General features: G+C 43.3%; 2 protein-coding genes and 1 non-coding gene across 4 annotated transcripts; 2 read left to right on the forward strand and 1 right to left on the reverse strand.

Moving 5' to 3' along the window:
• Window positions 1–43,175: 43,175 nt before the first annotated feature.
• On the reverse strand, window positions 43,176–43,246 carry trnag-gcc (transfer RNA glycine (anticodon GCC)). The gene has a single exon. It is a non-coding gene; the product is annotated as a tRNA-Gly (tRNA).
• Window positions 43,247–48,060: 4,814 nt separating this feature from the next.
• On the forward strand, window positions 48,061–49,271 carry ost4 (oligosaccharyltransferase complex subunit 4 (non-catalytic)). Its single transcript, XM_043674033.2, has 2 exons — window positions 48,061–48,191; window positions 49,099–49,271. Exon 1 carries the CDS (start codon window positions 48,061–48,063, stop codon window positions 48,172–48,174), a length of 114 nt encoding a protein of 37 aa, XP_043529968.1. The 3' UTR covers window positions 48,175–48,191; window positions 49,099–49,271.
• A 3,077-nt stretch (window positions 49,272–52,348) lies between these two features.
• Window positions 52,349–114,768, forward strand: bbs7 (Bardet-Biedl syndrome 7). 2 transcript variants are annotated; one of them, XM_043674029.2, is made up of 19 exons: window positions 52,349–52,582; window positions 54,373–54,438; window positions 55,770–55,832; window positions 60,928–61,103; window positions 72,320–72,506; window positions 73,545–73,617; window positions 74,332–74,448; window positions 75,767–75,897; window positions 78,689–78,773; window positions 81,852–81,954; window positions 84,354–84,546; window positions 84,927–85,001; window positions 87,559–87,621; window positions 93,799–93,938; window positions 97,890–98,054; window positions 99,124–99,233; window positions 99,321–99,424; window positions 100,764–100,887; window positions 113,269–114,768. In XM_043674029.2, the coding sequence occupies exons 1-19, from the start codon at window positions 52,547–52,549 to the stop codon at window positions 113,400–113,402; spliced, it is 2,145 nt and encodes a 714-aa protein (XP_043529964.1). In that variant the 5' UTR covers window positions 52,349–52,546; the 3' UTR covers window positions 113,403–114,768. The 2 variants fall into 2 exon arrangements, with proteins under 2 accessions (XP_043529964.1, XP_043529966.1); XM_043674031.2 differs by lacking the exons at window positions 52,349–52,582; window positions 54,373–54,438; window positions 55,770–55,832 and adding an exon at window positions 56,457–56,614.
• Window positions 114,769–144,179: the final 29,411 nt, after the last annotated feature.

Here is a 144,179-nt window from a genome sequence, read left to right on the forward strand (position 1 = left end):
AGATCCTGTTGTAATCTGAGGTAACCTTCGCTATCCACTACACCTTCAATTTTGGTGTCATCTGCAAACTTACTAACTGTACCTCTTATGCTCGCATCCAAATCATTTATGTAAATGACAAAAAGTAGAGGGCCCAGCACTGATCCTTGTGGCACTCCACTGGTCACAGGCCTCCAGTCTGAAAAACAACCCTCCACCAGCATTCTGTCTTCTACCTTTGAGCCAGTTCTGTATCCAAATGGCTAGTTCTCCCTGTATTCCATGAGATATAACCTTGCTAATCAGTCTCCCATGGGGAACCTTGTCGAATACCTTACTGAAGTCCATAAAGATCACATCTACTGCTCTGCCCTCATCAATCTTCTTTGTTACTTCTTCAAAAAACTCAATCAAGTTTGTGAGACGTGATTTCCCACGCACAAAGCCATGTTGACTATTCCTAATCAGTCCTTGCCTTTCCAAATACATGTACATCCTGTCCCTTAGGATTCCCTCCAACAACTTGCCCACCACCAAGGTCAGGCTCACCGGTCTATAGTTCCTTGGCTTGTCTTTACCATCCTTCTTAAACAGTGGCACCACGTTAGCCAACCTCCAGCCTTCCGGCACCTCACCTGTGACTATCGATGATACAAATATCTCAGCAAGAGGCCCAGCAATCACTTCTCGAGCTTCCCACAGAGTTCTCGGGTACACCTGATCAGGTCCTGTGGATTTATCCACCTTTAACTGTTTCAAGACATCCATCACTTCCTCCTCTGTAATCTGGACATTTTGCAAGATGTCACCATCTATTTCCCTACAGTCTATATCTTCCACCTCCTTTTCCACAGTAAATACTGATGCAAAACATTCATTTTGTATCTCCCCCATTTTCTGTGGCTCCACACAAAGGCCGCCTTGCTGATCTTTGAGGGGCCCTATTCTCTCCCTAGTTACCATTTTGTCCTTAATATATTTGTAAAACCCCTTTGGATTCTCCTTAATTCTATTTGCCAAAGCTATCTCATGTCCCCGTTTTGCCCTCCTGATTTCCCTCTTAAGTATACTCCTACTGCCTTTATGCTCTTCTAAGGATTCACTCGAACTATCCTGTCTATACCTGACATATGCTTCCTTCTTTTTCTTAACCAATCCCTCAATTTCTTTAGTCATCCAGCATTCCCTATATCTATCAGCCTTCCCTTTCACCCTGACAGGAATATACTTTCTCTGGATTCTTGTTATCTTATTTCTGAAGGCTTCCCATTTTCCAGCCGTCCCTTTACTTGCGAACATCTGCCTCCAATCAGCTTTCAAAAGCTCTTGCCTAATTCCGTCAAAATTGGCCTTCCTCCAGTTTAGAACTTCAACTTTTAGATCTGGTCTATCCTTTTTCATCACTATTTTAAAACAAATAGAATTATGGTCGCTGGCCCCGAAGTGCTCCCCCACCGACACCTCAGTCACCTGCCCTGCCTTATTTCCCAAGAGTAGGTTAAGTTTTGCATCTTCTCTAGTAGGTACATCCACATACTGAATCAGAAAATTTTCTTGTACACACTTATGAAATTCCTTTCCATCTAAACCTTTAACACTATGGCAGCCCCAGTCTATGTTTGGAAAGTTAAAATCCCCTACCATAACCACTCTATTATTCTTACAGAGAGCTGAGATCTCCTTATAAGTTTGTTTCTCAATTTCCCTCTGACTATTGGGGGGTCTATAATACAATCCCAATAATGTGATAATCCCTTTCTTATTTCTCAGTTCCACCCAAATAACTTCCTTGGATGCATTTCTGGGAATATCCTCTCTCAGCACAGCTGTAATGCTATCCCTTATCAAAAACGCCACTCCCCCTCCTCTCTTGCCTCCCTTTCTATCCTTCCCGCAGTATTTGTATCCTGACTGAGGTGTCGGTGGGGGAGCACTTTGGGGCCAGCGACCATAATTCTATTTGTTTTAAAATAGTGATGAAAAAGGATAGACCGGATCTAAAAGTTGAAGTTCTAAACTGGAGAAAGGCCAAATTTTGTATCCTGGAACATTAAGCCTCCAGTCCTGCCCATCCCTGAGCCATGTTTCTGTAATTGCCATGATATCCCATTCCCATGTTTCTAACCATGCCCTGAGTTCACCTGCCTTCCCTGTTAGGCCCCTTGCATTGAAATAAATGCAGTTTAATTTATTAGTCCTACCTGGTCCCTGCCTGCCCTGACTGTTTGACTCACTTCTGTTCTCGGCTGTACCCGTCTCAGACCGATCTCTTTCCTCACTATCCCCCTGGGTCCCACCCTCCCACCTTATGGTTTAAATCCTCCCAAGCAGTTCTAGCAAATTTCCCTGCCAGTATATTAGTCCCCTTCCAATTTAGGTGCAATCCGTCCTTCTTGTACAGGTCACTTCTACCCCAAAAGAGATTCCAATGATCCATAAGTGTAAATCCTTCTCCCACACACCAGCTCCTCAGCCATGCATTCATCTGCTCTATCCTCCTATTCCTGCCCTCACTAGCTCGTAGCACAGGGAGTAATCCAGATATTACTACCCTTGAGGACCTCCTTTTTAAATTTCTGCCTAACTCTCCGTAATCTCCCTTCAGACTCTCAGCCTTTTCCCTTCCAATGTCGTTGGTTCCAATGTGGACAATGACCTCCTGTTGGCCCCTCTCCCCCGTGAGAACATTCTGCACCCTCTCTGAGACATCCTTGATCCTGGCACCAGGGAAACAACACACCATTCTGCTTTTTCTCTGCTGGCCACAGAAACATCTGTCTGTACCTCGGACTACAGAATACCCTAACACAATTGATCTCTTGGAAGCCAACGTACACCTCGTTGCATTAGAGCCAGTCTCAATACCAGAAACTTGCCTGTTCATGCTACGTTCCCCTGAGAATCCATCACCCCCTATATTTTCCAAAACAGCATACCTGTTTGAAATGGGTATATCCACAAAAGACTCCTGCACTAGCTGCCTACCTCTCTTACCCTTCCTGGAGTTAACCCATCTTTGTGACTGTATCTGAGACTTTCCCCTCTTCCTATAACTGTCATCCATCACATACTGTTGCTGTTGCAAATTCCTCATCGCTTATATCTGTCTCTCCAATCTATCCACTCGATCTGATAAGATTCGCATCCAACAGCATTTATGGCAGATATAATCCGCAGTAACCCTTAAAATCTCTTTAAACTCCCACATCTGACAAGAAGAAATATCGCTGCAAAGGCCATTTTGCTCCTTCACAATCTACAGATCCAGAAAATAACACCGTTTTATTCCTCTACAAAGCACTGTCCCAGGTTAAATCAATAGTTATGGCTTATATTTTAAGTTTAATCAAGAGACTTATCTCCAAAAACATATAATCAAGAAAGAACCCACTCTACTCACTACTGCAGCCTTTCTGTTGGACAGACTTAAAGCAATGATTAACTTATCTGATTCTGTGCTGTGAACTTTGCCCAACAGTTCCTCCAAGATTAGTTGTGAATTTCACTGTTTGTTAATTTTCCCAGATGCAGTGATACATGAATTCAAACAGCAAAGGCAGTAACTGTGCAGGTTCTCTCTCTCTCTCATGCACTATCCTCACCATGTGCTTCCTTTGTCTGCCCTTCTCCCGTTTAAAAATGCTGTTATTTTGACTTTTTTTTCCCAAAGTTCCAAAACAATGCAACAGCATATAAAACAATAATTACTGCTCCTGGAATTCGAGGAAATCACCTCCAACACCTAAAATACCTCAAAAAAAGGAGCAGTTCCTACAGCCAGAAATTGTTCCCATCCTCCATTGTATACCATTGAAGTTTGATTGTGTGAAATTTCCACAATTGCTATTTATTTCTCTTCTACATTTTCTTTGAAGTTCATCTTGGACATCTGTTTACCTAATAGAAAGCTTTGATAAATTGCTGAGCTTCTGGCTGTGTTAAAAGGTTCTCTGACGTAGTGCTCAGCATGATTTGTTGATACAGTTGATAAATGGAATGTCATAGAGTCATAGAGATGTACAGCATAGAAACAGACTCTTTGGTCCAACTCGTCCATGCCGAGCAGATATCCTAATCTAATCTAGTCCCATTTGCCAACACTTGGCCCATATCCCTCAAAACCCTTGCTATTCATATGCCCAGCCAAATGTGATTATACCAGCCTCCATTACTTCCTCTAGCAGCTCATTCCATACATGCACTACCCTCTGCATGAAAAGGTTGCCCCTTAGGTCTCTTTTATATCTGTCCCCTCTCACCCTAAACCTATGCCCTCTAGTTCTGGACTGCCCCAACTCAGGGAAAATACCTTGTCTATTTATCCTATCCATGATCTTATAAACCTCTATAAGGTCACCCCTCAGCCTCCAAAGCTCCAGGGAAAACAACCCTAGCCTATTCAACCACACCCCATAGTTCAAATCCACAAACCCTGGCAACATTTTTAAAATCTTTTCTGAACCCTTTCAAGTTTCACAACATCTTCTGATAGGAGGGAGACCAGAATTGCATGCAATATTCCAACAGTGGCCTAACCAATGTCCTGCACAGCCGCAACATGACCTCCCAACTCCTGTACTCAATACTCTGACCAATAAAGGAAAGTGTACCAAACGCGTTCTTCACTATCCTATCTACCTGTGACTCCACTTTCAAGGAACAATGAACCTGCACTCCAAGGTCTCTTTGTTCAGCAACACTCCCTAGGACCCTACTATTAAATGTATAAGTCCTGCTAAGATTTGCTTTCCCAAAATGCAGCACCTCGCATTTATCTACATTAAATTATATCTGCCACTCCTTGGCCCATTAGCCCATTTTATCAAGATTCTGGATTAGTGGTGCTGGAAGAGCACAACAGTTAAGGCAGCATCCGAGGAGCAGTAAAATCGACGTTTCGGGCAAAAGCCCTTTAAATGTCGATTTTACTGCTCCTCAGATGCTGCCTGAACTGTTGTGCTCTTCCAGCACCACTAATCCAGAATCTGGTTTCCAGCATCTGCAGTCATTGTTTTTACCCATTTTATCAAGGTCCCATTGTACTCTGAGGTAACCTTCTCCGCTGTCCACTACACCTCCAATTTTGGTGTAACCTGCAAACTTACTAACTATACCTCCTATGCTCACATCCAAATCATTTACAGAGGAACCTCAATTATCTGAATACCAATTATCCGAAAATCAGATTATCTGAAGGAGATCTCGAGGTCCCAATAGAAACGTTACATCAAAGACTTGTTTCCAACAGTGATTGCGTCTTTTGCTTACAATGATTAAACAGGCATCGTCTCCAAATGACTGACCTCCTGCCCCCTGTCTCTCTCTCTCTCTTTCTCTGCCTCTCCCCCAACACTTCCCTGGAGTTCTACACAGGCATGTACCCTACCCCACCCCCCCCCCCCTTTCCCCCGATAATCTCTCCAACACGGCAAATGTGGAACATGTCAAAAAGTTGCAGTGAAAAGTTGTGCGTGTGGTTGTGGCTGTAGCTGTGTGTGCGCTATTTGGAGACACAAAGGCAGCAGCCTTGTAGTTGTTGCACAGTCCGCTGCCCAGGAGAGGGGGCAGGGGTGGATGGGTGGGGGCATGGGGAAGTATGGCGCATGGGTGGGGAGGGCACGGTGTTGGATAGGGATGAGTGGGGGGTGGTTTTGGGTTGGGCAGGACAGTGTTGGAAGGGGTAGAGGGTGGTGTTGGACAGGGTGCGGGCGGTGTTGGACAGGGCGGAGGGCGGTGTTGGACAGGGCGGAGGGTGGTGTTGGACGGGGTGGGAGCGCGGTGTTGGACGAGGTGGGGGCGCGGTGTTGGACAGGGTGGGGGGGGTGGTGTTAGACAGGCTGGAAGGTGGTGTTGGACAGGGCGGAGGTCAGTGTTGGACAGGGTGGAGGGTGGTGTTGGACAGGGCGGAGGGTGGTGTTGGACAGGGCGGAGGGTGGTGTTGGACGGGGTGGGGCGCGGTGATGGACGGGGTGGGGGCTCGGTGTTGGACGGGGTGGGGGCTCGGTGTTGGACGGGGTGGGGGGCGGTGTTAGACAGGGTGGAAGGTGGTGTTGGACAGGGCGGGGGGGTGTTGGACGGGGCGGAGGGTGGTGTTGGATGGGGTGGGGGTGATGTTGGACAGGGCGGAGGGCGGTGTTGGATGGGGTGGAGGGTGGTGTTGGATGGGGTGGGGGTGGTGTTGGACAGGGCGGAGGGCGGTGTTGGACAGGGCGGGGGTGTGTTGGACGGGGCGGAGGGTGGTGTTGGATGGGGTGGGGGTGATGTTGGACAGGGCGGAGGGCGGTGTTGGATGGGGTGGAGGGTGGTGTTGGATGGGGTGGGGGTGGTGTTGGACAGGGCGGAGGGCGGTGTTGGACAGGGTGGAAGGTGGTGTTGGACTGGGCGGAGGGCGGTGTTGGACAGGGTGGAGGGTGGTGTTGGATGGGGTGGAGGGTGGTGTTGGATGGGGTGGAGGGTGGTGTTGGATGGGGTGGGGGTGGTGTTGGACAGGGTGGAGGGCGGTGTTGGACAGGGTGGAAGGTGGTGTTGGACTGGGCGGAGGGCGGTGTTGGACAGGGCGGAGGGTGGTGTTGGATGGGGTGGAGGGTGGTGTTGGACTGGGCGGAGGGCGGTGTTGGATGGGGTGGGGGTGGTGTTGGACTGGGCGGAGGGTGGTGTTGGACTGGGCGGAGGGCGGTGTTGGACAGGGCGGAGGGCGGTGTTAGACAGGGTGGAAGGTGGTGTTGGATGGGGTGGGGGTGGTGTTGGACAGGGCGGAGGGTGGTGTTGGATGGGGTGGGGGTGGTGTTGGACAGGGCGGAGGGTGGTGTTGGATGGGGTGGGGGTGGTGTTGGACAGGGCGGAGGGTGGTGTTGGATGGGGTGGAAGGTGGTGTTGGACAGGGCGGAGGGTGGTGTTGGATGGGGTGGGGGTGGTGTTGGACAGGGTGGAGGGTGGTGTTGGATGGGGTGGGGGTGGTGTTGGACAGGGCGGAGGGTGGTGTTGGATGGGGTGGGGGTGGTGTTGGACAGGGCGGAGGGTGGTGATGGACAGTGCGGAGGTTGGTGTTGGACAGGGCGGAGGGCGGTGTTGGACAGGGCGGAGGGTGGTGTTGGATGAGGTGGGGGTGGTGTTGGACATGGCGGAGGGCGGTGTTGGACAGGGTGGAGGGTGGTGATGGACTGGGCGGAGGGTGGTGTTGGACAGGGTGGAGGGTGGTGTTGGACAGGGCGGAGGGCGGTGTTGGACAGGGCGGAGGGTGGTGTTGGATGAGGTGGGGGTGGTGTTGGACATGGCGGAGGGCGGTGTTGGACAGGGTGGAGGGTGGTGATGGACTGGGCGGAGGGTGGTGTTGGACAGGGTGGAGGGCGGTGTTGGACAGGGTGGAGGGTGGTGTTGGACAGGGCGGAGGGTGGTTTTGGACAGGGCGGAGGGTGGTGTTGGACAGGGCGGAGGGTGGTGTTGGACAGGGCGGAGGGCGGTGTTGGATGGGGTGGGGGTGGTGTTGGACAGGGCGGAGGGCGGTGTTGGATGGGGTGGGGGTGGTGTTGGACAGGGCGGGGGGCGGTGTTGGACGATGTGGGGGTGGTTTTGGATGGGGTGGGGGCGGTGTTGGAAGGGGTGGGGGTGGTGTTGGATGGGGTGGGGGCGGTGTTGGATGGGGTGGGGGCGGTGTTGGATGGGGTGGGGGCGGTGTTGGATGCGGTGGGGGGCGGTGTTGGACAGGGCGGGGGGCGATGTTGGAAGGGGTGGGGGTGGTGTTGGATGGGGTGGGGGCGGTGTTGGATGGGGTGGGGGCGGTGTTGGACAGGGCGGGGGGCGGTGTTGGAAGGGGTGGGGGTGGTGTTGGATGGGGTGGGGGCGGTGTTGGATGGGGTGGGGGCGGTGTTGGATGCGGTGGGGGGCGGTGTTGGACGATGTGGGGGCGGTTTTGGATGGGGTGGGGGATGGTGTTTGATGTGGTGGGGTGTGCGGTGTTGGACGGGGAGGGGGATGCTGTGTTGGATGGTGTGGGGTGGTGGTGTTGGACAGGGCGGGGTCACGGTGTCGGAAGGGACACGGGCACAGTGTTGGATGGAGTGGGGGATAGTGTTGGATGGGGCGGAGACACAGTGTTGGATGGGGTGGGGGGTGGTGTTGGACTGGGCGGGAGTGCAGTGTTGGACGGGGCGGTGGGCGGTGTTGGATGGGGCGGGGGCGCGGAGGGTGGTGCTGGACGGGGGTGCGGAGGGAAGTTTTGAACGGGGTGGGGCAGTGTTGGACGGGGCAGGTGTGGGGGGGGCAGTGTTGGATGGGGTGGGGCTGTGCTGGACGGGGCAGGGGCGGGGGGTGTTGGACGAGGTGGGGGTTGGTGTTGAATGGGGTGGGTAGCGGTGTTGGATGGGGTTGGGTGCGATGTTGGATAGAGTGAGGGGGTGGTGTTGGATGGGGTTGGGGTGTGGAGTTGGATGGGGTGGGGGGTCGGTGTTGGACGGGGCAGGTGGGCGCTGTGTTGGATGGGGTGGGGTGGCGGTGTTGGACAGGGCGGGGTGGCGGTGTTGGACGGGGTGGGGGCGGTGTTGGATGGGGTTTGGGGGGTGGTGTTGGATGGGGTGGGGGGCGGTGTTGGACGGGGCAGGGGGGCGGTGTTAGACAGGGTGGGGGGTGGTGTTGGACAGGGCGGGGGGCGGTGTTGGACAGGGCGGGGGGCGGTGTTGGACAGGGCGGGGGGCGGTGTTGGATGGGGCGGAGGGTGGTGTTGGACAGGGCGGGGGGCGGTGTTGGACAGGGCGGGGGGCGGTGTTGGACAGGGCGGGGGGCGGTGTTGGACAGGGCGGGGGGCGGTGTTGGATGGGGTGGGGCGGTGTTGGATGCCGTGGGGGCGGTGTTGGATGGGGTGGGGGCGGTGTTGGATGCGGTGGGGGCGGTGTTGGATGGGGTGGGGGTGGTGTTGGATGGGGTGGGGGTGGTGTTGGATGGGGTGGGGGTGGTGTTGGACGGGGCGGAGGGTGGTGTTGGATGGGGTGGGGCGGTGTTGGATGCCGTGGGGGCGGTGTTGGATGGGGTGGGGGCGGTGTTGGATGCGGTGGGGGCGGTGTTGGACGATGTGGTGGCGGTTTTGGATGGGATGGGGGGTGGTGTTTGATGTGGTGGGGGGCGGTGTTGGACGATGTGGGGGCGGTTTTGGATGGGGTGGGGGGTGGTGTTTGATGTGGTGGGGGGTGCGGTGTTGGACGGGGAGGGGGATGCTGTGCTGGATGGTGTGGGGTGGTGGTGTTGGACAGGGCGGGGTCACGGTGTCGGACAGGGCACGGGCACAGTGTTGGACGGGGTGGGGGCGGTGTTGGATAGAGTGAGGGGGTGGTGTTGGATGGGGTGGGGGGGCGGTGTTGGACGGGGTGGGGGCGGTGTTGGATGGGGCGGGGGCACGGTGTTGGACGCGGTGGGGCGGCGGTGTTGGATGGGGTTGGGGTGGTGTTGGATGGGGTGGGGGGGTGGTGTTGGACGGGGCGGTGGGCGGTGTTGGATGGGGCGGTGGGCGCGGAGGGTGGTGCTGGACGGGGGTGCGGAGGGAAGTTTTGAACGGGGTGGGGCAGTGTTGGACGGGGCAGGTGTGGGGGGGGCAGTGTTGGATGGGGTGGGGCTGTGCTGGACGGGGCAGGGGCGGGGGGTGTTGGACGAGGTGGGGGTTGGTGTTGAATGGGGTGGGTAGCGGTGTTGGATGGGGTTGGGTGCGATGTTGGATGGGGTTTGGGGGGTGGTGTTGGATGGGGTGGGGGGGCGGTGTTGGATGGGGTGGGGGGGCGGTGTTGGACAGGGCGGGGGGCGGTGTTGGATGGGGTTTGGGGGGTGGTGTTGGATGGGGTGGGGGGGCGGTGTTGGATGGGGTGGGGTGGCGGTGTTGGACGGGGTGGGGGCGGTGTTGGATGGGGTTTGGGGGGTGGTGTTGGATGGGGTGGGGGGCGGTGTTGGACGGGGCAGGGGGGCGGTGTTAGACAGGGTGGGGGGTGGTGTTGGACAGGGCAGGGGGCGGTGTTGGACAGGGCGGGGGGCGGTGTTGGACAGGGCGGGGGGCGGTGTTGGACAGGGCGGAGGGTGGTGTTGGACAGGGCGGGGGGCGGTGTTGGACGGGGCGGAGGGTGGTGTTGGACAGGGCGGGGGGTGGTGTTGGACAGGGCGGGGGGCGGTGTTGGATGGGGTGGGGGTGGTGTTGGACAGGGCGGGGGGCGGTGTTGGACGGGGCGGAGGGTGGTGTTGGACAGGGCGGAGGGTGGTGTTGGACAGGGCGGGGGGCGGTGTTGGACGGGGCGGAGGGTGGTGTTGGACAGGGCGGAGGGTGGTGTTGGACAGGGCGGGGGGCGGTGTTGGATGGGGTGGGGCGGTGTTGGATGCCGTGGGGGCGGTGTTGGATGGGGTGGGGGCGGTGTTGGATGGGGTGGGGGCGGTGTTGGATGCGGTGGGGGCGGTGTTGGACGATGTGGTGGCGGTGTTGGATGGGGTGGGGGCGGTGTTGGATGCGGTGGGGGCGGTGTTGGACTATGTAGGGGCGGTTTTGGATGGGGTGGGGGGTGGTGTTTGATGTGGTGGAGGGGTGCGGTGTTGGACGGGGAGGGGGATGCTGTGTTGGATGGTGTGGGGTGGTGGTGTTGGACAGGGCGGGGTCACGGTGTCGGACAGGGCACGGGCACAGTGTTGGACGGGGTGGGGGCGGTGTTGGATAGAGTGAGGGGGTGGTGTTGGATGGGGTGGGGGGGCGGTGTTGGACAGGGCGATGGGCGGTGTTGGATGGGGTTGGAGGCTGGTGTTGGATGGGGTGGGGGGCGGTGTTGGATGGGGTTGGGGGGTGGTGTTGGATGGGGTGGGGGGTCGGTGTTGGACGGGGCCGGTGGGCGCTGTGTTGGATGGGGTGGGGTGGCGGTGTTGGACGGGGTGGGGGCGGTGTTGGACGGGGTGGGGGCGGTGTTGGACAGGGCGGGGGGCGGTGTTGGATGGGGTTGGGGGGTGGTGTTGGATGGGGTGGGGGGCGGTGTTGGACAGGGCGGTGGCGGTGTTGGATGGGGTTGGGGGTTGGTGTTGGATTGGGTGGGGCGGCAGTGTTGGATGGGGTTGGGGGTGGAGTTGAATGGGGTGGGGCGGCGGTGTTGGACAGGGCGGGGGCACAGTGTTGGACGGGGCAGGGGGTAGTGTTGGATGGGGCGGGGGCACAGTGTTGGACGGGGCAGGGGGTAGTGTTGGATGGGGCGGGGGCAGGGTGTTGGATGGGGTGGGGGGGTGGTGTTGGACAGGGCGGGGCCACAGTGTTGGTGGGGGTGGGGGGCAATGTTGGAGGGGTTGGGGAGGCAGTGTTGAATGGGGTGGGGGGGCGGTGTTGGATGGGGTGAGGGGGCGGTGTTGGACAGGGCGTTGGGCGGTGTTGGATGGGTTGGGGGGGCGGTGTTGGATGGGGTGGTAGTGTTGGATGGAGTGGGAGGGTGGTGTTAGACGGGGCGGGGGCACGGTGTTGGACGGGGTCTGGGCACAGTGTTGGACGGGGTGGGAGTGCAGTTTTGGACAGGGTGGGGGGCAGTGTTGGATGGGGTGGGTGGGTGGTGTTGGCTGGGGTGAGGGGGCAGTGTTGGACGGGGCGGGAGCGCAGTTTTGGACAGGGTGGGGGGCAGTGTTGGATGGGGTGGGGGGGTGGTGTTGGCTGGGGTGAGGGGGCAGTGTTGGACAGGGCGGTGGGCGGTGTTGGATGGGGTGTGGGGCGGTGTTGGATGGGGGGGTGGTGTTGGATGGGGTGGGGGGCGGTGTTGGACGGGGCGGGCGGCGTTGTGTTGGATGGGGTGGGGTGGAGGTGTTGGACAGGGCGGGGGCACGGTGTTGGACGGAGTGGGAGGTAGAGTTGGATGGGGCGGGGGCACACTGTTGGATGGGGCAGGGGGTGGTGTTGGACAGGGCAGGAGCGCAGTGTTGGACAGGGTGGGGGGCGTTGTTGGATGGGGCAGGGGCACGGTGTTGGACAGGGTGGGGGGTGGTGTTGGACTGGGTGGGGGTGTGGTGTTGGATGGGGCAGGGGGTGGTGTTGGATGGGGCAGGGGGGTGGTGTTGGACGGGGTGGGGTGGTGGTGTTGGACGGGGTGGGGGGTGTTGTTGGACGGGCGGGGGGGTGGTGTTGGATGGGGCAGGGGGGTGGTGTTGGACGGGGTGGGGCGATGGTATTGGACAGGGTGGTGGGGTGGTGTTGGATGGGGTACGGGGGTGGTGTTGGATGGGGGGGAGGGGTAGTGTTGGACGGGGTGGGGTGGTGGTGTTGGATGGGGGGGAGGGGTAGTGTTGGATGGGGTGGGGCGGTGGTGTTGGACGGGGCGGGGATTAGTGTTGGATGGGGTGGGGCGGTGGTGTTGGACGGGGCGGGCATTAGTGTTGGATGGGGTTGGGGGGTGGTGTTGGACGGCGTGGGTGGGTGGTGTTGGAAGGGTCCGGGGCTCGCGTGCTGTGTGCTGCTGCAGACTCCTGAACGGGGAGCAGACTTTAAAACCTCTGAGCCCCAGAAGAAAGGCATTTAATCGATTAACCGAAATAGTGTCTGCCCTTCTCGTTCAGATAATTGAGGTTCCCCTGTACATAAATGATAAAAAGTAGAGGACCCAGCACTGATCCTTGTGGCACTCCACTGGTCACAGGCCTCCAGTCTGAAAAACAACCCCCCACCACCACCCTCTGTCGTCTATCTTTGAGCCAGTTCTGTATCCAAATGGCTATTTCTCCCGGTATTCCATGAGATCTAACCTTGCTAACCAATCTCCCATGGGGAACCCCATTAATGAAGCTTCACTTCTATGTAAGCCACGAGTGGATTTTGCTCACCTGTGTTTGCTAGAAATGCAAATCACGTCACACGTAGAGTCCAACGGGTTTATTTGAACACACTAGCTTTTGGAGTGCAGGTTCTGATTGATTAATATGCAAATCCCAGAATTTCTTTTAAGTCACTGCCCCAAGATAATTTAAGATATTATCAATATAATGCAGTTGACACCTCCAGTCTGACAAAATATTTTCTGCATGAGACCTTGTTTGGTGTCTTAACCTGGATTCAGACTGATTTTATTTCCAAGATAGGAGTTTATAAAATGCCACATTGACCGACTGTCTCCAAATTGTGTGCTTTTTGAACAAAATCGGCCCCATTGGTTTGACGGTAGACACAGAGGAATTCATCAGATGATTGAGTCTCTGGGTATACTTCCAAGACATCAGCAGTGAGTCCAATGGGCCAACTAATGAACTGGAACAGTTGACAGTGAGATCCATGGTGGAGCTGCCAAAGAAAGAGTCGCTTTGAATCCCTCCAGAGGGCTGTTGTTCTAGGCTTGATATGTACAGTCAAACTGTCAGGAAATGTGCAAACACCAGATTCATCAGCTGCACTCACAAGGCCATGCAAATTGTCACCCAAGCACAACGTAACGCCATCCATGTTCTCAAGATTAATCGCAACATTGTCATCAAGCCAGCTGAGAAAGGAGGACCCCTGTAGAATAGAATGGACTTCTGTAAAGAAGCACACCGACAAATGAACAACCAGGAACACTACAGGAAACTACCTGCTGATCCAACCAAAGAACACACCCATGACCTCAACAGACTGATCAAGACCTTTGATCCAATCTTTCAGAGTACCCTACACTCTCTCATCCCACATATTTCTCCTGTAGGGGATTTCTATTGCCTTCCAAAGATTCATGAAGCCAATATATCTGGTTGTCTTATTGTATCAGGCAAAGGAATCCTGTGTGAGAACCTCGTCGAGGGCAGCTTAAAGTCCATTGTATAGGGAATCCCCAGCTTCTGTCATGACATTACTGATTTCTTAAAGAAACTCAACACCCACACATTAATCAAACTAGGAACATTCCTTGTCACAATGGACATTTTGGCACTCTACACCAGCATCCCCCACAATGATGACATTTCTGCAACAGCCTCAGTACTCAATACCAACAGCTGCCAATCTCCAAACACCATCCTACAACTCATCCACTTCATTCTTGACCACAATGTCTTCACCTTTGACAACCAGTTCTTCATCCAGACACACGAAACAGCCATGGGGACCACATTTGTACCCAATATGCCACCATTTTCATGCACAAATTCAATCAAGACTTCTTTGCTGCACAGAACCTCTGACCAACGCTGTACACCAGGTACATTGGTGACATTTTCTTCCTTTGGACTCATGGTGAGGAACCACTGAAACAATTACATAGTGCTATCAACACGTTTCATCCCACCATCAGACTTACTATAGACTATTCTTTGGAATCAGTCTCATTCCTGGACACACACACCTCCATCAAGGGACGGACACCTCAATACCTCACTCTACCGCAAGGCCAGGGATAACCTTAAGATGCTGCACTTCTCAAGCTTCCACCATAAACATATTAAAAAAGCCATCCCCTACGGACAAGTGCAACGCATACACAGGATCTGTTCAGATGAGGAGGAACGCGATGGACACCTGAAGGTGTTGAAGGACATCCTCATAAGAACAGAATACGATGTTCAAGTCATTGATTGCCAGTTCCAACAAACCATAGTGAAAAACTGTAATGACATACTTAAAAGACAGACGTGGGATACAACCGATAGAGTACCCTTCATCATCCAGTACTTCCTGGGAGCAGAAAGACTAGACCATGTTCCTTGCAGCCTGTAACACATCATCGATGATGATGAGCAGCTTGCCAAGATCTTCCCTATGCTTCCATGTCTTGCCTTTAAACAACTGCCAAACCTTAAACAGACTTGTTTGCAGCAAAATACCCAGCCTTCACAATAATATCAAATACAACACCATACAACCCTGGACGAAAGTGGACACTGCAGATGCTGGAGATTAGAGTCAAGAATGTCAGGAAAAGCACAGCAGGTCAGGCAGCATCCGAGGAGCAGGAAAATCAACGTTTCGGGCAAAAGCCCTTCATCACAACCCTGTCAGGGAAGCCTCTGCAAGACATGTCAGAGCATTGACACAGATACTACCATTACATGTGGGGACACCACCCCATGTGCTCATGTGACTCGGCCAACGTTGTATATCTCATACGCTTCAAGCAAGGATACCTGAGGCATGGTATATTGGTAGACACTATGACAACGAATGAATGGACACCGTGCAACACTTGCCAGACAGGGATGTTCCCTCACAGTCAGGGAACGCTTTAGCGATAAGGACACTCCATCTTGGGTTTTCGAGTAAATGTCCTCTGAGGCAGACTTCAGGATACACAACAGTACAGAGTCACCAAGCAGAGGCTGACAGCCAAGTTCTGTACCCATGAGGATGGCATCAACCATAATCTTGAGTTCAAGTTGCATTATAGGTGATCCCACCACACTATACACTCGCACCTTGGACACATGCACACACATTCTCTCATATAAACACATTCACACAGACTCTCTCGCATACTTACACTGTCTTTCTGTCTCTCAAACACACACACTCCGATGTATATACTCACTCAAACTCACATGCACTCACACACACTCTCTCCCTCTCTCTTTCAACCACACAGACACACACACATATAAGTTATGGGGTGAACTTGCATTTGCAGATTTGTATTTGCAAAACATTTCATTTTATTCAAAAAGCACAATTTGTAGACAGTCAGTCAATGTGGCATTTTATAAATTCCTATTTTGAAAATAAAACCAGTCTGACTCAAGATACACACAGACTCCAAACAAGACCTCATGCCTAAAATACATTGTTAGACCAGAGATGTCACCTCCTTTATATTGATAACACCTTAAGTTATCGCGGGGCAGTGACTTGAAAGAAATTCTAGGATTTGCATATTAATCAATTGAAACCTGCACCTCCATTCTAACTGATTAAGGATTTAAAAGCCATCTTATGTGTGTTCAATTCGGTTGCATGAATTGTATGACTCATTGATCTTTTGCTTATCAATTCTGTGTGTAGGGTCTTCCTCTCTCAGTAACATCTGATGAAAGAGCAGTGCTCTGAAAGCTAGTGTTTTCAAATAAACCCATTGGACTATGACCTGGTGTCAGTGATTTTTGATCATGTCACACCCACACCCACACCCACACCCACACCCACACCCACACCCACACATCAAGGGGAATGTCGTTTTATTTTGACAGATGAATGAACCTTTCAAAAAGGATTATGGGCAGAATCTTCTCAGCCCCTGAATGATGAGAACATTGGAGAGTAAGTTAGAAAAATTGTGTGAGATGGTTATCGAGGAGCTTTTCAACATTAAGAGCAAAAGGTTCCATTTCCAACCAAGTTGAATGATGGGATGAGATTCTCACTGCGGATTAGTGTTGTATACATTAGCATGCATTAATATCTGATTATTACTTGATCTTACCTCTTTAATATGCAGTGCCCCATCTTCTTAACTGCCAAATAGAAACCAGATGGTGACAATTCTCAGTGTGGAAGTCTGACCTGTTATCTAGCATTTCCAGTTTGTTGCTTGCTCCTCCAGGCCTTCATCTTGGACAGCACACACCAATATCTCAGACCTGCTCCATGGCAGGGACTAGGCACACCCCCATCCATGGACTTTGGCCTCCAAAGCCACCACATTATCATGGAACATCTTCAATCCACTTATGTACAGTTCTACACTTCAATGTTGCACTTGGAGTATACGGGCATTATCTTCGGAATGCTGCTGTCAGAAGACTTTATGGTCTGAGACAGGAACCCATCCCCTGGATTGGATCAGGGTGCATCTCAGGAATCCTTACTGGCTCACTCAATGTGCACAATTGCATATGTTTCCACAAAATGGCCATGTCTCAAAATCTGGGAGGAGTAGTCCTCAGTCAAGTTAAGGCAAGGGGACCCAGCAGCCATCAACGTCAATCCAAGGGCATGGACACTGTCAGTCGGACACTTGGGCCAGTCAGGGTCAGAGGCGGTACAACTCTCGTCCAGAATTGGGCCACAGTCAGATCTCTGGGTCCAGTGCTACCAGTAGGGGGAGTTGCAGGAATACAGCCAGGGAGCTGCACAGAGAGCAGTTGGAGATCTGGTCAGTCAGCATTTGAAGTTGTCTAAGTCAGACAAGGAGATGGGCCACAGTCAGTCTTGGGGGTGTGTTAACTAAAAGGCAAGGGTGTGTTATTAGGATCCACTGCTGCAGGAGGAAAGCTGGGGAACTCAATTGTGGGGATTGGAAGCAGCATGTTGGGATACTGAGGGGATAATAATGTGAAAGGAACAACTCAATATATAAAGGGCAGAGACAATATAGCAATCATACAACAACACCTGCATTTATATAGCATCTTTAACATAGGAAGCCATGCCATGATGATTAGTGTAGCACTGTGCAGGTGAAACTCCTCAGAGCCTCTGACTGTGCAATGTCATTTCAGTTACAGCTCCTTTCCTCAGAAAGTGAAAAATGAACAAGGTTTCTTGACTGCACTGCAAGCGTCTCTTTTTCACAAGGAGATCGGGCAGTGCCATGAGGCAGCCACAAACAGTCCTTCCAGATATCTCCTCTCAGGATAGTCCAGGGGTGGCCAAGTCTTCTACTTCCAATCTGCCTGCCACTCTCCGCTCTGGGAGAGTTATATGATTGAATCCAAAAATTTAAGTATCAAAACCAAAACATTACAGATGTTGGAAAGCTGAAATAAAAACAGAAACAAAACATTGGAAAGATTCAGCAGGTCAGTGGCAGCTATGGAGAGAGAAAAACATAATGCAATATAATCAAGACACTAGGGTCCTCACATTCCATGTCTACCTCTGAATAGAACCTGCATCTTCTGGATCAAAATGACATTGGTGGGTACCATCGGGTTAGAGGCAGAATGCAATGTTGGGAAAAACTCCCGACTCCTTATTCCATCCCAAAGATGAAGTAAAAAATCATACAACACTTGGTTATAGTCCAATAGGTTTATTTGAGATCATAAGCTTTCAGAGCAATGCTCCCTATAAGCAGAGAGATCAAAGCATCATACAACTGGTGTAAGTGCAGTGAACAAACCTAAAATGGCTGTTGGAGAACTCTTTTAGAAAGGAAATGCGAGTTTTGATTGACTAAGATGCAAATTCAGAATCTGTTACAAGTCACTGCCCGAGATAATTAAAGGTTTTATCAGTGTTGCCTAACTTTCCAAACTTCAGTCAGGCAGAGATACAAAATGTGACATGTCAAGTCAGACACTGCATTGTAGGTGTGAGGCCTTCAGAGTCTGTGTCCAAGTTTTAAATCAGGCTTGTCTTGTTCTGAAAACGGGAATTTGTGAAATGCCACATTAACTGACTGTGAGTACGAATTGAGTTTTTTGAACAAAATAGAATGTACCTGCAAATAAACTCATATCTTGGATGAAATCATTCACCCCATAGGTGTGTGTGTGTGTGTCTACGTGCTTGAGAGAGTTAAAAATCACACAACACCAGGTTATAGTCCAACAGGTTTATTTAGAAACACTAGCTTTCAGAGCACTGCTCCTTCATCAGGTGGTTGTGAAGAATAAGATTGTAAGACACAGAATTTATAGCAAAAGTTGACAATGTGATGTAACTGAAATTATATATTGAAAAAGACCTGGATTGTTTGTTAAGTCTCTCATCTTTTAGAATGACCATGTTGGTTTCAGTTTTTTCATATGTAAATCGCAAAACGTTTTTCTCACTTGAGAATGTAACTTTTCACCAAAACTGTAGAAACTAATGAAGGTGAAAAGGTCATAACCATTTATGAAGGTGATGCCGTCAAAACAGGACAATAGAAGGTGGTTGCGGGATTTTTTGCTGTGGCACATTGGCACTGGCAATCGATGAGTTGAGCGTCATATTACATTCTTCTGAAGGCATCCTTCAACACCTTAAGGTGTCCGTCGCTTTCCTCCTCGTCAGAGCACACCGATAGGGTACCCTTTGTCATCCAGTACTTACCTGGAGCTTGCCCACCCCAATCCAACACCAGCACCTCCACGTCATCCCAAAGATAAAATTTAAGCCCAAAGATTGAACTATTCACAGGGAAGCCAGTCAAAGTAAGTTTAATACTGTAACAATGGTGTCCTACTGGGCTAGTGAAACATAATGAAACAAATGGGAGTGAAATAGTTGCATTAGTGCATCAACATTTGAAAAATAATTGTTTTTCTGTGAAGTTAAGTTACAGTTAGGTGGATTGGCCATGCTAAATTACTCATAGTGTCCTGGGATGTATGAGCTAAGTGAATTAGCTATTGGAAATGCAGGGTTACAGGAGGTCAGCGTGGACTCGATGGGCCGAAGGCCTGCTTCCACACTATAGGGTTTCAATGATTGTATGAGTTATCAAACTCAGATTGTACTAACCCAAGACACACCATTAGCAACACTGAATATATGAATTGACAATAGACAATAGACAATAGGTGCAGGAGTAGGCCATTCTGCCCTTCAAGCCTGCACTACCATTCAATATGATCATGGCTGATCATCCTTAATCAGTATCCTGTTCCTGCCTTATCTCCATAACCCTTGATTCCACAATCCTTGAGAGCTCTATCCAACACTTTCTTAAATGAATCCAGAGACTGGGCCTCCACTGCCTCTGGGGCAGAGCATTCCACACAGTCACCACTCTCTGGGTGAAGAAGTTTCTCCTCATCTCTGTCCTAAATGAACTACCCCATATTTTTAAGCTGTGTCCTTTGGTTCAGCACTCACCCATCAGCGGAGACATGTTTCCTGCCTCCAGAGTGTCCAATCCCTTAATAATCTTATATGTCTCGGGGATCCAAGATGGCGGCGACCCAGTAAGACTGAGTCTATAGTGCTCCTCCCAAGACTTGGGCACAGTGGGTCACCTACCCCCTACCAAGCTCACCAAATCATTTATAAATCATTTATAATAGTTTAGTAACTGAATTAGTGGTTTAATATTACATTTAAGCTACATTTAAGCAACTTTATCCTAAGTTAAAATGACTAAAGGGAAGGGAGCCCGCAGCTCTCAGCAAGCAGCAACCCCTCCCCCACACTCTCCAGCTGCAGCAGAGGCATCCACAGCCGCCCCGGGGGACTTACCTACAGTAGCAAGCCTTACAGAAATGCTTTCCAAGCTTGACTCGAAGATCGATGCCTTTATCGTCGAATCCAGGAATCGTTGGGAGTCGCTGTCGGCCGCGCTGAAGAAGCACGACACTGAAATTGAAGAAATTCAACGCCGAGTCGGAGGGGCGGAGCTAAAGGCCGCGACCTCGGAGACAACCGCTCAATCGGCCGTGGATCAGGTCCGGACTCTCGAGCAGCGAGTCCGGACCTTGGAAAATCATATTGACGACCTCGATAATCGAGGTCGTCGAAAAAATATTCGTTTGCTGGGCCTTCCCGAGCAGGAAGAGGAAGGCCAGCTTACAGCATTCCTGGAGCAGTGGCTGCCACAACTTTTAAATCTGCAAGCTGGATCAGGCCAGGTAAGGGTGGAATGGGCCTACCGGGTAGCAATACGGGGGCCCGGCTTGAACCAGCGCCCACGCCCGGTCCTGTTCCGGCTGCAGAGCTACAGGGAGAGGCAGATACTCCTAGAAGCCTCTAGAAATCTCGGAAAAGACCCCCAAGCTATGATCTACAAAGGATCTAAGATCATGCTATTTCAGGACTTTTCCCCGGCTCTGGTTCGAAAGAGGAAAGCATTCGACGAGGCGAAGAAGCGTTTAAGGGACTTAAATGTACAGTACTCCTTACGCTACCCAGCGATGTTACGCTTTAACCATGAAGGTTCTGTATATAACTTTGGATCACCAGAAAAGGCTAAGGAATTCTTGGACTCTCTTAGATAAACTGTAGGACATAATGGATGTTGGTCTGCCTTCCCCCCCCGTTTTGGTTTATATCCCCTCCCTTTTTTTTTCTTACCTTATTGCTTAATATTATTATGGGGGGAGGGGAGAGGGATTTGATTTTCTCCCCCCCGCCCCCCCCTTGGAGTTGTTTTCTGTTATTATTTTATGTATATATGAGGGGTGTATGTATATGTGTGTGTATGTATGTATGTATATATATATATATATGTATGTGTATGTATATATATGTATATATAAGTTGGGGGATTTGGTTAATGTTGGTGGGGGGAGGTGGTTACCTTATTCGATTTTACCTCTGTCTTTAGGAGCGGGGTTGTTTTTCCCTTCGTTATTTTGTATTATCATATTTAATTATTATTTGTTGAACTGGTAATTTTATAGTTATATGTTTATATATGGTATTAACATTACCAAATATACCCAGGTGTTGGTAGGGGTGGGGGTGGGGTGCTCACTGTTAACTCTAGCTTTGTATTATATTTGAATTTTCCTCACTTTATTGAGGAGTGCCTGGGTCAAGGGTGGGGCATTGGTTGGGAGAGGATATGAGGGATTTTTGGAGAGGAAGTGATGCCCCCTGGGAACAAGGGGGAAAGTCTCCACTTAGATACGTTTTATATTTTTTTTATTTAGAAATAGTTTTTTACTGTATTGTTGTGGGTGTATTAAAGAGGGTTTATTTTTGTAAATTTTACATGTTCCATGCTCAGGATGTTCTGGATAGGGTTCCCCCTCCCGAGGGGTCTCGGATTGGCCCAGAGGATTATGGTTGATCAATCGGTTAAGTGGTGCACCTGGAATGTCAAAGGGAGTAATTCGCCACTTAAAAGGAAGAAAATATTATCAAATCTTAAGAAGGAAAGAGTTGATATAGCTCTCCTACAGGAGACGCATCTGTCAGATAAAGAACACTTGAAATTACGACAGGGCGGATTTGATCAGGCCTTTTTTTCTTCTTTTAGCTCAAAAAGCAGGGGAGTTGTTATTCTTGTTCGGAAGAATTTCCCTTTCAAAATCCTAAAGCAGATAAAAGACGAATCTGGACGATATATCTTGATTAAAGCTCTCATAAATGGAGAGGAATATGGGATTTTAAATTTGTACTGCCCCCCGGCACACCCCTTTAAATTTATAACAGAAGCCTTCTCAAAATTGATGGCTTTTGATGCCCGTCATATAATTATAGGGCGGAGACTTTAATTGTATTATGGATCCGGAAATAGACAGGATTCCCAAGAGTACTGCAGGAGTATCTCCCAGATCTAGACAATTGATGGATCTGAACAAAGAATTAGGATTAGTAGATGTATGGAGATGTCTTCATCCACAGGGTAGAGATTTTTCTTTCTACTCTAATCCACATAAATGTCATACCAGAATTGATATGTTTTTTGCCCCCTCAATTTTTTTAAATTCCATATCATCCTGTAAAATAGGTAATATAGCAATTTCTGACCACGCTGCTGTATATATGGAAACTAAGGCGAGGAACAGTGGGACATCCCCTCGGCATTGGCGTATGGACCCCTTCTTAATGAAAGATAGTAAATTTGTAAAGTACTTCTCTCAAGAATTTAAAACTTTTTTAGAAATTAATTCAGGTACAGCTAGCAACCCGTCAATGATGTGGGAGACCATCAAAGCTTACACGCGAGGCTTGATCATCTCCTACTCAGCGACCCAGAAGAAATTAAAGGGAGAACAACAGCGTCTGCTTGAAGCCCGCTTAAAAGCGGCTGAAACAGCATACACTGATAGACCCTCTATTATTAAATTGCAAAGGATTACAGCTCTTAGGACAGCTCTAAATACTACACTTACTCAAACGGCTAAGAGGGAAATATTATTTGCAAAGCAAAGATTATATGAATATGGCGACAAACCGGGTAGATACTTAGCATTTCTTGCAAAGAAAAAAAAGGCCCCTCAGACGATTATGTCTATCAAGGAAAGTACGGGTATTTTGACTCATGATCATAAAAAGATTAATGCGACCTTTAGAAAATTCTATTCTGAGTTATATAAATCACAGGATTGTGAAGATAGGGCGAAGAGGATGCAGTTATTTTTTAAAAATTTGACTTTTCCAGACCTAACTCCGGAACAAGTATCGGTCCTAAATGCTCCTCTTACACCCCAAGAAATAGTTGATGCAATTAGGCACCTTCAAAATGGTAAGACGCCGGGCCCAGATGGCTTTCAAGCTGAATTCTATAAAGAATTTACAGAAATACTGGTTGATCCACTTATGGACATGTATAACTATGCATATAGTCAGGGCTGTCTCCCGCCTTCGCTGAAAGAGGCAAATATCTCTCTTATCCTCAAAAAAGGAAAGGACCCAGAAGATTGTACATCATACAGACCAATATCCTTGCTAAATGTAGATTTTAAAATCCTCTCTAAAACGTTAGCACTGAGATTAGAAAGGATACTGCCACATATTATAAAGGAGGATCAGACGGGGTTTATTAAGGGCCGTAGATCATCCAATAATGTTAGAAGGGCTCTGAATATGATTCAAGCTTGTCATCAGGGAAAGATACCAGGAGTAGTGGTTTCATTAGACGCGGAAAAGGCATTTGATAGGGTCGAATGGTCATATTTGTTTTACACATTGGAGAGGTTTGGTGTTGGACAGGTGTTTACCAAATGGATCTCAACATTGTATAGTGATCCCAAAGCAGTTGTGGTTACCAATGGATTAGGCTCGGATAGCTTCAGTGTGGGTAGGGGCTGCCGTCAGGGATGTCCCCTCTCGCCATTGTTATTCACGCTAATAATTGAACCACTAGCAGAAGCTATACGAGCTGATCCTAACATAGTGGCCCCAAGGATTGGTACAGGTAAACATAAAATTACCCTTTATGCAGATGATGTTCTTCTATTCCTCAGTAACCCTTTGATGTCCATACCTCGCTTAATCCAAGTTATTAATACATTTAGTGCATTCTCAGGCTATAAAATTAATATTTCAAAATCGGAAGCTATGCCAATGGGTGGCCTTGCTGTGATACCCCGCTTAGCGGACGGTTCCCTTTTTCCCTTTCGCTGGTCCCTGGAGGGTTTCTTATATTTAGGCATTTTTATTACTCCAGTATTTGGTCAGTTGTATAAGGCTAATTTTGTGTATTTATTGGAAAGGATAAGGCAGGACCTCCAGCGATGGGGAGACCTGCCAATTTCCTGGCTGGGTAGAATAGCATTAATCAAAATGAATATCCTGCCCCGTCTCCTATATCCTATGAGAATGCTTCCGGTGATGCTGCCGAGGACAGCTTTATGTAAATTATACGGCTGGCTGAGTTCCTTTATCTGGAACCATAGGCGACCCCTCATTAAGCTGAAGAAGCTACAGCTTCCACAGGCAAGGGGTGGATTGGACTTCCCAGATTTTAGGAAATATCAATTAAGTTCCCTATTAAGTTATATAGCTGATTGGGTCTTGTCTGATCCACAATCAATCTGGTTGGACATCGAGGCTTCTCAAGTAAAATACCCACTTATTAACCTTTTATTCTCAGACAAGAGGAAAATCATTACAGATCACTGTAAAAACCCTATAATACTGAATACAATCAAGGCTTGGAATATAATGCGGCAAAATGAGGGTAATTCACATAAAACATCCCCCTATGCACCGATAGTGGGAGCATGGGGATTCCAACCGGGGTTAACAGATGCCACTTTTAAACTCTGGAGAGCCAGGGGTATCTCATGTCTTGGGGATTTATTTAAAGATGGGGTCCTGATGTCTTTCGGACAGCTGCGTCAGAAATTCGGATTACCCAATGGAGACCTCTTTCGATACTTCCAAATTCGAGATTTTATACAGAAGAAGACTACGTTATTAGATAGTCTTTATAAATCCGATAGAGAATGTAGTGTCCTACGACCAGTGGGGGTATCTTCCGTCAGTAATATTTATCATTTGCTACATGATGAAGTATCGGGAGATATGGATAATCTGCTTAAAACATGGGATCAGGATCTGGGACTAGAAATCTCCACAGAAACGTGGAATGATATCTGGGAAAATGCTAGAAGAATTACTATTTGTAACAGAACCCAGGCTATCCAGCTGAAGATACTTCATAGGGCCCATATAGCACCGGTTCGATTGGCAAAATTTAAGGCAGGAGCATCTCCAATGTGTCCTAAATGCAAAATAGAGGTGGGCACTCTTGTACATTGCTTATGGACCTGTCATAAGATCCGTGGATATTGGACTAAAGTAGCAAGTACCCTGACAGAAATTTTAGGAACGGAAATAAAAGTGGACCCCGTATCTCTCCTCTTGGGCTTTTCGAACTTTCCCTCCCTGGACACGTACGGGAAGAGACTATTTTCTATTCTTTCTTTCTGTGCAAGGAAAAATATTTTGATGAACTGGGTGGCGGAGGGCCCCCCTGGACTTTCAAATTGGCACAGACTAATTATGGAATGTATTCCCCTTGACTTCCTTACAAATATGGTGCACCGAAAGACCGAATTATTTTATAAAATATGGCAGCCCTTTTTGAATTACATAAATACAGATATTTCGGCTATCCTAACAAGGGCTTTTATTTAATTGAGACTACGAACCTGGCTGGTCCGCGGCCCCTCGGGGGAGGAATCCCGCACGAATACGGGTTTTATCATATCTGATGTTAACACATCCCGAGCATGTAAGAGACTTAAATATACACCCTGGTTAGTTGTAGGTTAGATTAGTAGATAGTTGAGTTTTGTCTGTTTGTTTTTTTTTGTTGTTTTTTTTTGGGTTTTTTTGTTGTTGTTTTGTTTTGTTTTGTTTTTTTTTTGTTGTCAAATTTTGGCTATTGTATATTTGAGCTAATTGTATATCAATGTTTATATCTGAGAGTTTTGTTTATTTTTGTAAACTTGTAAAAATGTTAAATTTCTAATAAAAATATCTATAAAAAAAAAATAATCTTATATGTCTCAATCAGATCCCCTCTCAGTCTTCTAAACTCAAGGGTATACAAGCCCAGTTGCTCCAGTCTTTCAGTGTAAGGTAATCCCGCCATTCCAGGAATTGACCTCGTGAACCTACGCTGCACTCCTCAATAGCCAGAATGTCTTTCCTCAAATTTGGAGACCAGAACTGCACACAGTACTCCAGGTGTGGTCTCACCAGGGCCCTGTACAGCTGCAGAAGAACGTCTTTGCTTCTGTACTCAATCCCTCTTGTTATGAAGTCCAGCATGCTATTAGCCTTCTTCACTACCTGCTGTACCTACATGCTTACCTTCATTGACTGGTGTACAAGAACACCCAGATCTTTCTGTACTGCCCCTTTACCTAAATTGTCCAGGTCGCCCTGTAATCTCCTAATATCCTCCTCACATTTCACCCTGCCACCCAGCTTAGTATCATCAGCAAATTTGCTAATGTTATTACTAATACCATCTTCTATATCATTAACATATATTGTAAAAAGCTGCAGTCCCAGTACTGGGTACCTGCCTGCGGTACCCCACTGGTCACTGCCTGCCATTCAGAAATGGAGCCGTTTATCACTACTCTTTGTTTCCTATCAGCCAACCAACTTTCAATCCAAGTTAGTACTTTGCCCCCAATACCATGCACCCTAATTTTGCTCACTAACCTCCTATGTGGGACTTTATCAAAAGCTTTCTGAAAGTCCAGGTACACTACATCTACTGGATCTCCCTCGTCCATTTTCAGAGTTACATCCTCAAAAAATTCCAGAAGATTAGTCAAGCATGATTTCCCCTTCATAAATCCATGCTGACTCTGACCTATCCTGTTACTACTATCCAGATGTGTTGTAATTTCATCCTTTATAATAGACTCCAGCATCTTTCCCACCACTGAGGTCAGACTAACTGGTTTATAATTTCCTCCCACCTTTCTTAAAAAGTGGTACAACATTAGCCACCCTCCAATCCACAGGAACTGATCCTGAATCTATCAAACTCTGGAAAATAATCACCAACGCATCCACGATTTCTCGAGCCACCTCCTTCAGTACCCTGGGATGCAGACCATCAGGCCCCGGGGACTTATCAACCTTCAGACCTAACAGTCTCTCCAACACCAATTCCTGGCAAATATAAATTCCCTTAAGTTCAGGTCCTTCAGCCACTGTTACCTCAGGGAGATGGCTCGTGTCTTCCCCAGTGAACACAGATCTGAAGTACCAATTCAATTCTTCTGCCATTTCTTTGTTCCCCATATTATATTCCCCTGTTTCTGTCTTCAAGGGCCCAATTTTAGTCTTAACCATTTTTTTGCCTTTCACATACCTAAAAAAGCTTTTACTATTCTCCTTTATATTTTTGGCCAGTTTACCTTCGTACCTCATTTTTTCTCTGCATATTTCCTTCTTAGTAATCCTCTATTGTTCTTTAAAAGCTTCCCTGTCCTCCATTTTCCCACTTATATTTGCTATGTTATACTTTTTCTCTTTTAACTTTATATGTTTCTTAATTTCCCTCGTCAGCCACAGCCACCCATGCCTCCTCCTAGGATCTTTCTTCCTTTTTGGAATGAACTGATCTTGCAACTTCTGCATTATACACAGAAATATTCGCCATTGTTCCTCCACGGTCATCCCTGCTAAGGTATTGCGCCATTGAACTTTGGCCAGCTCCTCCCTCATAGCTCCATAGTTCCCTTTATTCAACTGAAATATTGTCACTTCCGATTATACCCTCTCCCTCTAAAATTGCAGATTGAAGCTTATTGTATTATGGTCACTACTTCCCACTGGCTCCTTCACTTCGAGGTCCCTGACCAATTCTGGTTCGTTGCACAATACCAGATCCAGAATTGCCTTCTCCCTGGTCGGCTCCAGCACCAGCTGTTCTAAGAATCCATTTCTGAGGCACTCCACAAAGTCTCTTTCTTGAGGCCCAATACCATCCTGAATCTCCCAGTCTACCTGCATGTTAAAATCCCCCATAACAACTGTAGTGACATCTTTGCGACAGGCCAATTTCAGCTCCTGATTTAACTTACATCCGACATCCAGACTACTGTTTGGGGGCCTGTAGATAACTCCCAAGAGGGTCTTTTTACCCTTAGTATTTCTCAGCTTTATCCACACTGACTCTACATCCCCTGATTCTAGGACCCCCGCGCAAGGGATTGAATATCATCCCTTACCAACATGGCCACCCCACCCCCCCCTGCCCGTCAGCCTGTCCTTATGATAGCACGTGTAGCCTTGAATATTCATTTCCCAGGCCCTGTCCACTTGAAGCCACGTCTCAGTTATCCCCACAATATCGTATCTGCCAATTTCCAAAAGAGCCTCAAGCTCATCCATCTTATTTCTAATGCTTCATGCATTCATGTATAGTATTTTTAATTTGTTACTGCCCTCACCCTTCCCATCAACTCCTATTTCACTCAACCTTACAGCATGATCCTTTTCTGAGTTTTCTGCCTCATTGATACAGTTGTCTTTCTTGACTTCCCTTGTTCTAACTTTCCCTCCAATTTCCTTCTTAAACATCCAGTTTGTCCCCTCCCCCCCCGCTACTTAGTTTAAACGTAGCTGTGTTGCAGTAGCAAACCTGCCTGCCAGAATGCTGGTCCCTAACCTATTAAGGTGCAAACCGTCTCTCTTGTAGAATTTATGCTTACCACAAAACATACCCCAGTGATCCAAGAATTTAAATCCTTGCTTCCTGCTCCAGTTCCCCAGCCACACGTTCAAGTCCATTATCTCCCTGTTTCTGGCCTCACCAGCCCGAGGAATTGGAAGCAAACCGGAGATAACCACCCTGGACGTCCTGCTTTTCAGCCTTCTTCCTAGTTCTCTGATGTCCTGCTGTAGTATGTTCCTCCTCTTCTTCCCGACATCATTTGTGCTGACATGTACCACCACCTCTGGCTCTTCACCTTCGTCCTTGAGGATTTCCTGCACTCTGTCTATGATGTCTTTAACCTCGGCACTGGGAAGGCAACACACCATCCTTAAGTCCTGCCTGCTACCACAAAAACCCTGGTCAGTTCCTCTCACTATGGAGCCCCCTATTACCACGGCTCTGTGTGATGTCTGACTCTTCCGCTCTGTCTCCACGCCAACTTTTGATTGACAGACCTGGCCGCCTCCCGGACTGGCAGTGTCATCTGTCTCTACTGTTTCCAAAAGATTCAACTTGTTCCTGACAGGTACTTCCCCTGGGGTCTCTTGCACCTGTCTCCTCTCTGCTTTCCTCATCGTCTGCTCTCTTCTGGTACGATTGGTGTAATAACCTCACTGAAGGTCTTGTCCAGAAAGATCTCGTTCTCTCGGATGAGCCTAAGGTCCTCGAGTTCTTTCATCAGTGCTGCAATATGCTCTGTCAGTAGCTGAACGTGCACACACTTTCCACACTTATACGAGCCAGACACACCAGAGTCGTTGACCTCCCACATCAAGCATGTAGCGCACTGAACCAGCTGGGCAGTCATGGCTTCACCCTCTTCAACTGTGGCGTAATCACTTCACTCAACCTCCTTGTCAAAGACTCCTGAGCTAAAGCCTCACTCTTCAATCCACAGGAACTTCCTTGGACCCTCTTTCTGGGGCAAGTCTGTGGACTTTTAATTTAGGTTAGAGGAGGAGGGAGGGAGGGAGGTCCTACTTAGACCTGGGGCCTAAAACACACCCACTCAAATAACAATCACTTACCTTCCCGACTGGCTTTGCGCTCTGCCTTCACTTCCGCCCAGCTCCCGCCACTCTCTGATGCGAAAAGCATCATGTTATCATTGGACGTCATGTTGACGTTGTACAGGAAGTTGGTGAGGTCACTTTTGAGGTATTGTGTATAGATCTGGTCACCCTGCTGTAGGAAGTAAATAACTAAATTGGAAAGGGTTCAGAAAAGATTTACAAGAATATGGTCAGGACTGGACTGTTTAACGAAGGGCTCAAAAGACTGGGACTTCTTTCACTGGAGTACAGGAGGTTGAGGGGTGACCTTAAAGACATTTATAAAATCATGAGGGGCATTGATAAGGTGAATATCAAAGGTCTTTTCCCTAGGGTAGGGTGGTCCAAAAGTAGAGACCATATTTTTAAGGTGAGAAGAGAAAGATTTAAAAGGGACCTAAGGGGTGACATTTTCACACAGAGGCAGCTTCAAACCTGTAATGAATTGCCAGAGAAAGTAGTAGATGTAGGAACAGTTACAATATTTAAAAGGTATTTGGACAGGAACATGAATAGGAAAGGTTTAGAGAGATAGGAGCCAAACGCAAGAAGTCAGACTGGTTTAGTTCTGGAAACTTGGTTGTCATGGACTGGTTGGACTGAAGGGTCTGTTGCCATGCTACATGACTGTATTGGAAGTATCATCATAAATTGTTACAGAGATGCAATGATTCAACACTTAAAATAAAACATTGCTCCAGACTGTTGCTCCTGTGCAACATTACACTCTTACTAAACACAAAACCTGTGTGGAGAAAAGATTTCTCCCTCAATCTGTCCTAAATATTTTACATTTATTTTTCTATCTATGGGGTGAATGTCATAGGGGCAATCTATTCCCCACATCCTCTGGTTTAAGAGTTAGTTATCACTTGCAAGCTTTAACTCTGGCTGACCTGCTGTGCCAATACACTGGCGATTGCACAATTACTTGTGGGTGTCACTTGTGTCCCTCAGAAACAGGAAGTTCCATCTCAAGTTATTTGACTAGCAGACCTTGTAATTCCAGCCACATCAGAAGCAAATAGTGGCCATTACTGGGACCAAGGGCTGTTCCATAAATAAGGAAGAAGTCTCCCAAATTTAAAGGTAAAACCAAGGATTTTGGTCAGGGCGGGTTTAAGGACCTAGTGAGGGGAATGAGGAGATTCAGGTTTTAGAGGATGAGGTTTGGGAGGTACACAAGGTGAGTTCTCCAGATGACAGAGATTTTCCCAAAGGAGATACCGTTCCTTCATTCCCGCCTTCACCTGTTCTTTCAAATTTGATGGATTGGCCATCTCCTTTCTACACATTATTCTGGCATAGACAGAATCAAGGGTCTCAATAGGTCCAAGGGCAGTCAGCTGCTTGATGCTTCACTAACCCCTTATATTTAAGAGTAGGAAGGAGGTCGGTTGGTCTTTATCTATAGTTTACATATCCCCTGCCTTCAAATGCGTTGTGGATGGTCATAGAGTTGTCCTAATGTGTGTTTGCTTTTGACCTTTCACTTGAAACAATCTGTTTCTATCTACTCTGTCCCATTACTTCAAATTTTAAGTACTATCAAGTCACCTCACCTACATTTGCAGGCTCCAGAATGGAAAGCTTTTCTTTGGAAAAAGAAATTTCTAATAATCTAATCCAAACAGGCTAACTTTTCAATACTTGTTTCTATATTTTCAACTCGGCAGGATTCCTATGAATCAGTTGTAACCTCTCTATAGCTCAACATTGTTGAGGAAATTCATTTTTGTGCAATGAGGAATTTCAAATGTCTGATAGGAAGATGAAAACAGATTCATTAGTAATTTTCAAAAGGGAATTGATTAAATATTTGAAGTAGAAACAAAATGCAGGAATATGGGGAAAGAATTAGGGCAAAAGGCCAATTGTATATCTTTTAAAAAGTTGATACAAGCTTGTTGTACTATTTTATGGATCTTGGTACCCACTCCAAATTATTCCAGCTGCCACTATGTTAGCATCTTACCAATATTCTCTTCTTGCTTCCTTTATCCCTCAGAATTATTACACGGCTTTCTATTTTAGTATAATCTGCAAATTTGGATATCACTAATTCCAATGCAAATCATTTAATTTTTATCATTTATTCCTGAGATCAACTACTACCCTCTGTCTTCTTCCAGCCAGCCAATTCCTAATCCAAACCTCCAACTCACACTTAGCAACATTGAACTCCATTTGCCACCTTTCTGCCCAGTTCTGCAGCTTATCTATATCTCGCTGTAACCTGCCACATCCTTCCTCACTGTCAACAACTCCTCCGACTTTCGTATCATCCGCAAACTTGCTCACCCAACCTTCTAGCCCCTCCTCCAGGTCATTTATAAAAATGACAAACAGCAATGGTCCCAAAACAGATCCTTGCGGAACACCGCTAGTAACGGCACTCCAAGATGAACCTTTACCATCAACTACTACCCTCTGTCTTCTTCCAGCCAGCCAATTCCTAATCCAAACCTCCAACTCACCCTCAATGCCATACCTTCGTATTTTTTGAAGTAGCCTACCCTGGGGAACCTTATCAAACGCCTTACTAAAATCCATATACACCACATCTACCGCTTTCCCCTCGTCCACCTCCTTAGTCATCTTCTCAAAGAATTCAATAAGGTTTGTGAGGCACGACCTGCCCTTCACAAAACCATGCTGACTATCCTTGATCACATTATTCCTATCCAGATGTTCATAAATCCTATCCCTTACAATTCTCTCTAAGACTTTGCCCACAACAGAAGTGAGACTCACCGGCCTATAGTTACTAGGGTTATCCCTACTCCCCTTCTTGAACAAGGGAACCACATTTGCTAGCCTCCAGTCTTCTGGCACTACTCCTGTAGACAACGAGGACATAAAAATCAAGGCCAATGGCTCTGCAATCTCCTCCCTTGCTTCCCAGAGAATCCTAGGATAAGCGCCATCAGGCCCAGGGGACTTATCTATTTTCACCCTTTCCAGAATTTCCAACACCTCTTCCCTACATACCTCAAAGCCATTCATTCTACTTAATTGTGACTCAGTATTCACATTGGTAACAATGTCCTGTTCCTGAGTGAATACTGATGAAAAGTATTCATTCAGTGTCTCCCCAATCTTCAGCCTCCACACGCAACTTCCCACTACTATCCTTGACTGGACCTATTCCTACCCTAGTCATTCTTTTATTCCTGACATACCTATAGAAAGCCTGAGAGTTTTCCCTAATCCTACCAACTAAGGACCTTTCATGTCCCCTCCTTGCTGCTCTTAGCTCTCTCTTCAGGTCCTTCCTGGCTACCTTATAACTCTCAATCGCCCCAATTGAACCTTCACGCCTCATCTTTACATAGGCCGCCCTCTTCCATTTAACAAGGGATTCCAATTCCTTATTAAACCACGGCTCCCTCACACGATCCTTCCCTCCCTGCTTGACAGGTACATACTTATCAAAGACACTCAATAGTTGCTCCTTGAATAAGCTCCACATATCAATTACGCCCTTGCCTTGAAGCTTACTTTTCCAAGCCACGCATCCTAAGTCATGCCTCACCGCATCATAATTTCCCTGCCCCCAGCTATAACTCTTGCCCTGCAGTGCACACTTATCCTTTTCCATCACTAGAGTAAAAGTCACCGAATTGTGGTCACTGTCCCCAAAGTGCTCACCTACCTCTAATTCTAACACCTGGCCTGGTTCGTTACCCAGAACCAAATCCAGTATGGCCTCACCTCTTGTTGGCCTATCTACATATTGTGTCAGGAAACCCTCCTGCACACATTGGACAAACACCGACCCATCTAACGAACTAGAGTTATAGCTTTCCCAATCGATATCAGGAAAGTAAAAGTCCCCCATAACAACCACCCTATTACTTTCACTCTTCTCCTGAATCATCCTCGCAATCCTTTCTTCTACGTTTCTAGGACTATTAGGAGGCCTGTAAAAAACTCCTAACAGGGTGACCTCACCTTTCCTATTCCTAACCTCAGCCCAAACTACCTCAAATGGCAAGTCTTCATCCATCGTCCTTTCCACCACTGTAATACGATCTTTGACAAGCAATGCCACACCTCCCCCTCTTTTACCCCCACCTCTGACCCTACTAAAACATTTAAACCCTGGAACCTGCAACAGCCAATCCTGTCCCTGTTCTACCCATGTCTCCGTAATAGCCATAACATCGAAGTCCCAGTTACTAACCCACGCTGCAAGTTCACCTACCTTATTTCGTATACTTCTTGCATTGAAGTATACACACTTCAAGCCACTTTCCTGTTTACAGGCACCTACCTTTGAGATTGATGCCATGTTCCTAATCTCCCTACACTCCAGGTCCTGCACCGTAAAGCTACAGTCTAGGTTCCCATGCCCCTGCAGAGTTAGTTTAACCCCCCCCCCCAAGAGCACTAGCAAACCTCACGCCAAGGATACTGGTGCCCCTCAGGTTCAGGTGTAGACCATCCTGTTTATAGAGGTCCCACCTTCCCCAGAAAGAACCCCAGTTATCCAAATACCGGAATCCCTCCCTCCTGCACCATCCCTGTAGCCACGCATTTAACTGTTCTCTCTCCCTATTCCTCGACTCTCTATCACGTGGCACGGGTAACAAACCAGAGACAACAACTCTGTTCGTTCTAACTCTGAGCTTCCAACCTAGCTCCCTGAAAGCCTGCCTAACATCCTCAGCCCTCCTCCTACCTATGTCATTGGTGCCAATGTGGACCACGACTTCGGGCTGCTCCCCCTCCCCCTTAAGGACCCGGAAAACATGATCAGAGACATCACGTACCCTTGCACCTGGGAGGCAACATACCAAACGTGAGTCTCTCGCCCCCACAAAACCGCCTATCTGTGCCCCGCACTATCGAGTCCCCAATTACTATTGCTCTGCTCTTCTCCACCCTTCCCTTCTGAGTAACGGGGACAGGCTCCGTGCCAGAGGCCTGAACCCCATTGCTTACCCCTGGTAAGTCCCCCCCCCCACAAGTATCCAAAACGGTATACTTGTTCTTGAGGGGAACGGCCGCAGGGGTCCCTGCACTGGCTGCTTCCTCCCACTCCCCCTCACTGTCACCCATCTGCCTGCCATCTTTGGAGTTACTACTTCCCTAAAGCTCCGATCTATGACTCCCTCTGCCTCCCGAATGATCCTAAGTTCATTCAACTCCAGCTCCAGTTCCCTAACAGGGTCTTGGAGGAGCTGGAGATGGGTGCACTTCCTGCAAGTGTAATCAGCAGGGACGACCATGGCATCCCTCACCTCAAACATGTTGCAAGAGGAACATTGCACTGCCTTCACTGCCATCCCTCTGAAGGTAACCTTTTTTAAAAAAAAACTAGGTCTAAAGAATAGAACAAGCAAAATGTAGCACTTACCTACTTACCACAACGGGTCTTATTATTAGGTTAGAGGAGGAGGGCGGGTGGGAGGCACTACCTCTGTAGTGCCTCGGGTTCTTCTCCTGCGCACTTTTATAGGGAAAAAACCTACCCAGGTAAGCTTACGCTATACCTGCTTCCGGGTCCCGGCTGCCCCTCTGGTCTTCATCACTTCCCCCTGCTGCTCCTGCTCTTTCTGTGAAGAAAAAAAAAACCGCTGCCCGCTACCGGTAAGTAATTTTAAAACAAACTGTCTCACCTTAGCTGTAGCCTTCCCGGTTCCTTTACACTCTGCTGCTGCTCGCACTCAAAATGCTATGTGACACACTGAGCAGCAGTGGTGACAGCAGTGAATATTTGTGGATATGGTGCCTAGATGGTGTCAAACTTCTTGAATATTGTTGGAATACACTCATCCAAGCAAGTGGAGATCATTTCATCACACTCCTTATAGTAAACATCAGTGATTCTGGGAGTTGGGCATCATTGCCCATGTGGATGCAAAAAAAGGACGAGTCAAGGGCACTGAACATAACAGTGCAGAAATAAAAGGAAGGCCAATTGCTGAGGGTGCAGTGACTATAATTGGATGGACTAGAGTGGAATCATTATACTGTACTATGCGACAGTTGTTGCAGACAGATACTGTGGCTGGCAGGGTCTAAAGTGGCAGAGATCAAGGTGGAGTCATGTACAACTGGATGATTGAGATATAAGTCTTATAGAATCGGAAAATCCTATTATCAGTTGCTTAAAAATAGCTATCATAAAGATATGAATTAATATCATGACATGGTTAATTGTAAATTACATCTCCAGAAACAAAAAAGATTTGCCATTTTTTCATGAATTTTGTATGTCTTTAATTGAACAGTTCCCTCCTTGAAAATTTTAGCACGTACTTTCATGATATGATTTATGATATGCTAAAACATTGCTTTAATTTTGGATTCTTGAACAGATGGCAATATAACAGTATCCTTTGATTTCTATATTTATGATGTGATCACATAGAGAAAATGTAAAGCATTGAGATTTAATACATCACTGTTTACTGGTGAACAGCTTGTCAGTAGCTCAGCAGATTTATCCAGTCTATCGCTGATATACACAGGCTAGGAAGTTTTGAGATTTTGTTTTATGCTTTCATGAGATATCAGTGTTGCTCATAAGACCAAAATCAGTTGTTTATCCTTAATTTCCTTTGTAAAGGTAATGGTGGGTAATTTTCTTAAAGTGCTGCAGTCCATTTGGAGGATATACAGCAATAATGAAGTTATGAAGATAATTCCAGGATTTTGACTCAGTAACAATTAAATGAATAGTGATATGATTAAAAGTCAGGGTGGAGGGGAACTTATGGATGGTGGTATTTTCATGTACCTGCTGCCCTTGTTCTTCCAGATGCTGGGTGTCATAGGTTTGGAAAGCTGTCAAAGGAACATTAATGGTTTGTTGCAGTCTATCTTGTATACAGTACCCACTGCAACCAATGTGTTGATGGCACTGGGTGAATGATTTAAGGTGGTGGGGTCTCCCTGCTACAGGAAAGATGTTGTTAAAATTCAAAGGGTTCAGGAACGAATACAAGTTGTTCTGGTAAAACGTGTATTGCGTTAATACAAATTGGTTATAATATAATCAATGAATTGATTACGCTGTTTGCATTATGTGAACTTTCCACTGAATGGGTATAGTGATTTTCTCCGCGATCTTCTACAGCGCAATTTTCTATGGAGGTCTTCCATTGTGCGATTTTCTATAGTACGAGGCTGCAGAGGAACACAACTGTCATGTTATACCAGAACACACTGTACAAGGATATTGCCAGGGTTGGAGAGTTTGAGCTATAGGTAGAGGCTGAATAGGCTGGGGATATTTTCCTTGGAATGTCGGAGGCTGAGGGGTGACCTTATAGAGGTTTATAAAATCATGAAGGGCATGGATAGGATAAACAGACAAGATCTTCTTCTCAGAGCAGGAGATTCCAAAGCTGGAGGACATAGGTTTTAAATGTGTTGGAAAGATTTAAAAGGGACTTGAGGGGCAATTTTTTCATGTAGAGGGATGTGTATGTATGGAACGAGTTGCCAGAGGAGGTGGGAGGCTGGTACAATTACAACATTTAAAAGGCATCTGGATGGGTACATGAATTGGAAGGGATTAGAGGGAAATGGGACAAATGCTGGCAAATGGGACTAGATCAGTTTAGGATATCTAGTTGGCATAGATGAACTGGACCAAAAGGTTTGCTTCCATGCTGTATAATTCTATGACTCTTCCAAACATCTTGAGTATTGTCGAAGCTAAATTGTATTGAGCTTTGTAGATGATGAACAGGTTTTGGGAGTCAGGAGGTGAGCTACTTGTTGCAGAGACCCCATCCTAGCCTCTGGCCTGACATTATAGCCACAGTATTATAGAATTCATAGAATCCCCACAGTGTGGAAACAGGCCCTTCAGCCCAACAAATCCACACTGACCCGCTGAAAGTATCCCACCCAAACCCATTCCCCATTAGTCTACATTTATCCATGACTAATGCACCTAACCTACACATCCCTGAACACTATGGGGAATTTAGCATGGCTAGTTCACCTAACCTGCACATTTTTTGGATTGTGGGAGGCAGACATGGGGAGAATGTGCAAACTCCATACAGACAGTTGCTGTGAGGCAGCAGTGCTAACCACTGAGCCACCATGCTGCCCTATTTCTTCACCCAAAGGGTGGTGAGCCTATGAAATTCATTGCCACAGGAAGTAGTTGATGCCAAAGCATTGAATGCATTCAAGAGGTGGCTAGATATAGCACTTGGAGTGAATGGCATCAAAGATAATGGGGGGAAGCAGGTTTAGGCCACCCCCACCCTTCTCTAGCTTACCTCTCCATGCTTCAGGCTCTCTGCCTTTATTCCTGATGAAGGGCTTTTGCCCGAAACGTCGAATTTGCTGCTCCTCAGATGCTGCCTGAACTGCTGTGCTCTTCCAGCACCACTAATCCAAAATCTGATTCCCAGCATCTGCAGTCATTGTTTTTACCTAGTTGATTTTAGCCCTACTGTGAATCCTCTTGCAAGGATGCCTGCCTTGAAGAAGTTTTCCTCCTCTCTCTACAAGAATCTCAGGGAGTCCCTCTCCCACTGCACTCCATGCTACTTTCTCCCCACCCCCACCCTCCTCTAGCTTATCTCTCCACGCTTCAGGCTCACTGCCTTTATTTCTGATGAAGGACTTTTGCCTGAAACGTCGATTTTGCTGCTCCTCGGATGCTACCTGAACTGCTGTGCTCTTCCAGCACCACTAATCCAAAAATATTGAGTTGGATGATCAGCCATGATTGTGATGAATGGTGGAGCAGGCTCAAAGGGCCTCCTCCTGCTCCTATCTTCTATGTTGCTACATAACAGCACTTCAAGTGACTTGAACCAAGTCCAGTGGCCAAACATTTACATAGCTGTGGCCAACAAATTGCAAGACTTTGAGCAAAAGGTTGTGCTGCCAAAAGGACTCCAGCAGAGAAAATCAATGGAAATGAGTGGACCCATCTCCTGAGCCATTCACAAAATATCCAGTCATAATCTGGGCATTCAGCAGTGTATAGATGAAGCCATCACACTCAATCCTGGGTGAAGAGGGAACTCCACTGGTTACAATCTAAGCATTTTAAAACAAGGGGCCAAGAATCAGGTTGCTGTGACCTTGTTTAGGTAACTGGCCAGTTTGAAATACAGAATTACACAATGAGCATACAAGTCCTTTTTGTGCTTTAAGATACTGCATCTTCCAAGCTGCTCAAAGAGTTTCCACACTTTGTCTGTCCAGCCATCCTGAAAAATTCCTACTCAAAATAGTCAAAATAGAGTTATAAGCAGCTTTTAAAAATATTTACCAAGCAGCTCTTCATTCCAAAAGAAAAAGAACTGAAATTGTTAATCCATATCCTTAAACTGTCTTAAGAAAAGTCCAGGATAAAACCATCTAAGTCTTCAATCTACAGGAACCATATACAGTTGCCTTTTTTGCTCTTAAACAACATTCCCACTTTGTAGCTAACTTTAATTTGTGGATTTGTGAGTGTGTATATTTCTGTGTGAACTCTTGGATGTATGTTTGAATGAGATCTGGAGCTTTTTTTAATTATTCTATTTGATCAGAAGTTAGGTGCAATAAATGTTATTTTCTGTTCTTTTAAAACTTTGAGGAAAACCTTTCTGTGTGGAACTTTCATATTATATTCTTGCACTGAAGCAGTTAAATATAGCTATAGAGTCATCGAACAAAGAACAAAAAAACAATGAAGCAAAGAAACAGATGCTTCAGCCCAACTCATCCATGCTGACCAGATATCCTAAATTAATCTAGTCCCATTTGAGCCATATCCCTCTAAACCCTCATATACCCATCAAAATGCCTTTCAAATGTTGTAATTGTACCACTTCCTCTGGCAGTTCATTTGACACAGGTAGCATCCTTTGCTTGAAAAAGTTGCTCCTCAGTACCTTCTAAATCTTTCCTCCCTCACCTTAAACCTTTGCACTCTCATTTTGGAGTCCTATACCCTGGGGAAAAGACCTTGGCTATTCACCCTATCCAATGCCTCTCATGATTTTATAAACTTGTATAAGGTCATCTTTCAGCCTCCACATTCAAGGGAAAATAGTCCCAACCTATTCTCACCTCCCTACAACTCAAACCCTCCAACATCCTCCAACCTGGTAACATGCTTGTAAATCTTTTCTGAACCCTTTCAAGTTTCACAACATCTTTCCTGTAGCTGGGAGACCAATTGAACAGAGTATTCCAAAAGTGGCCTAACCAAAGTTGCAACATGATCTCCCAACTCCTGTAGTGAAAACATCAATCAATAAAGGCTAGCTTACAAAACGCTTTCTTCATTATCCTGTCTACCACACTCCCCAAGACTCCACTCCGATTCTTTTTAACAAATTCTGTTGTGGGTAGTTGTACTAATTCTCACCTAACTGTAATAATGGTTAGTAAGAGTTATCCTTTCTATGGTTTAGAGTGTTAATTGTCAACTAAATAATATTTAGCTATGTTGATTTTAGTTTATTTGCTACAATAATCTTAAGTTTTGAAATCATGTGATTTTTTTTCAGTTGGTCACTGGGAATTTAATTTTTTTTAAACTTATTTATCTCTATACTTTTTCAGCATCACTCTAAGTTAAGGTTTTTTAAAGTTTTATTTCAGTGTAAATTGCAGATGTAGTTTTAACAATTGATCCACATTGTCTGAACAGGCATATGTTTCTACATGGAACCATTTATTTGTATGTTTGCTACTTTGTGCAAGATATTTTGTTTCTACTGTTTTTAAATTTCTGACTTCTGAATAAAATTGATGATGGTGAGGCAGGCAGTTAACCTGCTCCAGGGTGTTTGCTGAAGCAATTAGAGGAGGTCTAGCAGGTTGGTGTAGGCTGAACCTTCCAAATTACACTTACTCCTGTGGGAAAACATGACTTGCTGAACCACTCCTCTCCTGATGACACAACTGAGATTGATAATGCACTGTGGCAAGGTTCACATCATATCACTCTACTTCGCAGCTCTGCTACCAGCTTGTTATTTTTATGCAAGATAAGTATAATAATTAGAAGAAGCAGATGTTTCCAGATTGAGAGAAATTTGATACTGAATTTAATGAGTGCAACCCTATCTGTAAATTAGAAAAATATTCCAATTAAAGTGGTGTAAAATTTTATATTGAAAACTCAATGCTTTGTTTACCATATGCAGCAATATTGAATGAAAGTAGCTGTACATGTAAAATTGCAAAAATATGCTACCAATTTACTTTCTACCATGCATCAACTACCAAATCCACAACTTTCCTAAATCCCAAATTCTTCTTACGATAGATAAGTTGTTCACTTATAATAATTGTTCACTTGCATAGCTATTCCTAATCATATGTACCAGTCTTGCTCTCAAGAAGCAGAAGTCTTGTTAATGTATTGGTATTGTTACTTTTCTCTTCACAAGTGGTTCATTTAAAGTTTTGGTGGCAAAACATTGTAATGAATAGATAAAAGCTAAAGAAAAGCTCCATTAAAATGTTGCTTATCACATCATTCACTGTAGACATAACTGAAATGATGAGCGTAAAGATGATTATCTACTTAAGCACTGAGTTATGCATGGATACAAAGTCATGAATTACTGGCAGGAGTAGAGTTTCAGTCCTTCTAGCCATCTCTGCCATTTGATAGGACCATGGTTAATTTGATTGTGGCCTTAACACTACTTTTTGCCTCATCAATATACCCTTGTCAATCAAGAATCCATCTAACACAGTTTTATAGAGTCATAGAGATGTACAGCATGGAAACAGACCCTTCGGTCCTTCCATGATGACCAGATATCCTAAATTAATCTAGTCCCATTTGCCAGCACTTAGCCCATATCCCTCTAAACTCTTCCTATACATATATCTTAAAAATATTCAATGACCCTATCCCTTGCTTTATAAAGAAGAAAATTTCACGGGTTAATGAGTCACTGGAGAAAAAAACTTCTCCTCATCTCCATGTCAAATGGAAGAATTTTAATCTGTCTTTTATTTCTTCTTTCTCCTATAACATTTGTATTGTCAAATTCACACAGGATCTGATATTTCAATAAGACCCCAAATCAATCTTCTCGACTCCAATGGATACTGGGTCAATCTATCCAACCTTTTCTCATAACAAAACCCCAAGAAACAGTTGACTCATCTGTTTTTCTTTCAATTATGTTCTTCCCTAAAAAAGGAGACTAAGAGTGGACATCATACCCTAAATGTGGTCTCACCAAAGCTCTGTGCAACTGTAGCAGAAATTCCCCATTTTGATATTTCATTCCACTTGCAACAAATGACAATATTCCATTTGACTTCCTAACTACTTGCTGTACCTGTATAACAACATCGTGTGATTCATATAGCAGACCCCTTGGTACCATAAACTATGAGGTTTTTCTTCATTTAAACAATCTGTACCACTACCACTAATCTGTAGTGAATATAACAAGGTTGACCAGTTGGGACATCATAGAGTATGAATTCTCTGACTTAGAGCTGTTAAACCTTCCAGACAGGGAGCCCTGGCTGACATTAAAAAAGGCGAAAATGAGGACTGCAGATGCTGGAGATTAGAGTCAAGATTAGAGTGGTGCTGGAAAAGCACAGCAGGTCAGGCAACATCCAAGGAGCAGGAAAATCAACGTTTTGGGCAAAAGCCCTTCATCCCGAAACGTTGATTTTCCTGCTCCTCGAATGCTGCCTGACCTGCTGTGCTTTGCCAGCACCACTCTAATCTTGACATTAAAAATGTTTGAGTGTCAGAGACACTGACAGTGAATGAGGCAGTATGAAGAATTGCTCATGTTTAAATAAAGGGTGATTCTGTGGACTTATTTCAAATCCTGCTAAAACTGAATAAATAGACATTTTCTGACAGGATACTCTATTTTTGTTTTGCCTACGATCCATGTCTCTTTGCAGATTCCTTATGTCGTCTTCATAACTTACACTTCTATCATTGACATACATTTCGAATTATTCAGAAACCATCTCTAATTCCTGTGATCTCTATGACTCTATGACATTCCATGAGTTACAAGCTGCCAACATGGAAATGACCTCCTTTCCCTAATCTCAAACCCTGTAAACTAACCAATCTTCAACCCACAATTATTAATTCAAGAGAGTATAATTGATCAGGGTAAGTACAATTATCCTGTGTGGTTGAACAAGGAGTGAGGCCACATTAGATTTGGTACTGTGTAATGAACCCGGCCAGGTGTTAGATTTGGAGGTAGGTGTGCACTTTAATGATAGTGACCACAATTCAGTTATGTTTACTTTAGCGATTGAAAGGGATAGGTATACACCGCAGGGCAAGAGTTATAGCTGGGGGGAGAGGCAATTACGATGCATATCTGTTTAGAAGAAGGGTCACTGGATTTGAAACATTAACTTTGTTTTCTCTCCACAGATGCTGCTAAACCCACTGAGTTTCTCCAGTAATTTCTGTTATTGTTTGTTTGGGATCTTCAGCATCAACAGCTATTTGTTTTATTTTGAGCTTTACTATATAGTCTATGAACTTGGGCATGTTTCTTCCTCTCTAAGTACATATTTGTAGTAGAGTAAAACTGAATGTTTGAAGTGTTCAGGGTCTGGGAAAATGAAAAAGCAAAAATGCAGTTTTATTCCGTGACTTAATAATATTGACAGTAGATTATATTACTGGGTATATTTCAGTGTGCAGACTGTGTATTATTACATTTGAAATATATTATTAACTACACCTGATATTATAAAACAAGTCTGCATTGGCCGGGAATCGAACCCGGGCCTCCCGCGTGGCAGGCGAGAATTCTACCACTGAACCACCAATGCAACTGACAGAAATTACCGCTGTCAGAAGCCTTACATCATTGTATAATCAGAATGTTGACAATTACTTAAAATGAATTTGATCATTTTTAATTTCCAAGAACTTAAGCTGGATTTGGTTCAATTGGTTATAAGCAGATGACCTTAATTTATAAAACTAGCAGTGATTTTGCTCTCGTGATTGATTGTATCTTTACTCCCGCCCCGTTACCATTCTGTTTATGACCTGACCTCCCAATGGTGGGTGGAGTACTCTGACACGTGATCCGAGTCACGTGGCCGAACGTGCTTGTGTCATCACGTAGCGTCCGGCCGTGCTGCTGTGAGGGGGAGACGTGACTGAACGTGCTTGTGTCATTACGTAGCGTCCGGCCGTGCTGCTGGGTGGGGGAGACGTGACTGAACGTGCTTGTGTCACCAAGTAGCGTCCGGCCATGCTGCTGGGAGGGGGAGACGTGAGCGAACGTGCTTGTGTCATCACGTAGCGTCCAGCCGTGCTGCTGGGAGAGGGAGACCGTGGCCGAACGTGCTTGTGTCACCACGTAGCGTCCGGCCGTGCTGCTGGGAGAGGGAGACCGTGGCCGAACGTGCTTGTGTCACCACGTAGCGTCCGGCCGTGCTGCTGGGAGAGGGAGACCGTGGCCGAACGTGCTTGTGTCACCACGTAGCGTCCGGCCGTGCTGCTGGGAGAGGGAGACGTGGCCGAGGTGTGATCTGATTTATACAGTCGCCTGGGAGGTGAGTGTGGTCTCTTTTTATTGTTGTAGTTATTGAAGGGGATGTGTCAAGTTGAATTAAATATGTTTTTGTAATACAACTGTGAGAAGCGGCTGGTGTGTGGTCACAGTTTCCCTGTGCTCTGGGTGAATGCTGGGAGCTGCTGCTGCTGTTACCCTGGGCAGTGAGCAGGTTGTCACTCAGTTGGCATTGGTGTCAGGGTTTACCATTAAGTGCTGCCCCAACACTCCATGGACAGTATAAATATGTAGCTCACCCTATAATCAATAATAAAAACCGTTCGAATGAGGTTTGTGTTTAACTTGAGCTGTTAAGATTTGTAACAGTGGAGCTCAGAGACTGAATCTTGATCATTTTGCGAGTTCTTTGTTCTTTTTTTTTCCCCGGTGCGGATAATCATTAAAAGTGAAGAAATTAAAGAAACCCACCAACTCTCACGGTTTTCTGGGAAGCCTTAGAAAAGTCTGCTTTTTTTTTTCAAAAGCAAGGAATCCCTGCCACTGTGGTAGACGGGGCCTGAGTTGTGTCTGACCCATTTCTCCCCTTCCCTTCCACAGCAGTGATAAGATTCTCTGGTCCTCACCTTTCACCCATTAGCATTTGCTTGCAAAGGATCATCGACTGCCATTTCTGCCACCTTCCAGCACTTTGCCCGAAACGTCGATTTTACTGCTCCTCGGATGCTGCCTGAACTGCTGTGCTCTTCCAGCACCACTAATCCAGAATTCCTCTTCCCTCCCCTCCCTGTCAGCATTCTGCTGGAATTGTTCCCTCTGGGACACCCTGGTCCATTCCTCCACCACTCCCAACACCACCTCTCACAGCCACAGCACCTTCCTATGTAATTGCAGAAGGTGCAACACTTACTTGCCTGTTTTCACCTAGAGATAGTGAGAACTGCATTTGCTGGAGAGTCAGAGTAGATATGTCTAGATGAAAGCTTCTGACCTGAAATGTTGATTTTCCCCTTCTCCTCTGCTGCTTGATCGGCTGTGCTTTTTCTAGCTCCACTTTTTATCCACACTCTAGCTCTTTCTTCCTCACTAACTGAGGCCCCAGACACATCTTCCAGGTGAAGCAGTGACTTACTTGCAATTCACTCAATTTAGTCTACTGTCTTCACTACATTCACTACGTTAGGGAGCTGAGACACAGACTGGTTGATTGAATTATGGAATTAGTATACTCTGTCTCTAAAAATGACCTTGAGTTTTCACTTGTTTACTACTTCAATACACCACTGTGTTCCCTTCTCAATATTTGTGTCAGGCCTGCCACAGTGCTCCTGCGAGACTTGATGCAAATGGAAGAGAAACGCTTCATCTTCTACTGGTTGATATTACAGCCTTCACTGCTCAATATTGACTTTAATAGTTTTAGAGTATGAACACCTCCTTCCATGTCGATTATCCACCATCACACCCCAGGTTTTTGTCATAATGGTTACTTTAAATGTAGCCAAACAAGTTCACCCTCAAAGTCCCGTTATCTCCTGTCTAGATCCTTTTCTTCTCTGGCTTACTATCTTAAACTATCTTCCTAACTTTTTTGTTTCTCCTCTTCTATGCTCCCGCTCCACCTATCCACTCACCCCTACCTGTCATCAGCATAAATACCATCCTTTCCTAACTGCTACCAGTTCTGAATTGGGGGCAAAGTACTAACTTGGATTGAAAGTTGGTTGGCTGACAGGAAACAAAGAATACTGATAAACGGCTCCATTTCGGAATGGCAGGCAGTGACCAGTGGGGTACCGCAGGGATCAGTGCTGGGACCGCAGCTTTTTACAATATATATTAATGTTATAGAAGATGGTATTAGTCAGGAGCAAATTTGCTGATGATACTAAACTGGGTGGCAGGGTGAAATGTGAGGAGGATGTTAGGAGATTACAGGGTGACCTGGACAAGTTAGGTGGTCAGATGCATGGCAGATGCAGTTTAATGTGGATAAATGTATGGTTATCCACTTTGGTGGCAAGAACAGGAAGGCAGATTACTACCTAAATGGAATTAATTTAGGTAAAGGGGCAGTACAAAGAGATCTGGGTGTTCTTGTACACCAAAGAAGGTAAGCATGCAGGTACAGCAGGTAGTGAAGAAGGCTTGCTGGACTTCATAACAAGAGGGATTGAGTATAGAAGCAAAGACGTTCTTCTGCAGCTGTGCAGTGCCCTGGTGAGACCACACTTGGAGTATTGTGTGCAGTTCTGGTCTCCAAATTTGAGGAAAGACATTCTGGCTATTGAGGGAGTGCAGCGTAAGTTCACGAGGTCAATTCCTGGAATGGCGGGTCTACGTTATGCTGAAAGACTTGAGCGACTGGGCTTGTATACCCTTGAGTTTAGAAGACTGAGAGGGGATCTGATTGACACATATAAGATTATTAAAGGATTGGACACTCTGGAGGCAGGAAACATGTTTCCACTGATGGATGAGTGCCGAACCAGAGGACACAGCTTAAAAATATGGGGTAGACCATTTAGGACAGAGATGAGGAGAAACATCTTCACCCAGAGAGTGGTGGCTGTGTGGAATGCTCTGCCCCAGAGGGCAGTGGAGGCCCAGTCTCTGGATTCATTTAAGAAAGAGTTGGATACAGCTCTCAAGGATTGTGGCAGGAGCAGGATATGATTAAGGATGATCAGCCATGATCATATTGAATGGTGGTGCAGGCTCTAAAGGCAAAAGAAGAGTCATAGAGATGTACAGCACAAAAACAGATCCTTTGGTCCAACTTGTCCATGCTGACCAGATATCCTAAATTAATCTAGTCCCATTTTCCAGCATTTGGCCCATATCCCTCTAAAACCTTCCTATTCATATAACCATCTAGATGCTGGTTGTTGCACTAAAAACATGAACTCTGTTTTCTCTTCACAGATGCTGCCAAACCTGCTGAGTTTCTCCTGCAGTTTCTATTTTTTCTGTTTGAGATGTGCTTATGTTTGAGTTGTATAGAATCTTGAGCAGATGCCATCTGGAGTATTGCATTCAATTTGGGATATTGTATCTTAATGTGACTTTTGGAGGGGTGTCTATTATAGATTCACCAAAACTAAGAGTTTAGTCATAAACTATGAACACGGGATGTATTAACCTGGTTTGTGTTCTGTGGCATATTGATGAAAAGATTTGATTAACTGACATCACGTATTTCCTCTGGTGGGCAAAACAACATCAGGGAGGTGTAATTTTTAAAATGGGAAGAACACCAATTGGGAGTGAAATCAGAAAACACTAAAGGTAATGGAGGTTTGGAACACTTCACTCAAATGTCTGGGCCAATTAGAGTCATAGAGATGTACAGCACAGAAACAGACCCTTTGGTCCAATTCGTCCATGTCAACCAGATACCTTAGTTGAAACTTTATTGCTGGAACAGCACAGCAGGTCAGGCAGCATCCAGGGAACAGGAGATTCGACGTTTCGGGCACAGGCCCTTCTTCAGGAATCAGATACCTTAACCTAATCTAGTCCCATTTGCCAGCACTTGGCCCATATCCCACTAAACCCCTCCTATTCATATACCCATCCAGATGCCTTTTAAATGTTGCAATCGTACTAGCCTCCACCACTTCCTCTGGCAGCTCATTCCATCCACATACCACCCTCTGTGTGAAAAAGTTGCCCCTTAGGTCTCTTTTATATCTTTCCCTTCTCACCCTGAACCTATGCCCACTAGTTCTGGACTCCCCCATCCCAGGGAAAAGACCTTGTCTCTTTATCCTATCCAAGCCCCTCATGATTTTATTAACCTCTATCAGGTCACCCCTCAGCCTCCGATGCTCCAGTGAAAGCAGCCCCAGCCTATTCAGCATCTTCCAAAGGCTCAAATCCTCCAATCCTGGCAACATCCTTGTAAATTCTTAAACATTTTAATCCATGAAACACTTGTGTGGAGCAAAAGATGATGGATGAATGAAGTTGACATTTCGATGGCTTATGATCTAATTGGCAGAAAAGATTTGGTGGAAATAATTTTTTGACACCAATATATTAATCTCAGAAGAGGAGCTATCTTTAAGCTTTGTATTCTTAGACTTGATTTATAATGTAATTGTCTTTTTATTTTGCAGGATGATCACAGATGTGCAGTTGGCAATCTTTGCCAACATGTTGGGGGTATCCCTTTTCCTCCTTGTTGTCTTATATCATTATGTTGCTGTAAATAACCCCAAAAAGCTGGAATAGCCACATCACTGCAATAGGTAATGAACTACATAGTTAGAATTAAAAGGACTTCTTTTAATATAGTGGTGGAAAATGGTATTATATATGTAATGCATCGTTTAATTGATTTTAAAATTTTTGACTGTGATTCCTTAAAGTGAAATAGTCATTCAACAAGATCCTTTTCACTTCCAGTAGTTATGTTCATTGCAATTTCCTTAAGGTCTGTAGAGTCTGTAATTTTGTTTTTATGAATGTTTGGAAAAGAAGTATAACAGTTTGTGATAATTGCCCTTCATCAGCATTCCTGATGAAGGGCTTTTGCCTGAAACATCGACTCTCTTGCTTCTCAGTTGCTGCCTGACCTGTGCTTTGCCAGTACCACACTCTCAACTCTAATCTCCAGCATTTGCAGTCCTCGCTTTCGCCTAGTTTATGGAAATTGTAAAGGGATTACAAAAGAACCTCAATTATCTGAAGGCCATGGGCGGTGAATATTTCGTTCGGTTAATTGAATGCCGGATTGCATGGCTAAACTATGCTTCGGGACCTTGCGATCTTGTTTGGATAATCAAAAATGCAGATAATTGAATACCAGATAATCGAGGTTCCTCTGTATCTGTAATTTTCTTGAAAAATGAAATGTTGGTAATGTGACCTGGTGAGGTGGCCAACTGTGACCCAGGGTAGTAATAGTTTGTTGGTTGAAAAGGAATTCTGTAAAGCAACACAATCAGGACTGTTGTGACTTGACGGAGAGGTTTAATAGAAGTGTGTCTGGCTTTTGTTAACCATACCCATGAAATTCAGCAGTGAACACTGTCATCAGATAGACTCCTGACTTGCCCTTGCAAAGACAACTTGATTAATAAAGAACAGCAATATTGTGGAACTATGTAATTACAATTTGTAAATACAATTTATTTCATACATCTTATTTTACAGTGCAAAGGTTTGGACCAATAAGAAATGGATTAATTTGAAGGATGGAAGCTAACTTGGATGAAATAATGCAGGTTGAACTTTACCAGCACCACAGTGAACTACAACTGCATTAAATATGATTTGTATTGAAGAAAATATGCCTTGTGAATAAATATTTGCTGGAAAAAACTGCACTACTTTGTGTTTATTTAAAATTGTCTTCCATTTTGAAAAGTTGGGAAAAGAATGTTTAGCTATTTTGCTTCAAATCAAACAGTAGTGCAATAAATTTAATATTAATGTAATAATAATTGTGATATTCTGCAATATGAGATTTGCAACCTACAGTCCTTGTGCAGCTTTGAAATTTAAGTTATTGTAACACTGATTTATGGTAAGCTAACTTAGCAAAACCCTTTTGAAGCAATCATACTATATATTGGATATGTGCTGAATTCTGTGACCCTCTAACTGTAAAGTTTCTACTGCCACAAATATCAAATTAATGTTCATCAAACTGAGTCCCATTTTTTTTCAAAATAAAGCTTTTATTTCCATTTTGTGTAACATTGTTGAGGATTTTGCTTCAGTGTGAAGATTTAATTCCTTTAATTATTCAGTATTTTAAGTCTTTTTAGGTTGCTAAATAGTAACTCATGAAGTAGTTAAGATCCCAGAAGTGATCCATGGTACTTCACTAGTTTCTGTTTACCAACCTAAAAATAATCGATTTATCCAAACTTTCTTTTTGGTTAACCATTCCTCATTCCATGTCGATATATCACCCACAAAACCTTTACCTTGTGTAGTACTTGTCAAATGCCTTTTGGAAATTTAAATACATTACATCTAATGATACCCTTTTATCCACCCTGCATGTTACATCTTCAAATAATTTTAAAAATTACCAACAATGCTATCCCATGCACAAAATCTTGTTGGCTCTGCCCTATTATATTGTGATTGTCTACATGTCCTATTGCTGCCTCCTTGATACTGACAGCATACTATACTGTTTAAGTTATACTCACATCTGTATTGACCATGACTAGCACTATATCTCAAACACTAGATGACCCTGAAGAATCAAGTCCAAGATTTTAGGATTTTCATTTTGTCAAACAGTTTATTTCTGAACACTATATATGGGCAATTTAACACAGCCAATCCACCTAACCAGGATATCTTTTGACCTATTGGGGAAAAAAAAACAGGACAAATCTAGTCTGGCCAATTACTTTCCTGGTCCATCTTTGATCATCAGAAAGGTGACGAAAGCTGTCACTGAGTGAATCAATTTGGCTGAAGGCTGGTATCTGTGATGATGAAGATCTTGGAAGGAACTGAGATAGACCATCCAATTGACACTGTTGGACAAATATGGATGGAAATGATTCAGCCTTGTCTTTTGCACTGGCTCTTCCAACACTGAGGATGGGGGTACTTGTGAAGCTTTCTTCTCTTTTTAGTTCTTTAATTGTTTACTATTCAGAGGTGGAATAATAGCAGGAATGCAGACTTTAGATCTGTTTGTGGGAACAACTTTGGTCTACTGCAGCTGCTTCTGCTGTTTTGCATATGTTTTAACTTCCTCAGGCTGAAAGCTCAATTTTAGATATGCCAGATGCTACTCCTTGCATGTCGTCTTGCACTTTTCGCTTAATGGTTATGGTAGAATGTGGATAAGTCATAGTCCATGAGGTTATAGACTGTGATTGAATATAATTCTGATGATGATAGCTGTTGGCAACTCCAATAAATGCCAGTTCTGAATTGCTAGATCTGTTGGAAATCCAACCCATTTAATATGGTAGTAGTGTAACCACAGCTCTTCATTATTTTCCATCTCAGGTTTCTAAAATGTTTGTGTTATAAACGCCAAGGCAGAATGGAGCTTGAATTATATGCTAAAATTATCTTCCATTTTGAAAAGTTGGGAAAAGAATGTTTAGCTATTTTGCTTCAAATCAAACAGTAGTGCAATAAGTTTAATATTAATGTAATAATTGTGATATTCTGCAATATGAGATATGCAACCTACAGTCCTTGTGCAGCTTTGAAATTTAAGTTACTGTAATACTGATTTATGGTAAGCTAACTTAGCAAAACCCTTTTGAAGCAATCATACTATATATTGGATATGTGCTGAATTCTGTGACCCTCTAACTGTAAAGGCTGAAAGACCCCTACATTTTCTCAGACTTGGGAATTTTACGAAGCAGTGATAATGGCTCTAGTGTATCTCTCGATAAGAAGGTCTAGACTCAAAACCTACTCAACCCAAGAGGTGTGTCGGAACATGTCTGAATAAGTTGATATTTAAAATAACGAATTTTTCAGACTTTTCCGGTTAATGCATGTGGTCAAATAGACAGATCTGAAGCGTGATTGTTGCAAAATAAAATGCTGATCAAATTGTGGGCGTTTTATCTCCTTACAGTTCTTGTGAACCTCTTCTCCATAACCTACCTCCCTGCCCAAGGAACTGGAAATAACCCGCAGACAAGGGTCATACATAGAGGGTTTAAAATGGGGTCATCTTGAGACAACGCTTGGAGAGCCCTGTTCTAAAGGCTGCACCAAAAAAACAATCTAAATTCACAATCTGTTTAACTGCAAAGTTAAAAATCACACAACAGTGGGTTGTAGTCCAACAGGTTTAATTGGAAGCACTAGCTTTCGAAGCGCTGCTCCTTCATCAACCACCCAATGAAGGAGCAGCGCTCCAAAAGCTAGTGCTTCCAATTAAACCTGTTGGACTATAATCTGGTGTTGTGTGATTTTTAACTTTGTCCAACACCGGCATCTCCAAATCATGTTTAACTGCGGAAGGCCTACTTTCTCTGTGTATTCGGGTTGGATGAGGTAGAGCTATGTAGAGTGGTTTGGCACAGGTTTCGGTTCACAAGAGATAACCAAAATAAACTGCCTTCTACCCAAATGAACTTTTGCATCTTAAGATGAAAACTGGCTTCTATGTTTCCTATATTGCAACACTGACCGAACTTCAAAAAGTTCTTCATTGGTTGTAAAGTATTTTGAGATATGTGGTGGTCATGAAAACAAAAATACACAGTAAATGGAAATAGGGAATACTGAGTCTTGAGGCATCAACCTGGAACTCTCTGCATCCCCTTCAGTGAAGGGGCAGAGCTCCGCCAATCAGCGGCGAGTTTAAATGCATGTGCGATAACCGACCACCAATGGTGTGCGGTGTTTGAGATGCCTATGGTCACCACAGTAACGGGATGAGTGAGTGAGTGAGGTGGGCCCTGATGTGGATTTGGTTCAGACTGGGCAGTTATTTACCAGTGGAGCCTGATTTTCGCCCAGTTTGATGGCGGTTTCTGGCATGATCTCCATGTGCGACGTTCACTCTCCTTCCGGCCGCTTGGTCCCTGACAGTTTTTAAAGTCCGACTCTGCCCTCGCCTCAGAAATATTTCACAGAATAAGAGCTTCTTGCGGCCATGGAGTTAAATTTAAACCGCGTCGACTACCTGCAGGTGGGAGACGCGACTCAGTTATTACCTGGGCTGGAATATCACAGGCGCTAATGGCTTTTTAAATCTGGTAGATAGGGAATATCTTCAACACCCTCGCCGTTTTGGGCTGGGGGTGTTAGTAAATATATTGTAAAGATATTAGTTAATAAAGATATTTCCAAACAGGACCTGCATTTCATGAGAATTGAAGATTTTGTAAACAAATTAACTTCAAGTTTGGAACTTCAGTTCTCCAATGGTTAACAAGTCTGTATGAAGCTAACTCCAGTTATAACCTGGTGGGTGAATTTTAACTTTGTACAATCCAGTCCAACACCGGCTTCTCCAAAACATAACTCCAATTACTTTGGGCAATAGGTATCACATTTCACATTTCCGATGCCCCTCCCCCAAGTCCCTCCTCCCTACCTTTTATCTTAGCCTGCTGGACAAACTTTCCTCATTCCTGAAGAAGGGCTTATGCCCGAAACGTCGATTCTCCTGTTCCCTGGATGCTGCCTGACCTGCTGCGCTTTTCCAGCAACACATTTTCAGCTCTAATCTCCAGCATCTGCAGACCTCACTTTCTCCTCCTTTATTGTATACATGCCCTCTTATTGTCTAGAGTGTGCTGCTGGAAAAGCACAGCAGGTCAGGCAGCATCCGGAGTGGCAATGGAGGAGGCCCAGGACCTGCGTGTCCTCTGCATAGTGGGACAGGGAGTTGAAATGTTTGGCCACGGGACGGTGGGGTTGATTGGTGCAGGTGTCCCGGAGATGTTCTCTAAAGTGCTCTGCAAGAAGGTGTCCAATGTAGAGGAGACTGCATTGGGAGCAACCAGTTGGTCCTGGGCCTCCTCCATCGCCACACCCTCACTGCCCGACGCCTGGAGGAAGAACGCCTTATGTTCCGCCTCGGGACCCTTCAACCCCAGGGCATCAATGTGGACTTCTCCAGTTTCCTCATTTCCCCTTCCCCACCTTACCCCAGTTCCAACCTTCTAGCTCCGCACCGTCTTTGTGACCTGTCCCACTCCAACCTCCTCTCCGACCTATTACCTTCACCCACACCTCCTTCTACCAATTGCACTCTCAGCTATCTTCTCCCCAGCCTCACCCCCTCCCATTTATCACTCCACCCCGAGGCTCCCAGTCTCATTCCTGCTGAAGGGCTCTGGCCCGAAACATCGATTCTCCTGCTCCTCGGATGCTCGCTGACCTGCGGTGCTTTTCTAGCAACACACTCTTGACTCTGATCTTCAGCATCTGCAGACCTCACTTTCTCCTTGTTAATTTCTGTCATATTATTGTGTCTACTTGAGAACATTAGGTTGATATAAATTTAATACTGCTGTTATGTTTTCAACGTTGTGATTAAATCAGCCACCTACACATATTAACAAAGACATTTTTCCACTGGCAGTCAAAAATCCTATCTCAAAAATGGGCCATTGTAACTTCGTACCTCCAAAAGTTGTAAATACTGTGGTGATAACTCAGCAATGGGTATTTGTCAAAAAGTTCTTCCCATGGGGAATAATATATAACATAAAGGTTCAATGAAGATGCAAAGTTTGGAATTTGTTCAGAAATTAGTATGACCTAATAAAGGGTGAGTCTTTTTAGTTGAATGAACAAGACTAGGATATCAAGACTTCTGTATCTCTCATGGGCTTGTGAGACCTAAGTAGAGTGTTACAATCACACCAATTTTGGTACTGTTATAGTAAGGTGCATGTTCAGGGACTAGAATAATCAGTGCTGGTTTGTTGTGATGGTGTTGTAAATTGCCTTTCTCTCTTTTCATCCTAGGTAGGAGTGACTTCCCAAAAGACCATGAGGCTGCTACCGACATCAGGACGCAGAGCAATCCAAAAGGTAAGTTCACATTAAGTTAACATATGAAGATGATAACTTGTTTTTCCAGTTCCAGGCAAAAGTGTGGGAAAAAGAAAAGGAATGTCCTATCCTTGACCTCGCATCATGTAGCTTTCTCATTCTCAGCAGGGATTTATTTATTGCATGTTGTGACATTATTAGAAAGTACTTTACTGGAAGCTGGCATTTTAATTTTATATAGGCAAGCAATAGTCAGAGATCCTAAGCTGCAATATATTTTCCAATCAGCTTGTTCAGAGATGTTATTGCACACCTCTAGAGCAAGTGGCATTTGATTCCAGATCTCTTGGCAGAGAGGTAGAGACAGAGCCTCTGTAACACCAGAGCCCCTAGTTCCTCAGGTTAATGTTCTAGTTCCAATGATCTTCAGCTATATCAACAAACTTCCTGCCATCATAATGTCAAAAATTGGGATGTTGCTGATGACTGCACAACATTTAGCACTATTCACAACTCCTCAGATATTGAAACAGTCTATGTCCAAATGCAACAAGACCTGGACATGATCTGGGCTTAACCTGATAAGTGGTAACATGTTACACATGAAATGAAATGATCATCTCTAACAAGAAACCATCTCCCATTGATATTCAATAACTTCATGACTGTCAGCTACCATCAACATCTTGGGGTAACTATTGACCTGAAACTAAACTGGTCTAGCCATATAAATCCTGTGTTCACAAGAGCAGAACTTGTTTTCACAGTGTCTATTTGCAGTCTCCGAGGCACGAGTCTACTGGAATACTGTCCACTGATTGGTTGAATGTAGCTCCAACAGCACTTAAGTTTGAGGACAAATTTGCCTGCTTGATAGGTACTCCCATCCACCACCTTCAACCGCTGACACAGTGGCAGTAGCATGTATCGTATTCAAGATGCATTGCTGCAACTCACTCCGGCTTCTTTGAAGCCCCTTCCAGCAGAACAACTACTACCCTCTGGGAACAGGAACAGCAGATGCATAGGAACGCTGCCATTTGCAAGTTCCATTCCAAGTCAGGCACCAACCTGACTTAAGAATCATAATGCCATTCAGTCACTGTCGCTGCATCAAAATCCCAGAACTCCCTTCTTTATAGCACTGTGGGATTGCAGAGTTCCTTCACGAACCAAGGACTACAGCTGTTCAAGAAGGCAGCTCATCATCAGCACCACAGGACAACTTGTGATGGACAATAAATGCTCATCTCGCCAGTTGATTTCACATTTTCTGAGTAAATTTTTTAAAAATCTGCACTGTTTTTCTAAACTGAACATATATGATTTAATTTTGATGTTTTAAATATTTTTGTCTTATGAACTTTTAGGTTGTCATTGCAGATCATGATGGAGTAGTTACATGTTTTGGGATTAAAAAGGGAGAAGCAGTTGTAAGTATCAACTCATGACTGTGACTTAAAATGTTATGTAGAATGCACATTTGTGCCAGTGCCAAATATTACATTCTCCCAAAATATAGTCTGACTGAATAAAATGGAATATCTTTTTTTAAAAACTTGGTAATAAAAAACCAAAATATTGGAAATACAGTAAAGTTCTGTAAACTCAAAGTTGCCTTTACACAAAATTAAACTAGTACAGCAAAAAGTGATCCCATTTCTTTGAATCTGCATTGGCTGTCTTGAAGAACATTCCAATTTGTTTCATTGTTCTTTTGCTATTTCTCTGTCTTCCTCTGTCTGGTTTGTTCTGAAAACCAATTTTGAATCTGTATCCACCAACTATCAGTCAATATGTTTCAAATCTTAAACTGTCATTACAAATATGTTGCTTCTGGTTCTGTTTTGAATTCCCTTTATCTGTGCTGTCTAGATATCAAACCTGCAACCATAGTAAACTGGCTTTGTGATTCTATTTGCTTCAAACAAATCTCTTTTTAGTCATCTCTGCTACAAACCTGGAGTCAGTGGGAATCAAGGGGAAAACACTGCTGGTTGGAGTTATACCTAGAACAAAGGAAGGTGGTTGAGATTGTTAGAAGTCAAGAATCTTAGCCCCAGGACATCACTGCACGAGGTCCTTAGGGAAAATATTCTCAGTCAAACTGTTCAGATGTTATTATAATCTTCTGGAGCAGATGGAACTTGAACCAGATCCCTGCCACAGAGGAACAGACAATACTACTGCACCACAAGAGCCCCTAGTTTGTCAGGTTAGTGCCTTAGTCCCAATTATCTTCAGCTGCTTTATTAATGATCTTCACTCCATCGTAGGATCAGAATTGGGAATGTCAGTGCCATTTGCAGTTCCTCAGATACTGAAACAGCTCATATGCAAATGCAGCAAGACCTGGTTGGACATCATTCTAGCAATGAACTGGTAATTGGCAAGTAGCACTCAAGTGTCAGGGAATGACCATTTCCAACAAGAAAGAATCTAACCTTGCTTTGATGTTCAGTTGCATGTGACAAGTAACCCACTAACTTTACTTGGAGTTGGCAGAAGTGTTCAAGGATGATGCATTAGATGCGGAGACTGGTGGCGGAGTAGGTGAGGACAAGGGAGACTCTGTCTTTATTGCGTTGGGAGGGGAGGGATTTAGAGTAGTGGAACAGGGGATGGAGGTGGTGCGACGGAGGGCTGCCTGGATGATAGAGGGAGGAAAAGCATGTTGATCGCACCGCCAAGAACATCTTCCCCTCCCCATCCCTATCTGGCTTCCGCAAGGACTGTTCTCTTCAATGGTCCTTATTTGCGTCACTCTTCCTACCGACCCCTCCCCGAACCCGCAGGTACCTTCCCCTGCAACCGGAAAAGATGCAAAACCTGCTGGCACACCACCCCCCTCACCTCTATCCAGGTGAGAAGAGGTTCACCTACCTCTCTTCCAACCTAGTTTACTGCATCAGGTGCTCCTGATGTGATCTTCTCTACATTGGGGAGAGCGAATGTAAACTTAGGGAATGGTTCGCTGAGAATCACAGCCGGGCTCCAGTCTCCGCTCATTTCAATTCCCCTAACCACTCCCTTTCTGACATGACCATCCTTGGCTGCCTTCATTGCCACAATGAACCACACTGCAAACTGGAGGAACAACACCTCATCTTCTGCCTGAGCAGCCTACAACCTGAGTTCTCCATTTTCAAATAACCTCCCTTCCCATCCTCTCACTCTCTCACTCTCTTCTCAGCCCCTCCTCATCCCTTCCACTGCTCCCTGCCACCAACCGGATCCATTCCTCCCATTGACCAACCAGGTCGTACCCTCTACCTGTCTTCACCTATCCCCACTTCACCACCCTGCTCCCACCACCCCACTTATCTGCAGTTCCCCCCATACCCACCCCCACCCCCCCAGTCCTGAAGAAGGCTTACACCCGAAACCTCCTGATGCTGCCTGGCTTGCTGTGTTCTTCCAGCCTCCTGCCTGTCTATTTTGGATTCCAGCATCTGCAGTTTATTTTGTCTCTAACTGCCTACTTACTGTCATTCATGCTAATCAGTCCAGGTCACTTTAGTCAATTCTATCCTTATTTCATTGTAATTCCATTTATTTAAGTTATACACAGTTGTTTCCAACCTAAGTTTCTCACTCTCAAACTGAATATTGAAACTTTCATGCTGTGATTACCACATCCTTGGGGATCTTTTTACTCTAAGATAACTTATTAAACCTGCCTCATTCCGCATTCGCATCTCCAAGATAACCTGTTCCCTTGGTGGTTCCATGGTGTATTGCTTTAGGAAACTATTCTTAATGTGCTCTATGAATTTGTTGCTGTAGCTATCCTCTCAATTTGATTAATCCAATCAACATGAGGATTAAAGTCACCATAATTACTGCTGTATTATTTTTACATGCTCCTATTATTTGTTGATTTATAGCCTTTTCTATAGTGCCTACTGTTTGACGGTCTGTACACTATTGCTACCAATGTTTTATTTCTTTTGCTGTTTATTTTTGCTTCCACCTAAATGGTTTCTACATCACCTGAGCCTAGGTTGTCTCTCTCAAGATCCTCCTTTCATTTCGTATTAACAGTGCTAGCCACCATGTCCCATCCCTCCTGTCTCTCTGAAAGATCAAATATCCCTGAATGTCTCAGTTTTGATCTCCTTGTAACCATGAATCCGAAATGGCTATGAAATCATATTCTTTTACTTTGATTTGAGGTGTACGTTTGCCTATCTTCCTCCAAATGTTTTGTGCATTAATGCTTTTAATTTTGCTGTCTTATTGAATTTTCCTACTCGTGGCTCAGGTAGTAGTCTGGAGATTATTACCTTTCTCGTAGAGAAAGCCTCAGGTAGAGGCTTTTTAATGTAGCCTCTAGTGTTCTTATTTCCTAGCAGAGCCTCATTCCTCATTCTATCTGTATCGCTGGTACCTACAAGGACCAGGAAAACTGGATCTTTCTCCTTCCAGTCCAAGTTCTTTTACAGCTCAAGGCCTGAGGCTCCTGCAGCATGACCTTCTGGATTCCTCTCCCTGCCTCACACAAAGTAACATTGTTCTGTCCCTTACGACTGACTGAATTTGAGGCAGTTAATCTAAGGGGTGTGACTGCCTCCTGAGACAGTGCTAGCCCACTGTCCCCACTTACAATAGTCAGGCTCGACTTTAATTGGAGTGAGGAGCAGTCAGAGGAGATGCTGTGATCTTGTTTGCCTTTGCCACAATGTGTTGTTTATGCTTGGAGACTGGAGGTGTTTTGGGGAAAATGGTGGCCTGGTGTTAGGTTCTTTTCCTGAGGTTTCACGCATGAGATGCAATTTGATTACACCAACCTCTGCAAACAGTTAAAGTTTATGAAAGCTTGTACAAGCTAGGTGACCCCCTTTGACCCCCCAACCCCGTAGGTGTGTGAGGTTGAATCAAAGTGTGGCCCTGAACAAAGAAAATACAACTCTTTTATACAGGTCAGTTGGCCGTGCCTACAGATGCTCTGGCCACTACCCCCACAGTGAAATGCCTCTCAAGACAACCCCTCCCAGTCACTCACAGTCAAATATTACCCCAGGTGCAATGGCAGGATGAGATCATCCTCTGAGATAATGCAAGTGCTAATGTCCTGATCCTGGGGAATTGTTATGCAGACAATTTCCTGACTCGGTGATTCTCCAAGACAATACGGATGTGACATACCACTGGCCAGAAAGCATTTCTGGATGGAAGAGATTGAATTATAGCAGGTCATGCAGCATCCAAGGAGCAGGAAAATCTACATTTCGGGCAGGAACCCCTCATCGGGATGAAGGGCTCCTGCCCAAAGCATCGATTTTACTGCTCCTCGGATACTGCCTGACCTGCTGTGCTTTCCCAGCACGACTCTAATCTTGACTCTAATCTCCAGCATCTCAGTCCTCACTTTCGCCAAGATTGAATTATAGTTTAACTTGACAATAGCAGGGGAGTAATAGCAAATGACTGTCTAAATTAAATGTAAATTACAATGGTAGTCATCCGCATTCATTCATGATTGTCGTCCCCACCCAAAGACAGTGCAGTTTAACCCTTTAATATTACATGAATGTCCAGGGAGAGATTCCCATTTAATGTTTTAACATTACACTAAGGAGGTGAGACGTGGAAAGTTTTGGAGTAAGATTGAAAATCTAACTGGTCAGGAGTGATTGGGAGGTTATTATGAATCTTTAGACATGTGTGTGCTAAGTATTGAAGCCCTGGGGTGGGGTTGGTGGCTATAGTGGGAGAGTACAGAGTTTAGAGCCCTTGAGAGAGGAAGGCAGTTCACATCTCTGGTGGGAGAAGTGGGAAAGTACGAGCTTTGCTGGTGATTAGAGCTGAAGGTTGGAACAATGCCTGTGTTGGGGGAGGTGGGATATATTTGTGTGGGTGGTATTCCACTGCTTTTCAAGGTTAGTTAGGCAGACACCTAGTAAGTAACATTTAAACAAAATAAAATTTCCTGTGTCCTGAATTAGTAGTCTTATGACTTGGTTCAGCTGGTGGCTTTCCCAAGACCGAAGAAATAAAGCCAGGTAGGGTAAGTTTAAAATGCTGACTTGTATCCATGTTGACATTGCCAACCTGCCTCCCTTAAATTTAGAAGTTGGTGGTTTGGGTCAGGATTCAAACATACAATGCTTTAACACTGGTCTGTCTCAAAAAAACAACATCTTTTGGGGATTTTTATTCCCTCCATTGCAACTGATTATGACAATTTAGATGATGTTTGAATCATGACCATTATTCTTTCATTTTGGTTATTAGGGATCAGTGAAGTCAGCTTTGGATGAAATATGAAAGCCTCTGAAATTGAGTTCCTTCAATTATACACAATGATAAGGTTTCTTCAGTTCAACCTGATGAGTGATTGTGCTCAGCAGCATACCCTGTAATTTGATTGCTCTTGAAGGCCATATTTTCGAGGGGGTTTTCATTGTGGATAGTATCACTGAAATAACAATTTATAGTGTAAATTTTGTTTCAACTGTATTCTCAAATATATGCTAATATGGTTCAATGTAAGCTGCAAAAGTAATTTCTATTCTCGTTATGCAGCCAGTGTTCAAGACCTTGCCAGGACATAAAGTTTCCAGATTGGAGCTCGGAGGAGCCATTGGTACTCCACAGGAGAAAATCTTTATAAGTGTCGGTTCAGAAGTGCGAGGCTTCACTAAGAAGGGGAAGCAGTTCCTTTCGTTTGAAACTAACCTAACCGAGATTATTCGAGCTATGTAAGTGATCTGAGTTGTCATTTTATTTATTCAGGAATAAGCCTTTCCTTCAGATTTACTGCTTACTGTTTCACACAGCATTTCTCTGATCAGTGCCCAATTGTTAATGGAAAATGTGCTTTTTCCCTCCTCTGCAATACTTCAACCAAGAAAATCTCCACAATAGGTTGCTTCTCAGGAAAGCATTCATTACTTTCCAGGTTTAATTCAAATTTGTATTTTGGTAGAAGAGTAATAGAATATTTATCTTACAATCACAATTTGCTTGTGTACTTTCAAATGTAAATTTCTAATAAATGTATGTATTAAAAAATGCCACTTATCGGTATTTCAGAGAAGTGTAATAGGGTAATGACGAGTAGGGCATTTCAACTTCTCCAGCATTACCTGTTTAGTCATAGTGTGAAAGTTTTAGAGGGAGCAGAACTCTTAAAAATGCATGCAGAAGAGCCTTTTAAGCCAGTGCCTCCTGACTTTGTAATGTTATGATGGTGTTTGTTGATAACTTTGCATATTTAGGCTCTACAGTCATCACAGGTTGTCGTTTAACACTGAATCAACACTTGCACCACAAAATCTGCAACTGTTAAGTCTAAGCTGAGTAAGTGAATGGAACATCTGCGACCTGACAGATGACACTAACTTGCTTGTCTATCAATCCTCAGCACACTCTTCAGCAGTAATGAGACCTGAATGGTATACATTAGGTCACAAGGAAAGGCAGAACAGTTTCCACCTTCACTATCTTTGATGTAACCTCAGCATCGTTTGGCACAATAAGGTCACCAACTTGGTGGTTCAGGAGCATGTTAACTCTCATCAGTATAGGCTCATTGCTAAGCCAACTAAGTCGGTGATGGATCAGTCATATTCATAAAATGGATGTAGTTGTTTACCCAGACCTTCTGTGCAGCAAACTGACCAGCAGCTCCCAATCGATACCTCTGCTGCAAGGACACTTATAAGTGAGATATAGAATCTCTACAGTGCAGAAAGAGGCCATTTGGCCCACTGGATCTGCTCTGACCCTCCAAAAAGCACCGTATCCAAACCCATCCCCACACCCCATCTGTGTAATCCTGCATTTACCATGGCTAACCCACCTAAACTGCACATCCCTGGACACTACCAGGCAATTTAGCATAGCTAGAATTGAACCTGGGTCCCTGGTACTGTGGGGCAGCAGTGCTAAACACTGAGCCACCATGCTGCCTTCACATCATGAACAGATATAGAAAATTATTGGAATTCTGATCTTTGCATGGGGAAATCAAGACTACAAGGGCATAGATGTGGGCAGCACGGTGGCACAGTAGTTAGCACTGTTGCCTCACAGCGCCAGAGACCCGGGTTCAATTCCCACCTCAGGCAACTGACTGTGTGGAGTTTGCATGTTCTCCCCGTGTCTGCGTGGGTTTCCTCCGGGTGCTCCGATTTCCTCCCACAGTCCAAAGATGTGCAGGTCAGGTGAATTGGCCATGCTAAATTGCCCGTAGTGTTAGGTAAAAGGGGTAAATGTAGGGTTATGGGTGGGTTGCGCTTCGGCGGGGCGATGTGGACTTGTTGGGCCGAAGGGCCTGTTTCCACACTGTAAGTAATCTAATCATCTAATCTAAAGTCATGCTTCAGCTATACAAAACCCTGTGACCACACTTGGAGAACTGAGCAATACTGGGCACTACACCCTCAGAAGGATATGTTGGCTTTGCAAGAACTGCAGTGTGGACTTTTAGTTTTATATCTAGACTCCAGAAGGAATGCATTCATGAGAGATATTATACAATCTAGGGTTGATTCCCGGAAATTCAGAAGATTTAAGGAATGCTTTTATTGAAGCTTACAAGATGTTTGGGGGACAGATATGACAAAGATACATTTCTTTTTCTGTTGGCTGAGGAGTTTAGGGTGAGGTCATGGTGGGTCGAGGGAAGGGAGAATTAATGAAAATTATCTAAAAGTTAGAGCCAGACCATACAAACTTGAAATTACGAGACCATTCTATTCATAGAATCCCTACAGTGCGGAAAGAGGCCATTTGACCATTGAGTCTGATCAACCCTCCGAACAGCATCCCACCCAGACCTAGCCCCACACCCTACATCCTCATAACCCCACATTTACCAGGTCTAATCCAGCTTGCCTGCACATCCTGGACACTACAGGGCAAAGACATTGAGTCCTTAGCAGTATGGTGTAAAGACTACAATCTTTCCAATGTTAGCAAAATGAAGGAGCTAGTCATTGACTTCAGGAAGCAGAGTGGATATTATGCTCTGTCTGCATCAGTGGTGCTGAGGTGGAGATTAGATTAGATTAGATTAGATTCCCTACAGTGTGGAAACAAACCCTTCGGCCCAGCAAGTCCACACCGACCCTCTGAAGAGTAACCCACCCAGACCCATTTCCCTCTGATTTATGCACCTAACACTATGAACAATTTAGCATGGTCAATTCACCTGACCTACACATCTTTGGACTGTGGGAGGAAACCGGAGGAAACCCACGCGGACATGGGGAGAATGAGCAAACTCCACACAGACAGTCACCCAACGCTGGAATTGAACTTGGGACCCTAGTGCTGTGAGGCAGTAATGCTAATCACTGAGCCACCGTGCCACCCTATGGTCAACAGCGTCAAGGTCTTGGGGATGTCAATCACCAACAATCTGTCCTGATCCATCCAGGTTGACATGATGGTCAAGAAAGCACAACAACGCCTAACAAAGAAAATTACAGGCCCTTCAGCCCTCCAAGCCTATGTCCATCCAGATCCTCTATCTAAACCTGTTGCCTACTTTCTAAGGATCTGTATCCCTTTCCTCCATGCCCATTCATGTATCTGTCTAGTTACATTTTAAATGACGCTTTCATGCCTGCCTCTACCACCTCTGCTGGCAACACATTCCAGCCATCTACCACCCTCTACGGAAAGAGCTTTCCAGGCCTGGAACTTTCCACATCTCTTCTTTAGGAGACTAAGGAAATTTGGCACATCCATAAAGACTCTTACAAATCATTATAGATGCACAACAGAAAACATCCTATCTGATATGGCAACTGCTCTTCCCAAACCACAGGAGGTTTTAAACTAATATTGCAGGGGGCTGGGAACCACCAAGAGAAGACTAGTAGACAGTGAGGTGGAAACTAGAAACTGTAAGGATCATAAAGTTAGCATTGCCAAGGGCTTGAGTAGGCATAGAGTAGATGAATACAAAAGAACTGACGGCCTGAAGTGCATGTATTTTTTAATGCAAGGAGTATAGTGGGTAAGGCAGATGAACTGAGGGCTTGGATTGGTGCCTGGGAATATGACGTTATTGCGATCACAGAGACTTGGTTGAACAAAGGGCATGATTGGCAACTAAATGTTCCAGGATATAAACGCTTCAGACAGGACAGGGAGGGATGTAAAAGGGGGGAGGAGTTGCATTGCTAGTTAGGGATGATATCACGGCTATGCTAAAGGAGGACACTATGGAGGGCTTGAGCAGTGAGGCATAATGAGTAGAGCTGAGAAATAAGAAGGGTGCAGTTATGTTGTTAGGGCTATACAACAGGCCTCCCAACAGTGAGCGTGGTAAACAGAGAGGTAAACAGAATATGGAAAGATGTAGAGGCAACTGGATGGTGGTGATGGGAAATTTTAATTTTTCCAATATTGACTGGGATACACTTCGTGTCAGAGGCATGGATGGCGCAGAATTTGAAAGGAGCATCTAGGAATGTTTTCTAGAGCAGTATATCAATAGTCCAACGAAGGAAGGGGCCAGTTTGGACCTGGTGTTGGGGAATGAGCCAGAACAGGTGGTAGAAGTTGCAGTGGGGGATTTCTTTGGGAACAGTGACCACAATTCTGTAAGTTTTAGCATACTCGTAGACAAAGATGAGAGTGGTCCTAAGGGAAGAGCACTAAACTGGGCCAAGGCCAATTATAAATAAATTCCGCAGGAGCTGGGAAATGTGGATTGGGAGCAGCTACTGAAAGGGAAGTCCACATTTGATATGTGGGAGGCTTTCAAAGATAGGTTGAAGATAGTGCAGATAGGCATGTCCCTTTGAAAACAAAGGGTAGGAAAGGCAAGACTGGTGAACCGTGGATGACAGGAGAAATCGTACAACTAGCCAAGAGGAAAAAGGAAGCGTACATAAGGTACAGGCAGCTAAGAACAAATGGGCTTTGCAGGAATATCGGGAGAGTACAAACAATCTTAAACGAGGAATCAAGCGGGCTAAAAGGGGTCATGAAATAACTTTACTGAGCAGAATTATGGAGAATCTCAAGGTCTTTTCTTCGTATATAAGAAGCAAGAAGGTAACAAGAGGAAGAGGTAGCTCACTAAAGGATAAGGAAGAAGGTTGTGTGTCGAACCTGAGAAAATGGGTTACTTTGCATCGGTGTTCACTGAGGAGAGAGACATGATGAATGTTGAGATTAGGGATAGAAGTTTGTTTACTCTGAATCACGTTCACAAAAGGAGGGAAGATGTGTTGGGTAGGCTAATGGATATTAAGGTGAACAAATCTCTAGGACCAGGTGGGATCTATCCCAGGTTGCTGAAGAAGGTGAGAGAAGAAATAGCTGGGTTCCTGACAGATATCTTTGTAGCATCCCTAAGCACAGGTGAAGTGCCGGAAGACTGGAGGGTTGCTAATATTGTTCCTCCTCTCCACCCCCCCCCCCCGTACAAGAAGAGTAGTAGGGATATTCCAGGTAACTACAGACCAGTGAGCCTGACGTCAGTGGTAGGAAAGTTGCTAGAGAGGTACTGAGGGATAAAATCTATTTGTATTTGGAAAAGAATGGGCTTATTAGTGGTAGGCAACATGGTTTTGTGCAGGGTAGATCGTGCCTTTAATAGAGTTCTTTGAGGAAGTGGCCAAGTTGATAGATGAAGGAAGGGCTGTAGATGTCATATACATGGATTTTGGTAAGGCGTTTGATAAGGTTCCCCATAGTAAACTAATAGAGAAAGTTGCAGGGTGTTCTAGCTAGGTGGATAAAGAACTGGTTAAGCAACAGGAGACAGAGTGGTAGTTGAAAGGAGTTTCTCGAAATGGAGAAAGGTGACCAGCGGTGTTCCACAAGGCTCAGTGCTGGGGCCACTGTTATTTGTGATGTACATAAATAGTCTGGAAGAGGGCATTGTTGGTCTGATCAGTAAGTTTGCAGATGATACGAATATTGGTGGAGTAGTAGAAAGCATAGGGGACTGTCATAGACATGGATAGAGTCATAGAGATGTACAGCATGGAAACAGACCCTTCGGTCCAACCCGTCCATGCTGACCAGATATCCCAACCCAATCTAGTCCCACCTGCCAGCACCCGGCCCATATCCCTCCAAACCCTTCCTATTCATATACCCATCCAAATGCCTCTTAAATGTTGCAATTGTACCAGCCGCCACGACTTCCTCTGGCAGCTCATTCCATACATGTACCACTCTCTGTGTGAAACAGTTGCCCCGTAGTTCTCTTTTATATCTTTCCCCTCTCACCCTAAACCTATGCCCTCTAGTTCTGGACTCCCCGACCCCAGGGAAAAGACTTTGCCTATTTACCCTATCCACGCCCCTCATAATTTTGTAAACCTCTAAGGTCACCCCTCACCTCCGACTCCAGGGAAAACAGCCCCAGCCTGTTCAGCCTCTCCCTATAGCTCTAATCATCCAACCCTGGCAACATCCTTGTGAATGTTTTCTGAACCCTTTCAAGTTTCACAACATCTTTCTGATAGGAAGGAGACCAGAATTGCAAACAATATTCCAACAGTGGCCTAACCACTGTCCTGTACAGCTGCAACATGACCTCCCAACTCCTGTACTCAATATTCTGACCAATAAAGGAAAGCATACCAAATGCCTTCTTCACTATCCTATCAACCTGCGACACCACTTTCAAGGAGCTATGAACCTGCACTCCAAGGTCTCTTTGTTCAGCAACACTCCCTAGGACCTTACCATTAAGTGTATAAGTCCTGCTAAGAATAGCTTTCTCAAAATGCAGCACCTTGCATATATCTGAATTAAACTCCATCAGCCACTTCTCAGCCCATTGGCCCATCTGGTCAAGATCCTGTTGTAATCTGAGGTAACCCTCTTCGCTGTCCACTATACCTTCAATTTTGGTGTCATCTGCAAACTTACTAACTCTACCTCTTATGCTCACATCCAAATCATTTTTGTAAATGACAGAAAAATAGAGGACCCAGTACCAATCCTTGTGGCACTGCACTGGTCACAGGCCTCCAGTCTTAAAAACAACACTCCACCACCACCCTCTGTCTTCTACCTTTGAGCCAGTTCTGTATTCAAATGGCTAGTTCTGTCTGTATTCCATGAGATCTAGCCTTGCTAATCAGTCTCCAATGGGGACCTTGTCGAACGCCTTACTGAAGTCCATATAGATCACATCTACCGCTCTGCCCTCATCAATCCTCTTTGTTACTTCTTCAAAAAACTCAATCAAGTTTGTGAGACATGATTTCCCATGCACAAAGCCATGTTGACTATCCCTAATCAGTCCTTGCCTTTCCAAGTACATGTACATCCTGTCCTTCAGGATTCCCTCCAACAACTTGCCCACCACCGACGTCAGGCTCACTGGTCTATAGTTCTTTGGCTTGTCCTTACCACCCTTCTTAAACAGTGACACCACGTTTGCCAACCTCCAGTTTTCCGGTACCTCACCTGTGACTATTGATGATACAAATATCTCAGCAAGAGGCCCAGCAATAACCTCTCTAGCTTCCCACAGAGTTCTAAGGAACACCTGATCAGGTCGCGGGGATTTATCCACCTTTACCCGTTTCAAGACATCCAGCACTTCCTTCTCTGTAATATGGATATTTTGCAAGATGTCACCATCTATTTCCCTACAGTCTATATCTTCCATATCCTTTTCCACAGTAAATACTGATGCAAAATGCTCATTTAGTATCTCCCCCATTTTCTGCAGCTTGACACAAAGGCTGCCTTGCTGATCTTTGAGGGGCCCTTAAAACTCTTTGGACGCTCCTTAATTCCATTTGCCAAAGCTATCTCATGTCCCCTTTTTGCCCTCCTGATTTCCCTCTTAAGTATACTCCTACTTTCTTTATACTCTTCTAAGGATTCACTCGAACTATCCTGTCTATACCTTACATATCCTTCCTTCTTTTTCTTAACCAAATCTTCAATTTCTTTAGTCATCCAGCATTCCCTATACCTACCAGCCTTTCCTTTCACCCTAACAGGAATATACTTTCTCTGGATTCTCGTTACTCATTTCTGAAAGCTTCCCATTTTCCAGTCGTCCCTTTACCTTCGAACATCTGTCCCCAATCAGCTTTCGAAAATTCTTGCCTAATACCGCCAAAATTGGCCTTTCTCCAATTTAGAACTTCAACTTTTAGGTCTGGTCTATCCTTTTCCATCATTATTTTAAATCTAATAGAATTATGGTTGCTGGCCCCAAAGTGCTCCCCCACTGACACCTCAGTCACCTGCCCTGCCTTATTTCCCAAGAGTAGGTTAAGTTTTGCACCTTCTCTAGTAAGTACATCCACGTGCTGAATCAGAAAATTATCTTGTACACACTTAAGAAATTCCTCTCCATCTAAACCCTTACCACTATGGCAGTCCCAGTCTATGTTTGGAAAGTTAAAATCCCCTACCATAACCATTCTATTATTCTTACAGATAACTGAGATCTCCTTACAAGTTTGTTTCTCAATTTTCCTCTGACTATTAGGGGGTCTATAATACAATCCCAATAATGTGATAATCCCTTTCTTATTTCTCAGTTCCACCCAAATAACTTCCCTGGATGTATTTCTGGAAATATCCTCCCTCAACACAGCTGTAATGCTATTACTACTCTCGAGGACCTCCTTTTTAAATTCCTGCTAACTCTCTGTAATCTCCCTTCAGAATCTCAACCTTTTGCCTTCCAATGTCATTGGTTCCAATGTGGACAATGACCTCTTGCTGGCCCCTCTCCCCTATTAGAACATTCTGCACCCTCTCTGAGACATCCTTGATCCTGACACCAGGTAAGCAACACACCATTCCGCTTATTTGCTGCTGGCCACAGAAACATCTCTGTACCTCGGACTAGAGAATACCCTAACACAATTGATCCCTTGAACCCAGCATATCCCTCATTACATTAGAGCCAGTCTCAATACCAGAAACTTGGCTGTTCGTGCTACGTTCCCCTGAGAATCCATCACCCCCTACATTTTCCAAAACAGAATACTTGTTTGAAATGGGTATATCCACAAAAGACTCCTGCACTAGCCGCCTACCTCTCTTACCTTTCCTGGAGTTAACCCATCTATGTGACTGTATCTGAGACTTCCCCCCCTTCCTATAACTGCCATCCATCACACAATGTTGCTGTTGCAAATTCTTCATTGCTTCTAACTTCCTCTCCAACTGATCCATTCGATCTGGTAAGATTTGTAGCCAACAGCATTTATGGCAGATATATTCCGCAGTAACCCTTAAACTCTTTTTAAACTCCCACATCCGACAAGAAGTACATATCACTCTATTAAAGGCCATTTTTGCTCCTTCACAATCTACAGACCCAGAAAATAACACCGTCTTATTCCTCTACAAACACTGCACCAGGTTAAATTAATAGTTATGACTTATATTTTAAGTTTAATCAAGAGACATATCTCCAAAAACATATAATCAAGAAAGAACCCACTCTACTCACTACTGCCAATTCTCTGTAGGCCACACTTAAAAACAACGATTAACTTATCTGATTCTGTGCTGTGAACTTCGCCCAAACAGGTTCCTCCAAGATTAGTTATGAATTTCACTGTTTGTTAATTTTCCCAGATGCACTCCAATCTCCAGTGATACATGAATTCAAACAGCAAAGGCAGTAACTGTGCAGGTTTCTCTCTCTTGCTCTCTATCTCTCCTGCAATGGCCTCACCATGTGCTTCCTTTGTCTGCTCTTCTCCCGTTTAAAAATGCTGTTGTTTTGACTTTTTTTTTCCAAAGTTTCAAAACAATGCAACAGCATATAAAACAGTAATTACTGCTCCTGGAATTCGAGGAACTCACCTCCAGCACCTAAAATACCTCAAAAAAAAGATCAGCTGTTACAGCCAGAAATTGTCCCCATCCTCCGTCTTGAATCAAAGAATACAGGAGAATATAGATAGACTGGAGAGTTGGACGGAGAAGTGGCAGATGGAGTTCAATCCAGGCAAATGTGAGGTGATGCATTTTGGAAGATCCAATACTAGAGCGAACTGTACTGTAAATGGAAGAGCCTTGGAAAAAGTTGATGAGCAGAGAGATCTGGGAGTTCAGATCCATTGTAACCTGAAAGTGGCTGCACAGGCGGATGGAGTGGTCAAGAAGGCATATGGTATGGTTGCCTTCATCGGTTGTGGTATTGAGTAATAAGAGCTGGCAGGTCATGTTAAAATTGTACATTACTTTGGTTCGGCCCCACATTTAGAGTACTGTGTACAGTTCTGGTCACCACATTACCAAAAGGATGTGGATACTTTGGAGAGGGTGCAGAGAAGGCTTATGAGGATGTTGCCTGGTGTGCAAGGTTGTAGCTATGAGGAGAGGTTAGGATTGTTTTCATTCGAAAAATAGAGATTGAGCAGGGACGTGATTGAGGTCTACAAAATCATGAAGGGTATAGAGAGGGTGGATAGAGATAAGCTTTTTCCCAGGGTGAGGAATTCAATAATGAGAGGTCACGTGTTCAAGGTGAGAGGTGAAAAGTTTAAGGGGGATACATGCGGCAAGTACCTTATACAGAGGGTGGTAGGTGCCTGGAACAAGTTGCCGGTAGAGGCAGGCACGGTAGTTTCATTTAAGGTGCGTCTAGGTAGATGCATGAGTAGGTGGGAAGCAGAGGGATACAGACCTTTAGGAATTGGGCAATAGGTTTACACAATGGATTTGGATCAGCACAGGCTTGGAGGGCTGAAGGGCCTGTTCCTGGGCTGTATATTTTCTTCCTTTGAAACTATAGAGAGTTGTGAACACAGCCCAGTCCATCACACAAACCAGCCTCTGTCCATTGACTTCATCTGTACTTTCTGCTGAATCAGGAAAGCAACCAACATAATCAAAGACCCCTCCCACTCTGGATATACCCTCTTCCACTCTCGTCCACCCTCTCCCATTGGGCAGATTTATAAAAGGTTGAAAACACTTATGAACAGATTCAAGAACAGCTTTTTCCTTGCAGGTTTCAGACTTTTGAATGGACTTCTTAAATGTTACTGTTGATCTCTTTCTGCACTTTCTTGGCAGTTGTAACCCTGTATCCTGTATTCTGTTCTGTTATTCTGATCCACTTGTGTAGTACAATTTGCCTGTAAAGCACATAAGACAATACTTTTCACTGTACCTCAGTACACATGACAGTAATAAATCAAATCAAAACAAAAGTAAATCAATGTAGTATGGCCAATCCACCTAACCTGCATATCTTTGGACTGTGGGAGGAAACCAGAACACCCACTGGAATTCCACATAAACACGGGGAGAACATGCAAACCCCACATAAACAGTCACCTGAGGGTGGAATTGAACTCAGGTCCCTGCTTCTGCCTCACATGGTGACATTGACCTGACAACTGGAAGACCGTCACTGATAGTTGTGACTGGTGGACAACGTTTTGAGGGAAATTGGAGGAAGAAGTAGAAATTGAAAAATCAACTGTAGTGATTGTTACAAGGTCAGCCAGGTGGACTTCTTACAATATGAGCTTCTTGACTGGGGCTGTTAATCTGGTCCAATCAGGAAGCTCTGGCTGACAGATTAAAAATAGGAGTATCAAACATCCTGTCGCTCTGAGGAAGCTGGATCAGTGTCAAGGAATTTCCACATGTATGTAAAGGGTGACTTAGTGACGGGATACCAGCATCTTAAGTTAATTCAAATCAACTAAGGAAAAGGCTCAGAGAAGCAGACCAGCAAACTCTTCAGCATCTTTGCCAAGCAAATGCAGTACAAACTTCCATGTGGGGATCAAGTGCCACTCCAATTGATGCTTAACACAGTTTGCGCTGAGGTGGTCAACACTATCGTCTGGCCAGTCAAAAGGCTGCCAGTTTGCAGCATAATATGACATTTTCTTTAATTATTTCCATTGAAAATGTACTTGTGTGTTTTTGAATAGCCTTTTCACTTGCATCATATATATTCAGAAAATTCTCACTGAATATTGATTCCTTATAGGTACGTGTCTGGTGCAGACCTTTTCTTGTGTGCAAACTATATCTATAATCACTATTGTGACTGTAAAGATCAGGACTATTACCTTTCCAGTGACAAGATCAATGATATAATCTGCTTACCAGTGGAAAAAATAGGTCACATTACACCAATACTAGCCTGCCAAGATCGGGTGCTCAGAGTTTTGAAGGTAAAGCAACAGATTTCTTATTGTATACTTTTTGACTATTTGCCAACAAATTACATTTGGGAAGATCATTGGTTTTGATGTGAAACATATTGCATAAATTTAGAAAAAAAAATTGAGGCGACTAGTTGGGAAAATAAAATGAGTTAAGTTCTGATATTGTTTAACTATTGATTGTAAATGATGACCAATTGTTTAGCATGCCTTTGTGTATGAGAGGCTCTTTATGTCTGCTATATTGAGAGATCTCTCGTTCTGGATGCAGCAGGATATTCTCACAGATCTTCCCTCTATCAATAAACAAGATAGCGATGGACAGTCAAATTTAACATGGAAAATGGAGAACTAGGCTTTGAAGAAACAAGTTAAAATATGACTTGTTTGTCAGTTAATGAGCTAGTAATGAGAGTGTAAATAGTGTGAAATATAATGGGTTCATAATTGGATATGGCTAGAAGAGCTTCGTGGATTCATTGCTATTGAGCTGCAGAGAGAGAGAGAAATTGTGTACCAGTATATGATGAAGCTATCTCTCTTAAGAACAGGCTGTCTGAGCTGAGTAAAATAAGATTGTTAATGTAGAAATGAGTAACACTATTGTTGTAGAAATTTGGTTTAAAGACTTTTACATAACGCTATAGTTTAAAGTAAGTGATAGGATCTTAGCTTGGATGTGGATGAATAATGAAAAAGTCATAAAGGGAAAAATAGCTGGAGTAACCCTGAATATTTGAGTTGAGGAAGAAGTTGGAAAATAGCAAAAGGTTTGTTTGTAGGATTAGTTTTAGGTTACTTAAATAAAAATCATGTTCAGAGATGATGGGTTGAATGGCCTTGTGATGTAAACCTTAATGGCCCAGTGATTCATTTAAGTATCTTCCAGTAATAGGTTTTTAATCTCTTTGCTTCTTAAACATTGGCATATTAATTTTTTTTTAAATTGGTCAGTGGAAATATAAGTTGGTGCATTTCTGACATTTAAAGTTGTCTCTGATTATATCATGTTTAGCATATTTGACAGCTTTGCTGTGTTTTAACCAGGGATCTGATCTGTCGTATGAAGTGGAGGTTCCTGGAGCACCTAAAGTCCTAGCATTACACAATGGAAATGGAGGCAAGTATGAAGTTGGTGTTGTATGTAGGATTATTACTGTGATTTATTTGGCAACAATTGGTCATGCATTGAAAGATCAACTATGATCCGGAGTAAAATGATCATTTCCAAAATGCTTCGTGTTGCAGGAAATGATGGCAGCTTGTTTTCATGCAAATTCAGTGTATGGTGCTGCTACAGCACCATCTTCATCATTCACATTTTATTATCAAAATCCTTTTGCTTTGCTAACAAGAGAGGACAGGCAAAACCATGATCTTAGCCATAATATTTCCCTGCAGCACATTCAACTAAGTAATGCTGTAAGGAAGCAACTTGCATTTGTGTAATTTCCAGTATTGAATGTTACTAAATACAGAATTCCCAAATTCATGCTGGCAATAAAGCAATGTGAATACCATGTGGGCGCAAATGATTTGTCTTCCTGTTGCTTTAGTTACCATTTAATCTTCAAGTAAAGTGATAAATATCAGCAGTAAACCATTTTTGTGAAGAAAATAGGGGGGAAAAATCAAATTGGCAAGCAATGATAAGTCCTTGTAGTAGCATGATCATTGCTCATCATAATCTTGTTTGACCAGAATAGTTGACGTGCACTTTTTTCCAACAGCATCTCTTTTGATTGTTTCATTGAAAAGACGTTTTATTTGTAGATATTGTGATCTAATGTAAGGTCAGTTAATTGCAATTTGTCTAATTATTCAATATGCTTAGGGGACACGGGAGAAGACCTACTGTATGGAACATGTGATGGGAAGTTAGGACTGGTCCAGATCACAAAAAGCTCTCCATTGCATCGCTGGGAAATCTCCAATGAGAAAAGGAGGGGAGGCAAGGACTGCTTTGTATTGTTAAATAACTTTGAGATACTTTATAATTTCTTTTTCCTCTGAGAAATCATTGCTTTTTTGTTCATTTAGTACATCCTGTCACTTGAGTTATAATTAGAGAGTTGGTAAGCTATGTTTAATTTCAATATTGGGCACTTTCATCCATTATTAGGCATGTTTATTTCAAATCACAAAAGGCTCTGTTTTCAGTATTATTTTACCTTAGACTGGAATCCTGTTTTTTAGTTCAAATTATTGTTTGAACTTTATGCCAAAGTTTCAGTTGAAATTTCCTTTGGAGTTGTTATCCTGACTTCAGGCTGAAATTTAGATATTATCCGTGCACCATATCTGAAAAACCTGACGCAACATTCAAAGGCATAGATGGTGACCAGTCAGCATGCTTGCCAGTTGATTGAGGATGATTGGTGGGCTCTAAAGGAATTGCAGCTGCCATTGCAAGAAAGGGAGAGAAGAGGTAATCTCTGCAGTTTACAAGCTTTTTAATAAGAAATGTGTGCAGCTCGTAGAGCTCAATCACTACTCCAGCTGTGGCCGAGTAGATATGTTGACATCAAATCGATCCTCAGGTGCTACATCCCAGTCTGCTGTGTTTTTGGCTCTATGCTGTGGGGGCTGACAGATACACTGAAAATTTCCAGCAAGCCTCTTATTAACCTGAACAGGCTTTTAAATTACATAACCAGGCTGTCCAGTACATTGTAGGCAGTTGCCATTGCACTGGGGTGCCAGGGTCGTGGCCCAGAGGTGGGAAAATCCAGCCAGCTAACCCATTATGCCATTTGGTGCATACATATAATCTTTGGTCCATACATTGTAACAACGAAATGTATCCCTGCTCAAAATCAGTATTAAATAAAAATTTGTCGATTTTCCTTCAACAGCTCACTACATAAATGCGTTGCTATAATACTGTGATCTGTAATTTTTAAGGTTTCAGATTAAATCCAGATCACTGATTCCTTATCTTCTGTACATCAGGATGGTGTGGGGGTTGCCATAATTGCCCTTGGTATCTCTGAATGAGAGAGGAAATAATTAGGAGTTGTTCCTGTTTGCTGGTCAATGCTGGCCCAATCTCCGTTTTCTTTGGACAAATTGTCCTTGTTAGGAAAATGAATCCACAGTGTGTTGAATTGAAGGATTATGAGGGGTCTAAAATATAGGTCCAAATTAGAATGGTGCGATACCTGGAATTTAATTTCGGATGAGAATCATACAAACTATTTGGTCAACTAAATAGAATAATAATGAAATAGGTGAGAAAAATAGACTCCTTTTTTTTGCATGGACTGCAGGTGTTCTGTGTGTTGACTACTATGATATTCTGGGAGATGGAGTCAAAGAGCTACTTGTTGGCCGTGATGATGGAATAGTGGAAATCTATGGGTTCAATGACAACAGTGAGCCTGTCCTGCGATTTGAACATGTAAGTTTTCATTCCTTGAGAACTAAAGGAATATTGTAATTCAAATGTAGGTTAATTAACTCAAGCGTAAATATTTGATTTTAGATGTATAGTCTTGTTTTGAAGTGGAATTAAACCCATTGGCATAGACATTTCTTTTATTACGTGGTCTTTCTCACTGTCATTAGTTTGTATTTTTACCCTTTCCTTTTTTCCTTTTTGTCTTTCCCCCTCATTTGGTATTGCATATATATTTTATTTGAAATAAAATTCATTTTTAAAATGTATTTATAACACCTGATTATCATGATATCTTTTAACCAACTAAGACTTTGGGCTTACTGATTTCAAGAATTTGAAAGGCTACTTTGTTTGACATCCATTTCATTACTTAAATGGGATCAGGAAGAGATTTATTTAGAACAGTATATCTGCAATTTAGTTTTTTTTAACACTTCCTAACAAAAAACTAGTGTCATTGCATTTTAATGCAGATATATAAATAAGGGAAGAGCACTCTGCCAGCAAACAAGTGCAAATGTGAAAAGTTAAAAATCTTGGTGTTGTGCACTTTTCTTAAGTGATGGCGTTATATTCTGTTTTTAAAAGCTACACAATCCTATTACTGAAAACTGACAGAATCATAGACTGATTATAGCACAGGAGAGTGATACGTGTCTCAAAGAGCAATTAGTCTCTCAATCCTACTTATCCAATTTTCTTCTCAAGTCATATTTGAACATACTTCCACCTCTCCATTGGACACAGAATTGTAAATTGTAACTGCTTATTTCAAGGAAAAAGGTTTTCCTTTGATTCACCCTCCAGAAGAGTAAAGGTCAGACTCCAACACAAGCAATCTGAGTGCCCTCAGATTGACTGGCTACTTGTGCAGTCCCAAAACTGCCATAAATCAATAGTGGGCACTGCTGCGATGACAAATAGTCTTGAGAGAAACGTCTTGGATGCTGGAGACAGGGATTTTCCAGTGGGTGAGGGACCTTAGGAATAGGGTTGAAATTTGGAGGTATAAAGCTGGGTGGTTAGGGATTGCCCCTGATGTGTGCATGGCACCCACTAAAAGATGTATTTCTCTTACTCCCCCCCATCTTTTTGATCATTTAAGGGATTTAAGCATCTCCAGTAAGATCTGCATTTATTACCCATTTCTGATTGTCCTTGAGAAAGTGATGTCAGGTGCCTTCTTTAACTGTTGCATTCCATGTAGTGAAGGTATATCCATTTTACTTTAATGGACTTCATAAACTTTGACTCAGTAAAATTGAAGGAATGGTGATTTATTTCTAAATCAAGATAGTGCTTTGGAACTTGTAGGTGGAAGTGTTCCCATAAGCCAGCAAACTCCTTTTTGGTGGTAGAGATCATTGGTTTGAAAAATACCCTTGAAAGAATCTTGACCAGCTACTGCAATACATCTATAGATAGTGCCACTATGCACTGCTAATGCAGGGAATAGACATTTAAAGTGTGAATGGATGCCAACAGAGGACTGTTTTGGTCTGGATGATATTGAGCTTTTCTGGGTAGTACTGAAGCATCCCGGCAGATGGAGAATTTTTCATCAAAATCCTGACTTCTGCCTTGCAGGTAATGCCCACACTTCTGAGAAGTCAGATGATAAGTTATTTGTCTCTGAAATCCCAGCTTCAGAGTTACTGTTGTCACCAAAGTATTTGGGTGGTTGGTCTAGTTGAGTTTCTGGTCAGTAGTAATTCCAGGATGTTGATGCTCGTATAGTCAATTATGGTAATATCCTTGAGCATCAAGGAAAATTGATTAGATTCTCTTTAATTGCATCTGGTCATTTCTTGACACTTACGTGGCATGAATGTTATTCCCCAGTTATTACCCCAGACCTGAATGTTGTCCTGGATACATGTGGGCACTGGCTGTTTAATAACATTCTCTCAACTCCTCAGATACTGAAACAATGTGTAATTAACTTCAAATGTCCCAGTTTCTGACTTTAATGGCCTTCCTAACAAGATAATGAAGCAGCTGGAGTTGCTTAGGTGTCAGCCACTACCTGGAGGAACTGCTGCAATGATGCTCGAGGGCAGTGATGATTTGGCCTCAAACAATGACAAACATCTTCCTTTGTGTTAGGTATGATTCCAGCCAGTGGAGAGGTTTCTGCTGAGTTCATTGACTTCAGTTTTACCATGGCTACTTAGAACATAGAACGTAGAACGTTACAGCGCAGTACGGGCCCTTCGGTTCTCATGCTGTGAAATTAATCTGATGCCCATTAATCCTACACCGTTCCATTGTAATCCATATGTATGTCCAGTGGAAAGGCCGCACCTGGAGTATTGCATATAGTGCTGGTCACCGCATTATAGGAAGGATGTGGAAGCTTTGGAAAGAGTTCAGAGGAGATTTACTAGGATGTTGCCTGGTATGGAAGGAAGGTCTTACAAGGAAAGGCTGAGGGAACTGAGGCTGTTTCATTGGAGAGAAGAAGGTTGAGAAGTGACTTAATTGAGATGTATAAGATAATCCGAGGGTTAGATAGGGTGGACAGTGAGAGCGTTTTCCCTCGGATGGTGACGGCTAACACAAGGGGACATAGCTTTAAATTGAGGGATGATAGATTTAGGATAGTTATCAGGGATAGTTTCTTTACTCTGAGTAGTAGGAGTGTGGAACGGCCTGCCTCCATCAGTAAATGGACGGAGGCAACAAGTAAAAAAAGTTTTTTTATCTACTTGGGGAAATAAAGAAGTGTGTCTTAAAATATTTATGGAGCATTTACAGAAGTTATGTTTTTGTGTGCAATTACACATTCTAGACTTTGGCTGAAAGCATCACTTCTATTCAAGGAGGGTGTGTTGGAAAAGAGGGTTATGATGAAGTTTTGACTGCAACATATACAGGTAAGAAAATAGATTTTCCAGTTTTAAATTGGCTATAGTTTAGAGAAACATAACAATCTGTCGAACCTCCTCAATATCTAAATGTATTGGCTAACTGTAACTGAAACACATACAGCCAATCTGTTGGATTAAGTATTTGATCTCAGCTAGTCAACAGTGCAGTTGTTATCATTGTATCTGTACTAGGGAAAGTATTCGCTATGGTTTCACTCATGATTAATGTTTCCAGAAAATATATGTATGTGAATGTTAATTAAAGACAGGATTGTGCTTTGCTATGATACTCCAAGCGTTAAAATAGTCTGCTAATATTCTGGCTAGGTTAATGCTGTCTAGGTCTTGACAACTGAGTTTGATGAAGTTAAAAATCACACAACACCAGGTTATAGTCCAACAGGTTTAATTGGAAGCACACTAGCTTTCGGAGCGACGCTCCTTCATCAGGTGATTGTGGAGGGCTCGATCGTAACACAGAATTTATAGCAAAAAATTTCAGTGTGATGTAACTGAAATTATACATTGAAAATTTGATTGTCTGATAAGCCTTTCATCTGTTAGAGTACAGTGATAGTTTCACTTCTTTGATGAAGGTTTGAGTTTGATGAAGGTCTTTTGCCCAAAACTTCGATCTTCCTGCTCCTCAGATGCTGGCTGACCTGCTGTGCTTTTCCAGCACCACTCTAATCTTGACAACTGAGTTTGTGTCAGCTTAGTTAGTTCTAAATGGTAAGGACTGTGGCAACAATTGTGATTAAACATGCAACTTCACTTACAACTTAATTAGAGCATTAGAACACACTAATGTCTTGTCTTGTTCTGCACAAACATTAATTTCAAAATATTGTGTTTTATTCTATTACTTAAAAATGACAATATTTATATGGCATCTTTACTGCAGTTAAACATATCAAGGTGCTTCACAGGATTGTGATCAGACAGAAATTAATACTGAGCCAAAGGTGGAGAGGTGGCTAAATTTAAGTATGACTATTTCAATTGATCAAAGGTCTAGGTTTTAATGGAAAGAGAGGTGAGGAGGAGAAAAGGAAGAGTGAAAAGGAATTCCAGACCTTAAGGTCTAGATTACTCAAAATACTATTGTCAATGTTAGGGTAAAGCTTAATGGCCAGATATGAGGAGGCAGAGCTGTTAAAGGTATTCAAAACTAGGGAAGACTAAAGATATAAGGAGGATGGAGACCAGTGAAAGCTTTATTAGAAATATTGGAATGAAAACCTTGCAATTAAACTTAATGGGCGATGAGCCAGTGTTGGTCACTGAATGCAGTGGTGAATAGAATTAAAATTATCCTTATTGTAACACACATTCAAGTAAGAAGTTGACAAGTTACCACTCATGGTGCCATCTTAGGCACCAAGGTACTAAAGTACAGATTCTGAAGTACAAATGCTTAGGGAAAAAATTAATTAGAAAAATAAAGAAATAAAACGATCAGAATAACAGACCTTCTAACCCAGTCCATGCCAGCACCTAACCTATAGTCCGTGCTAGGCCTTGTCTCCAGGCCACGCCAGGCTTCATCTCTTGAGGCTGCCAGACTGTTCTGGAATCATCTCGAGGCCGGAAGTCCATGCTGGGCCAAGAGGTTGCCACACTGGACCAAGACTGCCATGGTGTTTGGAATTAGGTGTGAGTTACGAGATGGACAATCTGAGACAGTGCCTAGGGAGGTATTGAACTGTTGGCTAGGAAATGGCGTAGGTAGTGTTCAGTGTTTCCACTGTTGATGAAATGTAGGAAATGTTGGCTCAGGCAGAACAAGTCTGACAACATAAAGATGGAGGACAAGTTTAAGGAGATGGAGATGAAGAGCAGGTCTGACAACATAAAGATGGAGGACAAGTTTAAGGAGATGGAGATGAAGAGCAGGCAGTTGTCATTCTGCATTTGAAATCTAATGTGTTGTTTTTGAATGATATTGTCAAGAGGCAGTGTATAGATGATAAATATACGTAGATGAACGATAAGTCCTTGGGAACCTCCAAAAGTTTTACTCCAGGGTTTGAAGAGAGGATGTTCTGTGATTACAGCTGAATTGGAAAGACTGAGACCCAAGAACAGTATTTCAAAGACCACTCTAAGATGTGAAAAAGGATGGTGTGATCTGCGTTGTCACATACTTAGACAGGTTGACAATTGGGAATGGATAGTACAACACAGTCAGAGCATGTAACTTTTGACTTTGGCTAGCATTGCAGGCAAAAATATGTTTGGAGGTGTTAAAATATGGATTGCAGGAAGTTAGCCATAAATCTGGGAGATGACCAAATGTTTAATACTTTGGAGAGAAAAAGGAGGATTGATATGGAGTACTTTTGAGGAAAAGATGACTGTAGCAAATTCAGGAGGTTGAAAATGTCTCTGGTAACTGTGAGCACCAGATCTAGTGTCCAATTGGTGGATGGGAATAGAAGTTGAATGGTCAGCAGTTTAGTGAGAATAGAGCTGAGAGTTGGCGATGGACCTCAGCAACAAAATGGCCATGGAGAAAGCATGAATGCATAAACAAGAAAAATATCTTGGTTCATGCTGGTTCATCATAGGAGAAGCTTGATGGGCACAGGGAAGGGAAAGACACAGTCGAAACAACTGAATGAATTCCTAATTTGCATGTGCGCCTGTGTTCCATTTAAAACTTGTCACAATCCATCCTGAAGGAATGCACGATATCACATTCATAAAGCGTTATTAAAAGTTTTGTGTTTTTCGTGTCTTTTTTCAATCAAATGAAAGGGTAAAAATAACCAAAATAAAAGACCTACCCAACACACTTGTATACATTGTCTGCTGGATGTTTGTTCTGTTTTTAAGATAAATATAGTGGAATTCAGTATGTAGTTTCAGGTTTACAAAAAAATTGTTTTTATAATTTCAGTTGAAACCTAGAATTCTTAACATTCAGTGGCTGATATCATTTTTGATAAATTTAAGTTTTAAATTTTATTTTCAGTATCATGCTTGCAGAGTGATTGTATGCATTTATATTATGAATGGTGTCTTAAGAATAACTGATGTTTTTTATGCTAATATTTGCTTTTCATATGTTTTGGTTTTTAGGCTGGGTGATGGGTCTAACAACTGAGCCAGTTCAGAGAGAGGTGGGGCCTTCTGATGATCTGAAGCTAAACCAAGAGATGCAGAATAAAGTCATGAATATCAGGTCTGAAATATTAGTGTAGTATTTAGAGGTCCTGTTCTTTGTTGCTAGAAGGTTCACTACTCCAGTTGCTGGGACCTGTCAACCTGGTCCTTGAACATTAAAAAAAAATCTAAACTTTTTTTTGCAAACACCACAACATAAAGATACCATCTCCTTCCTGCAGCTTTAACAGTGGCCTCACTATTAATGGTGCTGCTGAACACTTGGCCTTTTGATTGAGCAGGCAGCCTTTAGAAACAGGATACCAGCCTCAATTGGACACTCGATCAGGAGGTAGCCTCTTAATCGACTGTTGGCAAAATCCTATCCGGGATTCTATTATCTATCAGTGGGCTCAGGACCTGCTTTCAGTCATGACAATGGGACCTCAGACTTTGTTACAATATTCTGGCTATTAAATCTATTTATTCCTCTACAGATTCTGCCTGACTTGCGGAGTATTTCCAGCATTTTCATGGGATGTGGAGGTTGCTAGCTGGACTAGCATTCATTGCTAGTCCAGCCAGTAACTACTATGGCTGGTTGCCCTTGAAAAAGTGGCAGTGAAATATTTTCTTGAACTATGACAGTACATTTGGTGGAGGTATACACACAATGCTTTTAAGGTGGGAGTTTCAGGATGTTGAGCCAGTGATACTAAAGGAATGGTGATATACTTCTAAATCTGGATGATGATTGAGTTGGAGGGGAACTACTATAATGGGGCTTTAAGTTGTAAACCAGCATTGGTTGAATCCTGGTTTCAATAACAGTGGTCTTTCATGATTGAAATTGAACTTGAATTTGGGAAACTAGGCAGGTTATTGTAAAACTGCAGTACAGAATCATGGTTATCCATCCTTTGTAGAACTGGAGATATCAATGTGGTGTTGCAGATTTCTACCGCCTCCAGTGAAGCACATATAAACATAAATTAGATTAGATTAGATTTAGATTACTTTACAGTGTGGAAACAGGCCCTTCGGCCCAAAAGTCCACACCGACCCGCAGAAGCGCAAACCACCCATACCCCTACATTTACCCCTTACCTAACACTACGGACAATTCAGCATGGCCAATTCACCTGACCTGCACATCTTTGGACTGTGGGAGGAAACCGGAGCACCTGGAGGAAACCCACTCAGACAAGGGGAGAATGTGCAAACTCCACACAGACAGTCGCCTGAGGCGGGAATTGAACCCGGGTCTTTGGCGCTGTGAGGCAGCAGTGCTAACCACTGTGCCACCGTGCCGCCCATAAACCATTGGCTCTTCGGTCTATTCTATTTATGCTAATACTTTAGAGAGTCATAGAATGGAAACAGAACCGTCAGTCCAGTCATGTTCCCAAACTCAACTAGTCCCACCTGCCTGCCTTTGTCATATCCCTTCAAACCTTTCCTATTCATGAACTTATCCAAATGTCTTTTAACCTGCATCTACCACTTTCTCTTGCAATTCATTCTACATGCAAACCACTGTGTTTTAAAAAAATGCCTCGGTGTTCTCTTTAAATCTTTGTCCTCTCACTTAAAAATATGCCCCCTTTACTATAATCCAGATTAAATCCCATAGACCTCAGTTAGAAATATTTATCCAGTTTTCCCCTAGTACAGATTGATTCTGCACTGTATGATTTTAAAATGTAAAGTTGTCTTTGCCACATGGAATTTAGTGTCTCAGGCAATGTATTTTCAAAAAGAAAGTTGGCATGAGTTTTGTTAACTAATTTCACTTGGTTTATAATTATTTTAAATTGAGAGCCCTGTTGTGGTCTGTCTTTGTTTATTTCCACTTTCAAATGATGTTCATCATTGAATGTTGTGAGAGCTATCCTTGTCTATTTATTGTAGTATATAGACAACAAACATTGGTGTCACTGAATTGTTTAGAATGTTCCAGTAGGACAGCTGTCCTCTTTTATTAATACGCCATGAGTTGATTCACAAGTTCTTTAGAAACCTTTTACAGCTTTTAGGAAAGATGAAAAATTAGGATTTTTATTTGTATACTTGTCTTATCATTCAATGGGAATTTTCTGACTTTATTTTATCATTTTGGTATTCTAAATCATCGAATAAGCTTTTGAAGTTCTTTTGGTTATTCGTCCAACAGGTTAGGGTTGCTTCAAATTTTAAACGATTCTCTGTCTAGTAACATTTGTTCTTTCTTATCTTCTCAACTATTTTGTTATGGATGATTTCACATCTCAAGCTGGCATTTGTTTGATTTTTATGCCAATGTTTACTCAACTATGACTAACTTTTAGAGATAGACGGAAGCTAGTAAACTAGGGCATTTGTAACTCCTGATAGGTGACAGAATTTGTTGTAACTTTCAGTAAAAGTATTAATTATTCCTCACCCACTTCTTTGAGGTGTTGTATACAGCTGACCATATAGCACCTATTTCTCCATTAGGATAGAATTGGAGCAGTTACAAATGAAGGTACTTCAAGAGCGCGAGAAGTACCAGCAGTCAGCACAATCGAGTGGTGCAGTTTCAGCAGTGCCTATATTTAGTGTAAATGACAAGTTTACTCTGAATCGTGATGATGCAAGCTACAGTCTCACCATGGAGGTGCAGACAGCTATTGACAATGTGCTACTACAGGTAAAAGAAACTGTATAAATGTTTAAGATTGTCACCCTGTTATAGATAAAAATTTGAGACATTTTGCTTTATTTATTTATGCTTGTGCTTATTCCATTGTTCCGTGCATTTCCAATGGCAATGACGCAACCATAGTCAATAAGTGTGGTTTGAGTTGAAGCAAAAGCTTTGTGGAATAATTATTCTTTTGATGCATTCTTTGTGGCAATGCCTCAACCAATCAGCACCCTATTCTCATGTAGATTTAGCATTCTTACAGTTCTGTCCCAATAAGTTCAAGATTAAAAAGCTTCAACTTCTCTTTCAGCAGTAAAATTTGATTTTGATGTTTAGGCAGTGAACCTGATAATTTTGACCTCCTTGCTTATGTCTGTGCACAGAGTGATGTCCCAATAGATCTATTGGATGTGGACAAAAATTCAGCAGTGGTTAGCTTCAGTGGATGTGATGCAGAGGTAAGACGTAAATATAAGTTATTGCCAAGTTACTTCATTCTAAAAAAAGTTAATAAATTCAAACACTTACAGTTTGTTTTCTTATTTGCTGTAAATGCAGATATTGGGTTCTTATGACCTGACACACATTTCACTCTGAAAAATGAGACTTTATCCAAGTGGTAATTTTTACACATTGGTCACAAATCCAAATTCTGATCCCGCTTTGAATTTAGCTCAGTGCATAGCAATATGTGGCTAGTAATGTTTTATTGTAACTTGTTGACTGATCATACTCTGCATTCGAGAATGATGTTACTATTGCAGAGGATGATGTTTATCTCTGTTAAGTGACATTTTGGACTGAAGTTTCATCATCCATCAGAACAGTCGCTGATATCACACACCTAATTTTAAAAAATTAGCTCATTTACCTGGAAGTTTGTTCTTTCTGAGTTGAGTATAGGTTGGAGTCAGGCTGTAGGTTCCCAAGGCTAGTTTTGAGGTGGCAGATGCTCAGGCAAGCAGCTTGGAAGTCCTGCATCCATTATTGAGATATGGTTGTTAAGCCTTCCAGACCTTAACCCTCACCCACCTCTATGTTCTGTCAAACTCCCATGCCCCTCACTGTTTTGGTATAGAACACTTTATTTATGAAGTAACAGTGCTAAATTTAAAAAAAAAGAGCATTTCAATCAGATTTTCAAAGCACCTTTTTGGAAAAACACTTCAAAGAAAGAGAAGTATATTACAAGCTCAAAGAACTGTCCGTTTAAACAAAGCTAGCTGTCCCCTTTGCAGCCATGCTAACATTCTGCAGTTTGGAGTGAGTCTTGGTGTTCAGTCAGGCATTCATCATAAGGCCATCTGGTAGAATAGGTGTCTGTCCACTTGTTAGCCTGCTTGTGATGAATGCTGGTGGACCTTCCAGATCCACTAATGGATTCAATGGAACAAGATAAAAAGGATGCATCTAAAAGTTCATCGGGTAAATGGAGCGATCCATACAACTGGTTACTGGGAAGCTTTTGGTCAAATTAGGGTTAACAATAGTGAGAAAAACTTAAGGAATATACAAAGGTTATTAAGTAGGTAAAAGGGGAGTTTGGCAGGATAGGAAATAAAGACCAATACATAATAGAGGAGGAAATAGTAAGAGTTTTTAAAGGCACATATTAGAATAGTTAGAGTGGGCCGGACTGCTCTGGATTTAAGGAGGAGATCTAATGCAATATAAAGATATGGTGACAATATTGGCACCCAGTATGTATGAGGAATCAGAAAATTACTTTAATCCTGGCAATGTTTCTGGATCACAACCCAGACTTGGGCATTATCTGAATATGCATAATTTTTTCAGTGTGCTTGTCTCATGTTCTTTTGGATTCAAGATGAAGAAATGTCATGTCTTTGTCCCTCAGTCCTGCTGCCAGTTGTACTGCTGTCTGAATTGCTGGCTTTAAAAAAAATCAATCCAGTGAATTTAGTTCCTAGACTAATTTTTAACATTACTGCCACTGTTCTATCAGAAAGGACCTAAACTTTCAGCCCTGTTAACTAAATATTTAGCAACAGTTTTCACAAAGTGACAAATGTAGGTTTACCACGGGAGGAATGTATGGTTATGAAGATAAAACTTCAGATTCTTGTAGTATTTCTTGTAAACTTCTGTAAAAGACCTCAACATATCTCTGAAAAAAGACTATTATTCTAGAAGATGTGTAAGTAACAAGAGCCGTTTGAGTATCCGTGAGTGAGAATAAAGGTTTGTAGACATTACTTTTCATGGATGGTTGTTGAGATGTGAGCTGCTGCAACAGAAGGTCTTGAGGCAGAAAGCATGATGTCTTCTCAGGTGAAAAATGACATTTGAAGCAGAAGTAACTTGCTGGTCTGTGGGTAAAGAGTGGGGAAGTAAGAACAGTTTAGTTGATTGTAGTATGGAGTTAACATCCAGAAATAATGGATCGAATAGCTTCTGCTTATGCTATAAAATTCTAAGGTAAGAAACACTCACCAGAGTCATTTCCTTAATATGACGTCTGAAAGATTATTGAAGTTGATTCGATGAAGAAATGAAAAAATTCTGATGTTTGAACACCACAAATATTTGTTCAAGCATTATTGTTCATTCCTTTATATTTGAAAATATGTATATGAAAACATGTTAAATATCAGACTGTTTATTTCTAAATGGTGTCAGTTGCCATCCACTCCCAGATATCAGGCAGGTGCCCTTTATTCAGCAGCCAGAAAATTTGAAAGAATTCTGAGGCAGAGCTGCCCCCTTAACTACAAAGAGGAGTTGCAGTGTCCGCTTGTATGTCACTCAAACTTTGTAATGTATAAATTACTGGGCCTTCCATTCCTTAGCAGTGAGTCTTTGTGCATCAGCACTCAGTTATTGTAACATTCCCATTTTCCACAACTTCTTTATTATGTCTATTGACCGATCCTGGAAGTTGACTTCCATTTGTTTAAAAGTATAACTGTGCTATTTACATGGCACAATTGTCTTTTTTTATATGTGTGTGTGTTTCTGTAACCTTCATAAGTTCTTCTGTTTTTTTCTTAATAGAATGGTAACTTTCTTCTGGCTACTTATCGATGCCAAGCAAATACTACTAGGTTGGAACTAAAGGTACTATAAATGGGTAAATACAATTCTTGTTGACAAAACTGCTGTATATTTCCTGCATTTTGATTTTGTTCCTACTTCCAGCATCAATAATGCTATACTCAGGAAACACCACTTTGTTCCTGGCCGCCTGAATTTATTTTGCTAATCCGTTTGACTCTTTCATTCTTATTCCATAAGCCTGACAGATATGATCTTTGTATATCATCCAGCATTTTCCACTTTATTGAAGTGTTTTCTAAATAATTTCCAAATTATTGATTCATTGCTGGTTTCTACTATAGTGCTTGCAATAATTCCTTTTACTTGTTTAGTTAATTGATGTCATTCAGAGCTCTGCAATCTGACTCCAGCAGGCCCCTTTTCCTGCTCATACCTGTACTTGCTGAACTATATTGACTCCTGGTCAAGTCACATAATTAAAAAAGTCTTATTGTTGTTATCAAATCTTCTCCAGCCCACAACCCTCTGAGATACCTGTGCTTCTCTAATTCTGACCTCTTTAATTGCTCTACGATTGGCGACTGTGCTTTCAATTGCCTAGACCTCAAGCTCTGGAATATTCTTGGCCTACCTCTCCACCTCTTTGCAATGCTTTCTAACTTTGAGCTTCCTTTGAAATATACCTCTGACTATGCTTGTGGTTATTGGTGTAATAAACCCTTTGTGGCTTCATGTTGTACTTTGCTTTGATGCTGCTCTGTAACACCATGGGAAATTATTACATTCAGGTGTTATATTGATAGAAGTTGTTTTGGTGAATCCTCCAGAGGAATTGTCTCACACAGTGGCAGTACAAGGTACACATCCTAAATAGGTTATAAAATTTGGAAAGTAAGAAGGGGCAGCACGGTGGCTCAGTGGTTAGCATTGCTGCCTCACAGCACCAGGGTCCCGGGTTCGATTTCAGCCTCAGACTGTCTGCGTGGAGTTTGCACATTCTCCCCGTGTCTGCGTGGGTTTCCTCTGGGTACTCCGGTTTCCTCCCACAATCCAAAGATGTGCAGGTTTGGTGAATTGGCCGTGCAAAATTGCCCATAGTGCTAGGTGCATCAGCCAGAGATCTGGGTGGGTTACTCTTCAGAGGGTAGTTGTGGATTGGTTGGGCTGAAGGGCCTGTTTCCGTACTGTAGGGAATCTAATCTTAAAAAAAAACAATAATTAGAGGCAGGGTACACCATTCAGCGAACCAAGGCCACTATGCTATCATGCTTAATTGTGGCCACAACTCCATTTTTCCTGTCATTTATACCGCTTCCCATGCCCACCTCCCAATAATACTTAACTATCATCAATCAAAGAAAATCTATCTAACTCTGCCTTGAATAAATTCTGCCCCTGCTGCTCTCTGAGGATGAGAATTCTATAGATCCGACTGCCCCACCCCAAAACAAATCCTCAACTTTGGCTTTAAAAATTCAATTTTGAAATCGAGGCCCCTGCTTATCGAGACCAGAGAAGAGGACACATCCTCTCAACATCCATTGTGTCAAATAGCTGTAGGCCCTGTTGAGTAAACCCTCTCTGACTGAGTTTCTAATGTAGCTATAACCTTTCTTAATTAAGGAGACCAAAACTGTACACCATTCTCCAGGTGTGATCTTACGGAAGCCCTGTATAGCTGTAACAATAGTTCCCTACTTTTATTCTCATGTCCCCCCTTACAATAAATGGCAACATTCCATTGCATTTCTGATTATATGATCTGATTACTATTGTTTTGTGATTTGTGCACCAGGACACCCAGATCCCTCTACGCTGTAGAGTTCTGTAGTGTTTCTTAATTCAAGTAATATAGTTGTTTTTATTCTTTCTGTCAAATGGATAAGTGAACATTTTCCCATATAATCCTCCTTCTGTCAGTTTGTTTTTCCACTCACGTAGCTGGTTTAAATACCTTTCCAGACTCTGTGCCTTCTTGACCATTTACTTTCCTACTTTGCGCCATCAGCAATTTGGAAATTTGATCAGAGTGGCACAGTATTATGCCTCCAATAATGGCTCATGTAGTCTTCAATAATAAGTCTTTAATGTTTTTGCCCATTGTCATTGTCAATTTTTACTTATCCATGGAATTTGAGTGTCACTGGCTACGCCAGCACAGATTTTCTATCCCAAATTGTCTTTTGAGAAGGTGGTGATGAGCTCCTGTAGAAGGAAATTTGAAACTAAAAAGTAGATATTTCCTTTTTGTACTCCTACATATTTGGCAATATGGCTCAGATGACTTGATCCCATGCAATGACTTAAAGCAAGCAAAACATGTGATTCCGAGCTAAACAAAAGGTTCGTTCCCAATGCAACTAGTGCCCTAAACATGCATGCTTAAGCCTTATAAGTGCTTTTTGGTATCAAAAATATAGTGATATTACTGAGTCAAATTATATAACTGTATATAGTTAACTAATTAAGCCAGGAGTGAGAAATCTGTTAATGGGTCAAACAACAGTGATCAACAGATTGTGTTTAAAAATAATTTCATTTGATATAGCACCAATTTATGTGGTAAGAACTACAAAAAGGAAATATGAAAATAAACTTGAAAGGGTGTTTGAATCACACAAACAACTGGACAATTCAGAAAAAAGAGCTCCGGAACAATGAGGATCCATTGAAACTGGCGCTAATGACATTGAAATCAAGGAAATTATGAAAATGTTGACTTTTTCCATCAGTATTAACAGTTGGGGCAGTACTTTTCAGATAAGCCAAGGAAACTAATACAGAATTGAGAACAGGAATTCGCCAAAGTAAACATAAAAAACAACAATTAAAACAAGGCACAAATAATGACCAATCACCTGGATTGAATTTCCGTTTCCAAATTTTAATGTAATTAGGGGGGAATCACACTGCATAGGACCCAAATATAATACTTTAGATTCTCTAGGTTTGGTATCCCTCCTTTTAAGATTGGAAAATTAAGTACACTATTCTATGATTTAACAAGAATGAGAGGAGGAAATCATCATTTTTTTTTGCCCAGTTAGTCTAATTTGTTCTTATTGGGAAATTATTAGATTCTAAGCACAATAGAGGTTGACTGAGCATCTTGAAAAATTTTCACCTGATCAGAAATACCTGTATGATTATACTTTGTTGAGCTTTTGATGCAGTGAACTCAGGTAGTGAGTAAGAGAATGTCTTTAAATGTCATTTATGTGGATGTACAAAAGACATTTAATAAAGTCCCTTCTAACAGCCTGTTAGCTACAGGTGAAGCTCATGGAATTGAAGGGTGAGTATTGTCCCAGTTAGGAGATTACGCAGCAGGAGACAGTGGACATACACTCTAATTGGCCGGATCCATGATGTGATCCTGATGAAGGGTTTATGCCCGAAACGTTGACTGTCCTGCTCCTCGGATGCTGCCTGACCAGCACCATACTCTCGACTCTGATCTCCAGCATTTGCAGTCCTCACTTTCTGCTAGGATCCATGATGTGCCAGATATGATTTGTGTCGATAGCGCAACTAAATTTGACAATGGCATAAAATATACGTGGTGGTATAAACAGTGAAGATAGAAACATAAAATTACGAATACTTATAGATTAAATGAACTGTGGTAAATGAGTTTCATTGAAGACAATTATGAGGTCATCCAGTAAAAAAGATGGATAGATACTTTTGTAGAAATAGTAGAGATCACAAGGGACTTCAGGATTCATTAATAGATCAATAAATATCATGAACAAATACAGGAAGTTATCAAAAGGTGATTTGAGTACTGGTCTTTTTCTGGAGAAATTAAGACTACAAGGGAGTAGAAGTCATGCTTCAGCTATTCCTCATTTGGGGAACTGAGATTAATACTGGTTACAATACCCTCAGGGATGTATTAGCATTGCAAAATGCAGTGTGGATTTTTTAGTTTTATGTCTAGTTCCAGAAGGGTTACTTTCATGGGGGATATTATACAATCTAAGGTTGATTCCCTGAAATTCAGAAGATCTTATTGAAGTTTATAAGACATTCAGGGGACAGATAGGAATTTTTTCCTGTTGGCTGAGAAGTTTAGGACTGGGACATGGTGGTATAGGGGGAAGGGAGAATTGATGGAAATTACCTAAAAATTAGAGCTAGAACTTAGAAGCTTGAAATTGGGACAGTTCTGTTCTTAGAATCCCTACAGTACGGAAAGAGGGCGTTTGACCCATCAAATCTGCACTGACCCTCCAAGGAGCATCCCACCCAGATGCATCACCCTCCCATCCTAACCCCATAAACCTGCATTTATCATGGCTAACAGACCTAACCTGCACATCTCTGGACACTATGGGGAAATTTAGCAAGACCAGTCCACCTAACCTGCACATCTTTGGACACTGGGAGAAAACTGGAGCACCAAGAGGAAACCCATGCAGACATGGGGAGAATGTACAAACTTCACACAGTCATCCAAGGCTGGAATCAAACCCAAGTCCCTGTTGCTGTGAGACAGCAGTGCTGACCACTATGTGGGCGTTACAAATTTGAAACTGTTCCACAGTTGTAAAGTTTTGCTGGATCAGCTGGTTAATAGATCTCAGATTTATAATTAACAAAGGAATATGGACAAAAAGATCTTTGAAGTTGGTTGCAATCAAATTCAATCCATGCAGTGGCTCTTCCCAAAGTTTCTATCTATATTCCCTTTCTAGCTCGTCACAACAAACTTTAAAAATGTTTTGTGGTTCTGTTCGCCAAGCTGGGAATTTGTGTTGCAGACGTTTCGTCCCCTGTCTAGGTGACATCCTCAGTGCTTGGGAGCCTCCTGTGAAGCGCTTCTGTGATCTTTCCTCCGGCATTTGTAGTGGTTTGAATCTGCTGCTTCCGGTTGTCATTTCCAGCTGTCCGTTGCAGTGGTCGGTATATTGGGTCCAGGTCGATGTGCTTATTGATTGAATCTGTGGATGAGTGCCATGCCTCTAGGAATTCCCTGGTTGTTCTCTGTTTGGCTTGTCCGATAATAGTAGTGTTGTCCCAATCGAATTCATGTTGCTTGTCATTTGCGTGTGTGGCTACTAAGGATAGCTGGTCGTGTCGTTTCGTGGCTAGTTGGTGTTCATGGATGCGGATCGTTAGCTGCCTTCCTGTTTGTCCTGTGTAGTGTTTTGTGCAGTCCTTGCATGGGATTTTGCACACTACACTGGTTTTGCTCAGGCTGAGTATTGGGTCCTTCGTTCTGGTGAGTTGTTGTCTGAGATTGGCTGTTGTCTGATTCAAACCACTATAAATGCCGGAGGAAAGATCACAGAAGCGCTTCACAGGAGGCTCCCAAGCACTGAGGATGTCACCTAGACAGGGGACGAAATGTCTGCAACACAAATTCCCAGCTCGGCAAACAGAACCACAACAACGAGCACATGAGCTACAAATCTTCGCACAAACTTTGAAAACTTTAAAAATACTGGTTGTGAGAATGTCTAGGTTGGATCTGTACCTTTGCAACCTACAAGGCCAATATATCTACAAACTTTGTTTGTAGATTTTTCAGACTTTAATTTTTACATTTATGCCATTTTTGTGTAAATACTTAGTTTCAGATGAGATATTAATTATTTTTGTCTCATGGACATACATGATACTAAGACACTTCTCAAAGATTGCAGCTGTCATTTTGCTGTTCTAGCAAAGTATTTGTTTTAACAGCATTGTTATAACATTATTTGGTCATTGTGGAATTGCTGTTTCTGCTAATTGGCTTCTGCTTAAACAACATTATAAAAGTATATCATTGTTTATAAAGTGCTTTAAAACATTCTGAAATGGTGAAAGGTACTTTATAAAGCAAGTCCTCCTTCTTGCACAAGCCTCAATCTCCTTTAATGGGAATGAAAAACTCTAAATGGATGGCAGTCTTTCTTGGAATATTGAATTAGATTTGTACCATGTTTAAGGTTCAGGTAACCAATTTCAGATTTTGATTAAGTGAAAGGAAATTGAGAAAATATAATTTTATACCAGAATATTTATTTTTCTGGAAGTACCACTGAATTATTTAAGATGAGACACTTGGAAACACATTTCTACTGAAGGTTACACAATTGGATTTTGTTTCTTCTCCACATTCTTAAAAATTATTGGAGACTTTCGCATCAATCTGTAGTAAGGTTCACCATGTAGTAGTAGTTTTAACTTTGGTTTTAAAGACATTGTGTGCCTTTCCAGAACGTTAATTTTCTGTTCTTTCTATAGATTCGTTCCATAGAAGGACAACATGGAACACTACAAGCCTATATTACCCCACGTCTCCAACCTAAAACCTGCCAGGTCCATCAGTATCAGATTAAACCACTCTCACTTCATCAGAGGACACATGCTATTGATCATAACAGGTTGGTTAATGAAAGCAAAATGCTGTGGGTGCTAGAAATCTGAAATAAAAATAAGTGCTGGAGAAACTCAGCTGGTCTGGCAGCATCTGGAGAGAAAATAAGTTAACAATTCATCCAGAATGACTTGAGCGTGAGCAACATTTCAGCTTTTATGGTAGATAAATTATCTCTGAGTCAACATCATAACATGGATTCTGATTAAGTTTTTGAAATAATTGTTGAAATTGGGTTTCCAGTGTACTTGGAGATACAGTATTTTAATGTAATGTATTTTAATGTAACAGACAGGCAGTATGCCTCAAGGATATATTGGCCTTTGTAGATTGCATAGACTTGGGTTGTATTCTCTTAAATATTGAAGATTGAGGGTGATCTATTTGATGTGTTTAACATGACTAAATAAATCATAAGTTAGATAAACTGTTTCCTCTAGTGAAGAGGTGCAGAAAGCAGAGGCATTAAACTGTTCAGAGATGATGTCAGAAGTACTTCTTCACAAGTTAATGTAACCAGTCCTGAAAAAAGGTTAATACCCGAAACATTGACTTCTCCACCTCCTGATGCTGCCAGGCTTGCTGTGTTCTTCCAGGTTCCTGTTTGTGTACAGTATAAATCTGTAAATTTTTATCTGCACCTCACCTTCACCTTCAAACGATCTTAAGGCTAGAAGAATATAAAATTTCAAAAGATAAAATTTAATGGATTTTGTTTGGCAAGGATATTGAGAATAATGAAGCAAGGTGGATAAGTGGAGTTAGGATATGGATGAGCAATGATATTATAACGATTTATTCTTTCACTGGATGTGATGTCATTTGCCAACATTTGTTGTCAGTTCCTAAATGCCCTTAAACTGAATGGCTTGCTGGGCCATTTCAGAGGGAGTTAAAAGTTAAGCCAGTTAGCTGTAAATCTAGAGTCAGGTATAAACCAGACTGGGTAATGATGGTAGATTTCCTTCCTGAAAGCGTGTTATTGAACCAAATGAATTTTTAAGACATTGAGAGTAATTTTGCCATGAAACTGAGATTAACGTTATGTTCCAGATTTATTAATTGAATTTAAATTCCACCCCCTGCTCTGATTTGAGCCAGTGTCTCCAGAGCATTTAGAATCATGGAGTGACAGAAAAAGGCCATTCGGCCCATCGTGCTCACATTGATTTTTAAAAAAGCCAAACAGTTCTAATCTCATTTTCCAGCAGTTTGCCATAGCTTTGTATAGGCAAAAGTGAGGACTAAAATGCTGGAGACTAGAGTCGAGAGCGTGGAGCTGGAAACACACAGCAGGTCAGGCAGCATCCAAGGAGCAGGAAAATCAACATTTCGGGCAAAATCAGGATTCCTGATGAAGGGCTTTTGCCCGAAATGTCGATTTTCCTGTTCCTTGGATGCTGCCTGATCTGCTATGCTTTTGCAGCACCACACAAGCGATCTCCCACCCACAGCTTCGAACCTCATAGTCTGGGGACCCCGCACTACCCAGTTCTACCTCCTTCCCAAGATCCACAAGCCTGATCACGCTGGCCGACCCATTGTCGCAGCATGCTCCTGCCCCACTGAACTCATCTCTGCTTACCTCGACACTGTCCTATTTCCCCCCTAGTCCAGGAACTCCCCACATACGTTCGAGACATCACCCACGCCCTCCACCTCCTCCAAGACTTCCGTTTTCCCGGCCCCCAACGTCTCATCTTCACCATGGATATCCAATCCCTCTACATCTCCATCCGCCATGACCAGGGCCTCCAAGCCCTCCATTTCTTCCTCTCCCGATGTCCCCAACAGTACCCTTCCACCGACGCGCTCATTCGTTTGGCCGAACTGGTCCCCACCCTTAACAATTTCTCCTTCGAATCCTCCCACTTCCTCCAGACCAAAGGGGTAGCCATGGGCACCTGTATGGGCTCCAGCAATGCCTGTCTCTTTGTTGGCTACGTAGAACAGTTGATCTTCCGTAATTACACCGGCACAACTTCCCACCTCTTCCTCCGCTACATTGACTGCATTGGTGCCATCTTGTGCTCTCGCAAGGAGGTTGAGCAATTCATCAACTTCACCAACACATTCCACCCTGACCTTAAATTTACCTGGACCATCTCTGACACCTCCCTCTCCTTCCTAGACTGCTCCATCTCCATTAATGACGACCGACTTGATACCGACATTTTTTACAAAGCCACCAATTCCCACAGCTACCTGGATTACACCTCTTCCCACCCCACCTCCTGCAAAAATGCCATCCTGTATTCCCAATTCCTCCGCCTCCGCTGTATCTGCTCCCAGGAGGACCAGTTCCACCACAGAACATACCAGATGGCCTCCTTCTTTAGAGACCGCAATTTCCCTTCCCATGTGGTTAAAGATGCCCTCCAACGCACCTCGTCCACATCCCGCACCTCAGACCCCACCCCTCCAACTGTAACGAGGACAGAACGCCCCTGGTATTCACCTTCCACCCGACAAACCTTCGCATAAACCAAATCATCCGCCGACATTTCCGCGACCTCCAAACAGACCTCACCACCACCAGGGATATATTTCCCTCCCCACCCCTTTCTGCCTTCCGCAAAGACCATTCCCTCCATGACTACCTGGTCAGGTCCACGCCCCTCCTTCAACCCACCCTCCCATCCTAGCACTTTCCCCTGCCACCGCAGGAACTGTAAAACCTGTGCCCACACCTCCTCCCTCACCTCCATCCAAGGCCCTAAAGGAGCCTTCCACATCCATTAAAGTTTTACCTAAATATCCACCAATATCATTTATTGTACCCGTTGCTCTCGATGCGGTCTCCTCTACATTGGGGAGACTGGATGCCTCCTAGCAGAGCGCTTTCGGGAACATCTCCAGGACACCCGCACCAATCAACCACACCGCCCTTTGGCCCAACATTTCAACTCTCCCTCCTACTCTGCCGAGGACATGGAGGTCCTGGTCCTCCTTCACCGCCGCTCCCTCACCACCCGACGCCTGGAGGAAGAACGCCTCATCTTCCGCCTCGGAACACTTCAACCCCAGGGCATCAATGTGGACTTCACCAGTTTCCTCATTTCCCCTTCCCCCACCTCACCGCAGTTCCAAACTTCCAGCTCAGCACTGTCCCCATGACTTGTCCTACCTGCCTATCTTCTTTTCCACTTATCCAGTCCACCCTTTCCCCCCCCCCCCCGGACCTATCACCTTCATCCCCTCCTCCACTCACCTATTGTACTCTATGCTACTTTCTCCCCACCCCCACCCTCCTCTTACTTATCTCTCCACCCTTCAGGCTCTCTGCCTGTATTCCTGATGAAGGGCTTTTGCCCGAAACGTTGATTTTACTGCTCCTCGGATGCTGCCTGAACTGCTGTGCTCTTCCAGCACCACTAATCCAGAATCTGGTTTCCAGCATCTGCAGTCATTGTTTTTACCTACTTCAGTGGAGGACCACGTCACCATGGGATTGGGGTCGTGAGCGAAGCAGGATAGAAAGACCTATTCGAAGTGCTGGTATGGAATGCATTGTCTGCAATATCTGTTGGATAAAATGGGAAAATAACACAACTTGCTGCTGTCTGATCTGAAGCTTTGGTTTGAATGTGGCAGTTGGTCTTGGTAGCTTTGGGTTTGGATGTTGAAACATTGGGTAGGGAAAAGAATTAATGCAATGATTGAATATGGTGATTAATTAAGGACTACATTTTCGGTAAGAGAAACGGCTGGCAATGTCTAAAAGGACTTAACTAGAGCAAGAGGGAGACAATTAACATTTCAGGTTAATGACTTTCCATAGGTACTGTGTTGTTTGCACTATTACCTCCTATTTTAAAAGAACATTTCACAAACTGCACGCTTGCCTCCCTCAAAGGAAAGGAGAAACTGGCCAGAAATTTAAAGATATAAAGCCATTGTAACTTTCCGTCATAGTTATTTTAGCCCTTTTTTTTTCTGTCTGTTCTCTGTACCTCAGGCCAGTGAATACACTGATACTCACAGGACAGTTCAGCTTTGCAGAAGTTCATTCCTGGGTTGTCTTCTGTTTGCCTGAAGTACCAGATAAAGTTCCGGTTGGTGATAACGTCACATTTTACTTTCAGAACACATTTCTGGATACACAGTTGGAATGCGCCTACAAGTAAGAGAAATGACCCACTGACTGGATATCATTTTTTTGTTTAGTAATCTAAATGTTGAATATTTTAAGAATTTTAAATGAGCCATCTTTTTATTAGCTATTACGCATCTTAATTTTTCATTACGATTTATTAAACTGTTCAAATGCAGCTTGGTCAGAAATGAATTTATCTGTTGTATAACCTAACTGTTCAGCACATTATAATATTGAAAAGAACCTAAACAAAATAAACTTTTTGTTTAAAGGCTAGAATTACAATACAAACAAGTTTTTCAGAGGTCTCATACTCAGGACTTCAGTGCACTCCTGAGTTATGCTATTGCTTTCACAATAATATGCATTAAAAGCACTCTGGATCAGTGCAAATGCTGCGGTTTCACTTCACTTAGCTCTTAGAAACTAATCATTAGCAAGCAACCTTTTAAAATGGTACTAGATATTCTACATGAAATTAAAACTCTGAAATTCCCTCCTTCTGTTTTCCCCTTTTTAAGATGGTCCTTAAAATCTACCTTTTCAAAGCTTTTGTTCAGCAGCCCTTATGTCATTGCCTTGAGTTTAATGTTAATATGTATCTGATTATATTCTCGTGCAGAGCCTTGAGGCATGAAATTCCAAGAAAAGAACCAAACAAACACTTCCACAATGCTTTCATTGCCCTAGCTCATTGGTTCCCCCAGCATTAAACTTCAGGTCCTCAATTGGACATGTTCCAGATTTCCTTGTGGCAGGAATGTGTCCATGTGCCAACTGGTGGCAAAAAAATGCAGGTCCCTGTTCCTCTTGTCATGACCATTTAAAATCTGTCCAGTTAATGGAAACAATATTGTGTATAACAAATTAATTAATTTGCATTCCTTTTTGGTCATTATCATTGGGACTTGATTATTTTCATACATCCTATCTATTAAAACATGGTCCATGAGTAGCTGTAGAAGAAATTGTCTATATACTTATTAAGTCAGTATCACCTTGTTGCAGAACAGTAACAATGTTCGCTGAGTTAATCTTGTTTCTTTCCAATAAACTTGTTTTTGAGGATTACTTAATTATTTGCATATGCTTTTAGAAAAGGTGAAGGAACGTTTAAATCTGACAACATCTCGACTATTTCCATCCTGAAAGATATATTGACAAAAGAAGCTACAAAAAGAAAAATCAATCTCAACATCTCATATGGTGAGAACCAGCCCAAAATTCAAGATCCTAGAATTCCACTGTTTGTGATCTGTCATTCCTGAGAGGTGTATCTTTTTTTTTTAAAAGATGTTAATGAGGAATCTATAAACTACACGTTAAAATTGATCCATCCCAAATTGGAACATCAGTTGCTCTTGGCCAAGAAAGTCCAGTTAATTGATGCTTTGAAGGTAAGTTGCAAAGATGAGCTGATAGATGAACTGAGAAAATCAATTCATAAATGTATTGCTGCATTCTTTGCTACTACCATCCTAGGCTTCCATTCCTCTTCAATAACCTCACAGCTGCCCCTTGTGTTCCTATCAGCAATCTTCAATGGGCCTGCTTCATAAAAATACACACAAAACCTTACAACACTGAAGGAAGTCATTCATCTCCCTATGCCTATGCCATCTCTTTGAAAGAACTATCCAGTTATACTCAGTTTGGGATTTGGAGATGAATATGGTTGAGACTAGGTTACGGAAGAAATCTGAAGAGAAGGAAACTGGGGATCAGAACATTTAGAGTATCAGCAGGTGGGGAGAGAGACTACGAGCTGAGGTAGACTGAGCTGCATTTCCTGCGAGAGCAGCAACAGAAACAATGTGATGGGGACCATACTGAGAGAAGCAGTCAATGAAGGAGTGAATGAAGCCTGGGTACTGTATTGTGGTTGACTATTGAAAGATTGTTTCCACTGCTGGGTGAATGAAGAACGGAGAGTAATAATTCTCACAAGCACCAATACATGGAGGAAGGATATGAAGAACCAAGTATTGCATCAGACCATAGTAATGCTATGGATTTGGGAGAGCAATAAAAGTCTCCTCCTTACAGTCCTTTTAAAGGACAAATATTTTGTTTACTGCAGAATTGGAAAACTTGGTTGAAGCAGGTTGCAATTAGTTTTCATGAATTTTGCAGAAGGGTCCTAAAACATGACCTCCATCTCAAATGTTGCTGCCCGGAATCTAACACTCGGCATATTCCACTTTCTCATCACCCCTGCGCTAACTGACTTGTATTAATTCCCCATCTACCAGCATCTCAAGTACAAAATTATCAACAATGTTCAAATTGATTTATGGCCTTCGCATTCCTCATTTCTATAAACGCCTTTGCAAATTGTGCATTCCTGTAACTTTGATCTCTTGTGCGTCTTGAGCTCCCTTCACACTACCATAGCAAATCATGCTTATCCAGATGTAAGTTATTTGCGCTCATATATGCCTGAATCTGATCTCTTGTATAATATTTCTAATGTTTGCTGCAACTCTATCTACATCACCTCCTTTAATAGCCACCTTAAAATTTATTGCTCTTCGTTGACCACTTAATTATCTTTTTTTGTACAATACTGAGTTTTATCTGATTATACGTTTGATTATGCTTGATAATAAAGCAGTTTTATATCAGTTTCCTATATTAGAAATGTAATATCAATGCAAGTTATTAACAGCAGTAGTGGAATGTAGAGGCTCTTTGTGATCAAGTATATGGTCTGAGGGATGATCCATCTTATTGCAGGAGCTGCAACTCTATGAAGGGAATGTGGATTTCCTAATACCTGAATACCGTTGCATTTTAGAGGAAGCTGATAATCTGCTGGAAGAGTATAAGAAACAACCTGCTCATTTGGAAAGATTATATGGCAAGTACTGTAACTAACAAGCGGGGATAATATGAATACTTGGCTACATCGAAAAATGCTAATAGATATATCTTTCAAGTACACAATACATAGCACAACCTTGGACCTGTTCTGTTTCCTTCAATTTGTAATTTTCCTCTGACAATACTCCTTTACTTTAGACTTCAGTTTGGCTGGCACTATTAAAAGCTTCTGAACTCTTCTAAAATGGGACTGTATGTTCCAGCTAAAACTTTCTTAGGTATATCGGAGAAGTTTAAAACACCTAAAAGCATAAACCTGTCTACAAATTCTCTCTTTCACTCTTCCAAAATGTGGCTGTATATCCTTTGGCACCTCTTAAGTATTACATTAGTAGCACAACAATGATTTATATAATGTCTTTAATCATAAACTTTACTGTACTGGAGGAGGCCATTCGAGCCATCATGTCTATATTGATTCCCTGAAGAGCCACCCAGCTAGTCCCATCCTCAGCCCGATTTTCCATAATGTTCTAAATTCATCACTTTCAAATATATGTCCAGCTCCTTTTTGAAAACCTCATTTGGAATCCACCTCCTCCACCACTCTCGGGCAGCTCAATTCAAATCCTAACAACTTTCTGTGGAAAGACATTTCTCCTTATCTCACTCCTAGCTCACTTTCGCTGACTGTTTATGGACCAGGCCAGACCCCCTCAAAATATTTTAAGAAGATAGTCTAGGCCCTAACTTTTTTTTATTTTAAAAGCACATGTGAAGTGGGTATTCCATGTGTGAGGCAGCTGGTCAAACCACACGGCTTTAAGTAAAACAGAATTAGTTTAAACACTATACAGGGGAACGAACCTCAATTATCCGAACATGATGGGCAGGTACTGTAATGTTCATTTAATCGATTATTCGGTTTATCGATTTAAATGCCTTTCTTCTGGGGCTCGGAGTTTTTAAAGTCTGCTCCGAGTTCAGGAGACTGCAGCAGCACACCACGCATGAGACCCCGCCACCAACCCCGTATAACCTCTCCCCGCCCCCAACACCTTCCCTGCCACCGCCCCCTGGCCCCAACACCTTCCCCTACCCCCAAACCGTCACCCGTTCCCAATCCCGTGCAACCTCTCCCCACCCCCAACACCTCCCCTGACCCCAGAACCGCTTGCTCCAACCCTGTGCAACACCCCCCCCCCCCTTCACCACCTCCCACCCACAACACCTCCCCCGTCCCCAACACTGCCCCTGCCCCCAACATCTCCCCCCCCCCCCCACCCCTGTGCAACATTTCCCCCGTCCCCCAACCACCTCCACCCTAACCCCGCCCCCAACCCTGTGCAACACCTCCCACCGCCCCCAACCCTGCCCACTCCCGCCCCTCTCTGGGACAGCTGGACTGCACACCAACAACAAGACTGCTGCTGCTGCCTTTGTGGGGTAAGTCTCCAAATAGCGCACGCGCACGCACGCACACACACACACACCAATTCTTACATGCAGGAAGGAACAAAATCTAAAGACAGATTTCAGAGAAAGTCACAGGAATTCTTCACTGAAGCTTGCAAATCCCCTGGACTCTCATCTTGAGACTGCTACAGATAAAACAAACTAGGAAAAATCCTGAACCGGGAGAACTGACCACTCCCTTCCATTATTAAACTAGACTCTTCAGCACCTCTGCCTTTACAACCTCTCTTTGAAAAAAAAATCAAGGACATAATAACCTTTAATTGACAGCATCACCAGACTCTTGGTACCTAGGGTATATCCCAACTGGCCCAGGGGATTTATCTGTCCTTATGTTTTTCAAAATTTTCAGCACATCCTTCTTCCAAACATCGACCTGATCTAGCATATCAGTCTGTTTCACGCTGTCCTCAGAAATGTCAAGGTCTCGATTAGTAGTGAATACTGAAGCTACGTATTCATTAAGGACCTCCCCAACTCCAGGCGCATGTTCCCTCCACGAGCTTTGATCGGCCCCATCCTCACCTTAGGCCATCCTCTTGTTTCTCATGTAAGTGTAGAACACCTTAGGGTTTTCCTTAATCCCACCCACTAAAGCTTTTTCATGCCTTCTTCTAGCTCTCGTAAATCCATTCTTCAGTTACATCCTGGTCACCTTGTAATCTTGTAAAGCCCTGCCTGATCCTTGCTTCCTCACCTTTAAGTTTTTTTTTCTTCCTCTTGACTAGATGTTCCACATCCCTTGTCAATTTACCATCCCTTCCCTGTTGCAGTGGGACAAACCTGTCCAGCAGTATCAGCAGGTACTTCCAAAACAGCCTCCACATTTAGAGTCAGAGAGTCATAGAGATGTACAGCATGGAAACAAACCCTTCAATCCAACTCGTCCATGCCGACCAGATATCCCAACCAAATCTAGTCCCACCTGCCAGCACCCGGCCTATATCCCTCCAAACCCTTCCTATTCATATACCTATCCAAATGCCTTTTAAATTTGCAATCCACCACCTTTCTCTGGTATCTCATTCCATACATGTACCACCCTCTGTGTGAAAAAGTTGCCCCTTAGGTCTCTTTTATATCTTTTCCCCTCTCACCCTAAAACTATGCCCTCTAGTTCTGGAAAAGATTTTGTATATTTATCCTATCCATGCCCCTCATAATTTTGTAAACCTCTGTAAGGTCACCCCTCAGCCTCCGACACCCCAGGGAAAACAGCCCCAGCCTGTTCAGCCTCTCTCATTAGCTCAAATCCTCCAACCCTGGCAACATCCTTGTAAATCTTTTCTGAACCCTTTCAAGTTTCACAACATCGTTCCGATAGGAAGGAGACCAGAATTGCATGCAATATTCCAACAGTGGCCTAACCAATGTCCTGTACAGCCGCAACATGACCTCCCAACTCCTGTACTCAATACTGTGTCTGACCAATAAAGGAAAGCATACCAAATGCCGCCTTCACTATCCTATCTACCTGCGACTCCACTTTCAAGGAGCTATGAACCTGCACTCCAAGGTCTCTTTGTTCAGCAACACTCCTAGGACCTTACCATTAAGTGTATAAGTCCTGCTAAGATTTGCTTTCCCAAAATGCAACACCTCCCATTTATCCGAATTAAACTTCATCTGCCACTTCTCACCCATTGGCCCATCTGGTCCAGATCCTGCTGTAATCTGAGGTAACCTCCTTCGCTGTCCACTATACCTCCAATTTTGGTGTCATCTGCAAACTTATGCTCGCATCCAAATCATTTATGCAAATGACTAAAAGTAGAGGACCCAGCACCAATCCTTGTGGTACTCCACTGGTACAGACCTCCAGTCTGTAAAACAACCCTCCACTGCCACCCTCTGTCTTCTACCTTTGAGCCAGTTCTGTATCCAAATGGCTAGTTCTCCCTGTATTCCATGAAATCAAACCTTGCTCATCAGTCTCCCATGGGGAACCTTGTCAAACACCTTACTGAAGTCCATATAGATCACATCTACTGCTCTGCCACATCAATCTTCTTTGTTACCTCTTCAAAAAAACTCAATCAAGTTTATGAGACATGATTTCCCACGCACAAAGCCATGTTGACTATCCCTAATCAGTCCTTGCCTTTCCAAATACATGTACATCCTGTCCCTCAGGATTCCCTCCAACAACTTACCCACCACAGAGGTCAGGCTCACTGGTCTATAGTAAGGCAACTCACCATCTGGGAGTTTTGCTTGCAACCACAGAATCTCCTGCCTGTTCCCTTCTCGATTGAATCTCCTATCACTATTGCTCTCCTATTCACCCCCCTTCCATTCTGAGCCACAGCCAGGTTCAGTACCAGAAACCTTGTTGCTGTGGCTTTCCCCTAGTAGCCCCCCCCCCCCCACCACCACCAACAACAGTATAGAAAATGGTATATTTATTATTAAGGGGTACGGCCATGAGATCCCTGCACTGTCTGCTTATTTCCTTTCCCTTTTCTGATGGTCACCCAGCTACCTTTGTCCTGTAACTTAGGTGTGACTACCTCCCTGTAAATCCTATCTATCATCCCCTCAGCCTCCCGAATGATCCGGAGTTCATCCAACCACAGCCCAAATGTATCCATTCACATGCCCAGCGATCCCTGTGTCTGTGTCCAGTCCTGTTGAGCTTTCGCTCTGCCTATTCACGAGTTAGGTCTTTAAGAAGAACATTTACCTTCCGCCAGCTCCCTGAATCTCTCTCACTGCTCCTGCTGCTGCAGCAAAATGGAAGCTGCTGATTCCACAAGCTAAGTATTGAAATGAAAAATCTACCTTCCTGGCAGCTCCCAGTCCTCACTCTCACTGCTCCCGCTGCTGCTGCTTGATGAGTTGCTTGACCCACCTTGGCTTGTCTTCCAGTCATGAATCAGACTTTGTAACTGCATTAACTTTGCAACAGTCTATACTTAACTGTTGGGTACCATCTGGTTTTCGCACCATTACTATAGGTGAGCTCCAGTTGCTGTAACTCACTTTGATTATGCTGTCTTGGAGCATGCATTCAATCTCTTATTGAACATGTGTCAGCTTTTGATGGTTAAGCCTATAAGGATGTTGCTTAATTGGAACAAAATTTCCGATATCTACAGCACATATAGTTAGATTAGTACTTCCCAGCTTATTCCCACATGCCGCCCCATGCAATAGTAATAACTCTTTGAGGTCATTTCACTTTTTCTCTGGAAGGTAACTAAATAATTTATCCCAGTTTTTGAGAACTTCCTCATTGTTCAGTTCAGGTTGAGAAATGTTCAGCTCAGAATCTTCTGAACTTTGTATTGTAACTTTACTACGGTGAAAACACCTGAGCCTTTTAACTTCTCTTTCCCCTTCATTGGTTTCCTTTTTTATTTTTATTAGATTAGATTAGATTCAGCCCAACAAGTCCACACCGACCCGCCGAAGCGCAAACCACCCATACCCCTACATTTACCCCTTACCTAACACTACGGACAATTTAACATGGCCAATTCACCTGACTTGCACATCTTTGGACTGTGGGAGGAAACCGGAGCACCCGGAGGAAACCCACGCAGACATGGGGAGAATGTGCAAACTTCACACAGTCAGTCGCCTGAGGCGGGAATTGAACCCGGGTCTCTGGCGCTGCGAGGCAGCAGTGCTAACCACTGTGCCACCGTGCCGCCCACAAGGAGATCTTCAATGAGATCTACTTTCCCTTACTACCTGAGGATTTCTGTTTTCTCCAATTCCTGTCCCTCACAGATTGATTTGATAGAGTCATAGAGATGTACAGCATGGAAACAGACCCTTCGGTCCAATTCGTCCATGCCAACCAGATATCCCAACCCAATCTAGTCCCACCTGCCAACACCTGGCCCATATCCCTCCAAACCCTTCCTCTTCATATACCCATCCAAATGCCTCTTAAATGTTGCAATTGTACTGGCCCCCACCACATCCTCTGGCAGCTCATTCCATAGACGTACCACCCTCTGTGTGAAAAAGTTGCCCCTTAGGTCTCTTTTATATCTTTCCCCTCTCACCCTAAACCTATGCCCTCTAATTCTGGACTCTCCGACCCCAGGGAGAATGTTTGATTTATGAATCAACTCAATTGTCAGCCATTTCAGCTGCTAATCTTGCTGTTTTAAATCTCTGCTCTTCCACAAGTTCTCACTACTATCTCAGGAAGTGAATTTTTGAACTCCTCCAAAATGATAATTTCTCTGAGGGTCATATATTTGATTTATTTTTAATGCTCTTATCCACCTATCAAAATTATTTGTTTGATCCTTTCAAACTCAAAAGTTTGTTTGACCAGGGTCCCTCCTTAGATTCCCAAAACCAGGCTACTGGTACAAGCTCATATGCACCAAAAGTGGCTTTCTTCACCTCCTCATACTCACCAGATACCGCCTCTGACAGTGATGCAATTACCTCACAAGCTCTACCTACCAACTTTGTTTGGATAAACAAAACCCACATGGTCAGTGGCAACTTCGTTTGTTTAGCCACTTTCACAAATGAAATGAAAAAGGCTTCTACATTCTCCCTATCAGATTTAGGCAATGCTTGGATATATTTAAACAGATCCCCACCCGACGTCTGGCAATGATGGGTTTGCTCATCGTCACGAACTTCCTCGCGAAGCCGAACTTCTATTTTGGCTTAAATTCTTTTAAGTCAACTTTCCTGTCTAAGGGCCAACTTCTAAAGTTCAAACTCTTTTTCTGCCATTCTTTTTGTTCTCTTCCTGCCCCCTCCCCCTCTCTCCCTTTCTTGTCTCTCTCTCTCTCCCTCCCCCTCTCTCCTGTTCTTTTCTGACCCACTCTCTCCCCCTTCCTTTTCTCATTCCCCCCTTCCTTCTCTCACTCCCCCCTTCCTTCCTTTCACTCCCCCCTTCCTTCTCTCTCACTCCCCCCTTCCCTCTCTCTCGCCCCACCCTTTCTTCCCTCTCTCTCGCCCCACCCTTTCTTCCCTCTCTCTCGCCCCACCCTTTCTTCCCTCTCTCTCGCCCCACCCTTTCTTCCCTCTCTCTCGCCCCACCCTTTCTTCCCTCTCTCTCGCCCCACCCTTTCTTCCCTCTCTCTCGCCCCACCCTTTCTTCCCTCTCTCTCGCCCCACCCTTTCTTCCCTCTCTCTCGCCCCACCCTTTCTTCCCTCTCTCTCGCCCCACCCTTTCTTCCCTCTCTCTCGCCCCACCCTTTCTTCCCTCTCTCTCGCCCCACCCTTTCTTCCCTCTCTCTCGCCCCACCCTTTCTTCCCTCTCTCTCGCCCCACCCTTTCTTCCCTCTCTCTCGCCCCACCCTTTCTTCCCTCTCTCTCGCCTCACCCTTTCTTCCCTCTCTCTCGCCCCACCCTTTCTTCTCTCTCTCTCGCCCCACCCTTTCTTCTCTCTCTCTCGCCCCACCCTTTCTTCTCTCTCTCTCGCCCCACCCTTTCTTCTCTCTCTCTCGCCCCACCCTTTCTTCTCTCTCTCTCGCCCCACCCTTTCTTCTCTCTCTCTCGCCCCACCCTTTCTTCTCTCTCTCTCGCCCCACCCTTTCTTCTCTCTCTCTCGCCCCACCCTTTCTTCTCTCTCTCTCGCCCCACCCTTTCTTCTCTCTCTCTCGCCCCACCCTTTCTTCTCTCTCTCTCGCCCCACCCTTTCTTCTCTCTCTCTCTCGCCCCACCCTTTCTTCTCTCTCTCTCGCCCCACCCTTTCTTCTCTCTCTCTCGCCCCACCCTTTCTTCTCTCTCTCTCGCCCCACCCTTTCTTCTCTCTCTCTCGCCCCACCCTTTCTTCTCTCTCTCTCGCCCCACCCTTTCTTCTCTCTCTCTCGCCCCACCCTTTCTTCTCTCTCTCTCGCCCCACCCTTTCTTCTCTCTCTCTCGCCTCACCCTTTCTTCTCTCTCTCTCGCCCCACCCTTTCTTCTCTCTCTCGCCCCACCCTTTCTTCTCTCTCTCTCGCCCCACCCTTTCTTCTCTCTCTCTCGCCCCACCCTTTCTTCTCTCTCTCTCGCCCCACCCTTTCTTCCCTCTCTCTCGCCCCACCCTTTCTTCCCTCTCTCTCGCCCCACCCTTTCTTCCCTCTCTCTCGCCCCACCCTTTCTTCCCTCTCTCTCGCCCCACCCTTTCTTCCCTCTCTCTCGCCCCACCCTTTCTTCCCTCTCTCTCGCCCCACCCTTTCTTCCCTCTCTCTCGCCCCACCCTTTCTTCCCTCTCTCTCGCCCCACCCTTTCGTCCCTCTCTCTCGCCCCACCCTTTCGTCCCTCTCTCTCGCCCCACCCTTTCTTCCCTCTCTCTCGCCCCACCCTTTCTTCCCTCTCTCTCGCCCCACCCTTTCTTCCCTCTCTCTCGCCCCACCCTTTCTTCCCTCTCTCTCGCCCCACCCTTTCTTCCCTCTCTCTCGCCCCACCCTTTCTTCCCTCTCTCTCGCCCCACCCTTTCTTCCCTCTCTCTCGCCCCACCCTTTCGTCCCTCTCTCTCGCCCCACCCTTTCGTCCCTCTCTCTCGCCCCACCCTTTCTTCCCTCTCTCTCGCCCCACCCTTTCTTCCCTCTCTCTCGCCCCACCCTTTCGTCCCTCTCTCTCGCCCCACCCTTTCTTCTCCCTCTCTCTCGCCCCACCCTTTCTTCCCTCTCTCTCGCCCCACCCTTTCTTCCCTCTCTCTCGCCCCACCCTTTCTTCCCTCTCTCTCGCCCCACCCTTTCTTCCCTCTCTCTCGCCCCACCCTTTCTTCCCTCTCTCTCGCCCCACCCTTTCGTCCCTCTCTCTCGCCCCACCCTTTCTTCTCCCTCTCTCTCGCCCCACCCTTTCTTCCCTCTCTCTCGCCCCACCCTTTCTTCCCTCTCTCTCGCCCCACCCTTTCTTCCCTCTCTCTCGCCCCACCCTTTCTTCCCTCTCTCTCGCCCCACCCTTTCTTCCCTCTCTCTCGCCCCACCCTTTCTTCCCTCTCTCTCGCCCCACCCTTTCGTCCCTCTCTCTCGCCCCACCCTTTCGTCCCTCTCTCTCGCCCCACCCTTTCGTCCCTCTCTCTCGCCCCACCCTTTCGTCCCTCTCTCTCGCCCCACCCTTTCGTCCCTCTCTCTCGCCCTCTCCCTCCTCCTTCACCCCCCCCCCCGATGGTGTATCGTGCTATTGCTGTAATTATGCCTCCATTTCCAACAGACCAAGGCAACCCCAACTCCAGCTTGTCTGCCAATTCTAACAGCTTTGCCTTGCTTTGTAAAACCCCCAAAGTGGAGAAAGTGAGGTCTGCAGATGCTGGAGATCAAAGTTGAAACTTTATTGCTGGAACAGCACAGCAGGTCAGGCAGCATCCAGGGAACAGGAGATTCGACGTTTCGGGCACAGGCCCTTCTTCCTGAAGAAGGGCCTGTGCCCGAAACGTCGAATCTCCTGTTCCCTGGATGCTGCCTGACCTGCTGTGCTGTTCCAGCAATAAAGTTTCAACTTTAAAACCCCCAAAGTCACTTCTTCTATCCCCAGAAAACTGTCTGAAAGAGCCATCACAACACAGAGCACTGTTTAAACCAACTGAATTCAACCCCCAGAACAAAAGACTCTAACACCTACCATTGCCACCTTTGCGTCCAACAACCCTAAACCCAATCGCAACAAGAGCCTCTAATCTTTTATGGGCCAGGACAGACTCCCTCAAAATACTTAAGAACGTAGCCTGGACCCTAACTTTTCTTATTTTAAAGGCACATGTGCAGTGGGTGTTCCCTGTGTGAGGCAGCTGGTCAAACCACATGGCTTTAAGCAAAGCAGCATTAAACACTATAATTGAAACCCAAACAAAAGAAAGCAGAATTTAGAATAACTTAAGTATTGGAAAACGTAACTGACCTAATACAGTAACTATTACTAATTAACTGTTCCAATTATCTATTCCAATAGTAACATCCCATAAACACACCCCTTGGCAAAAAGGTAAATTCAAACATAGATTCTTAGAGGGGAACAATATCCAAAGAAAGGTTTGAGAGAAAGTCAGAGGAATTCTTCACTGAAGCTTGCAACTCCCCTGGACTGTAACATCTTGTCACTGCTATAGCTAAAATAAACTAGAAAAAAGCTGAACTGGGAGAACTAGCCACTCCCCTTTCATTGTTAAACTAGGCTCTTTGGTACCTCTGCATTTATGACCTCTCAAAAAAACCAAGGACGGAATAATCTTTTTTTTTAAAGTGACAGCATCATCACACTGACAATTGTAAAATTGTGACCCCCTAGTTACTGACACATCAGCTAGTGGAAACAGAATATCCTCCTTTACCCTGTCAAAAATTGTTCATAATTATGAATACCTCAATAAGGTCACCTCTTAATTCAAGGAGAATAAGCCCAACTTCTCTAATCTTTCCTTACATTTACTCACTCATTCATGGTAGGATTCTAGTAAACCTCCTTTGTACTCTCTGCAGGGCTTGAACATCTATCCTTAAATAAGGTGCCTGGAATTAAAAGCAATATTCCAAATGTGATCTGACCCATCATTTGTAGAGGTGTTGCATTACCTCTTTGCTTTTATATGTTGTGATTCTATTTATGAACCCAATGATCCACTCAGCCTTCTTAACAACTCTTTCAACTTGCTTAGCCACCTTCAGAGAATTATGCACATGATTTCTCTGCTCCTGTACTCCCCTCACAGTTATACCAATGAACCTGACTCTCTTTCTTCCAGTGAATTGTATTATCTCACATTTCTCCGCATTGAAATTCATCTGCCAGGTGTCTGCTCATTTGATCAATAGTCATAGAGATGTACAGCACAGTAATAGACCCTTCAGTACAGCTTGTTCATTCTGACCTAAACTAAACTAATCTAGTCCCATTTGCCAGCACTTAGCCCATATCCCTCTATCGCCTTCCTATTCATGTACTCATCTGGATGCCTTTTGAATGTTGTAATTGTACCAGCCTCCACCAGCTCCTCTGGCAGCTCATTCCATACATGCACCATCCTCTGTGTGAGAAAGGGGTCCCTTTTAAGTTTTCCCCCTCTCTCCTTAAATCTGTCCTCTGGTTCTGACTCCCCCACCCTAGGGAAAAAGACCTTGCCTATTTATACTATCCATGCCCCTCATGATTTTATAAGCCTCTAGAAGGTCACCCGTCAGTTACAGGGGAAACAGCTCCAGCCTCTCCCTATAGCTCAAACCCTTCAACCCTGGCAACATTCTTGTAAATCTTTTCTGATCACTTCCAAGTTTCACAACATCTTTCCAATAGGACAGAGACCAGAGTTGCAGACAATTTTCCAAAAGTGGCCTAACCGATGTCATGTACAGCCGCAACATGACCTCCCAGCTCCTGTATTCAATGTTCTGACCAATAAAGCTTAAGATTAAAAATGGCAAGTGATCTCAGACCTGTGTTATGCTCCTCTTAATGTAGGAACTCAGGGACACAGCTAGTGTCCCTGGCTCCTTCATATGCAAGGAGTATGTCCAGTTGCAGCTCTTGTTAGACTGCATAATGACTCTGAAGCTGCGGATGGACTCACTTTGGAGCATACGTGATGCTGAGGGGATCATGGATAACGCTTTTAGTGAATTGGTCATACCACAGATTAGGATTGTTGAGGGAGAAAGGGAATGGGTAACCAAAAGGCAGAGAGAGCAGGAAGGCAGTGCAGGTGTCCCCTGCGGTCATCTCCCTTCAAAGCAGGTTATACTGTTTTGGATACTGTTGGGGGAGATGGCTCACCAGGGGAAGGCAGCAGTAACCGTGGCGAGCTCTGCTGTTCAGCAGGGTGGGGAAAAAGAGTGGATGGGCAATAGTCATAGGGGATTCAGGTGCACGGGTCAGGGGTATCTTGGATTGACTGCAGAAAATTCTCAAGGGGGAGTGAACAACCAGTTGTTGTGGTACATACAGGATCCAGTGATATAGGTAAAAAAAAAACAGGGTGAGGTCCTACATGAAGAATTTAGGGAGTTAGGAACCAAGTTAAAAAGTAAGACCTCAGAGGTAGTAATCTCAGGACTGCTACCAGTGCCACGTGCTAGTCAGGGTAGGAATGATAGAATATTCCGGGTGAATGCATGGCTTGAGAGATGGTGCAGAGGGGATGGGTTCAGACTTTTGGGACATTGGGACCAGTTCTCAGGGAGGTGGGACTATTACAAATTGGATGGTTAAAACTGGGCCGGACTGGAACCAATGTCCTAGGGGGTGCTTTTGCTAATACTGTTGGGGAGGGTTTAAACTAATGTGGCAGGGGGATGGTGACCAAATGAGGAGGTTAGTGGACAGTAAGAAGGTAGTAACTAAAGCCTGTAAGGAACTAGATTCTGAAGTCAGCGTGACTGAGGGGAAGAGTAGGCAGGAAGCGGTGGATGAACGCAAAAGGACAGGTGATTTGAGGTGCATTTGTTTTAATGCAAGAAGTATAGTAGGTAAGGCAGATGAACTTAGGGCTCGGATTAGTACCTGGGAGTATGATGTTATTGCTATTACTGAGACTTGGTTGAAGGAAGGGCAATTAAATATCCCAGGATATTCAGGCGGGATAGAGAGGGAAGTAAAAAGAATGGAGGAGTTGCATTACTGGTCAAAGAGGATATCACAGCTGTGCTGAAGGAGGGCACTATGGAGGACTCGAGCAGTTAGGCAATATGGGCAGAGCTCAGAAATAGGGAGGGTGCAGTAACAATGGGGCTGTACTACAAGCCTCCCAATAACGAACTTGAAGTAGAGGTACAATTATGTAGAGAAATCATAGAAAGATGTAGGAGCAACAGTGTGGTGGTGATAGATTTTAATTTTCTCAACATTGACTGGGATTCACTTAGTGTTAGAGCAGAATTTGTAAGGAGCATCCAGGAGGGTTTTCTAGAGCAGTATGTAAGTAGTCCAACTCGGGAAGGGGCCATACCGGACCTGGTATTAGGAAGTATCATATGTCTTTGCTATGTTGTAAATCTAAGATGCATCTTTATGTTCAAACTAATCCTTTTTTTCCTTCTTCAAATAGGCATGATAACTGATCTCTTCATAGATAAGTTCAAATTCAAAGGCACCAATGTGAAAACAAAGGTTCCCCTTTTGTTGGAGATTTTAGATAATTATGATCCGAAAAGTCTTATGGCTTTCTTTGATTCAGCCTAAAGAAAGTACGCAAAGCCTGTTTAAAAAGCAATGTAATTTCCTAACCAGAGTGGTTTTATAGTGATCAAATGTTATGATTTGAAGCAGTAGTGGAACAGACATTGTCTTCTTGATCAGAAAAATTATCATGCTGTTATAAAGTTATTTAAAGGATGAATTTCTCTACATTGGCCATCTTGATTTCAGCAGATAATCTGGAAATCCTGGATATGTGGTTAAAAACAGTTTTAATATTATTGCATTAGATTTCCATGAATAGTCCCTCAGCTTTTAGCATGAGTGGGAGAACTGTTGTGATATGACCCCTCCATATACTGCAAAATAAACAAGGTGGTGTAATGTGTTGGAAATATTAGTGTGAGTCTGCACATTTTTAAAATGCTAGTTGAGAGATAATTTTAAAACAACTTTTTGTCTGGAATTTTGAAACGACTGGGAAACATCCCATTCTTTTACGGTTATCCAGAATGGAAGAATGCCCACAAAGCCCCTTTGCAACCTTCTACAACCACGTATATATTCCACTGATTCACAAACCTGAATTTAGATTCAGTGTCCACACAACATTTGCTTAGCCTTTTGAGAAATTGCCATTCAAAGGCAAACATCCATTTTGAAAATAGGCTGAGAATGCAGTAAACCTGGAATGAGATGGCAGTTTTTCCACCTGATTTCTTTATTAAATATAATTTTACTTGTATTTATAATTTTATATTAAAGGATATATGTCTTCGTTTGGTAATAATGGGTACTGCATGATTTTCATAATCTTTCTAAATAGCATTATTGCTTGTACCTGTTGTCATAAAATACCTGGCAATAGCCTAGAGACCCATTTTATTTTATGGTAATGTGTTGACCCCTAGGATCTCAAGTGCAGTTCCCACCCACACTATTTTGAAATGCACTCAATTTTTGACATACTGGGTTAAAATAAAATTCACTTAATGTCATGTACATAAAATAATCTTGTCAATATTGTGTAAAGTCTCAAAAGAATATCCAATTCTCTAACTGCATTTATGTATTGTTATGACAGTAACATCAACTTTTGCAAATGTTTTAATGTTATTGTTCATTCCTGTCCTCAATTTTTGTTTAATTTCTGGAGCTGAAATCTTACCTACTAACTTCGTAACTGATGAATGTGTAAGAGGAAATTTGTTGCAAGTACAATCCACTCCACCTCTCCATTAGTATTATATTTAAGCAGATGTTTGAACTATGTTCCAACTTTTGTTCTTTCATTTCACTGTTAGTCATTAGTGTAGTGATTATAATGTAAATAGAATGGATTGTAAATATGATGGTGCTAAAAATCTCAAGAATATTAAATTTGAATATATTCATCAAATTTCAATTGCAGCTATTAATCATTTTGGTACTACGTTTCTAAAATCACAAGCTTTCAAAGTGCTGCTCTTTCATCAGGTGACTTCTGACTATGAACACCCCAGTCCAACACCAGCATCTCCACATCATGATTATCCAGCTTATCTGTCCATCTAGCCAGAGGATTGTCTTCAGTGATTTCTCCTCTTGCTCTTGCACTGTTGCCTCTGGTGCCCCCAAAGCACAGGGTCCAGAATAGATCCTATTCATTCATTGGATAAGCGTGTTGCTGCCTAGGCCAGCATTTATTGCCCTTCCCAATTGTCCAAAGGGCAGTCAACAGTTGCTGTGGGTCATATGAGTCAAATTCTACAAATGCTGTGGTGTGAGTTGTAACAGGTCCCCCGAATGTTACCCGGGTCTCTGGATTAACAGTCCAGTGATAATGCCATTTGGCTATTGCCTCCCTTAAATTTATGCTAAGTTCCCAATATCTCTCTTGACCCCAGCACACTTGGGGGACATGCAAGTAGGATTTCCCCTTGCCGGGGGACATGCAAGTAGGATTTCCCCTTGCCGTAGGACCAAGAGTGGAGGCTATGATACAAAACTGTGCCTGCCTGGTCCAAGGTTATCTTTCAGATTAAAGCAGTCTTGGCATTTGAAGGAAGCAGGTCAATGTCCTCCCTGCTCCGCCACTGTAATCGCCACCATTTTATCTCCATTACCTCACACACACTATCTCTCCTCCTGTTCCAGATTCCAAGGTTCATGCTCTACCACTCTCGCAATTGCCTGCAACATCTTCCCTCACTCTGTCACCCACCCAACCTCCAACTAACCCTGCATAAAGTTAAAAAGGTTATAGTCCAACAGGTTTAATTGGAAGCACTAGCTTTCAGAGCACCACTCCTTCATCAGGTGGTTGTGACAACCACCTGATGAAGGAGTGGCACTCCAAAAGCTAGTGCTTCCAATTAAACCTGTTGGACTACAACCTGGTGTTGTGTGATTTTTAACTTTGTACATCCCAGTCCAACACCGGCACCTTCAAATCATAACCCTGTATACCCGCAACACTGTCTAATCACTTGTCTGAGAAACACCTCCCCAACAATAATAGCTGTGCCATCCACTGTCTTCTCCTGTAATACCTGTGTCTCTCTTGTACCAGGAGAAAAACAGTCCCTCGTGGGACAGGAAGATTAAAGACAGTGGTGGGCTGCCTGACATTCAGCTTCTTATATGAATAGCATTTGGACTCTGACAACCCTGAGTAGCTGACTGACAGTTTCCAAGCCTTCTGTTATCAGAGTCCACCTTCTACTTACTGTGCCAGATGCACCCCCCTCCCCCGCCGCCAAAAAAAAAGCAAAAGCTGTTCGCCTTGTCCTGATTGGGTCCTGCTGACGGCTATGACTAACTTAATTCCAACAAGGCAAGGCTGAAGTAATATGAACTTCATATTGCGGCATAGGGCAAAAAGGTAAGGCAATTCAAGGCAGGATGCGGCAGGCATTCAAGTAGACGCAGAATAACACAAGTGATGAGTCTGAGATGCAGCTGGGTTGAAAAAAAGTGACCAGTTTGTAGCATTTGAAAGTTTTCCTTTAAGTAATGATTCCACATTGAATAATAAGATGCTGGACATTGGAGAAAGCAGCAGTGACGTGAAGTTGTAAGATGGGATATATCGAAGGACATGTAAGCTTGTATGGCTTGGTGCTTAAAACAAGGCTAGACTTAGTAATGTGCAGTTGTATGTGCAAGCAAGTGCCAGATATGCTACCTATGTGCTCTGAGAAACATACTTTGTGTTTACTGTTCCATTATGTTCATGATGAAAGGCATCTCAATGTCCAGTACATAAGCTGGGTGCTTGTCCCTGAGCACACAATATCCTTGCTGTAGCATTACGTCAGTGCAACCTAAGGTGCAGAAATATCCTATAAGGTGGATCTGAGATGTGCCATGAACGTTCTTCAAGGCTAGCATATATCAAAGACCAGGTTTGTTGATGTAGGGCATGTGTGGGCAGTGTCCATGGAGCATGTCCTGAGATGGTGGTGCACAATGTCATTTTCAAAGAACAGCAAGAAGAATTGCTGGGTACCCGTTCTGGTTTCCATTTTCTTGACATCTGACTTGTTCGGTATGTTTGGTAAGACAAAGCTTAAAATTAATGAAACTAGTTGAGTCATTAGGATTGTTAACAAATCACTTAACAAGTAATAATTCCCTTTTAATTGGTAACTCATTATTACCGAGTGAGAACTTCCCCATGTTGCTTGTGAAAATCATAAAAAAAGAGTCAGATGCTCCCAATGTCAAAATCAGCCTTCCAAGACTCTTCATCTAATGTGCTGTCGCTCAGGTTTTGTGTAATGTGCTATATTGTATGCTTTAAATTAACACAGCTACCAACATAACTAGATACTTCTCAGTACCTCTCGACTGTGGACCCGTGCACATGCACTGTGTTTGAAGCCTGATCTGTAAGTAAGGCTTTTCCACTCCTATGTACCATAACATGCTTTCATTTACATATGCGCATTGTGGTTAATGAAATAAATGTTTCTTGTAATCTGTCTTCTTTTGATCTCTTGATGTCGGAATTAAACTAGTATAATACATATGTAATAGTGTGTTTTTAGAATTATGTAACTATTTGTGTATTATGTATGCATTACATTATAAGTGTTATTTCTGGATGTATATACTGATCTGATTCATTTTAGTCTGCCATTTCCTTCCTCATTGTGAAGGATTAGATGTGAAGGCAAATGGCAATGATGATACAAAGAGTATACATGGATATATAAAAACAAAATAGACAAAATAAGGATACAAACTGGTGAAGTAACTGGGCAAAAATCTGAGTGGATGAGAATAATGTGAGAAAATGTGAGGTTATGCATTTTGTTAGGAAAAATAAAAGAGCTGAACATGTTTAAACAGGAAAAGACAGCCGAAAGCTGTTATATAGAGGGGTTGAGAGACTGGCATACCTGCTCAATCAGGTAATAGGGAAGACAAATTAAATGATAGCCTTTATTTCAATGAGAATGGAGTACAAAAAGTTATACAAGGAATCAGATGGACCACACTTAGAATAGTATGAACAGTTTTAGCTCCCTTGCAGAATACTGAATGGCCTGGACAGAGTGGATGTTGGAAAGATATTTCCATTGGTAGGAGAAACTAGGACCCGAGGGCACAGCCTTAGAGTAAAGGGAAGACCTTTTAGAATGGAGATAAGGCAAAACTACTATAGCCAGAGAGTGGTGAATCTATAGAATTCACTGCCTCCGAAGGTTATGGAGGCCAGATCATTCAATATATCTAAGACTGAGATAGATAGGTTCCTGATTGTCAAAGGTTACAGGGAGAATGGGGTTGAGAAACTTATCAGCCATGATTGAATGGCAGAGCACTCGATGGGCTGAATGGTCTAATTTCTGCTCCTATGTCTTATGGTCTTACCTTCAGAAAGATGGACTGGCATTAAGGCGGTCCAGAGAAGGTTTGCTAGGTTGTTCCTGGTATGGAGGAATTGGGTAGGCTGAGCCCGTCCTCAGAGTCATAGAGATATTCAGTAAGGAAACAGACCCTTCAGTCCAATTAGTCCATGTTGACAATATATCTTAAATTACTCTTGTCCCATTTGCCAGCATTTGGCCTATAGCCCTCCAAACCCTTCCTATTCATCTACCCATCCATATCCTTTCCAAATATTGTAATTGTACCAGTCTTTGATAGGATAGATACTGAGAGATTGTTTCCCCTTGTAGGACAGTGTGGCCAGAGGGCATAATCTCAGAGTAAAGGGTCACCCAGTTAGGACAGAGAAGAAGGAGGACAACTTCTCTCAGAGAACAGTGAATCTGTGGAATTCTTTCCACAGTTTTGAGGCAGTTTCAGAATTCTGAAGAAGGGTCACTGGACCCAAAATATTAATTCTTTCTCTTCACAGAAGCTACCAGACTTGCTGAGTTTTTCTAGCAATTTCTGATTTTGTTACAGAGAAATTGTTGCCTGCCAACAACTGTGTGATTGGTTCTCAGGTACCTCAACTATTTAGAAACAGGTAAAAGATACATAGAAGCAAGAAGTGTTCAGTTCTTCCCCAGCCCTCAGGAATGATCTGCCTGTTCTCAGCAGTGAAAACTCACTGAAAGAAACCAAATTATCTTTCCTACACCAATCATATGCTGTGACTTTTAACTGATAAGCAAGAGATTTGTTATAAGTGAATTACCACCTTGTTTCTCTCAATAACCAGTGGAAACATCTGGAGAAAGACGATTGAACTGTCCAGTCTTTCCCCTGTCCAGGACTTAGGTTATCCCTACTTGTTTGTGTGTGTAAGGAAAATTTATAAAGGAATTAGACTTTCAGTTGATAGCATATGCAGATAGTTTATAATTATTTACCTGTAGCTAAAGTCAATCACTTGTAATAAATAGTCATTCTTGTTCAGTACAGAAACCTGGTCTATGCTTTCTATCAATCTGGGTCTGAAAGTCAGGTAATTTGGACAAATTTGTGTACTTTATAAAACCTTTAGCTGTCGTGATGATGCTGGGACGAGCAGGGTGTGGTTTCCAACATTGCTACCCTAATGAATGTTAACATTACGTGAGGTTGAAGATGGTCTCAATATGACAATGCTGAAAATGTGTTGCTGGAACAGCGCAGCAGGTCAGGCAGCATCCAGGGAACAGGAGAATCGACGTTTCGGGCATAAGCCCTTCAGGAAGGGCTGAAGAAGGGCTTATGCCCAAAACATCGATTCTCCTGTTCCCTGGATGCTGCCTGACCTGCTGCGCTGTTCCAGCAACACATTTTCAGCTTTGATCTCCAGCATCTGCAAACCTCACTTTCTCCTCAATATGACAATGACCATGTAGACGGTTGGAGTCAAGCTAAGAGTATATTAAAACAATCAAGTCTGCAGATAACAAAGGTATGGATGAGGTTTTCAGCAGAAGGCGAACTAAGGTCTGGGTGAAATCAAATGATGTACAGGAAGTCTTCACTGGTAATGTTTCTTTATTATGTACATGCCTAGAGGACCTGTCTGAAGTGTTGCTGTGACAGCTGGGTGTGACAATGGCTTTCCAAGGGATGCAACTGATTGTGAAGGTCAGGGACTACTAGCAAGTACTTTCTTGCTTTTATGTTGCATTTTCAACATTTTACCAGACTTTGTACCGAGCAAATGAGTTTCCATATTATAGAGCAGAGACCGGTGCAAGTGGCACAGAAATCAGGAACGGCAGATGGTGGTACTGTGAAAATCTGTCACACAGTTCACTTGTGATTTCTGAACACAGTAACTCATTCCTGCACATATTCTCAATAATCTACACATGACTTAACCAAAAGATATCCTTACTGACCAACATAATTTTTTTGTCAAATTGCTAGGTGTGGGGTGTGGTTCTCATTCTCTAATGATCGAATGATGCAGGAAAGAGGCAGCATGCAGCATTGTGGATTACCACCGCTTCTTATTAGTTATTACTAGCAAGAGAAATGAGGCACTTAGAATTTATACTTCATCTGTTAACTTTTATAGGATGTGTCAAAGTAAACACCTAATTGTTGATTTTCCTTTTCCCAGCAAACTGAAAAATTAACAAGGTGACAGATGTTTCCTGTGTTGCTAAAAAAAACTTCAGGAGGAAGCTGAAATAGGTCATCCACTCAGCGCTTAGGGTTGACGTTGGTTGCAAATACTTTGACGATAGTCTTTTGCACTTATGTCCTGGGCTCCCCCATTATTGAAGATGGTAATATTTGAAAACCTTCCTTCTCCAGTGTGTTGTATAATTGTACACCTGTATTCATGACTCAACATGGTAGGACAGAGCTTAGATCTGATGCAATGATTATGAAATTGCTTAGCTCTATTTATCATTGTTGCTTATGCTGTCTGGCAGACACATGATCCTTCATTGTAGCTTCACCAGGTTACACTTCATTTCTCAATAGTAAATGAAAAAAATCCAAAAAAACTGCAGATTCTGGAAATCAGAAACAAAATCAGAAATTGCTGGAAAAACTCAGCAGGTCTGGCAGCATCTGTATAAAGAAAGCAGAGTTACCATTTTGGGTTTAGTGACACTTCAAAACTGATTGGAGCTAGGAAACGATTGGAATGTATGCTGGAGAAGGGATGGGCGGAGGAGTAAACAATAGGTGGAAATGGAGCCCAGAGAGAGAGAAAAACAGTTGGACGGGCAAAAGAATGGGTAAAGGTCAGCCTGGGAGAATCAATAGCAACATCCACTAATGGGGACCATTTGTGGCAGACAATGGATATTTTGTGGTAGCAGTCCATGTGACCAGGCTAGTGTGTGCAGGTTAGCGTAAGGACATGGGAGAAGTCAGGCCCTAAAATTATTGAACTCGATATTGAGTCTAGAAGGTTGCAGGGTTCCGAAGTAGAAAATGTGATGCTGTTCTTTCAGCTTGCACTGGCTTCTTTGGAGCACTGTAGCAAGCCCAAAACAAAGATGGGAGCATTGTGATGTGTTGAAGTGGCAGGCAACTGGAAGCTCAGGGTCATTTTAGGGACAGGACATAGGTGGCTGCCCAGTCTGTGCTTCATCCCCCTGATGTAGAGTAGGTCATATTATGAGCAGCATATCTACTGGTTATGGATTGTGGTAGAGTACAGTTTTGCTTTTACTCATGGCTCACAGCACCACATGAATGCCCAGTCTAGAGCTGCTAGATCTGTTTAAAACCTGACCCATATAGTATGCTGGTAGTGCCACCTGAAACAATGGAAGATATCATCAATGTAATGATGGGACTTTGTGTCCACAAGGACTGTGCAGTGGTCATTCTTACACATACTGTCCTGGACAAAGACAACTGCAGCAGGCAGATTGGTAAGGATGAAGTCAAGTATGTTTCTTCCCCTTGTTAGTTCCCTAGTCTAGCAGCTATGTCCTTTAGGACTCAGTAACTTAATTAGAAGTGGTGCTACCAAGCCACTCTTTGTGATGGACATTAAAGTCTTCCATCCAGAGTACGTTCTGAGCCCCATCCTTCATCCAAGTGGTGTTCATGGCATAATACTGATTTAGCAGTTGAGGTTATAGGGGTCTATGTGGTAGCTGGTAAACAGGAGGTTTTCTTGTTCGTGTGTGACCTGATATCATGAGATTTCATTGTTGAGGACTCCTTTCAACTGAGTACCAGTGCTCAGTCTGGCCTGCCAGTGGGACAGGACGTACCTAGGATTGCTGATACTGTTGCCTGGGACAACATCTGGTGGTATGATATCGTGAGTATGACTGTCTGACTATGGCAGGAAACCCCCTGATAATTACTACTTACTACCTCCATCTCACCTTAGCTGATAACTCAGTAAGCCTCCATGTTGAACACCTCTTGGAGAAAGCAATAAGTGTGACTTCACTATCCATTTACCCTTTAAGAAATTTATAAATGTCAATCTGACCGCGCCTCATTGCTCCTTGGACAGTCCTGCCATCCTAGGAATTCATATAGTGAATCCTTGTTGCACTTCTGCTATGGGAAGTGTATATCCTTCCCAGTATAAGGGGACTTACACCTCAGGTGTAGTCTCAGAAATTTCATACAATTGAAGCAAGAAATCTTTATTTCTGTTCTGAACACCTTCCTAATTTCCTATCACCATCATATTAGATTAGATTCCCTACAGTGTGGAAACAGGCTCTTCGGCCCAACAGGTCCACACTGACCCTCCGAAGAGTAACCCACCCAGACCCATTCCCTACCCTACACTTACCCCTGACTAATGTACCTAACACTATGGGACAATTTAGCATGGCCAATTCACCTGACCTGCACGTCTTTGGGTTGTAGGAGGAAACCCCGCAAACACTGGGAGAATGTGCAGACTCCACGCAGACAGTCACCTGAAGCGGGAATCGAACCGGGGTCCCTGCCGCTGTGAGGCAGCAGTGCTAGTCACTGAGCCACCGTAACTTTTAGTGACTTATGAACAGGGGCATCCAAGGTCCCTGTGAAAAACTACCAACACTTCTGATCTCTGACCACTTAAGAAATAGACTACACCTCTATTCGTTATGCCAAATTGAAATGGATTTTACATCTCAATCAGGTGTGTAATGATCAACATTATTGAGACAAACTTTTTATTCCATCTTTATTCATTTATTCAAATTTCAATTCCTCCCATAGCTGTGGTGTGATTTGATCTCACTTCTGGCACATTTGGTCAGGTATCTGGATTGCACCTATGTCTCACCTCCCCTTCACTAGGTCTCCTTGCCCTCCTCTTCCCATTATCTCTGACAAAAAGCCGTCCTCCAACCAAACCCTACTTAATCTTCTCACTTCCGTCTCTCCCTCCACACATTACGTTCTCATATTCATCATCAAACAGGTTAGAAAGCCACTTAGCCAAGAGTGCATAAGACGAGAAAGTGATGAAGAAGAGTTGTTTTTGTATAGTCTAAATAACAAAAACTTTTCATGTTTTTATCCTTGTGTAAATACAAAGCCAAATGTTCCCTTTCTCTGCTACGTCTTAATGGTGAGATCCTTGACAAGCCAGTTTCTGGCTCGCCACAAAATGGAAATCTGAGAAGTTTAACTTTCTGGAGATGACATTTTAATTCAGTTTACTAAGGTGCGTGTTGATTTGTCTCTTTTCTTTGCCCTCTCTGCTTCTTTATCTTATTGAATGGAGGGACAGAGTTGTTTCTCTCTCTCCACAGATCTTGCCTGAGCTTAGTGTTTCTAGTTTAAATTTCATATTTCCAGCATCCAGTGTTTTGCTTTTGTTATCAATGCAATTTTGTTGTTTCTTTCTTTTCTCCTTGTGTTGAGAATTACATTGGCATTACTATTGGGGTAGGCTTTCATTTAGTGTCTCTGCATTGGATTGCAGCTGAAATTGGAAGCTCAGTGAAAGAGTAGGTCAAACCTCTGCCCTGACAAGTGTGGTTTGGTGTTCCAAGTCATTGCAGATGAAGACTGTCCATAATGGATTGTCAGACCTGGGCCAAGATAACAGGCCAGAAAGCAATGGGCAACCTCACATGAGTCATTTAGGGAACTGCAAGCTGAATGCTTTGCCTGTCTTGCAGTAATCAGCTGCTATCAAGGGTCACATCTCTTTAAGGAATGGCAGCCTGCTGCCAAGACATGTCGGCAAAATGGACGTGTGACAACTCTTCAGTCTCAGGACTGCCACTGGGAGCCACTGCCTGATCTCTCCTGGAGCCCTCAGAAAGGCCACCAGTGTTCACCAGGCAATCTTGCTATATCCTGGAAGGTCCACAATAGTGTAAGATTACATATGTCCATACCCTTCCCTCCTGTTTCTCACCCCCACGATCTCCTTTCCTGCATATGGTGATCATGTAAAATTCAACTCAACAAGGGAGATAAAAGTTGAATGAGAGGGAACCCCACCACAATCCTGTGAACCTTTACTTTTGAGCTGGTAAGTGTACAGCTTTCCCATATAAAATAGCTGGCAGAAAACCTCTATCATAAGCATTCTTAAAATGCTGAAGACATACATGAAGAACAAACCACTTCAAAAGAACAGTCATAATTGGAAGCTACAGCTTCTTTTTTAAAGCCGCTTACACAGAAACAATGAAGAGAAAAAGTAGACCATGTGACCCCTCAGCCTGCAACACCATTTAATATGGTCATGGATAATTATTGAGCTCAATACCCTCATCCCACCATCCCTCATATCACATGATCCATTTAGCCGGAACAACTGTATTTAGCTCCTTCTTGAAAACACAATGTTTTAGCGTCAACCACTTTCCTATGGTAGTGAATTTTACAGGCTAACATCTCTCTGGGTGAAGAAACTTCTCATCTCAGTCCTAAAAGGTTTACCTCTGTCCTTAAACTATGAACTGGCCTCCTCCACCATCTAGAACGTTCTTCATGCATCAAACCTGTCTAATCGTTGTTGGAATTTTATAGATTTCTATGAGATCCAGCCCTCTTCATTCTTTTAAACTCCAGTGAATACAATACTAACTGACTCAATCTCTCCTCTTATGTCAGTCATAGAGATGTACAGCACGGAAACAGACTCTTCGGTCCAACTCAGTCATGCTGACCGCATATCCAAATCTAATCTGGTCCCATTTGCCAGCATTTGGCCCATATCCCTCTAAACTCTTCCTATTCATATGCCCATCCAGATGGCTTTTAAATGTTGCAATTGTACCAGCCTCCACAACTTTCTGTGGCAGTGCATTCCATACACGCACCACCCTCTGTGTGAAAAAGTTGCCCCTCGGGTCCCTTTTAAATATTTCCCCTCTCACCCTAAACCTATGCCCTCCATTTCTGGACTTGCCCACCCTTGGGAAAAGATCTTGTCTATTTACGTGATTTTATAAACCTCTATAAGATCACCCCTCAGCCTCCAATGCTCCAGGGAAAGCAGCCCCAGCCTATTCAGCCACCCTGACAGCTCAAATCCTCCAACCCTGGCACCATCCTTGTAAATCTTTTGTAAACCCTTTCATGTTTCACAACATCCTTCCAATAGGAGGGAGACCAAGATTGCACACAATATTCCAACAGTGGCCTAACCAATGTCCTGTACAGCCACAACATGACCTCCCAACTCCTGTACTCAATGCTTTGTCCAATAAAGGAAAACATACCAAATGCCGCCTTCACTATCCTATCTACCTGCGACTCTACTTTCAAGGAAATATGAACCTGCACTTCAAAGTCTCTTTGTTCAGCAACACTCCCTAGGACCTTACCATTAAGTGTATCAGTCTTGTTCTGATTTGCCTTTCCAAAATGCCTTTATCACATTTATTTAAATTAAATTCCATCTGCCATTCCTCAGCCCACTGGTCCATCCGATCAAGATCCTGTTGTACTCTGAGGTAACCTTCTTGCTGTCTATTACACCTCCAATTTTGGTGTCATCTGCAAACTTACTAACCATACCTCATGTGTTCACATCCAAATCATTTATATAAATGATGAAAAGCAGTGCACCCAGCACCAATCCTTATGACACACCACTAGTCATTGGTCACAGTCTGAAAAGCAACCCTCCGCCACCACCCTCCGGAGTCCTACCATTTCAGAAATCAATTTGGTAAACCATCACTGTACTCCCTCTGTGGCAAGAACATCATTTTTTAGATAAGGAGACCAAAACTGTACATAATATTCCAGGTATGGCCTCGCCAATTATTCCTGTACTTGAATGTTGTCGCAATGAAAACCATCATATAGTTTGCCGCCTTTACTGTCTGCTGCACCTACATGCTTACTTTCAGTGACTGGTGCATGAGAATACCTAGGTCTCGTTGAATATTCCCCTCTCTTAATAATAATCTGTCCTTGGTTTGCTGCTGGCTTCTTCTATTCTTGCACTCTCAAGTCCTGGGCTCTATCTAGTGGCAGGGGTTGGTCTGTGCAGGGACTCTAGCTGATAACTGTACCAACCAACTTCTGCCATTAGATGAAGCCTGGTCAATCCAAACGTACACTAATGTGGGTGAGGACATCTTTACAGTTGTACAAAATTATGCTAGAATTGTATTTCTTTTACTATATATTCAGTGATGCATTTTACATCCTAACTTATTTCAGTTAGGAATGCAAAGTGCTGCCCATGTTGCTACACTTTTGAATTTGTATTATAAATAGTTTTATTCTGAGTGAGAAATGCCTTGAGGAACCTAATCCCAGCTTTAACAATTTTGCAATAAGAACCTGTGATTCACCTAAAGTTGTTTCACCTAAAGTCACAATTTTTAGCTATGCAATCTCTATTTTAAGTGAAGACTTATTGTAGTGTACATGAGCAAAAATCACACTGAGTTAGTTTAATTCTGTGATCTTGATGAGTTATACATGTAGATAGTGCAGTTCAAAGATTTAGGACTGCAGTCTCTCTGACTCCTACCTCGTGTGAATGTAGTTCCCGGCTGGGAATACAGCATTGTGGAGTTAGTCCTGTTGAGTGCATTTCTGACATCAAGGTTTGGAAATCATGCCTAAATAATTCACTTGCCCCTCGTGAATGATTTCAATTCTTCTGGGCACTGTGTTCTCCCATTAGAACATCCACATTGAAAGAATGAAGATTGAGCACAATAGTGATGAAGATGGTCTCAGGCTGCATTCTGATATTGATCAGCTGGTAAATTAGGCAGAACAATAACAGATGGAATTTAATCCTGATAATGTGACGTGATGTATTTTGGGAGGTCTAATAAGGGAAAGATATGCACAATGAATAGTAGATCAGTCAGGAGTAGTGAAGAAAAAGAAAATTTGGTGCAAAAGTCCATAGACCCCTGAAAGTGTCAGCACAAGTAGACAGGGTGGTGAAGAAGGCACATGGGAAGCTTCCTTTCATTAGCCAGTGTGTAGAATATAGGAGCAAGGAAGTATTGTTACAACTTCATAAAGATTGGTTAGGCCACAGATGGAGTGCTGTGTGCAGCATTGGTTGCTGCACTATCAGAAGGACATGATTATATTGGAGAGGGTGCAAAGAAGATTCACCTGCCTGGGATGGAAAGTCTCAGTTATGAGGAGAGACTGGATAGACTGTTCTCCCTCGAGCACAGGAGGCTGTCAGTGATAAAGCACCTATTCGAGACGGCTCAGGGAATCCAAGATAGACTTGACCTGTAAGCCTCTCTTGGTTTGTCCCAGAGATCGTACTCTGTGGTAGTCTGGAATATAAAACTTTTACAAACAGTTTAGTTTAAATTATTACTTTTATTTACCAATGGCATCAATGTTACACTATAACATAGATACCTACAAGGTTCTAAAGCCATTAGCAGAGTCGTGGTGCCAGCTCAGACCCCAAAGAGCTCTCTCAGGCTATTCCCCTTATTGCTGCAAACCAACTATTTATGAAGGTGGTTCACCCCTATGCAAGAACAATAAATGTTGCCCTTACCAGCAATACCCTGAATCATAAAAGATCTGTAATTATAAAATGCTTTCTGTGACCACAGAACATCACAAAATACTTCACAGTCCCTGTTGTAATGTAAGAACGTACGCACAGGAAACTCCCTCAACCACAAATGTGGTAATGACCAGATCGTCTTTTTTTTGTGATGTTGATTGAGGAATAAAAATGCATCAATTTTAAAGAAGAATGACACCTCTCTGTGATGAAAAGGTCACTGTAGCAAAGCTGCTGTCCAGCCATGAGAGGAAGAAACTTGCTGCTGACTAAATGTGCAATGTGATGGCCCACAAGATCAGCAGCAGGAGCACTGTTCCATGCTCATGGATTCAATGTAGGAAATAAGCTAACCACATCATGAATGGTGAATACAGTTGTACATTTATGGCACAGATAGGTGGCATGGTGGCTCAGTGCTTAGCACTTAGTGCCAGAGACCCAGGTTCGATTACAGCCTCGGGTGACTGTCTGTGTGGAGTTTGCACATTCTCCCCGTGTCTGCATGGGTTTCTTCTGAGTACTTTGGTTGCAGGTTAGGTGAATTGGCCATACTAAATTGCCCATAGTGTTCAGGGATGTATAGGTTAGATCCTTTAGTCAGGGGAAATGTAGAGCAATAGGGTAGGGCCAATGGGTCTGGGTGGGATATTCTTTGGAGGGTCTGTGTGGACTTGTTGAGCCAAACGGCCTGTTTCCACGCTATAGAAATTCTGTGATTCTATCATTTTGCTGTGCTAATCATCCCACACCTCGCTGTGTCTTCTATAGCTGACTCCATCACATCACATTGCTCTTCACAACCCCATCTTTTTCTTTAAGCGCATTTCTTAATATCTTCGAGTATCCATTCACCACTGCTATTCATCATACTTATGCTTTAAAAATATACACAATTGTATGCTGTCTGTGATAGTCACTCTAAAAGCACTGCTTCTGTCAGGTTAATGCATGCTATTCTGGCCACTGACAGGTTTGGTTATTTTCCTAAAGAGGACACAACATAGAATTCCAAGGTATAGGACCACATGCTGAGCAACACACTGAAGCCTGGAAAAAACCCACCATTGAAGGGCTTTCTTCATAATGTTTCGAACCCCTTGTAGCTTGTTTTGGAAAGGTTGTAGTTTCTGGTCATATTTAGTAAATACTCAAATTTTGCATTTGAACGGAGGAAATGTGATTTTTAATTGTATTTCCTGTAATGTCTGACTTTGTAAAGTATTTAGAGATAATTTAGGGTTAAAGTATAGTCTTCCAAAAAGGGATAGGATACGAAAAAATATTGGTTGGTAAAATTAAGGAAAATGTAAAGATGTTTTATTAGTACATTAGAGGAAGAGGGTGACTAAGGAAAGGGTTGGTTCTTTCAGAGATGTATATAGTAACTTGTGTGTGAATGCTGAAGAAGTGAGCAGAGTTCATAATGAGTATTTTCCTCTATTCATAAAGAAGAGCAATGATGCAGAATTAAGGATAAGCATGAAATATTAGATAAAATAAGCATAATGAGAAGGAAAATATGGGACAAACTGACCTCAGTGAAGGTGGTTAAGTAACCAGGGCTGGAATATTTGTATTCAAAACTGTTAAAGGACGCCAGGGAGGAAATAGCAATTGCTCTCAAGATCGTTTTTCAGTTCTCACAATCCAAACAAGTTATGGGGTTTTAGAGGTCTGTGAATGATTTATGGATTTATGAGGGGAAATCATGCTTGACTAATCTTCTGGAATTTTTTGAGGATGTAACTCTGAAGATGGACGAGGGAGATCCAGTAGATCTTGGATCCAGTAGTACTAACTTGGATTGAAAGTTGTTTGGCTGATCGGAAACAAAGTGTAGTGATAAACGGCTCCATATCGGAATGGTAGGCAGTGACCAGTGGGGTAGTACTGGGACCGCAGCTTTTTACAATATATGTTAATGATATAGAAGATGGTATTAGTAATAACATTAGCAAATTTGCTGATGATACTAAGCTGGGTGGCAGGGTGAAATGTGAGGAAGATGTTAGGAGATTACAGGGTGACCTGGACAAGTTAGGTGAGTGGTCAGATGCATGGCAGATGCAGTTTAATGTGGATAAATGTATGGCTATCCACTTTGGTGGCAAGAACAGGAAGGCAGATTACTACCTAAATGGAATCAATTTAGGTAAAGGGGCAGTACAGAGAGATCTGGGTGTTCTTGTACACCAGTCAATGAAGGTAAGCATGCAGGTACAGCAGGTAGTGAAGAAGGCTAATAGCATGCTGGCCTTCATAACAAGAGGGATTGAGTATAGAAGCAAAGACGTTCTTCTGCAGCTGTACAGGACACTCTGGAGGCAGGAAACATGTTTCCGCTGATGGGTGAGTGCCGAACCAGAGGACACAGTTTAAAAATATGGGGTAGACTATTTAGGACAGAGATGAGGAGAAACTTCTTCACCCAGAGAGTGGTGGCTGTGTGGAATGCTCTACCCCAGAGGGCTGTGGAGGCCCAGTCTCTGGATTCATTTAAGAAAGAGTTGGATAGAGCTCTCAAGGATTGTGGAATCAAGGGTTATGGAGATAAGGCAGGAACAGGATACTGATTAAGGATGATCAGCCATGATCATATTGAATGGTGGTGCAGGCTCAAAGGGCAGAATGGCCTACTCCTGCATCTATTGTCTAGAAAAAAAAAAGAAAGTTGTACCACTGTTCAAAAAGGGTGCAAAGAATAGGCCAAACAATTATGGGTTGGTCAGCCCAATCTTGTGTGTGGCAAATTGCTAGAATCAATTGAGAAATAATTAGTCAACGTGGTTTTTGTTGAAGGAAGCTTGTGTCTTACTAACATAATTCAAGTTTTTGAGGAGGTAACAAGGATTGATGAGGGTAGTGCAGTGGATAAAATCTACATGGATTTCTGTAAGCCATTTAACACAGTCTCACATAGCAGAAACATTAAAGCCTGTGTGATACAGGGGAAAGTAATTCAGTGACAGGAAACAAAGGATGATGGTTATTTCTGTGAATAGAAAGTGTTTTCCAGAGGTATTCACCTTTGGATCCCTTGCTGCTTGTGGTATATATTGATGAAATAGATTGAAATGTCGGAAGCATGATTGGAAAATTTGCAGACGACACAAAGGTTGATGTTGAAGAGGAGGGCTGTCAACTGCAGGATGATATCAATGGTTGGGTTGAGTGGGCAGAAAAATGGCAAATTGAAGCCAATCCTGGGAATTATGAGGTTATGCATTGAGGAGGGCAAACCAAGCAAGAGAACACACAATAAACAGGAGAGTACAGAGAGGGGTAGAAGAAACAAAAGACCTTGGAGTCTATGTCCACAGGTCTCTGAGTAGATAAAGTGGTAAGGAATGCACATAGAATGCTTTATTTCATTGGGCGAGGAATTGAATACAAAAGCAAGGATGCAATGCTAGATTTTATGTAAGACAGTGGTTAGATTACAGCTTGAATTTTGCATATTGTTCTCGTCACTGCACTACAGGAAAGACCAATTTCTATAGAGAGTATAGAGGGGATTTACGAGAATGTTGATGGCGCTTGAAAATTGCTGCTGTGAGGATAGATTGAATAGCTGGTGTTGTTTTCTTCACACAGAAAAGCCTGAGGAGTGATTTAATTGAGGTGTACAAAATAATTAGGGGTTTGGATAGAGGGGACTGGGAGGATCTATTTGCCCTGATGGAGAGGTCAGTTACCAGCAGCACAGATTTAAGGTGATTGGTAGAAAGATTAGAAAGGATACGAGGAAATACTTCTTCACCCAGGGGTGGGAGATATTATCAATCTGCTGTCCAGTTTGGTGGTTGAAGTGGAAGCTCTCAATTTGTTTAAAAGGAATCTGAACCTGCACTTGAAGTGCTGGAAAGTGCGATTAGAATAGGCAACTTGTTTATTCAAAGTCACAAACACAATGGACTGAATAGTCTCTTTCTGTGCTATATCATTTCTGATTTTTTTGATGGAGTGGCCAAGATGGTAGTCAACTACATGTTTTATCCACAACCATTTACACTTTGAAAGCCAACAAGCCTCTTGCCTTAAATAGGATGACTGACACTTTAACTGCTCCACAGAATCTTTACTAAAGTACTCTCCAGCAGATTGGTAGCAGTTGAAGGATGGTTGGCCCTCACAAGAGGCAATTTGAAACATGGAAATTGTAAGTTAATTTCAAGATTTACACTTTTCACTCACTTCCTCCCACCCATCAGCTAGTACCTTGAAGTATTGTCATATTTGCTGACAGCCAAATCTACCCCTGCACAAGTGGTGGAGTCTTTATTCGGGCCCTCCAAGTCTCCAAAGCCTAGAGATTGCCACTGAGGCGAGATCTAATTGAGGTATATAAGATGCCAAAGGGGATTGACAAAGAACATAGACATAGAAAAGATTATTCCTTGTGTGGGGCAATCTAGAATGAGAGGTCACAGTTTTAGGATAAGGGGTAGCAGATTTAAAACAGAGATGAGGAGAAATTACTTCTCTCAAAGGGCCATAAATCTGCGGAATTCATTACCCCAGGTGCTTAGGATGCTGAGACATTGAATATATTTAAGGAGGCAATCTCATGTTGTGGCTATACAAGACATTGATGAGGCCACTTTTGGAATACTGCATACAATTCAAGTCACCCTGCTTTGGCAAAGATGTTGTTAAACTAGAAAGGGTGCAAAAAATATTTACAGGCAGTTGCCAATACTGGAGGTTTTGTGTTATAAGGTAAGGCTGGATATACTGGAATTTATTTTCCCTGAAGCGTCAGAGGCTGAGGGGGGACCTTTTAAAGGTTTATAAAATCATGAAGGGCATAGATAATGTGAGTAGCTAAATTTGTTTTCCAAGGGTAGGGGAGTCCAAAATTAGGGGACATAAATTAAAGTTCTCAGGAGAAAATTTTTAAAGAGACCCGAGGGGCAACCTTTTCACACACGGGTGGTGTGTGGAATGAGCCTCCAGAGAAAGTGGGAGAGGTGGTATAATTACAACATTTAAAAGACATTTGGACATGTACATGAATAGGAAAGGTTTAGAGAGATGTGGACCAAACTCAGGCAATTGGGACGAGTTAAGTTTGGGATACTTGGTCAGCATGGACAAGTTGGACCGAAGGGCATTGAGATAGGGGCTTAAGCCAAAATTGTAATGAATGACAGAACAGGCTCAAAGGGCTGAATGGCCTACCCCTAGTGACCTACTTTCTGTGTAAAGGTCTAAAATTGTACAAATTGCATATGAACAATAGAGAAAACGTGATTGTGATGTTTTCATTCTCTGGTAAATTCAAATAAAATTTAATGTTTTACCCACTTTCGTTCAATTCTTCATTCCTTTTTAATTTTGTGCCTGACAGGAAACCATAGCTAATGAAGGAAATTGGGGATATTATTAATTCCAAGGCAGGACATACAAATTGGCAAAAAAAGCAGCAAAATGAAGATTAAGAGAAATGTAGAGTTAAGCACAAGAAGACAAAGGGATTGATTAAGAAGAGGAAAATAGAGCACAAGAAACATACAAACAGATTGTATAAATCTTGGTATATGAAGAGAAACAGATTACTGATGATACAGTCTCTTGCAGTCAGAAACGGTGGATGTTATAATGGGAAAGAAAGAAATAACAAACCAATTAATATATTTTGATTCTATCTTAACAAAGGATGATTCAAAAATGTCCCAGAATGATAGGGTCTAGTGAGAGGAAGGATGTGAAGAAAATCAATATTAGTTGGAAAATGATGCTGTGGAAATTAATAGAAATAAAGACTCTTGGATCCCTGGGCCTGATAATCTAAATCCTAAACTACTTAAAGAAGTGGCCCTAGAAATAGTGGGTGTTTTAGAGAGTCATAGAGATGTACAGCACAGAAACAGACCCTTCAGTCCAATTCATTAAATGCCGACCAGATATTCTACATGTTTCTAGTTCCATTTGGCCCATATCCCTCTAAACCCTTTCAATTCATATACCCATCCAGATGCCTTTTCAAAGTTGTAAATGTACCAGCCTCCACGACCTCTGGCAGTTCATTCCACACATGCACCACCCTCTGCATGAAAAAGTTGACCCTTAGATCCCTTTAAATCTTTCCCTTCTCACCTTAAACCTATGACCTCTAGTTTTGGACTCCCCTACCCTGGGGAAAAGACCTTGACTATTCACCTTCATGCCCCTCATGATTTTATAAATCTCTAAGTTCACCGCTCATCCTCAGATGCTCCAGGGAAAATAACCTCATTCTATTTAGCCTCTCCCTATAGTTCAAACGCTTCAACCTTGGCAACATTCTTGTAAATCTTTTCTGAACTCTTTCACATTTCACAATGTCCTTCCTATAGCAGGGAGACCAGAATTGAAAACAGTATTTCATTGGTTGTCATCTTTCAAAATTCTATAGATTCTGGAACAGTTCTTATAGATTCAAGGGTAGCTAATGTAACCCAACCATTTAAAAAAGGAGATACAGAGAAAGCAGGTAATTATAGACCAGTTGGCCAACATCAGTAATGGGGAAAATGCTAGAGTCCATCATAAAAGATTTAATAGCAGAGCACTTGGAAAACAGTGGCAGGATCGGACTGAGTCAGCTTGAAATTTACAAAAGGGAAATCATGCCAGACAAATTTAAAGGAATGTTTTGAGGGTGTAAGTAGTAAAGTTGATAAAGAGGAGCCAGTGGACTTGACTTATTTAGACTTTCAGAAGGTTTTCAATAAAGTCCCATACAAAAGATTAGTAGAGATTAGAAATTAAAGCATGTGATATTAATCTAGTCATGGATAGACAACTGAAGAAGGGCTCATGCCCGAAACGTCGATTCTCCTGCTCCTTGGATGCTGCCTAACCTGCTGCACTTTTCCAGCAACACATTTTGTCTATCCATGACTAGATTAATATCACATGCTTTAATTTCTACTCTCTGTTAATCTTTTAATCAACACATTTTCAGCTCTCATCTCCAGCATCTGCAGTCCTCACTTTCTCCATGGATAGATAACTGCCATATTTGGCAGACAGGAAACAAAAGGTAGAAATAAATGGGCCTTTTTCTGAGTGAGGTACTGCAGGGATTAGTGCTTGGACCCCAGCTATTCAAATATTTATTAATAATTTAAATGTCAATATCTCCAAGTATACAGTTGACACAAATATGGGTGGGAGGGTGAATTGTGAGGACAATACATAGATGCTTCAGTTTGATTGGATAATTTGAGTGTGTGGGCAAATGCATAGCAGATAAAGTATAATGTAGATAAATGTGTGATTTCTACTTTGAGAAGGCAGATTATTTTCTGAATGGCGATTAGATTGGGAAGAGGGAGGTGAAATGAGACCTGAGTGACAGACAGGTATACAAGTCACCAAAAGCAAGCATGTATGTCCAGCAGACAGTGAAGAAAAGAAATGGCATGTTGGCCTTTATTGTGACAGGATTTGAGAATGGAGCAGGGATTTCTTGCAGCAATTGTACAGGGCCTTGGTGAGATCATGCCAGTAGTATCGTGTATAGTTTTGGTCTTCTCTAAGGAAGCACGTTCTGGCTATGCAGCAAGTTTTACCAGACTAATTCCTGGAATGGTAGGACTGATCTTTGAAGTGGGACTGGATTAGTTAGGACTATATTCACTTGAATTTAGAAGAATGGGGGTGGGGAATCTCATGAAATTCTAACGGGACTAGATGAAGTAAACACAAGAAGGATGTTCTTGATGATCAGGAAGTCCTGAAATAGAGTCACAGTTTAAGAATACAGGTTGGGCCACTTAAGATTGAGATGAAGATAAATTTCATCACCTAGAGGGTGGAGAATCTGTGGAGTTATCTACCACAGAAAGTGCTTGAGGCTAAAGCTTTAAAGGAAAAGGATTGATGAGGGCAGAGGAATAGACATTGTTTACTTGGACTTTAAAAACCTTTGACAAGTTTCCACATGGTAAACTAATTCGTAACGTTAGGTCACATGGGATTCAGGGTGAGCTTGCCAATTGCACATATAATTGGCTTAATGGCAGGAGACAAAGAGTAATGGTGGTGGAGGGTTGCTTTTCGGACTGGAGGCCTGTCACCAACAGTGTTCCGTAGGAATCAAGTCTGGGTCCTTTTTTGTTTGTCATTTATATAAATGACTTGGATGAGAATATAGAAGGCATGGTTAATAAGTTTGCAGATGACACCAAAATTGGTGGCATAGCACACAGTGAAAATGATTTCTAAGATTACAAAGGGATCTTGATCAAATGGGTCAATTTGATAGCAGATGGAGTTCAATCTGAATGAATGTGAGGTATTGCATTTTGGTACAACAATCAAGGGTAGGGCTTACACAATTAATTGAGTAATGTTGTAGAACGTAAGGACCCAGAAGTGCAGGTACATAATTCTTTGAGATCTGTGTCACACATAGGTGGTTAAAAAGGTGTTTGGTATGCTTGCCTTCATTGCTGAGTCTTTTGAGTACAGGAGTTGGGAAGTCATGTTAAGATTGTACAGGATATTGGTGAGGGCGATTATGGAATACTGTGTGCCCAGTTATAGGAAGGGTATTAAGCTGGAGAGAATCCAGAAGAGATTTACCAGGATACTGCCGGGTATGGAAAGTTTGAGTTATAAAGAAAGGCTGGATAGGCTGAGACTTTTTTTACTGGAGGGTAGGAGGTTGAGAGGTGACCTTTTAGATGTTTATAAAAATATGACGAGAATAGATAGAGTTAATGGTAGTTGTCGTTTCCCTAGGATGGGGGATTTCAAGGAGAAAGAATTAAAAAAGACATGAGGGGCATTTTCTTTTAACAGAGGGTGATTTGCGCATGGCATGAACTTTCTGAGGAGTGGATATGGGTACACCTGCAACATTTAAAAGACATTTGGATAGCAAAGATTTGGAGGGGTTTGGGCCAGGAGCAGGCAGGTGGGACTAGTTTAGTTTGGGCTTATGTTCAACATAGACCGATTGGACCAAAAGATCTGTCTCCGTGCTGTATGGCTCTATCATTTAGACATTGTGCTTATAAAGTACCTGGAAGAGTGGCCGTTGCATGTAGTTTTGCTATTAGTCCATTAGTGAAATCTAAGTGAACTTTAGATTAATAAGGGCATTCCTGGAATTGACATGAGCAACTGGTGTTACATTTCCCTTATCATTTTCCTCTGCTCATTTGTCTCCACATAATTGTCTGTAGTCAAGACGTATAAGGTTCCTTATTCCTCCTATGAGTCTGAAATATGGTGTGCATTGTTATGTAGTAATAGTGACCACAACATTTTATGTTGTTATGAAGAAGGACAATTTGCAAAAAATGGTTTTTGATAAAGGTAAGGCAGAATCCAGCCAAAATAGACTGGGAATAGCTGCTTAACAGTAAATCTAGAGCAGAACAGTCAGAGATGTTCAAAAAGGTACTAGGGGGAGTACAGGCTAATGTGTCCCCTTTGTAGTAGCCCAGAGAACTATGGATGTCCAGCTATATTCAGGTGTGAATAAAAAGGAAAAGAGATTTATAATAGGTACAAAAGGAGCAAAACAAAGGTGATCGTAATGGATTACAGAAAGTGCAGGGGGTAACTCAAGGAAGCAAGTAGGAGAGCAAAGAGGGGGCATGAGAAAATGCTGGCAGGCAAGTTCAGGGAGAATTCAAAGATATTCTACAAGTATTTCAAGTGCAACAGAATAACCAGGGAAAGGGACCGAGGGGACAATCTGAGTGTGAAGTTAGAGGACATTGGTAGAGTGTTAAATGAGTACTCTGCGTCTATCTTTACTTGGAGAAGGAGTATGCAAATACAGAATTCAAGAAAATGAACTGTGAAGTTTTTGAGCAGATTGGAGGTATTAGAACTTTTGGCAGATTTAAAAGTGGACAAGTCCTCAGGTCCAGATGAGTTGTATCCCATGCTATGTAGGAAAGGAAAAAGGAAATTATAGGGAATCAGACCCAAATTTTACATCATCTCTGGCCACAGGACTGGAGGAAAGCTCGGTTCACTTTACAAGGGTGTTAGAAATAGACAAGGAAACAATTAAGCCAGTGAGTCTAACATCAGTGGTAGGGAAAGTAATGCAGAAAATAGTGAAGGAGGAAATTAATCTCCATTTAGAAAGGAAAGGTTTGATCAGGGATAGTGAGCATGGCTTTGTCAGAGAAAGGTGATGCCTAACAAATCTGGTGGAATTTTCCAAGGTGACCAAGTGCTTGAGTGAGGTCAAGGCAGTTGATGTTCATATGGATTTCAAAAGTCATCTGACAAGGCCCCACATGGAAAACTGACAAAGCAGGTAAAAACTCATGGAATCCAGGGTAACTTGGCAAGATGGATCCATGGTTGACTTAGTGATGGAATACAGAGGGTCACCGTATAAGGCTATTTGTGTGATTGGAGCCTGGTATGCAGTGGTGTACCAGAGGGATCAGTGCTGGGTCCCTTATTGTTTATTGTATTCATAAATGATATAGATGGGAATGTGGGAGAGATGATAAGTACGATTGCAGATGACAAAAATATTGGCTGGGTGGTTGACAGTGAGGAAGAAACTGTCAGGCTAGAGGAGGATATAAATGGATTGGTCAGATGGGTAGATCAATAGCAGATTGAATTTAACCCTGACAAATGTGATGTGATGTACTTTGGCAGAAGTAGCAAATTAAGGGAGTACTTAATGAATGGCAAAATAATAGTAAGCTTAGAGGAACAACGGGATCTTTGGGTGTTTGTTCAGATATCCCTAAAGGTGGAGAACATGTTAATAGGGTAGGTAAGAAGGAAAATGGGACACGCCTTTATCAATCATGACATAGATTATAAGCAGGGGGTCATGTTGGAGCTGTACAGAACTTTGTTAGGCCACAGCTGTAGTACTGTGTGTAGTTACAGTCATCATAGGATGTGATTGCACTGGAAGGGGTAAAAAGGAGATTCACCAGCATGTTGTCTGAGGAAGAACATTTCAGCTATGAAGCTCAGATAAGCTTGTGTTGTTTTCTTTGGAGCAGAAATGGTTGCGGGGGGACCTGATAAGGTGTATAAAGTTATGAGGGGCATGGATAGGGTGAAAAGAGAGCAGCTGTTCCTTTCAATTGAAAGATAATAATAAAGGTGCATCATTTTAAAGTGAAAGGCATTTAAGGGGATTTGAGGAAAGGTTTTTCACCCAGAGAGTGGTGTGTGGCTGGAACACACTGCCTATGTGTATTGGGAATGTGCACTTGCTGTATCGTAATATTCAAGGCTATGGGCCTAATGCAGGAACATAGAACTAATGTAGGTGGTAGTATATTTTTGGTGGTCCAAATTTGATAGGTCGAAAAGCCTCTTCTGTACTTTGAGAACAAAGTACACTAAAGATAATCATGCTGAACACTGACAGAATCATAGAATCCCTAGAGTGCAGAAAGAGGCTATTTGGCCCATCAAGTCTGCACTGACCCTCTGAAGAGCATCCCAACCAAACCCATCACCACCTCCACCCCAACCCATAATTCATTTTTACCACAGTCATCCTACCTAACGTGCACATCCCTATACGCTACGGGGCAATTTTTAGCAAGGTCACTCCACCTACCCTGCACATCTTGGGACTGTGGGACAGAACTGGAGCACCCAGAAAAAGCCCATGCAGATGCAGGGAGAAGGTACAAACTCCACACACAGTCATCCAAGGCTGGAATCAAAACAAGGTCCTTGGTGCTGTGAGGCAGCAATGCTAACCATGTGCCACTGTGACCCTTTGGGCTATTGCACATTGAACTATACTGATAACTTGATAACTAGACATTGGGGCATCATATGCTATTCATGTAGCACTGTGAGCTTTATTAGTCAAGTTCCTTAGGCTATCGGCCAGGTTTGGAATTAGAATTTTTATTATCTCTGATCCTACTTGTGTTTGGAGGTCCAAAATGTGACCTTGGATTGTCACAGCACAAAAGCATTGTTATAGCTACCTGGTAACTTTCTACATAGCCATAGAACTGTATTTTTGTGTATACATACCACCTGTATATTTTTGAAGCTCTAGCAGTTCATGAATACCACAAATTCCTAAAATTCTTGTATATTAATGTGGGTTTTGTTGGCGAAGCCAGCAGTAATTGCCCATTTCTAAACCTTCAAGAACAGGATGATGAGCTGGCTTCTTGAACTGCTGCACCCCATTGCGTATAGATATTCTCTTGCAGTGCTATTGGGAATGATGTTCCAGGAATTTGACTGCACAATGTGAATTAAGGATGATTTTGCTCCATATTTGGATGGTGTATGGGTTAGAGGGGAACTCACCAAATGGTGGTATTCCTATACATCTGTTGCTCTTATCCTACAAGGTGGTAGAGGTAATGGATTCAGAAGGTGCTGGTGAATTGTTCTGGATTAGAGTGGTGCTGGAAAAGCACAGCAGTTCAGGCAGCATCCGAGGAGCAGGGAAATCGACGTTTCGGGCAAAAGCCCTTCATCAGGAATGAAGGCCTGAACTGCTGTGCTTTTCCAGCACCACTCTAATCTAGAATCTGGTTTCCAGCATCTGCAGTCATTGTTTTTACCATGCTGGTGAATTGTTGCATCCTTATGAATTTTTAAAGAGGAAGATGGGCACAAATTTAGTGTGCTGCTTTGTCATTTTCTTCAATATTCATTCATAGAGTATGGGCCACACAAGCATTTACTACCCAGAAAGCAGTTAAGATTCAACCCAATGCTGTGGATCTGATGTCATATGCAGGCCACACCATATAAGGATAGCAGATTTCCTTTTCTAGTTCACTTATGTCCTTTATATGAGTTTTCCAACAATTAACAGTGGTTACATAGTCACCATTAGGTTAGTCTTATCTATTAAACATACTTTAAAATCAAATTAAACTGTCACCATTTGCTATGATGGGATTCAAGCCATGTCTCCAGAACACAAGGCTGGAGTTCTGGATTATTAATCCTGTGATTTTAGCACACCTCCCCTGCTGGATGGTGCTGCCCTTCTTGAACTTTGTTGGAAATGTGCTCATTCAGGCAAGCGGAGAGTACACCAGCACTTTATACTGACTTGTGCTTTATAGATGGTGGAGAGGTATAGGGAGTCGAAAGCTGAATTACTCACTGAGAATTCCAAGTGGGTTGATTCAGGTATGTGGATTCCTACTTAGGTGCAGTTGATGACCTACTAAAGCCAACTAAAGAAGTAAACCTGAATACCTGCTCACTCTGACTGACTTCATTATAGACAAGCAGGAGGCTGGAAGAACACAGTAAGCCAGGCAGCATCCCCGAAGTGGAGAAGTCAATATTTCGGGTGTAACCCTTCTTCAGGACCCTTCATTTAAGGCAAAGTTCCATGTCTGCTGTGTCTCAATGGTAGAGGACAATATACAACTCTAAGGGATCACAGGGCCCTGTTTATGGTGTATGTTCATGATTTGAACTTAAATGTAGGGTGAATGATCAAGAAATTCATGGCTGACACAAAAATTGGTAAGATGGTAAATACTGAGGAAGATAGCCGTAAACTGCAGGAGGTTATCAATGGACTGGTCAGCTAGACAGAGCATTGGCAAATGGAATTCCACCCAGAAAAAGGCTGGAGGCACGAACAAGATAAGGGGCTTACACTATGAATGGTAGGGCCCTGCAAAGTATTGAAGATCAGAAGTACCTATATACATATCCACAGATTCCAGAAGGAAGAAGAAAGGTAGATAAAGGAAGCTTGTAAAACATAAGCAGTATTTAGCTATTTACTTGGGTTGCCATAGCCTCCAGTGCAATGGGCCTGAAGCTAGAATATTGAATTAGTGTAATCAGATGTTGACCACCATGGACAGGAGGATCCAAATGTCTTAGTCTGAGTCCAGTCTGAACTGGAAGGCGACCAATGTCCTGGGTGGAAGATTTGCTCGAGTAGTTTGAGAGGGATTAAACTAGTATGGTGGAGGGTGGGAACCTGAGCTGTATACCGGAGGTGAAAGTTGATGCAGATGAGGCAATAGCAAGAGGTAGACCAGCTAGTGGGAAGGACTTTCCTGGGAAGGAACCAAGGGATCAGTTAAAGTGTGTTTGCTTTAACGCAAGGAGTATCAGGAATGAAAGTGATGAACTTAGAGCATGGATCAGTACCTGGTGCTATGATGTGGCCATAACAGAGACATGGGTTTCTCAGGGGCAGGAATGGTTGCTGGATGTTCCAGGGTTTAGAGCATTTAAAAAGAATAGGGAGGGGGGAAAAAGAAGAGGGGGTGTAGCACTACTAATCAGAGAGGGCATCACAGCTACAGAAGCTTCCATTGTCGAGGAAGTTCTGCCTACCGAGTCAGTATGGGTGGAAATTAGGAACATCAAGGGAGCAGTCACCTTGTTAGGGGTGTACTACAGGCCCCCCAATAACAGCAGGGAGATTGAAGAAAGCATAGGTCGGCAGATTTTGGAAAAGTGTGGACGTAGTAGGGTTGTTGTAATGAGTAACTTTAACTTTCCCAATATTGATTGGAACCTTCTTCGAGCAGAAAATTTGAATGGAGCTGTTTTTGTAAGGTGTGTTCAGGAGGGTTTCCTAACTCAGTACGTTGACTGGCCGACGAGGGGAGAGGCCATTCTAGATTTGGTGCTCGGAAACGAGCCGGGGCAGGTATCAGATCTTGTGGTGGGAGAGCATTTTGGTGATAGTGGCCACAACTGCCTCACATTCTACATAGCTATGGAGAAGGAGAGGATTAGGCAAAATGGGAGGATATTTAATTGGGGAAGAGGAAACTATGATGCAATTAGACATGAGTTAGGAAGCATGGACTGGGAGCAATTGTTCCATGGTAAAGACACTATAGACATGTGGAGACTGTTTAAGGAACAGTTGTTGCGAGTGATGAATAAATATGTCCCTCTGAGACAGGCAAGAAGGGATAAGATAAAGGAAACTTGGATGACAAGAGCGGTGGAGCTTCTTGTCAAAAGGAAGAAGGTAGCTTAAGCTAGGGTCAAGCTCAGCTCTAGAGGATTACAGGCAGGCGAGGAGGGAGCTCAAAAATGGTCTGAGGAGAGCCAGGAGGGGGCACGAGAAAGGCTTGGCATAATGGATTAGGGAGAATACAAAGGCATTTTACACTTATGTGAGGAATAAGAGAATGGTCAAAGAAAGAGTAAGGCTGATCAGGGATAGCATAGGGAACTTCTGTGTGGAGTCTAAGGAGGTAGGGGAAGCCCTAAATGAGTTTTTTGCTTTTGTCTTTACGAAAGAAATGAACTTTGTAGTGAATGAAACCTTTGAAGAGCAGGTGAGATTCTGGAATGGATAGAGATAGAGGAGGCTGATGTGCTGAAAATTTTGTCAAACATTAAGATTGACAAGTCGCCAGGCCCGGACCAGATTTGTCCTCGGCTGCTTTGGGAAACAAGAAATGCGATTGCTTCGCCACTTGCGAAGATCTTTGCATCCTCGCTCTCCACTGGAGTCATACCTGAGGACTGGAGAGAGGCAAATGTAATTCCTCTCTTCAAGAAAGGCAATAGGGAAATCCCCGGCAATTACAGACCAGTAAGTCTCACGTCTGTCATCTGCAAGGTGTTAGAAACGATTCTGAGGGATAGAATTTATGACCATCTGGAAGAGCATGGCTTAATTAAATACAGTCAATACGGCTTTTTGAGGGGCAGGTCATGCCTCACAAATCTTATCGAGTTCTTTGAGGATGTGACTAGAAAGGTTGATGAGGGTCGAGCTGTGGATGTGGTGTATCTGGACTTCAGCAAGGCATTTGATAAGGTTCCCTATGGTAGGCTCATTCAGAAGGTCAGGAGGAATGGGATACAGGGGAACTTAGCTGTCTGGATACAGAATTGGCTGGCCAACAGAAGACAGCGAGTGGTAGTAGAAGGAAAATATTCTGCCTGGAAGTCTGTGGTGAGTGGTATTCCACAGGGCTCTGTCCTTGGGCCTCCACTGTTTGTAATTTTTATTAATGACTTGGATGAGGGGATTGAAGGATGGGTCAGCAAGTTTGCAGACGACACAAAGGTTGGAGGTGTCATTGACAGTATCTAGGGCTATTGTAGACTGCAGTGGGACATTGACAGGATGCAGAGATGGGCTAAGAGGTGGCAGATGGAGTTCAATCTGGATAAATGTGAGGTGTTGCATTTTGGAAAGTCGAATTTGAAAGCTGAGTACAGGATTAGGGATAGGATTCTTGGCAGTGTCGAGGAACAGAGGGATCTTGGTGTGCAGGTACATAGATCCCTTAAAATGGCCCCCCAAGTGGACAGGGTTGTTAAGAAAGCATATGGTGTTTTGGCTTTCATTAACAGGGGGATTGAGTTTAAGAGTCGTGAGATCTTGTTGCAGCTCTATCAAACTTTGGTTAGACCGCACTTGGAATACTGCATCCAGTTCTGGTCGCCCTATTATAGGAAAGATGTGGATGCTTTGGAGAGGGTTCAGAGGAGGTTTACCAGGATGCTGCCTGGACTGGAGGGCTTATCTTATGAAGAGAGGTTGACTGAGC

The sequence above is a fragment of the Chiloscyllium plagiosum genome, unplaced genomic scaffold (genome assembly GCF_037043375.1).
Source record: "Chiloscyllium plagiosum isolate Xiang-an unplaced genomic scaffold, Cpla_swu_hap1 HiC_scaffold_36, whole genome shotgun sequence".
In the NCBI taxonomy this organism is placed as follows: Eukaryota; Metazoa; Chordata; class Chondrichthyes; order Orectolobiformes; family Hemiscylliidae; genus Chiloscyllium; species Chiloscyllium plagiosum.

Bases quoted from the DNA above. Each gene is read 5' to 3' on its own strand.
- ost4 (XM_043674033.2), top strand. From the start codon at position 48,061: ATGATCACAGATGTGCAGTTGGCAATCTTTGCCAACATGTTGGGGGTA.
- bbs7 (XM_043674029.2), top strand. From the start codon at position 52,547: ATGGAGTTAAATTTAAACCGCGTCGACTACCTGCAG. The intron at 55,833-60,927 runs GTAAGTATCAAC...CTCGTTATGCAG, and splicing joins TTAAAAAGGGAGAAGCAGTT to CCAGTGTTCAAGACCTTGCC. The intron at 87,622-93,798 runs GTACTATAAATG...TTCTTTCTATAG, and splicing joins CTACTAGGTTGGAACTAAAG to ATTCGTTCCATAGAAGGACA.